This window comes from Myxocyprinus asiaticus, chromosome 8 (genome assembly GCF_019703515.2).
Source record: "Myxocyprinus asiaticus isolate MX2 ecotype Aquarium Trade chromosome 8, UBuf_Myxa_2, whole genome shotgun sequence".
NCBI classification, from domain to species: Eukaryota; Metazoa; Chordata; class Actinopteri; order Cypriniformes; family Catostomidae; genus Myxocyprinus; species Myxocyprinus asiaticus.
The window spans coordinates 1,522,057-1,643,952 of NC_059351.1; the positions used below are offsets into that span (position 1 = coordinate 1,522,057).

General features: G+C 38.8%; 7 protein-coding genes across 9 annotated transcripts; 3 read left to right on the forward strand and 4 right to left on the reverse strand.

Annotated features, from left to right (window-relative positions):
* Positions 1 to 168: 168 nt before the first annotated feature.
* map9 (microtubule-associated protein 9) lies at positions 169 to 10,345 on the forward strand. Of its 3 annotated transcripts, XM_051705034.1 has the most exons (14): positions 214 to 261; positions 353 to 432; positions 576 to 672; positions 2,982 to 3,578; positions 5,263 to 5,459; positions 5,679 to 5,775; positions 5,878 to 5,933; positions 7,416 to 7,486; positions 7,587 to 7,743; positions 7,891 to 7,980; positions 8,102 to 8,263; positions 8,580 to 8,725; positions 8,915 to 9,065; positions 9,980 to 10,345. In XM_051705034.1, the coding sequence occupies exons 2-14, from the start codon at positions 355 to 357 to the stop codon at positions 10,097 to 10,099; spliced, it is 2,019 nt and encodes a 672-aa protein (XP_051560994.1). In that variant the 5' UTR covers positions 214 to 261; positions 353 to 354; the 3' UTR covers positions 10,100 to 10,345. The 3 variants fall into 3 exon arrangements, with proteins under 3 accessions (XP_051560993.1, XP_051560995.1, XP_051560994.1); XM_051705033.1 differs by having other exon boundaries at positions 169 to 432; XM_051705035.1 differs by having other exon boundaries at positions 169 to 432; positions 8,915 to 9,047.
* A 2,807-nt stretch (positions 10,346 to 13,152) lies between these two features.
* Positions 13,153 to 14,295, reverse strand: npy2r (neuropeptide Y receptor Y2). The gene has a single exon (XM_051705057.1). The coding sequence runs from the start codon at positions 14,293 to 14,295 to the stop codon at positions 13,153 to 13,155; it is 1,143 nt and encodes a 380-aa protein (XP_051561017.1).
* Positions 14,296 to 24,951: 10,656 nt separating this feature from the next.
* On the reverse strand, positions 24,952 to 27,477 carry si:dkey-30k22.5 (lecithin retinol acyltransferase family protein). Its single transcript, XM_051705082.1, has 2 exons — positions 26,971 to 27,477; positions 24,952 to 25,107 (listed from the first exon to the last, which is right to left on the reverse strand). Exons 1-2 carry the CDS (start codon positions 27,475 to 27,477, stop codon positions 24,952 to 24,954), a joined length of 663 nt encoding a protein of 220 aa, XP_051561042.1.
* A 1,816-nt stretch (positions 27,478 to 29,293) lies between these two features.
* Positions 29,294 to 30,752, reverse strand: lrata (lecithin retinol acyltransferase a). The gene is made up of 2 exons (XM_051705080.1): positions 30,214 to 30,752; positions 29,294 to 29,978 (listed from the first exon to the last, which is right to left on the reverse strand). The coding sequence occupies exons 1-2, from the start codon at positions 30,739 to 30,741 to the stop codon at positions 29,826 to 29,828; spliced, it is 681 nt and encodes a 226-aa protein (XP_051561040.1). The 5' UTR covers positions 30,742 to 30,752; the 3' UTR covers positions 29,294 to 29,825.
* A 12,584-nt stretch (positions 30,753 to 43,336) lies between these two features.
* On the forward strand, positions 43,337 to 47,160 carry fgg (fibrinogen gamma chain). Its single transcript, XM_051705051.1, has 9 exons — positions 43,337 to 43,485; positions 43,578 to 43,634; positions 43,746 to 43,929; positions 44,251 to 44,335; positions 44,438 to 44,568; positions 44,657 to 44,790; positions 44,939 to 45,123; positions 45,296 to 45,573; positions 46,522 to 47,160. The coding sequence occupies exons 1-9, from the start codon at positions 43,426 to 43,428 to the stop codon at positions 46,701 to 46,703; spliced, it is 1,296 nt and encodes a 431-aa protein (XP_051561011.1). The 5' UTR covers positions 43,337 to 43,425; the 3' UTR covers positions 46,704 to 47,160.
* Positions 47,161 to 49,106: 1,946 nt separating this feature from the next.
* On the reverse strand, positions 49,107 to 64,145 carry plrg1 (pleiotropic regulator 1). The gene is made up of 15 exons (XM_051705043.1): positions 64,000 to 64,145; positions 61,836 to 61,942; positions 59,584 to 59,720; positions 59,221 to 59,274; positions 58,133 to 58,226; positions 57,871 to 57,961; positions 57,562 to 57,660; positions 57,278 to 57,370; positions 54,025 to 54,174; positions 51,505 to 51,606; positions 51,301 to 51,403; positions 51,081 to 51,189; positions 50,605 to 50,744; positions 50,199 to 50,392; positions 49,107 to 49,696 (listed from the first exon to the last, which is right to left on the reverse strand). The coding sequence occupies exons 1-15, from the start codon at positions 64,006 to 64,008 to the stop codon at positions 49,637 to 49,639; spliced, it is 1,542 nt and encodes a 513-aa protein (XP_051561003.1). The 5' UTR covers positions 64,009 to 64,145; the 3' UTR covers positions 49,107 to 49,636.
* A 6,493-nt stretch (positions 64,146 to 70,638) lies between these two features.
* dchs2 (dachsous cadherin-related 2) lies at positions 70,639 to 115,719 on the forward strand. Its single transcript, XM_051704959.1, has 20 exons — positions 70,639 to 72,378; positions 79,631 to 79,822; positions 79,915 to 80,146; positions 82,362 to 82,598; positions 87,296 to 88,330; positions 88,424 to 88,611; positions 88,775 to 88,871; positions 88,985 to 89,142; positions 90,568 to 91,405; positions 93,035 to 93,274; positions 101,949 to 102,083; positions 103,683 to 103,892; positions 104,070 to 104,921; positions 105,126 to 105,239; positions 105,998 to 106,209; positions 107,951 to 108,102; positions 109,247 to 109,377; positions 112,014 to 112,300; positions 112,391 to 112,532; positions 112,663 to 115,719. The coding sequence occupies exons 1-20, from the start codon at positions 70,639 to 70,641 to the stop codon at positions 115,260 to 115,262; spliced, it is 9,792 nt and encodes a 3,263-aa protein (XP_051560919.1). The 3' UTR covers positions 115,263 to 115,719.
* Positions 115,720 to 121,896: the final 6,177 nt, after the last annotated feature.

The following is a 121,896-nucleotide window of genomic DNA, read 5'->3' on the forward strand; positions in this document are numbered from 1 at the left end:
ATAGAAGTGGACCCGTCTCTGGTATTAAAAGGCTCTGGTATTAATAACGTAACGTGACGATGACGTCTTTGGTAAGAGGGGACCAATCAGCTGGTGAATACTAAGCAACGTCAGCACAACCTAATTAATTTTCATGAGCTTAGCCTTCCTCATAGTAGGTTTCGTCAATACTGATCCGGCAGTTGCTGTGGTGACACGCGTAAACAGATAACTGTTCAGCATAATTCACGCTTGCCTTTACTCGTTTGTTTTGAGGCTCTGGTAGGTTATAATTGTATGGATCTTTGGTGCCTGATTGTTATATCTAAAATCGAGCTTGTTTAACAATCATTGCGTCGAAACTGCTTGTTAGATATGATGGACGACAAGCCCTTTTCAACAACACTTGCTCACACGAAAAGCCCTAAAACATCCAGAAGAACAACTTTCCAGGTAACAGTATTAAGTCATTAGTTTGCTCCGAACTAAAAACACATAGGTTGTGTTTCAAAACCAAAACAGTTTTTGGGCAGCATACGATATCAAACGTGTTTCCCTAAAAAGCTCAATAACACATGAATGTTGTTGAATTTCAGGATGAGCTGGAGGCAGCTGTGTCTACTAGAGCCAGCCGACATAAACAAAGTTACTCTGATGACTTCGATGATGATGATGATGATGATGATGACGATGGCAAGTTATTACAATATTATGCTAATCTGCAGTATCTGTATTTAAAGGAGTAGTTCACCCAAAAATGAAAATTCTCTCATCATTTACTCACCCTCCTGGCATCCCAGATGTGTATGACTTTCTTTCTTCTGCTGAACACAAATGAAGATTTTTAGAAGAATATTTCCGCTCTGTAGGTCCATACAATGCAAGTGAATGGTGACCAGAACTTTGAAGCACATAAAGGCAGCATAAAAGTGATCCATAGGACTCCAGTGGTTTAATCCATGTCTTCAGAAGATATCTAGTGGATTTTGGATGAGAACAGACCAAAATATAACTCCTTTTCCACTGTAAATCTTGATATCAGCAGTCTCCTTGGAGATTATGATTTCATACCCATGCTGTGCAGTGCTGATTTAATGAAAATGTTGAATAAGATGTATATTAAATGTTACATAAATGGATGGATGGACATAAAATGTTAATCGCGTGTCCTTTTGAATGCACTGTAGTATACAGAATCAGCAGTGCAAGTTTCATAAGAATACGGTTATCGTAAACTTTCAACGTTTACAGAGTCGTGTGACAAAACAACATGGCGCTGATCACAGCGGAGTTTGTCTTTGGGAGAAATGCCAACAAAACTACATCTGGCAAAAAAAACTAATTAAGGTTTTAAATTGAAACCTGTTTGAGTCAAAAGATTAGAGTCTGTAGTGTCCTCCGATATGTCATTTTTTTAAACTTGAGCGATTTATCGCGGAACGCAACACTGCTAAACACTCATGTGCACTTTAGCGCTATTTTTCCTTAGAAAATCTATATTTACTGTGCATTATCCCATTGAGAATCAATGTGTTCATGCAAAAGCAGAAAAAGTTGCTTTCAGAAGCTTTATGTGGCGTTAGGAAGAAAATAAGGTGCATTTCGAACTAAATAATGAAATAAGTGTCCTGAGATGTCTCTGTGATGGCTCTAGACACTGCAAACATAAATGTGTCCGCGGACCGTGGTTTCTGATGATTTCTGCCTGTCAATCATTTTGCAGATTCTCACAGTGTTGCAGTGAAATTTTGAGGCTTAATGCCACTTTTATGCCATGTTTTTCATAACTGTTGTCAGTTGAGGGCGCCATTTCACTGCTGTTATGTTTGTCAACCGTGAGATGATGCTTTTTTGCTCAGTGTCGGTGACAACGGTGTTTTTGGTGTGAGGGGTTTTTGAAAAAAGGGGGTGTGGCTAATTCAACAGCTCAGCTCGTAAAAATTCCAGAATGGCAAAAACTGCTTACAGCAACTTTTAAGTCATTTACTAATAGGGAGCAAGGGAGCGTCCTATACCTTTCTGTGCAGTTAAGTGCATTCACTCCTAAAATCCGACCAAAAGTTCAGTTTCAGGCTGCAGATGATGTTTGGATCACATGGGACAATGATAATCAGTACATCGATTCAGAATTTATAATATATCATTCTATTTTAACATGGTTGGCAGTGATTGGACGATGCTGGCCATTACTTTGAATCAGAAAATTGTGCTTTTATTAAAATTTTTGCAACTTAGTCCCACTGTCCACATATGTGGACATAATTGTTTAGGAAATCTGTTTGCTCTAGAAAAATGTAGTTCATTAGGTGCTACTAGTTACAGATCAAAAAGGGAAATGGAAAATACACACAGCAGTCACGCTCGGGTCTCAGGAGGTTATACATTATATATAAATATATAAATCTCGACATCAGCAGTCTCCTTGGTGATCATGATTTCAAGCTTGTAATCGAGCTTGAAATCATGACTGTGCCTGGAGACTGCAATGGCTAGATGTACAGCGAAAAAGGGGTTACCTTTTGGTCTGTTCTCACCCAAAACTGATTAGATCACTTCTGAAGACATGGATTAAACCACTGGAGTCTTATGGATTACTTTCATGCTGCCTTTATGTGCTTTTTGGAGCTTCAAAGTTCTGGTCACCATTCACTTGCATTGTATGGAGCTACAGAGCTGAAATATTCTTCTAAAAATCTTCATTTGTGTTCTGAAGAAGAAAGAAAGTCATACACATCTGGGATGACATGAGGGTGACAATTAAAGTGATTTGATTTGAGTAAATGATGAGAGAATTTTCATTTTTGGCTGAACTACCACTTTAAATGGCTTAACTTCATGGTATGCTCAAAACAACATACCTTGCACCTTGGGGCAACAATGTCCAAAGATTTCCACAAGAAGGCAACCTTTCTGTGTTTGTTCTCTGATATCATATGATTTGCATGTATGTAATTTTCAGTGTTCTTTACCTAGTATTGAAAAACTTGAATTGCTCTCTGCAGATGTGTTCAACAAACTCCTTAAAATACAAAAACAGAAAAAGGCGAGATTTAAATCTGGGAGGACAAAAGGCAAGATAAATGATTTCAAGCTTTCAGATGATGAAGAAGAAAATGTAAACCCCAAAAAAGTAGTATCCTTCCTGAAAACCAAAAGAAAAAGTTCAACTGTGCAAGATGAACAGCTAAACTCCTTGGGGAGTATAGATAGCCATGGTTCTTTTCGTTCCACCCAGTCCATGAATACTCCTCAAAGTCCAAGCAACTCTCAGACTCCAGTGAAACATCAGCAGTCAGATTCTCCTTTGTCCTTTCAATCTGACAAGTGTCAACCTGAGTCCACTTTACTCCAGAATGCTGATCACTCAGAATCTGTAATGAGGATGAGAAGGACCCAGGCAGAATCTTCTGAGGTGAAGAAGAGCCCGTCAGATTCTCATTTGCCACTCAACTCTGAGAATAGCCAATGGGAATCTCCCGACCCCCTTCTAACAGAGGACCCGAGGTGGGACAGTCCATTGCCATTGCCCTCCGAAAAAGATGGTGAACTGCCTATTCCTCAGCCCAGGGAGAGGAGTGTTAAACCAACACTCTCTACAGGTCAGGGCTAAAGTCTTTGCATATCTGCTGGTGTTTACAATCTCTGGTACTTTACAAGACCTGTTATCACTACAAGTAAGACCCATTATTAATACCTGCTAGTTTGACCACTCATTATTTTACTCTGCATGCATCTTGAACTTTTGCATCTTGATTTTAATGATATCTCCATAGTGACCACATTCTAGCTGAAAAACTTAACCCTGAAGTGTTTTCAGAGCTAGGCTTGATCCATGTCTTTACAGTCAGCTCAAAGGACTTTCAAAAATTAAAGGTGCATTCAGTAATGTTTTGCCATTCAAGAAATGCGACATTCACAGTCAGCCATGACTGTTTAATTATTTAAATTACTAAATTATTCAGTGAGGGGTTACAGACTTTTTTCTCAGCCTCTGATATGCTCAAAGATCAGAAGTTGTGTGCTTTTAAAGGGACAGTTCACCCAAAAATGTAAATTCTCTCATCATTTACTCACCCTCATGCCATCCTAGATGTGTATGACTTTCTTTCTTCTGCAGAACACAAATGAAGATTTTTAGAAGAATATTTCAGCTCTGTAGATCCATACAATGCAAGTGAATGGTGACCAGAACTTTTCAATCCCAAAAATTACTTTAAGTAAACATGAAAGTAATCCATAAGACTCCAGTGGTTTAATCCATGTCTTCAGAAGTGATATGATAGGTGTGGGTGAGAAACAGATCAATATTTAAGTAATTTTTTATGCAAAATCTCGACTTTTCAGGTGTGAAAGTAAAACTAAACAGGCAGTACGTGTGACTTTCAGATGTAAAAGTGAAAGTGGAGATTTAGAGTAAAAAAAGACTTCAATATTGATCTGTTTCTCACCCACACCTATCAAATTACTTCAAAAGTCATGGATTAAACCACTGGAGTCTTATGGATTACTTTTATGCTGCCTTTAAGTGCTTTTAGGAGCTTCAAAGTTCTGGTCACCATTCACTTGCATTGTATGGACCTACAGAGCTGAAATATTCTTCTAAAAATCTTCATTTGTGTTCTGCTGAAGAAAGAAAGTCATACACATCTGGGATGGCATGAGGGTGAGTAAATGATAAGAGAATTTACATTTTGGGGTGAACTATCCCTTTAACACTATGTACTTTAAAACATGATTTAAAAAAGAAACACTATTTTTGTCCCTTGCAGCTTTCCGTAGTTCGAGCTTATTACTGATTCATCAGATGTTTAAGTTAGTTCAGAAGATAGCAGGCTGTAAATATGCTAAGATGTGCCAAAGTTTGCGAGGTTCATGGCATTGTTTCTTAACAAAAGAGTTTTGTAAATGCCCTGGCTCATGAGCTAAAGTTTGCAAGTGGTGCATATCTTTATATATTACTCTCTGTGTTCAGGGTTGCAACTCAACGAAGTTTCCAAAATCTCACCAAGGCATTTTGACCAATCACACGGCCGCACTTGCGAGTTGCGAGCCCTTTTCTTGCATGCACACATACACAACAAACAGCAGCTAACAAGACAGTGTTTGGGTACTGAATTGCGTCTGTATTTGGTCTTATACTGTAGAAAGACCAGTATAGGCTAATTATTACTTAATATTAAAATATGGTATTTTTGACATCACTACAAGATGATTAAAATCATTCGGGGCACAATCCCGGTAAAAAAGCAAACAGATAAAATGAACTTCCTTTTATGTAAGCAGGTTTTCTTTCTGAAGACAATTCCCCCAGACCCAAGCCCAGGCAGAAGACATTAAATATGTGGGACAGTTGTCAGTTAGAGGAGGAAACACAGGCAGAGACCCCTGCCTGCAGCAGAGCAGCCACCTCTTCTATGTCCATAGCCCTCTCTAACATGTCCTCTTCCGAGAAGAGTCAAACCCCTACCAAGAGTGTTCAGGTGAGAATTTGTAAATGATTGAAAGACTAGAGGGCACAGATCACAATGGAAACTCATGGTCAATGCACAGGAATGGTATTACACTTTTCATTTGGAAGAAGGATCATCTTTAATTAATGGCGGTAATTAAATGTAAATGTTTTGGTCAAAGCTCCTTTTTGGAGTTGGTTATTGTGTTCAAGTGGCAGTTCATATCTCACAACAGAAACAATTCTGTAGGGTACTGATAAAGGCCGTGTCATGTCAGAACGGATCAAGACGCAGTCGTCTTTGACAGAAGAGCAAGTGTCTGAGGCTCCAGCCACTGCAGGAAGTGGTATGTGTGGGAGGATATTTAGAATGTCCAAACGTTTATCAGTGTATTATTATGCAAGTTATTCACTTTTAAGTAATGCGTATTTCATTGTTTATTTTTTAGCAGCCTCAGAGGAAAGCAAAGAGGGACAGCACTCAACATCCTTTCAGGAAAATCATGTAAGGCAGAGTAACAGTGAAAAAATATTGAACTTTTTTTATATTGATTAAAAAACAAACAAAACAACAACAAACAGACAAAAAACATTTGAAACAATGTTACTAAAGAATACAGTACTCTACAAATCAATTCAATTAACAACTCAATTAACTAATGAACATTTATATCACAGTTTCTACTTAATTTACTTGGCTTTAAAGAAACTAATAACTGACATCAGGCTTTAAATTTGATTCCCCAAAATGCACATAAAGCTGCACTTCAGCTATGCATATTCACATATGAAATATTACATGGATTGAACAGGATCCAACGTCATCAAAGGGTGCACAAATCACCTTAATGGTGACTTTACACGAAACCGCTTACAGTAAAACAATATCAATATTACTAAAAATAGCTACAATCTCCATGAATTCTTAATAACAACTAATTAAATGGGGGGCCTGGGTAGCTCAGTGGAAAATACGCTGGCTACCACCCCTGGAGTTCGCTAGCTCACTAGTTCAAATCCCAGGGCGTGCTGAGTGACTCCAGCCAGGTTTCCTAAGCAACCAAATTGGCCCGGTTGCTAGGGAGGGTAGAGTCACATGGGGTAACCTCCTCGTGGTCGCTATAATGTGGTTTGTTCTCGGTGGTTAAGCGCAGATGCTGCGGTGGATGGTGTGAAGCCTCCACACGCGCTATGTCTCCGTGGCAACACGCTCAACAAGCCACGTGATAAGATGCACGGGTTGATGGTCTCAGATGCGCAGGCAGGTGGGATTCGTCCTCCGCCACCCGGACTGAGGCGAATCACTACGCAACCACAAGGACTTAAAAGCACATTGGGAATTGGGCATTCCAAATTGGGAGAAAAAGGGGGAAAAACCCCTAAAAAAAACAACTAATTAAATGCCACATAAGCTCCTTTTGACCAAACTAACATGCTTAAAGGTGCTGTAAGCGATTTATTTATTCATGGAAAAGTATGCAAAAAATGTTCTTACTCTCTGAAAGATATTAATGAAATAAGAGTCCTGAGATATCTCACTATATAAAATGTTGAGCTTTTCACCTGTCAATCATTTAGCTCATTCTCATAGTGTTGTGTTTGAAGTGGATCATTGAGGATATGATTCATAATGTTTGTCAGTTGAGGGCGCTATTGTGCCACTGTTGAATTTGACAGCTAGAGGAACAAACAATCCTGCTCTTTTGCTCAGATTTGGTCTTAAAATTATCTTTGGAGGGTGGGGTTTAGGAATGAGGGGGTGTGGCTAATTCAACTGCTCACTCATGGGAAAGCTTCAAAATGCTAAAATCACTTACAGCATCTTTAAATGACTCAAGTGCAAGGGCTTATGGGTTATGTTCATGTTATTTTTTTTTTTTCAGTGTAATAAATGATAGATTTTTGGGTGCACTAACCCTGTAAATGCTAAAGTCATTCCTTATTAAATGTGAAGTCTCCATTTTTTTTTTTTTTTTTTTTTTATCAGGAGTGTCCCCACGCAAACTCTTACCACACATCCACCACACAGAGCCAAATTTCTAGCAAATCCACAGACAGGTTAGTGAATTTGTTAAATTCTTCATACTGTTAACTGATGTGTGTTTCTCAAATGCCCCAACCACTGAAGACCCACGGAAGAATGTCTTTTATACATTAGACCTCCAGGCTCTTGGTCATCCAGTTCAAGAAAGTCCAAGAGCTCCTACAGAGCAGAGTCTAAATACCTCGGTACATTGAAGATTCTGGATCAGAGGATACAGGAGACCCAACAGACTCCAGCGGCAGCAGATTCACTAAGAGCTGCGGTGTACCAGGTTCGACTAATCATTTACTAAAAACATCCTAATAATTAAGTTATATTTGGAGGCTGAGCAATGGAATTTATAATAAATTGACTGTCTATTAATTTCATTACTAAGTCTGTTATAAGTAGAATATCATGCTTGGATTTTTCCCGGCAGGAATGGCTAAGAAAGAAGGAAGAAAACATAGAAATTGCGATGAGGGCAAAGAAGCAGGAAGAGAAATTGAAAGAGGAGAAAAGGCAAGAGGTAAAGGCAAGATTAACCACATTTCTATGTGAACTTCTACAATCAATTCATTGCATTTTTGTTGTTGCATATGCCACAATCCTGCCGTGATTCATCAAATATTTGTCCTTCCCTTTCTTAGGAAAAGCTTGCAAAAATTGCAGATGCTAAGGCCTCTTATAATGCCTGGAAGGAGAAAAAAGCGGAAGCCATCAGAAAGAAAAGAAAAGAAAAGCAGGAGGCAATTAACATGCAGCAAATGGAAATGGATAAAAATCAAGAGAAAAAAGATACAGCAAAACAGGTTTGTATTTTTCAGTAGTTATTAGAGCGGTTATTTTTTGAGGAAATATTGCATCAAATTTTGCTTCAGTAAATGCAGTGACTCAGTCATGTAACATGATCACTGCATCTACTGTCCAAGATGGTCAAAGGGTATGAGTCATGCATGAAGTGCACAGTAAATGGTACTCACCGACACAAGGGTGAATAAATCATGACGAAAAGAATTTTGGGGGGGGGGGGGGGTTAACTAAATCCTTTTAGAGGGAACTCAGAAGCACGCATAGACCCTACTGTTGAGTGCAACTTTAGCGCAATGCATCATTCACATATAACAGGTTTTTGAGAAATGGAAACAGGAGCACGACAGTATCCTAAAAGAAAGGATAAGGAAAATGAAACAGACTGAGAAAAGACAGATACTACAGCAGGTCAGGGAGAAAGAGGAGAGGAAGAGGGACTGCACCTCTGCTTTCAATGAATGGTAAGAACATATAACCCTGTTTTATTCATTTAATTTTATTTTGTTGACTAGCTCACAGCTGATCACGGTCAAGTCTCTCAGGCAATTATAACTTGATTAAGAAGCCTCAGGTTACAGACTAACATTATGACTGTGCTGTTGTGGGTAGAAGAACATGACTTGCCGTTAATGACTTTAAATATTGCATAGGAGTGGACGAAAGAAGGATGTGATTCAAGAGAAGGTAAAGGCAGAACACAAGGAGAAGATAAAGGAAGTGGAAGAGAAATATGAAAAGGAGGAAAGAGAAAAAATTGCCTTGGAGATGTATGACAAATGGATGGTATGTTACAATGTTACAGTAAGTTCCCTTCACTAGTTCATGAATACACAACCTGTCCTGGGCTTAGCTTTTATAAGTACTCTAATGGCAAACGTGCCATTATGCAACACAAATTTTAAATGCAAATCAAACCAATTTTGCAAAATGCTAATGTCAAATCAATTTGGGCTGTAATGCACACTTAAGGCCCCAGCACATTTACAAAGTTGTTCAGAGGTAAAAAGAAGTTTTTTTTCAAATCACATGACATGTTCTTGGAAAATGTCTCTACGTGAAGGATCGTACAGACGTTGGTAAATTTGCACCAGTTTTCTAATAACTCTGCACCTCAGTGTGTTCATGTTGACTGATCTTAACTGACCGAAGGGGAATTAGCTGTCAGTCTCAAAATGGGTGGAGCTCCAGGTAACACCCACCGATGACATGGACCAATGGCAGTAAGGTGTTTAGCAGTCGGTACAAAGTTTTCCTGAAAGTTCGCCCTGGCGAGCTATTACGAAGCACCGAAATGAACTCAAAAACACCTTTTTGGCCAGATTTGATTTTAAATGATGTCACACCCATTCGTTCTTCGATTTCATAGGAAGTATGCAGGGGCCTAATGTGTGTTCGCCAAATACATACATTCTTGTAGACTCTAGAGTAAATGATTGTGTAATGGCATTACTCTTCATTATTAATTATTAGAATGCAGATAAAATAAAATGTCAGACAAATCAAATCACATCTGAAATGTCTTTTGCAAGTCTGTGCATTGTTGTCACTATTCTGAAAAGGTTAATTCAGTCATCACATATTTCTATGAAATGAGGCTGTTCAGTCCTCATCACAGATGCTTTGAGATTAACATATAGTTTGAATGTTTTATTCCCCAGCATTTTGCCTCTGTGTTTTGATGTTGAATTGATATTGTTCTTGTAATTTTATCACAGAAAAGAAAAGAGTTTCAACAAAAAAGAGAGAGAAAAGAAAAAAAGATACAAGAAATTCTTCAAGATGTGCCCCCTCCACCATGGAGCCCACCTAATAAAACCATCCCGTTTGGAAAATGAGCTTCATTAATACGGTAAATGGTAATGTCATTGGCAGATTTGAAATGATGTCGTAAAAATGGTAAAAATTCACTTACGGTAATGTTATCCAGTAACGCTGCATGACATAATGATCAAGTTGTCCTTAAAGGTGCTTTATGTCATTTTTATGCTATTTAAATAGGTTAACATGATAATTAAAGACAAATCAATGCTGTAATTTAAGGGTTTATTGAAGCCTTATCCTTGTGTAAAATATATATATATATATTTGTATTTTTTTTTTTTATTACTTCAATAAAAGTATTGTATCTTGAAATGTGACATCAGTGTCTTTTAATAGCTCTCAAACTCCAGTTGCATCAAGCAGACTGTATGTACTCTGCAGAAGTGATTTGTCTTGTTTACTGCAGAGGCAGTTTAACTGGAGTCACTAGAGCTAAAGGCTCTGGGCCTCCATTCATGGTGCTACAGTATAATGTTTCAACAACCAAACCAGCAATTTTTGTTGCCAAGCCCTTAACCCATACACAATCTCCACACAATCTGTGACATGATTAGAAAGTATAGTAAAATAACCTACTTACCTAAATCTTAACATTAGAACAATGCGGGGCCTGGGTATCTCAGCGAGTATTGACGCTGACTATCACCCCTGGAGTCACGAGTTTGAATCCAGGGTGTGCTGAGTGACTCTGGCCAGGTCTCCTAAGCAACCAAATTGGCCCGGTTGCTAGGGAGGGTAGAGTCACATGGGGTTACCCTCTCGTGGTCGCGATTAGTGGTTCTCGCTCTCAATGGGGCGTGTGGTAAGTTGTGCGTGGATTGCGGAGAGTAGCATGAGCCTCCACATGCTGTGAGTCTCCGCGGTGTCATGCACAACGAGTTACGCGATAAGATGCACGGATTGACGGTCTCAGAAGCGGAGGCAACTGAGATTCATCCTCCGCCACCTGGATTGAGGTGAGTAACTGCGCCACCACAAGGACCTACTAAGTAGTGGGAATTGGGCATTCCAAATTGGGGAGAAAAGGGGATATTAATAATAATAATAATTATAATAATAATAATAATTAGAACAATGCAAATTAACAATCTACAGAGAAATAAGGAAGGTGAATAATGGGAGCCACATTTAACCTCGTGAGACCCCCGCATCCACATGTGTGGACTTTACTTTTTGGCTTCGTTATAGGCTATGCTTAAATAATTTTTTTTAAAACCACCTAATCTCAGTTCAGGAGACTCTAGGCTGTCTTTAAAGGGTTTCAGCACATGACTCGTGACAAAACAACATGGTGCCAATCTCAGCAGAGTGTGTGTTTCAGAGAAACAACAACAAACTAGATCTGGTAAGAAACCAGCTTAAGTTTTCACATTAAAACCAGTTTGACTTAAAAGAGTAGAGTCTCTAGTTTCATCCGATATGCCATTTTAAAACTTGCATCGATTTATTGCGAAATGGCTCACTTTTAAACACAGTGTCCACGTATGTGGACAATAGGACTAACTTTCCATAAAAATCCTACATTCACTGTGCATTATCACATTGAGGATCAATGGACGTACCCAAAAGCTGGAAAATGTTGCTTTCAGAGACTGTATACGGAGTTAGGATGAAAATAAGGTGCATTTCAAACTGTTCTGAGACCAGTGAAGACAGACAGTACATTGAGGTTAAGTAATTCACTAATTAGGGAGCAAGAGAGTAGGGGTGCATCCTATAGCTCTCTATGCAGTTAAGTGCATTCACTTCTAACATCTGGTCAAAAGTTCAGTTTCAGGCTGCAGATGATGTTTGGATCACTCAACATGTTTGACAGACATGAGACAATGATAATCAGTACATCAATTGTATAATGCAAAATTAAATTTTATCATGGTTGGCAGTGATTGGATGATGCTGACAATTACTTTTAGTCAGAATTAATTATTCAGCTTTACAGAAAATCAGCTGTAATGTCTATAAAGTCTCAAAAACAGGAATAATCAACACTCCTGGACACATAATAAACTATTTGACTAAAACAATCCGACTTTCTTTAGCTTGAAATTACTTACAATTTCACTACTTAGTTCCTCTGTCCACATATGTGGACATCAATTTGTAGGAAAACTTTTTTTTTTTTTTTTTATTTATTTATTTATTTTTTTGCTTGTTTATTAGGTGCTACTAGTTACAAATCAAAAAGAGAAATGAAAAATGCACACAGCAGTCACACGTAGGTCTCAGAAGTTTAAACCTATTTTTTGTCTGAAAAATTAGCATAGCCTAACCATGAGATGGCAGCAGAGCTGGTAATGCAGGTGCTGAAGATTTGAGACTAAAAGCCATCTGCTTAAAATAAAAAACCTTAATGTTGCAATATGTCTTTAGATAAACAGCTTTGTGCAGAGTCAGAAACTCAGTATTGGCCTTTATATAATGCTTGTGTGCTCTTTGCAACTTCCAAAGACAGACTGGACTGTAATTGACAGGATCAATAGTCTGAGACGCTCTTATCCTGTTTTTATGTTGTTCTCTTGTGCTTAATGAGTATTGATTGGTCTGGTGTTCTTGTCATCCCATTGATCTTTCATGGGCCAGTGGCTGATCAGAATTAGGAATACTGATATTAACAGTAAATTACAAGAAAGTCCTCCCGGTAATTGAATAATATCTCTAGCACATGCTTAGAATGTTTATTGTGACTTTTTTCACAGGTAATGAAAAAAACAACAACTGAAAGATACAGTATTCGATATATGACGCTTGCAAAAGATTTTCCTGCCTCAGTGGCTTTGTTCACACATCTCTCCATTCTTTATAAATATGGCTCATCATATGCTTATTCTAAATACATCCAAATACATATGACATTATAACAAAATGTAGAACACACAACAAGTAAGTACAAGTAAGTGATTAGTCACAAATTCACCACGATAGTCTTGTAAATCTGTCAAATGTCAGGCAATTTGTGGGGCAAAGGCAAAGTGTTCGGTCTTCTCATTTCCCTTTGACAATACATTAAATAGTCCTAATTATGATAATATTTTATTAAAGTGTTGCCTTCTCAAAAACCAAATGACCATCACAACAGTGTGTTTGCCTGTACAAAGGTAACACTGATTGTATTTTGCTTATTGCATGCTGTACATTTGTCCCTTACTCCCTTACTTCTACAAACCCTTCTTATTCTGTTGTTTAACCTGCCACACTTGAACACAGCCACAAAGGATCCTCTGTAGTTCCTGTTCATCCAGCCATAGAGGATGGGATTGGCAAAGGTGGAGCACATGGCCACAATATGGAATGCTGTATAGAGCAATTTGAAGTCTTTCATTTCCAGTACACTACTATCAATATCCACAGCCAGCTGGAAGGCGTGAAAGGGCAGCCAGCTAACGGTGAAGACCACCACTACAGCCACGAGCATTTTTGTCGTCTTCTGTCGTCGCTGATGTCGGTCGCTACGGCCACCACCGGGGCTAACGTGATTTCTTAACTTGTTCCAGATCCGAATGTATGCAAATGAAATGATAGATAATGGCAGGCCGTACTGTATAAAAAACATGGAAATGCTGTAGATGGTCCCATCCGTACTGCTTCCAGGCCACCTCTCAGCGCAACCCTGAATTGACTGCTCAGGTGTTAGGTCAAAGGTCACATATTCACGAAAGATAGCTAGAGGGCTAGCAAGGATAGCACTTGCTACCCATGTGATCACAATGACGACTACACACATGTCTTTGGACATCTTGGTTTCCATGTGATAGACAATGCTACGGTACCGGTCCAGTGCTATCACGTTGAGCGTGATGGTTGAAACGTGCACTGCTAAGCCTTGTGCATATGGCAGCAGGTAGCACATCACCTGTCCAAATTTCCACTCTCCGTACAGTGTGTACATCAAAGTAAAAGGTAAACACAATGTGTTGACCAATAAGTCTGCCACAGCCAAGTTGACAATGAAATAGTTAGTGACTGTGTGTAAATTTCTAAACTTGTACACTACATAGATGACCAGTGAGTTCCCAGTCACACCTAAGATGATAATGGTGCTGTAAGCCAAAATCAAAATCACCTGAACACCCACTAGTTTTGTACTGTCCTCCAGACCATCTAGTAAGGCATCCTCAACATGGCTATTGGCTGATGTACAGCAATTTGTGGGCTCAGATAAGGAGCTTGAGATCACGTCTTCAGACATGTTCATTTCAGTTCTTATATCCATATTTAGCATTCGTTCTCTAACTCTGAAAAAAGAAAAAAGAAAGAATATTAGAAAATCAGTTCACAGCTGTGCACAGTAATTAAGACCAAATAAATAAGGCTGTAATAAATAAGTTTAAAAGAGATTGTTAGATGCCCTGTTAACATGACTTTCAGTTCATAAGTATGTGCATACGAATAAAAAAAATAAACAGGTTTAGGTCTGGATTTGACCATTTTAATGCACTGTGATCAATAATTTTTACATATGAAAATGCACATTTGCACCAACTGTTAATTTAGTCCACTATTATTGATCAGCAATCAACTAATCATATAGATTGTCATAAACATAGAAATATCTTTCAAAATGTGCAAATAACTAGATTGATCTGAGCTGAAAAACATTTTCATAGCCTAAGTATCCTTTATAATTCCCTTAGCAAGTGCATTTATGAAGGAAATCCCTCTCCAAAAGACACTAAATTTTTTTTAACTTAACAATGTCTTATTTTAAAGACTCGATAGTGTCTTACCATCTTTAAATTGTGAAGTTTAATGCCACAGAAGCAGACGTATATCCTGCAGAAGGGAAAACAAATCCATGCCAGCATTATCGTGCATCCCCTAAGACGTTTCGAAGTAGTGGTCTCATCAACAGGAGCCCGTGTAAATTAGTTGTATTGAATGTTAAAGACCGCCCATCCAGCCACCAGGTATTAACCGCTCTACTGAGCGTCTGCAGAGTGTCTACAGAGCTTGATAAGTATTTACTCGGGGCCGACTCAAGGAGGGGCTCAGCCCCAATAACACTATGAGATGGGTACATTTAATGTATTCCACTCTGCTGCATAGACAATGTTTTTTTCTTTTACTGTGCTTACCTTACATCATTCAAGATAGCCAGCCAATATTCATACAGAATATTGTCATTTTCTATAATAAACACTTATAAAGTTAAACCACTTAAAGAACCATTCAAAGGATCATTGTTTTACTCTCCATTTATCAACAAAAACTGTAGAACATCAATCAGTAATTCCACAACTTCTATAGATTAAAGTAATATCAAACATCACAAAAACCTCACATTTAGCTTGGTCGTTATTTAGTGGAGTGAATTAATCAAGGGCGTAGGTTTGGTTTGAAAATTGGTAGGGACGTATTGCAAGGATAAACTTTCAAAATGTCGGTATTTAGAAAATGCGAGAAAGTCAGTCTGGTAATAGAGACAAAATAACGTTATTCTCTCATATAACAAGTCTCATTCCTTGTTTCTCTGCCCCACCATATTACATTTTAGCCTATTTTTATTTTTTAAGAAACTGACCACTAGGGCCGCATGGCGAGGAGGAAAAATGTGATGTGCGATAAACCTTAGATTAATGGATCAAAATCAAATGTTATCTTTTTCAAGTAGATTTACCTCGAGAAATATATCCAACAGACATGAAGTGGATTTCTGTCAAATGTATTATCCAGTATTAAACAAATGGAAATCTAAACAAAGGGTAGGGTAAATTAACAAATTACATGTGCAAAATGACATCATAATATAAACAAATTATGGGGAGAATCTTTTCTCATATTGCTGAACAAATTAGGCTTTAGGCTTAGCCTACAGCTAATTACTTTTTTTTTTAATCACAAATGCCCAATCGTTTAAATTTTAAGGTGTCTTCCTCAAGAGGGCACTTTATGGCTGAAAAGCAGAATCCTTCATTGGGCTGCATATAAAACTCAGGACATTTTTTGTCTTTTTGTTTAAATCTATTAATTTCAAGGATTGGATTTAAGATACCAATGGAAATCCACTTGTGCAATTAAAAAAATCTTACAAACAACAGTGATTGGTGCATCCTGGACAGCGCTGAGAAAAGGAACAGGTGCCACGTGACAACCATTTTTGCGCTGCTTCAGAAGAGGTAGCACAATAATTTATAAATATACTAAGGGCCTTTAATTGTTGTTAAAATGAAAATTAAAAGCATAGTGTAAAATTAAAGTATTTCCTGGGTGGCAAAACTGTCCAAATGTTGGTCAGGACATGTCCCTATCATCCCTACCTAAATCTACGCCTATGGAATTAACTCCATATGCACATAGGGCACATCTAATTTTGCGATTTTATTATTTTGATCTGTACTGTATGGTGCTATTACTATTACATCCTTTCTCTTTTTTGGCTTCTATTAAAGGGACTTTTTCGTGGGCAGACGCTTAATTCTAAGTGGGATAGTTTTTGGTTTGAAATAATTATAATTTAGAATTTTATTTATTTATCACACATTATACATTTGCACATATACAGTGAAATTCTTTTTTTTCACATTCATGACCAAGCTAAAGTTAGTTGTATATCACTTACAGTGCGTAAGGGACCATCTGAAAAGTCCGCCCACTGCGCCAAAACTTCCCCTTAGGCCTATATCTCACATTAGCCAGAGCTCTTGGATAGCGAGCACGGAACTTGTGTGAGTCAAACCAGCCTAAACCTATTACAGTGTATTTACCACAGTATTTGTTTACCAAAACAATGGTTTGGTATCTTTATATGTTTTACATAATTGTTTTACTGTTAACTGCTAAAGTCTGAACTGTATGGGGGGGGTTGTCTGGGTAGCTCAGTGGTAAAGACACTGGCTACCACCCCTGGAGTCACGAGTTTGAATCCAGGGCGTGCTGAGTGAATCCAGCCAGGTCTCCTAAGCAACCAAATTGGCCCGGTTGCTAGGGAGGGTAGAGTCACATGGGGTAACCTCCTCGTGGTCACTATAATGTGGTTCGCTCTCGGTGGGGCGCGTGGTGAGTTGTGCATGGATGCCGCAGAGAATAGCATGAAGCCTCCACACACGCTACGTCTCCATGGTAACATGCCCAACAAGCCACGTGATAAGATGCGTGAATTGACAGTCTCAGACGCAGAGGCAACTGAGATTCGTCCTCTGCCACCCGGACTGAGGTGAGTCACTACGCCACCACGAGGACTTAGAGCGCATTGGGAATTGGGCATTCCAAATTGGGGAGAAAAGGGGAGAAAATTGCAAAAAAGAAAAAATACATTCACTGGAGTAAAGTGTGATTGGTCCTGGTCTACCCTATGTAAATATTGGCCTCTTAAAATATATGACTCAAAGGTTGATGGCATTTCTAACCATTTGATTAAACATGAATGATCTGTTAAGCAGTCTATACAATGTAGCCTTATAATGATTATAAATCTTATAAACATTATTGGCATAGAAAAGCAATCTGTTATCAATTAAAATGTGTTATGGTAATTGCAGTAAGATCCAACAACTCATTTACTGAATACAATGAATAATTGAATGTCTTCTTGCTATCCATTCTGTTTACTAATGAGTAATTCAAACATTAAAGTAACAAAGTTTTTTTTCTCAGTTTTATTCCTCTTGTCAGAAGTGTTCTGCTGATGGTACAGCTATGAACAGAGTGTTTCAATGTCAGGAAATGTAGTCTTAATCGTTAAGACAAAAGGACAACAGTCTGTAAAACAAAAAGTACTGCTGATTCACATCATGCAGGAAGATATGACACTAATTAGGGCACATGATGTGGACAATCAAGTTAAGAATCAACCCATTATGTTGCCAGACCTTTTTGATTTATACAAAATGAACTGAATGTCTACGATGCGCCCTTAGCATTAGTGCTATGCATTTCAGTTCCTGCTATAGACCATAAGATCCAACTTTGCCTGTTGTCAAGGTTGTCAAGGTTTGACCCCGCCACGTTTTTTTTTTCTTTCACTTTTCTCCCCAATTTGGAATGCCCAATTCCCAATGCGCTCTAAGTCCTCGTGGTGGCGGAGGACGAATCTCAGTTGCCTCCACGTCTGAGATGTCAGTCAGCGCATCTTATCACATGGCTTGTTGAGCACGTTACCGTGGAGACGTAGTGCGTGTGGAGGCTTCACGCTATTCTCCATAGCATCCACGCACAACTCACCACGCGCCCCACCGAGAGCGAACCACATTATAGAGACCACGAGGAGGTTACCCCATGTGACTCTACCCTCCCTAGCAACCGGGCCAATTTGGTTGCTTAGGAGGCCTGGTTGGAGTCACTCAGCATGCCCTGGATTCGAATTCGAGACTCCAGGGGTGGTAGTCAGCGTATTTACTCGCTGAGCAACCCTGCCTTTAAATAAATAAATACGTTACTATTTCACTTTCCAAGACTTTTTGTCTTTGATGAAACTGTTTCATTTATATGCTGAAACAATATAGTATTCATTTTGGGGGTTATGATAACAGTAAAAATGTGCAAAGGACATGTGCAATGGCATTTAGGAACAGGCATGCGGCATCAATCAACCAGTTCATGAGCCTGAACATTATTATTCTTCTCAACCATGCAGGACCGCAATGACACTATAGTAAATAAACATGAATCATTCCCATCTCACTCTCTTTGCTAAATATCACAATATTAATACATCATGAGTGATTAATAGTGTTTTCATATCACCTCTTGATAATTTGTAGGCTGCCAATGTCGCCCATGCCTGAATCTGCCACTGTACTGTGGTAATGTTTTTGAAGGGAATTGTGGCTAGGGACGATCACTTCTGAATGCCATTCTTCTTCTCTGCTTTGTGTTGTGTGTGTTTGTGTCAAATGTACACACTGTCCAATTTTGTCCAATCTTTGTGGGTCCAGTATTAGTACTTTTGGAAACAAGTATTTTAGATATTAACATGTAGGTGAAAAGATTGTGTGGATGTAATGTATATATCAAATTAAACAACAAAACCTACTACTTCTGATTGTGTATGTTCTGCAAAATCCATTAGCAATACCAAAAGTCAAATGACAAAAACATCAAAATTGATTTTGAATGGAAAATGTTTACCATTTTCTGAGAATGGGTGCAGGATGGTATGTTTTGCCACACATCCCTAATGGATATAAAATCCAAAGCACAATTAAACCATTCTACTCATAACATCAATATCAACCCCAGTTGCCTTCAAATCCACTCAGGGCTGGAGCTAGGGGGTGGTCAGGGGTGGCCGTGGCCACCATGGACCAAAGCCTGGCCATCCCACTTGCAATTGCCGTTTTGGTCATTTTTTGTCTTGGGCATAATTTCGTTTTTTTTTTTTTTCAGGTGGAACCATCTCTGTACAACCGCAATACACAGGAGACTTTACATGTACGCACACCAAGGTCGCCGCACCTCTCCGTCCCGGGTGTTACTGTATCCACTCCCCTCCATTTTTGTATCCACGTGTCTCCGCTTTCTACACCAACACCAAACACCTAATATGACTTTTAATCTATGTACGACACCTTAGCTCTCCTAAATCTCAGATCAATAGGTTTCTAATAGAATTGAGCTGGCTGTTTTAGTCACTTAAAGGCTGTGTTACTAATTTAGATATAGATTTTTATTCACTTCCGTAGGAGAACTGAGGTAAATGTCCAGCCAGGCTAATTGACATAAACAGCAGCAGGGCAAAAACACATAGAACACAAAGACAGAAATAACTAGCTTCTGAGGTGGTGCATCTGATGGATAATCCTCTGATCCATAGTGCTTTCAACTGTTTTACTGAGATTATAACACCATAAAATATTAAGAATTGTATCCGTTATACTCAAAGTGGGACTGAAATCAAGCGGCTACCTACAGCTAATACACTGATTAGTTGTTCTGGTCTTTGGTGTAAGAGTCATCATTGTGACATTTTTTTATTATTTGTTCTTTACTTTTATTTATCTTTTTAAGAGTGTGCATGCTTTGTTGGATTTACATTGATTAGAGTTATATTTAAGAAGATGTATGAATATTAATTTCACATTTAACATTCACATTTTCTCCAGCTTGGGGTCTGTTAATCTTGGCGTGGCGTTGTACTGTTCTGAGCATCCTGGTCTCATAGAATCACGTTACTATAACTACATTTTGGCTAAATGAATTTTACATGCCTCGTTTGATGTATTGCAGCAGTTTTCTAGTCAAATAAACACTAGACGTGCAGCAACAACGAGTTGTTTTCACTTTCACACAAATCACGAGTAAATCGGCGGATTAACAGTTCATAAACACTCGCTCTGTTACTCACACAATGCTGTCATATTGAAACACTTTAACCATAACACATGATTTGAAAGATGATACAATTTAACACCTGCAGTACTGTACATAAACAACTATTTACAACCTAATTCCAGCATGCCTGAGTTGGACTTTCAATGCGGAAGACCGGGGTACGAGTTCAGCAAAGCCAGTGAGCTGAAAGTGTCATAGAATCACCACGAAATGACGTGTTTTTGCTTTTAAATTAGCTTTAAAGACACTTTTGGTCAGGTTAGGTGTAGGGTTTAGAATATGGATGTCAGTCTTTTTTATTTAAAACTATAAAAATAGTAATAAATAGACAGAAGGTGGAGTTGGGGTGGAGGAGTGATGCCGGAAGAATTGTCACAGCAGTGAGATACGCGGCAGTTTATATTTGCTTACTCTAGTGTTGTGATTGGTTGGATTAAATGAACATGCTCCTCCCTTTCAAGTCGCTCTCTCGATGCTGCGTTAGTAGCTGACACTATGGGAATAGTACACCATAACGGCATACTACTGACACACATGCGCTAGAGCTATAGCCACTGAAAATTGGGAAATGAAAGGCATTGAAATACCACCATGCTCCTCCCTTTCAAGTCGCTCTCTCGATGCTGCGTTAGTAGCTGACACTATGGGAATAGTACACCATAACGGCGTACTACTGACACACATGCGCTAGAGCTATAGCCACTGAAAATTGGGAAATGAAAAGCATTGAAATACCACCATGCTTCTCCCTTTCAAGTCTCTCTCTCGATGCTGCATTAGCAGCTGACGCTATGGGAATAGTACACCATAACACCATACTACTGACACACATGCGCTAGAGCTATAGCCACTGAAAATTGGGAAATGAAAAGCATTGAAATACCAACCCACCCCCCAACTTTAGCTCAACCTTGCCAAGGCAGAACTCCTCATGATCCTAGGCAACCTGTCTGTTGACAACAACCACGCTATACATCTTGGTTCATCTACACTAACACCAACCAGGACAGCCCAGGAACCTGGCAGTGGTGGTAGATGACCATCTTAACTTCACTGCATACGCTGCACAGCTCCTGATCCAAGCCCTGGTCATTTTAAGACTGGACACCTGCAATACTCTGTTGGCCGGCCTCCCAGCTAGCACGATTAAGCCACTGCAGATGGTCCAGAATGCAGGATCATGTCTGATCTTCAATCAGTTAAAGAGGGACCACATCACCTCAACCCATCCTTGATTTCACTCCACTGGCTACTTGTAGCTGCCCACATCAAATTCAAGGCTTTGACTCTGGCCTTCAGGACGGCCAGTGGAACCGCGCCCTCTTACTTCAATTCACTCCTCCAAGTCTATGTCCCAACTTGCTCTCTGTGGTCAATGAACGAGCGGCGCCTGGTGGTCCCGTCGCAGAGACGCACAATGTCTATTTTGAGACTTTGAGGAGAGTCCCCTGTTCACTGTGTAAAGCGCTTTGAGTGTAGTGTCAGAAAAGCACTATATAAATGTAACGTTCATTCATTCATATTTCACGATCGTTCACTTTGTTCCTCTGTGGTGGAATGAACTTCCCACCTCCATATGATCTGCTGATGCCAACTCAACATTCAAGAATCAGTTGAAAAAAATGTGTTCCATGAGCACTTAACCAATGCACACTAATTGCACTTAATATTTAACAATCAAAAAAATTCCTTGCCTGTCTCTTTCTTCTGCGCTAGCGTCTATAGTATTCCAGCCACTTTGAGCAGTGCGATACTGCAGATAATGTTGAAGCAAAATTACTAAATGTAAATGCATACAGTATGCAGGCATGTAAATAGTACTCAGAAATTATACTTAAGTGAAAGTATGGATAATGAGTGAAAATTGTTCTCAATTAAAAGTCCAAGTATCTAGCTAAGAAAATACTTGAGTAAAAGTAAAAAAGTGTTCACATTAAATTGTACTTAAGTATTAAAAATTTAAAAAGTAACTTTTGTCCTAGAAAGAAATCAAGAGAGGAGCTTGTGTGAGAGGACGTGGTTAAGTTCGACTGGTTTGTTAAGTCGCATTTTACTGTCTCAGACGACTGTCATATTTCTCCCCCAGTGGCATTCACAACCTGGTCAAAGAATCAAGTTACAATAAATACATGTTTGCAAAATGATTTTTATGTGCTGTTGTACATAACACGGCAATTTCCTGGTGGATTGAACACTAGAGACGCTAAAACAACAATGACTTTTATCCCCTTTCACTCAAATCACGATTATCAGTTCATAAACACGTACTTTTTGCCTTGTTCCTCACACAATGATATCTTATAACATATAAACACATTTACTATAGCGCATGACTCATTTTAACGTTTGCATTACACAAGCAACTACATTTACAAGCTTGTACAAGTGTGATCAAATTGCGTGGTAGGTCAGCTGATAGAGTGTTGCATATGTGATACAAAGCACTGGGGAACGAGTCCTAAAGAGCACGTGAGTCGACATGTGAGCAAACGTGTCATAGAAGCACCACAAAATGATACAATTATGTGTTTTTCATCTCACATTTGCTTTTTATGACACTATTGGTTAGGTTTAGGTTTAAGGTTTAGGGTAGGGAGGTCAGTTTTATTGATTTAAATCTCGATAGAACGTTAATCTTAAAAACCTCATCTGTTTAGGAGAAAATTTCACTCGCTTTTAGTGCCACACAGTGGACATTTCGGAACTGCCTTGAGACGTGTAATGAACCACTTTTTTTGTTCATTGCATGGGAGAGGGCCTCACAAATTGCGATGTCAGAGCACCCAGACCCTTGAGATATAGAGTAAAAAAAAGGTCATTTAGAATATAGTTTAGGACAAAAACCGTCAGTGTTTCTCACTTCATGCTCATAGTTTTGAATGAATACATCACATTCAGTCCGGCGGTCACATACGGTCTAAAACAACCAAATATTTCAACGTATCCAAAGCTCAGATCAGACCCAATGTTCCGCCTCTGCAGATGGTCGGAGCTCCACACATCCATTGTGAGACACTGCATTTGAAATGACTGACCTCTGGTCTGTCATCTGTCATTTTCGGATGCAGTGAAAAGGCGGCTTCAGTCCAGTAAGACGAAAGAAAATGATCTGCAAAGATGTAGTGAGTACTTTTCAAGTTTAAATAAAATTGTAAAGCGTAAAAAGTAAAAGTACAAGTATTCCATTTAAATTGCACTCGAGTAAAGTACAAATCCCCAAAAATATTTACTTAAGTATAATACTGAAGTATTTTTACTCAATTACTTTACACCCCTGACAGTATGGCATTCCTGTATAGGCTACTATGTGCTATCTGTGACAAATTTATTTAATTTTCAGTTATTTGGAGTGGACATGCTGTCAGTACAGATGGAAACTGAAATGCTTTTGAAGAGATGTCCAATATTCCCTTTCAGCCTTAAAGGGATAGTTCACCCTAAATAAGAACATTTCTCATCATTCACTCACCCTCATGCCATCCCAGATGTGTTTAGTTTTCTTTCTTCTGCAGAACACAAATGAAGATTTTTAGAAGAATATCTCAGCTCTGTAGGTCCATACAATGCAAGTCAATGGGTGCCAAAATTGTGAAGCTCCAAAAAGCACATAAACGCAGCATAAAAGTAATCCATACGACTCCAGTGTTTTATTCCATATTGTCAGAAGTGATATGATAGGTGTGTGAGAAACAGATCAGTATTTAAGTTCTTTTTGTGCTAGAAATTCGTCTCCCTGTCCAGTAGGGGACGATATGCATGAAGAATGTGAATCACCAAAAACACAAGAAGAAGAATGTGAAAGTGAAAGTGGAAATTGACTGAGCAGAGAGGAGGATTTACAGTAAAAAAAGGACTTAAATATTGATCTGTTTCTCACCCACACCTATCATATCACTTCTGAAGACATGGATTAAAACACTGGAGGCTTATGGATTACTATAAAACTGACTTATGTGATTTTTGGAGCTTCAAAACTTTGGCACCCATTCACTTGCATTGTATGGACATACAGAGCTGAGAAATTCTTCTAAAAATCCTCATTTGAGTTCAGCAGAAGAAAAAAAAGTCAAAAACATCTGGGATGGCATGAGGGCGAGTAAATGATGAGAGAATCTTAATTTTTGGGTGAACTATTCCTTTAAGTTAATTTTACACAGTTTCAGACTAATTCCCCCCTTTCAGTTTGAGCATCACATATAATAATCCAGATGTGTAGAATAAAAAAAAAGAAAAAAGAAAATCTGCTTAAATGTTTCTCTTTATTACAAAATAGTTGACAATGATTTAATGATACATTTGCAGGCAGACTCAATCAAACTGTATATAAATCAATGATTAAACAGAGGGCATGTAGAGTACTAATCAAACGAAGGGAATAGATTCTATAACTATTTCATGTGATGCTACATAGCATCATTAAACATTTAATGAAATGTGTCATGAATAATTCATCAACACCACTGACATTTATAGCTTGAATCCCACTCTATTACCCAGTCATTCTGTATCACGTTTAGTGAAGATCAGTGGTTGGTAGAGTTGATGCTTTTGTGGCTTTTTCTGGATCAACATTAAAGGACAAATTCCACCCCGAGTGTCTTCAAGATGCCATCCAGATGGTAAAGGGGATGAGGACAGTGGGGATGGTGGTGAGAGGTGTCATAGTGCCTAGATACAAAATGACAAAGCCCCCGATCATTGCTGACAGGAAGGCCATCTTTTTGCTGAAGAGGGTCATCCTTACATCTTTACAAAACTGAAAGAGAGAGAGAGAGAGAGAGAGAGAGAGAGAGAGAGAGAGAGAGAGAGAGAGAGAGAGAGAGAGAGAGGTTATATTTTGGGAACTATTGAACTAGCAAACTAATGATATTGTGTATGGTAATCATTTATGATTAGAGAACTCTCCACAAGATGGTGCTGCTGTGGTTTCATACTTCTCTTGTAAAATTAACAATGAATGTATTTTGAATATCACTTTTTTCAGATCAGAAAGTAGAGGTTTTTTTTATAGCAATCTGTACTGGTATTTGGGTTATGATTATTTTAAAAGCAATTGATGTAGCTCTAGTGAAATTCATTACATTGAATAGAATAAGACTCATAGCCTATACCCATTTTATATTACTTTATTAATTACTCAAGAGGCATTGTTTCTGAACTTGATCTAATATGGCATGTTAAACATAAAAAAAATCATGAACAAAAATCTTGGTTGCTGTTTTGTTCCAAATACAAGGCTCAGAATTGTTGTAACCCAAATTAGGCTTTTTGCTCTGAAAAAACTAATCCTGTTTATCTGTTGGATTTAGCAGCTTTTCATAGCTCATGTGGTGAGGTTACCACAAAATGCACAATATCCTTTGATTCCAGACTTTTTGCAAAGCTCTATTCATGGGGAATAAACAAGGAGAGAAGTTCAATGACATATTTGAGTTGTTGATAATTTGTGTTTGTGTAGGAGGAAGTTGTGAAATCCTGTTTGGACTTTTGGATAAAGTGGACAAGAAAATGGAGAAGGTGGTAACCCTTCAAGAGGGAATCATTTGAACACTTAGCATTTAAGAAGCTTAAAGTAGTATAGCATGCATTCTTAATGTCTTCAGTTATGTGGGGGCTTGTGTATCTCCGCGAGTATTGACGCTGACTATCACCCCTGGAGTCACAAGTTCAAATCCAGGGCGTGCTGAGTGACTCCAGCCAGGTCTCCTAAGCAACCAAATTGGCCTGGTTGCTAGGGAGGGTAGAGTCACATGGGGTAACCTCCTCGTGGTCGCGATTAGTGGTTCTCGCTCTCAATGAGGCGTGTGGTAAGTTATGCGTGGATCGCGGAGAGTAGCATGAGCCTCCACATGCTGTGAGTCTCCGCGGTGTCATGCACAACGAGTCACCTGATAAGATGCGCGGATTGACGGTCTCAGATGCACAGTCATCTGAGACTTGTCCTCCCCCACCCGGATTGAGTAACCGCACCACCACGAGGACCTACTGAGTAGTGGGATTTGGGCATTGCAAATTGGGGAGAAAAGGGGATAAAAAAAAAGAAATGTCTTCAAGTATGTAAAGATTAGCTATGTTTCATGTCAAAAACATTTGGGGTTTTTAAAGTTATTATTTTGCAGTATAAGGTATGAATGAACACAGACTATGTAAAACAAAAATAGGTCTCTTAATCATACTGCCAGTTCATTGTTGCACACTCTCACAACACAGAATTGTGGAAAAGTTGCCTGATACAAATGCATGTAAAGTTTTATTGGTAACACTTTAAAATAAGGTTCTATTTGTTAACATCAGTAATGCATTATGTTTTATGAACTAACAGTGAACAATGTATTTTTACAGCATTAGTCTTGGTTAATGTTAATTTATAAAGATACAATTGATAATTGTCAGTTCATGTTAGTTCATGATGCATGAACAAATGTCAACATATACAAACAACAACAACAAATAAATAAATATGAATTAGTATATGTTGAAATTAACATTAACCAAGATTAATAAGTGCTTTAAAAGTATTGAATTGTGCATTATTGGTTCATGTTAACAAATGTTTTTAACTTATGTTAATGAAGACAACCTTACTGAAGTGTTATTGTATTTATTTATTTATTATTACCTGATAGGTTTGGAAGCTGACTGCAACACCATAGCGACAATACATGACGAAATGTTCACAATTGTGCCACAGTAAGCTGTAGGAGACAGATCCAATCAGCTTCTCTGCCCGCTGTGCCACTTCCTCTCCAGTCAGCGGCTGTACGCTGACCATACTGTCCATGCTGTTGACTTGAATCTGAGCACCGTATGCAAAATCCACCACAGAATCCACACGGACACTGGCTACCTTGGCCAAAACCCCCAAAATCAGCCTATCATTGGTCACCGTCTGCCCAACAATAGACTTTTCTCTAGTGAACACTGGAAGAATGTCTGGGATAAGATGAGCTACACGGTCCTCGCCTAAATAGATTCCAAAATGTTTAAAAAGAGTCCTGGGCACCTCCAAAAGGTCACCACGCTTGTAAAGGGAGACGTCATATGTTTTCATTCCACTGTCTTCCTCACACTCATCATCTAGTGTTGAGGTGATAAAGAACAGATTGAGCAGGTTTAGAGGGATCATGGTTAAAGGCAGTGGGCAGTGATACCTTTCACCCCAGACCGGTTGAATTTATTTGATCTGTCCTGGGAGGAGTGATTTGGTCTTTTGAGTCTTACCCACTTTACGTTTAGATTTAAGGTAAATAAAGCAGCTTTTCTGCATCACATGTTGACTGCAGCAAGGTGATTTCACAAGCTTTACATAAGCCACACTCTGTCTGAGTAGACATTAAATGGCCAGCTGAATAAGCCAGTCATAATTGCCAGGAGGTATAGAAATGACCCAGGTCAAGAGTGAGATTAATGTGAAGTGCTGGTTATATAATGCTTGCATGTTGAAATAGGTTGAACAAAACATTCTGAGGTTAATGATTCTACTGACTAAAGGGATGCCATTGACTGTACGATAAAAGCAGAATTCAATTGTATCATTGCTGTATGGCAATGATGACAGAGAGACTTCCACAAACATGGGGTGATCCGAATTCTGAAGCTCCAAAAATCACAGACAGTCAGCATAAACGTTATTCTTATGACTCCAGCGGTTAAACTAATGTCTTCTAAAGCCATACACTCTCTTTTGTTGTGAAAAAGATACATATTTAAGTACTTTTTAAACTCTAAATCATGCTTCCGTTGAGCAGCGGTATGCATGTGTGACGTAATCGCATTGGCATTTGAAACGCGATAACTAATGCATCCAGAATGCATCCAGAAGAGCGATGCTGTTTACAAGTGAGAAGGAGGAACGTTGTACAGTAGCTTAGTTGGTTTTGGTTTAGATCTGTATTTATCTGTTTCTTTACTCACAATGGTGTGTTTGTGTGATTATCCTGGATGTCTCAACCGAGAGAAGAACGTGAGATTACGTCTGTATCATGGCAACGTGAATACGTCACACGAGAGACCGCTTGGACTCCACCCTCTTGTGAAGCTAACCTTCACTTTGGATTTTAGTTAAAAGTACTTAAATATTGATCTTTTTTCACACCAAATGTGATTGTGTCTCTTTAGAAGACATTAATTTAACCGCTGGAGTCGTTTGGATGATGTTTATATTGACTGTCTGTGATTTTTGGAGCTTTAAAAGAGAAATCTCCATTCACTTGCATGTTAAGGACCTACTGAGCTGAGATATTTTACCATTTATTTTCAAATGTGTTCTGGGGAAGAAAGAAAGTCAAACAAACCTGGGATATATCATGAGGGTGAGTAAATGAGACGAGAATTTTCATTTTTGGGTGAACTGTCCCATTAACTGTAATTTTACAGTTACAGTGAGAGTATTTAATTAGTAGACATTGAAATTCAATGACGTTCAATGTCTTTTTTCATCTTTAGTCCTTCAGACTCTATTATTTTTAATTCTCTTGAATACTCCTGTACTGTTCAGACACAAACACTGTCAATTTTTCAGTTAATTTCTACCCACATCCTTCCGTAAGTGGCCTAGTTCACTTATTCGTTCATTAAAATTAAAATTCTTCTTTTCATTTATTTTCAGATTAATTATTAGTTCTTGTGGGAGTTATTTGAAAAAATTGTTAAATCGGTCTAAGAGGCAGCTTTTACAGAACTTGAGCAAATTCCACTGATTCAGCCTCAGGTCACAGGTCACAGGTCATAGGTCACAGGTCACATATTCAGAATATCCTGAATTCAACAGTTGTAGCTTTATAAGTTAGTTTTGAAACTAAGAAGAAGAAGAAAAAACAATGTAATAAATCCAATGTAATAAAAACAGTTTACAGCAATAACCAGAAATAATTATACTATTTATTTATTACTATTAGTATTAAATACTATCTACAGTATTTAACATTAATCAGATTCTCAGTTCTGTCAAATGGTCTTTTTTTTCTGGTTTATTCCTTATTATACGTCTTAGTAGGTAAACACACGAACTTATTGTATTAAAATATATTTTATACTGTACAAATTAACAATCTTAAAAATAAAAACTACAGGTACACATATAAATCATAGTTTGTGGTACAAAATTCACATCTGTTGAATTTACACACTTGCTTAATACAAAAAAAGGCACCTTGCATGCGTTCTGTACTTTGCTTTATGTTACAGAAATGCCGGCTTTCTCAATTGTAGGTATATGATTTAAACGGTAAAAATATATGTCAATACATGACTGTAGAGGCTCAATTTCAAATTTGTAAAAGTCATGTTGTCATGAATTATTTAAAAGATAGAGCCTATCATTCAACATTCATAAATGCAAAATGCAAACCACTGTTTGACTGCATAATCACACTTTAAAGTGGAAACTGCTGCACTGATGCATTGCATTATTGTGTAATCATCCACTTTAAGGAAGGGATGTGCTGTGTTGTGATTTAGTGTAAGGACTGTCATTCAGCCCGCCATCCACAGAGTGAAGGGAATCAGGAATGTGGGCAGTGTAGTTGAAGGTGCGAGGCCAAAGTAGATGGTGTACATCACTCCCAACACAACAGTTAAAGCCACACTTCTCTGGTCTCGAATAATGGTTTTCAAACAGTTGCAGAACTGCAAAAGAAAATACATTTAAAAAATACCATTACAATATAATTCCAGCTTTGGTCTTTGATCCAAAGTAGGTCTACCCATTCTATTAAAATTATAGATTTTTTTAACATCCCTCTAAGTTTGAGGGTATTTATGCATTTTTCTCATCAGGCTATTTTAATACTATATCATTTCATATTTAGCCTATATTTTATTATAATAGTGCATATTGTATTTTAATTATAAGGGAACTCACCCTCTCTGTCTGCTGGCTCACAGGTGTGCCGTACCTGCAGTACGTCACGAAATGTTCGCAGTTATTCCATAATAAACTGTATGGAATCGCGCCGATCAGTTTCTCAGCTCTCCTTGCCACGTCCTCATTCGCCAGTGCTTGACACTTCATTTTCATATCCATATCGTTCACCAGAACCGGAGCTCCATACGCAAAATCTTCAATCGAATCTACACGTATACTCGCGTTTTTGTAAATGCATCCTAAAATGAGCCTTTTGTTGGTGACGACTGATTGAATGAGCTGTTTGTTGTTGGTTAATACAGGTATGATGTCAGGCATCAGGTGTGCGACTCTGTTCTCGCCCAGATAGATGCCATAATGAATGAAGAGAGTGCGCTGAACCTCCAGCAGATCTCCCCTCCTGAGCGCTGGACATCTCACCGCACACTCCTCCTCCTCCTCCTCCTCCTGCCATAGACTTTTAAAAAGATTCAAATTTGAGAAAATAAATAATTTCTCAAATAGAAATGTCAGTGAATCCAGCATTTTAGTGGGGTTTTTTCCCCTCCAATGACAGTGATGCTTTCCCAATCGATGGGGATTTTATTTATAGCATGAGTTAAAGTAGGACAGGGGAGGTCCCCGGAATTCTGATTGGCTGGAAGTTACATTCCCACACTAAACCACTTTACTGCTTTAGCTCTGATTACTTCATGTTATGATGTTTGACAAATCTGTAAGGGTATTGGCAACACTCTCATTAATAATATGCTATTAACAAACATTATTAAATAATACTTTAGTAATACTTAATATACTTAACACTTTAGTCCTTAGTAAATTCACATAATTAGAAATTATTTGCATATCTCTGATCTATTTTCAATCATATTTAAACTATTACAATGTAACTTCACACTGTAATTACTTGTACACAACTAAATGAATTGGAAAAGCAAACAGAATGCTAACACAATACTATACTTTTTATTTTTTTATCATTATTTATAATTTATCACTACCTTCCTTATGTTTTGCAGTTTGTGGCCACCATCTTGAGACAGCTGTGCAGCTGTATATTATGTCTACATTTTCCCCTCTGCTCTAACATGTTATGAAGTCAACTTTGAGCTGTTTCGGGGTGTGGTTTGGGAAACGAGAGCCCCTTATTAGAAGCAGGAGCTGATTATCCTGAAACAATACCACTTGCTGTTCTCACATACATTGGTTGTCTCAACCTACCTAAGCTCTCAAAAGATTTCTACAAATGTGAATGAAAGAAATGGCCTTAATATGCAATGGCTTGTAATTCGTTGTTGTAAGTAGGTCATCTGATAATCTTGAAATGTTTTGTTTCCAGATCCATCCTATTAATTTTTTAATTGTTAGACGCATTTATCAAATCTAGTGCATGAAATCAGAATCTCCTCTAAGAATTTTGAGACCATCATTCCTCCTTGATGTCTGGCTCCAAGTATCAGCCAGTAATCAAAGAAAGGAAAGTTAGAGTTAGGGTTAGGGTTAGGGTTAGGGTTAGGGTTAGGGTTAGGGTTTGGGTAAGGTTAGGGTTATGGTTAGGGTTATGTTAGGGTTAGGTTAGGTTAGGGTTAGGGTTAGTGTTAGGGTTAGGTTAGGGTTAGGGTTAGGTTAGTGTTAGATTAGGGTTAGGGTTAGGTTAGGGTTAGTTTAGGGTAACGGTTAGGGTTAGGTTAGTGTTAGATTAGGGTTAGGGTTAGGTTAGGGTTAGTTTAGGGTTAGGGTTAGGTTACTGTTAGATTAGGGTTAGGGTTAGGTTAGGGTTAGTTAAGGGTAACGGTTAGGGTTAGGTTAGTGTTAGATTAGGGTTAGGGTTAGGTTAGGGTTAGTTTAGGGTAACGGTTAGGGTTAGGTTAGTGTTAGATTAGGGTTAGGGTTAGGTTAGGGTTAGTTTATGGTAACGGTTAGGGTTAGGTTAGTGTTAGATTAGGGTTAGGGTTATGTTAGGGTTAGGTTAGGGTTAGGGTTAGGTTAGTGTTAGATTAGGGTTAGGGTTAGGTTAGGGTTAGTTTAGGGTAACGGTTAGGGTTAGGTTAGTGTTAGATTAGGGTTAGGGTTAGTTTAGGGTTAGGTTAGGGTTAGATTAGGGTTAGGTTAGGGTTAGGGTTAGGGTTAGGTTTATGTTAGGGTTAGGGTTAGGGGTTAGGGTTAGGGTTAGTTAGGTTACGGTTAGGTTAGGGTTAGTTAGGGTTAGGGTTAGGGTTAGGGTTAGGTTAGGGTTAGGGTTAGGGTTAGTGTTAGGGTTAGGGTTAGGTTAGTGTTAGGTTAGGGTTAGGGTTAGGTTAGGGTTATGTTAGGGTTATGTTAGGTAGATTAGGTTAGGGTTAGGTTAGATTAGGTTAGGTTAGGTTAGGTTAGGTTAGGTTAGGTTAGGTTAGTTTAGGTTAGGTTAGGTTAGGTTAGGGTTAGGGTTAGGTTAGGCTTAGGGTTAGGTTAGGGTTAGGGTTAGGTTAGGCTTAGGGTTAGGGTTAGAAAGATGCCATTGTAGATTGTGAATTAACATCTCCAAGAGAAACATTACAGTGTCTTTGTATGTCCTCGAAGATAAAACTTTATTCAAGGTTGAATTTGTCCTTGTTTTGTGTGTGTGCTGTTCATAATGTGAATTTAAAAATAATTTCTGTAAACAATCATATTAGCTAAATCTTTATGCAGTATTCTTTTGCCCCCTTTTTAAAAAATATACAGAAGCAAGCAATTAGTTTAAATGAGCATCTCTTGATTTTAAGATATAAAGACATCTCCCTAAAATGATGCAAACACATTTGACAAACTGGTAGATTTAACCAAGGTATATCTGTAATAAAATAATCAGTAAGCCCTTTAAAACTACAACTACAGATGGAAACATTGGTGAGGGACCCAATAAATCTGTAATAACTGATTAGAGGCCAGTTTTGTTTTCTCTGTTCGTAGTTTAGACAAGAACTGGCCATGTGTCACTGCACCTAGATCCGTTTGTAAAGGCAATCAATATTCTGTTATCATCACAGGCATTGATAACTTTATGAAGATATGTAGGTAGATTTCAAAAGAGCATAAAGTGCAATATTCAACGCATCAGAGTGATAGTAATTTCACCACATTGCACTTTCATGCAACAAAATGGAGATCCTTTATAAAAATCATAATAAATTACATGTTTCAGATCACTTTTATTGATCAATGTCTTTTCTTGTCAGGATACAAACCAGATGTATATTTGGAACATATATTTTTCATTATTGTGGCCTTAAAAATACATTTATTTTGTGTAAAATATTTGGCAACGGTGATCACCAGGCAGTCTGAGGTCTGAAGGTCAGATGTGAAACTATGGTCATAGCAGATCCACGCTCAAAGTGACGGCCGCTGAATTTACACTGCCCTTGCACCGACCTCCCCACTTGCAAATTCACTGTGATGATGTTTGCGGGATGCCAGATAAGAGTACTCTTGAGAAAATAAATGTGCTATATTTAACTCTGACTACTGATCTTGTGCATTCATTCATTGCTACTTCCTTTCAAAGTTTACAAAGTTTTGAAGATTATCTTTAAAAGAGGATTAGGAGAGTGCATATCTTAAAGTTGAGGACAGAGCAAAGGATATAAGTAAATCAAATGGACAGAATGCATAAACCTTTGCATGACTTGCAACAACCATAGTCACAATGGGAATAATTAGAAGCAGTTTGCTATTTGCCTGAATAAAATGTAAACAAATCTTGATTGCTACCACATTTTTAAAAAGATATTAAGCCACCACTAGTTCTGATGGCTTGGCAACCATCAAAATAACCATACTTGAGCTGAGATTATGATCTTGCTTCCAAACACTTTGAGGTATCTGCATGGAGATGAGGAATTATTTATTTTGTTTTTTTAAATACCCAGGAAAGCCCAGGAAATAATTTGCAAATAGTGGGGAAATATTATCAGTATTATTAATCTCTGATGGATTGCATATCCACCATCCATTTTTACAAACCCATGAATTCTTACATTTCTATAGCAGTGTTCGGCTGATTCGTTTTCTTGTTTCACTTCAGAAAAGGCCCCATGTAAAATTCTTTATTTGTGCATGAATAATTTTATTCTTGGAACTGAGGAATTGCATGTCTTGATACAGCACAACGAAAGCATTAATGTTTTTGCTCAACACTGCGAAGTTTTAGAACATTTCTCCCAATCCACAATCCTCACAATACAATATGGTTTTTGTATAGAAGCTTATAGAATCTTCAAGCATTGCCATTTACAGATTTACACAGCCCTATAAATACAAAACGTAGTAACTATGCCAACACTGAAAACTGGCATCAAAGATTTTGATTGTACAGCCGACAATCCAAAAAGATGATGTGGATTATAAAATAGCAGTAATAATGAGTCAGAGGTTGAGCAGAATGACAATCCAAATGCATTACTTTAATAAAGCAAAAATGCAAAAACACAAATAAAAAGACTAAGACTAAGACCAAGACCAAGAAGACTAGACAATACAAGAACACAACCCTAACTCATATCACAGCCAACACTGGACAAGATCTCACAACACCAAAGGCAAACAAGAGGGCTTATATTCACAGAGACTATTGAGACTAGTAGACATGTAGAAATCTGGATGCAATAAGAGAGAAACGAAGACCAAACAGAACTTCAAAATAAGAGCCATACAAGGACAAACACAAAAACAAAGTCCCAGTATCTTTATAGAGCCCTCCCTAAAGGGTGGCTCCTGATGCCCCTGCAAAACAAAAAGGCATGAGAGAGAGAGTGCGGAGACCAAAAAGATTCAGGAGAGGGCGGAGACCACGGGGGATGAGGAGAGGGCAGGGACCTCTGGGGATCAGGAGACCACGGGGCGACGACAGACAACCAGGAGACCACGGGGCAGCGGCATGCGAGTTGGAGACCAGGGCGTACCTGGCGGGCTAGCAGGAGACCAGGGCGGAGCCGGCAGCCGAGCAGGAAACCAGGTCAGAGCCGGCGGACAAGTTGGAGACCAAGGTGGCGAAATGAACTTGGGAGAGGTAAAAGCAACAACGGGCGAGGTCAAGGCCGCTGGGAACTCTGGCAAGGGCAAGGCAGCCGGGGAGTCAGGCAGGTTCAGAGCGGCTGAGGATTTAGGCAGGGTCAAGGTGGCCTGTGAATCATGCAAAACAATAAATGTCCTTTAAAGCTATTTCCCCCCAGTACAAACAATTAGCCAAAAGAGTTCAATGTACTCTTCTATTGAGTCAGTACACTGTTGCAGAAATTTCCACGGCTGGATCAATGAGGAGGCGAGGTCTTCTACAACATGAGTCAGAGGTTGAGCAGAATTATGATCCAAACGCAATATTTTAATAAAACAAAAATGCAAAAACACAAATAAAAATACCAAGACCAAGGATGCTAGATAATACAAGAACACAAACCTAACTCATATCACAGCCAACACTGGTCAAGATCTCACAACACCAAAGGCAAACAAGAGGGCTTATGTGCACAGAGACTAATGAGGCTAATGAGACAAATGGATAAGAAGCAATCTGGAAGCAATAAGGAACAGAAGCAGAACTTCAAAATAAGAGCCATACAAGGACGAGGACAAAAACAAAGACCCATATCTTTACAATAGCTTCACTTTTCTATGAATCTGAGCATTGTTTAAGAGACCTGATTTCACATATTGACAAAACTTGTAGTCACTTCCTTTTGCATTTTCAGGGTAGTATATTCCTACATTAATATGGAAGGGTTGGCAGTTTTAAAGACTTTAGCTTATTTCTTTATACTGACTGTCCAGTTGTATGCATACAATTGCTGTAGCTACACTGAAGCTTTAGTCATCATTATAATAAGTAACCTTAAATTAACCTAAGCTTTTGAGGGCATTTCAGTACAGTTTAGACGACAATGACCTCCAAGGATCACAGCAATTGTGGTGACATTTCTTATCTTTTGTTTGTGAGTCTGGAGAGTTGACAGGGTGCTTCTTGGGACTTGTGAAATAAAAGCAGCTCTCCATCTGGTTTTGAGAGAGGTTCAGGGAGAGTTCAGAGTTGTTTAAGTTCACAGACACCGAAGTTGACTCTTGGGTCAGCCAAGACTTATATCTGTTGTCTACCATGTTCAGTATGGTTTCACATTATAGAATCAGGTCAAAATGTGGTCAGATTAATTGTGTTACCATAAAAGCAAGAGCTTCTTGATACATTTAATTTGTTTGATGCAAAAAATTAAAAGAATGAAATTAATATTTGAAAATTTGTCAATGTGAAGAATATCACTCTTAGACCCAGTGCCCTATTAACCTTGCCTGCTCGGGTGAAAAAATGTGAGTCCACATTGGAGAAAAGGGAGCATTAACATTTTCCTAGCTATTACTTTTGTCAGCTCAGTGGATTTATAGTGGATCAGCTCCTCTCTCTTTCTCTGTTTTTATCTTCTTTTAGAAAAGTTCACTAAGACATTTGACTCTCTAAGCTGTCTTTGTATTTTATGTTTTTTGACTAACACTGAATCCTATAGTTTTATGTTGTAAAGTGCTTTAAATGACCTTTCAGCTTTCTTTTAAACACCCAACCACCGTTAAAGAGGGAAAACAGAGCTATCCTTGGCTTGACACTTAATCTTTTTTATCATTTGTTATTTATAAAGGTTTAATCTCTCTCAGTGGCTGCAAGACATTTTGTCAGAAAACCCCTCATGCAGCAATACTGCAGGCAAAATATGTTTAGTCAGTCAACTGTATTCATTGTACATCTCATCAAATGCATTGCCAATATAGTCCTTACAAAAAAGTGTCATGGCATGATTCTGAACATAAATCTACACAATTGGATATCTTTTTTTCCCCCAAAGCAGAGAAAGAGGGCCCTTGTTTGATAGGTTTCTATTGATAATCTTGCAGATTGTGGACTGTCTGTTTTTTTCCAAGCCATTTAATATGTTTAACAACCTGAAAAGCATGTTATGTTCCATATGTATAAATAATTGAATCTAAGCTTTAGAAAGCAAATGTGTCACTAGACCCTGTGGCTCATTGAAAATGAACCAGCCAGCTCAAAGACCAGGTTGGATAAGCCTATACTTTGCTCCCGCCTCTAACTCGTTAAATTCTGATATATTTTTGCGCTGCCACCTGCGATTTTTCACATTCAAATTTAAAAAAAGTTCACCATTCACGCACACTGTGGACTAATTGCGAAAATGTGTCACATTTTTGCAGAAAACCCCCGAAATAAAATAAAAAAGACTCCAGTTATTCATAAATAATATTGTATGTGTTTATAATCTTTTGATAAACAGAATTTGTTTTTTATCTTTGTGTGTGTGCATGTTGTCCCAAATTTGTAAGCATGTCATTCTGGTTCTGTTCACTTTATCTCACTTTGAAAAGTCTTATTTCATTCCACTAGATGGCAGCAAGCACTATAATATTATTTATCTCTATCACATTCCATCACAATATACAGATCTGAAATGTAGGTGGCGCTATAACACATTTTAGCCCTCACAGATGTACTCATCCATAGACATTCTGTCTAATTTTCAGTTTATGCACCACCCTCATTGTTTCATTGAATATCTCGGCCTCTGAGTGGAGTAAAATCTCAATCTAGTCATTAGAAAGCTGAGATCCTTTGATGCTGACTATCACCCCTAGAGTCGCGAGTTTGAATCCAGGGCGTGCTGAGTGACTCCAGCCAGGTCTCCTAAGCAACCAAATTCGCCCAGTTGCTAGGGAGGGTAGAGTCACATGGGGCAACCTCCTCATGGTCGCGATTAGTGGTTCTCGCTCTCAATGGGGCGTGTGGTAAGTTGTGCGTGGATCGCGGAGAGTAGCATGAGCCTCCACATGCTGTGAGTCTCCACGGTGTCATGCACAACGAGCCATGTGATTGTGATAAGATGCACGGATTGACGGTCTCAGAAGCGGAGGCAACTGAGATTCATCCGTCACCACCCAGATTGAGGTGAGTAACCATGCCACCACGAGGACCTACTAAGTAGTGGGAATTGGGAATTCCAAATTGGGAGAAAAGGGGATTAAAAAAAAGAAAGCTGAGATCCTTATCTTTGTAACAATATACATTTTATCATCAATAGTCGAAAACATATTTTTATGATAATTTATTTTGCATGCTTTTCCTGCTGAATGACATATTTTGTTCTGGACATCTAAGATATAACATTGGATTAATCAGCCAAGTAAGCTCACAGACAAGTAAAAAATGGCTAATTTTTTAGACAACTGCCTGAGGTAAAAGCAGATATAAAGTTTTTAGCTATTTGGGGCTGACAGCAGCAATGATCGGTGCATAAATGAGACATATGAATTTGATGACTTAAAGAAATCATATTGCATTTTGTGATTCTTTTGAAAATCTTTTGAACTGTGGTATTAGTGCAACAAAATAAACTGTACAGTCACATTCCTGAGAATGAGTGCTTTCATTTGATATATGAGTTGTCCATGTAAGTGCCATGTGAAAGACTTATGTTTTCATATTAATATTTCAACCCCATTACCTCTAGGGGGCGCTAATTTGCGACGCAAATGATTTCAGGCCTTATTTTGTTATTTCGTGTACCATAAATGCAAAAGTGATGGTATTCTCTGAAAAGTTCAGATTCTAAGCTTTCAAACAATACCTCAGATGCCTGACCTATATATATGGGGACTTTAACATTTTAAGTGTAAACTTCTTTCCTGATATAGCGCCCCAAAATAAACCAAAAAAAAAAAAAAAAACTACGCTGAGTTTCTCCACCTGTTCAGAGGGAACGAGTTATACTCCTTTCTCTGCATGCACTAGCAAAGAAGCATTTCTTTAAAAACTCTTCTGGGTTCGCAGTGTGTTTACATTGCACTCCTAAAAGAGCAGATTGAAGAAAACTAAAAGAACCACTTGCTGAAAAATATGTCTTTTTAAAGACAGCAATTTTTCACAAGTGTTTTTCACCTGCGAGTGATCCCTCTGGCTGATGGGCAGGGTGCTGTTCCCTAACAGACAAGGAAACAGTGATAATAGTTGCATCAAATGGCCCAACATCCACTAGTCCTCGATGTGGTAGAGCAGCTAGATGCTACCCCATAGGAAGTTCCTTTGAGGTCAGATCTGCTCTCACAAGCTGAGGCATGATCTGGCATCCTCGGCCAGAGCTGTGGAGACTGCACGTCTGGCCTCTGAACGGGGCTTGTCTGAAAGAACAGGGTTGTCGGGGCCTATGTAGCTCAGAGGTAAAAGACGCTGGCTACCACCCCTAGAGTTCACTAGTTCGCTAGTTCAAATCCCAGGGTGTGCTGAGTGACTCCAGCCAGGTTTCCTAAGCAACCAAATTGGGCCAGTTGCTAGGGAGGGTAGAGTCACATGGGGTAACCTCCTCATGATCACTATAATGTGTCAGAGTCAGATTGCTGTGTCAGTGGAGCTCATGTAACATGTCTTCTTTGAGATAATGGACTCCACAGTACAGAGACTAGTGACATCCAGCAATTAAGTCACTGCATGTGTGTACAGGGCTTTTTTGGAAATCTGGTCTCTCCTTTGCCAATGGTGTGAATGAGAGCATAGGTCCCAATTTTTCACTCCCTCATTGTACCAGAAGCCGTTGGTTAACTACCCTGTTGGATAGTGTCATGGTAACAAAGCCCATGGCCAGGCGTTCGCTCTACTACCCTCACTGACCTGGAATAGGTTTTGAGACTTGACCCACTTCCCAGGATGGCTAGTGCCTCTGTCTTCACATCGAGCCATTGGTTTATTATAATAATAATATATATAAACAATTATGCCATGGTCCAAATCACTGAGATCAAATATTTTTCCCCATTCTGATGGTTGATGTGAACATTAACTGAAGCTCCTGACCCTTATCTGCATGATTTTATGCACTGCACTGCTGCCACACGATTGGCTGATTAGATAATCACATGGATGATTGTTGGTACCAGATGGGCTGGTTTGAGTATTCCTGGGATTTTCACACACAACAGTCTCTAGAATTTACTCTGAATGGTGCCAAAAACAAAAAGCATCCAGTGAGCGGCAGTTCTGTGGATAGAAACGCCTTGTTGATGAGAGAGGTCAACAGTGAATGGTCAGACTGGTTTGAACTGACAAAGTCTATGGTAACTCAGATAACCACTCTGTACAATTGTGGTGAGCAGAATATAATCTCTGAATACTATTCTGAGATGCGGGTTGGAACTGTTTTGGGGGCACGAGGGGGACCTACACAATATTAGGCAGGCGGTTTTAATGTTGTGGCTGATCGGTGTATATACTGTATATAAAACACTTTGATTTTAAGCAGAGTTTTGTATTGAGCTCTGAAACTTAATTGGAGCTATTTTTTACAGTGATGAAAAGGAAAATTATTTTGAAATCCAAATAATAAAAAAAGATTTGTTATGATGGTGGTAGCATGCTACATCATTATGTTTGCAACATCAGGTTTGCTGCCATTTTTCAACTCTATTTAATAGAGTTTTAATTTTATTAATGATGGTTGCACATGGTTTCTTTTAATGAGGCGCTGTCTCTTTGTGGAATTTCTTTTGATGTACAACATCCCCTAGTGGTTTTGTTGGTTAACACATGTTTATTATGCAGGAACACACAGGGCCAAAAATACAGCACAAATGTACCTTTTTGCATTGATGTTTGTGGCAATGAAAACCTATATCATTAATATTAAAGTAATTAAGGACTTACCAATTGAATATTTATAATATGTGAAGCAATAACTTAAACAATGGTTGAACTCCCCATTAAAATGTCTTGTGTAAACATTTTTATGTATGGTAGATCAAGTACAGTCATAACACAGTGAATATATCTGATAGACAGACAGACAGACAGACAGACAGTGAGACAGACAGATAGACAGATAGACAGACAGACAGACAGATAGACAGACAGACAGATAGATAGATAGATAGATAGATAGACAGACAGACAGATAGATAGATAGATAGAAAGACAGACAGACAGACAGACAGACAGACAGACAGATAGACAGACAGACAGACAGATAGACAGACAGTCAGACAACGAGACAGACAGATAGACAGATAGACAGACAGACAGACAGATAGACAGATAGACAGATAGACAGACAGACAGACAGATAGGCAGATAGACAGACAGATAGATAGATAGATAGATAGATAGACAGACAGACAGACAGACAGACAGATAGATAGATAGATAGATAGATAGATAGATAGATAGACAGACAGACAGACAGACAGACAGATAGACAGATAGATAGAAAGATAGACAGACAGACAGACAGACAGACAGATAGACAGACAGACAGACAGACAGATAGATAGATAGATAGATAGATAGATAGATAGATAGATAGATAGATAGATAGATAGATAGATAGAAAGATAGACAGACAAACAGACAGACAGACAGACAGACAGACAGACAGGCAGATAGACAAACAGACAGACAGACAGACAGATAGATAGATAGATAGATAGATAGATAGATAGATAGATAGATAGACAGAGAGACGTTATAAATAATTAACTAATAAAGTGGATTCTGACCCATAGGCCCTGTAGAAATGTGGCTGTTCTGTGTCTGTGATAAATTATCTGTTTGCTTTTTTGGTTTGTTTATTCATGCCTTGTTCATTTGTTTATATAAGGAAAACAATTCTCAAGGAACCATTGATTTGATAACTTATTGGAAATGAAAAATTATGACTTATGCTGTGTCTGATCTCGCTCTCTACATGTCATGAATCAGTATATTATGGTGAACACGAATCCGGGCACTAGCAAGTGTGTTGATACACTAAAATTTGGGACACGATTACCTGAGACATGATTATGATGACACACATTAAAACGCAACTGGTATTAATCAAACATCGCTGTATAAAAGATACGTCCATTGTAGAAAATAAAAAGTTTGGCTACAGCGCTATTATTAAAGACAACATACAGAAATAAACAATAACAACAACAACAACAAAAAAAGAACAAAATGAATCATTTACCCCAAAATTTTGATGGTGTCATAATTTACTCACCCTCACGTAGTTCCAAACCAAACTTTATTTCTTATGCGGAACACAAAAGGGGAAAAAAATGAACAGGCTATCAACCCATCTTCTCAATACAATGATACAGTATGCTGTAGATGATAGTGATTCACTGAAGACATACGAAACAACCCCAAACTAAACTGACAAATGACGTAGATTTTGAGTTGTTTCTCAACAAAACTTGTCATATCCCTTCAGAAGACCTGCGATATGACGCACAAGCTGCATGGACTACTTTCATGATACGTTTGGGTACTTTTTTAACTTTTAAAATGAGTAGAATTATAATGAAGTGTCTGCTACTTTTACAGGAAAATAAATTACAGTATTATTCAGAGGAGGTAATGTGGGTGTTCCAGAAGAACAGACTTACCAGTTAACATAGTTTGAAGCTTTTTTCCCTATTTTTATTTATAATTTTTTTATATAAATGCTGTTTGCATTCTGCTGCTTTCAAACTGTTTATATATATATATATATATAATTTGAAAAGCTATCTGCAATTTATCTGCACTATGTATAAGCATACATTCATACATTTATATTTTATTTGTATAGCCTTATTGAATTTACTTTGAAGTAGAACATTGGGCAACATTTTCAATAAAAGCTAGGACACAAAAATTTGGCTTAGTTAATATTAATTTTCAACATATACTAATACATTTTTAAAATCAAAATATTGTGATTGTTAACATTAGTTAATGCACTATATATTTTATTTGTGAACATTAACAAAGATTAATTAATGCTGTAAAAATATATTGCTAATTGTTTGTTCATGAACCTTATTGTAAAATGTTACCAACTGAAGAAATAAACAACTAACAATTATTTATTATCAAAAACATTGTCAGTTGCGACCCAGATTTAATCCTCAAGGACTTGCAGTTATGAAATTCTCGTGTTCTTGTTGTCTCTGTTTGTATATTACCATGTTCCTTTGACATTAGGAACATTGTCTAAACTCAGAAGCATTGCCGGTCAGTACTATGAGTCAGGCAATGAGTAAGAGAGGGTTAGTGCTAGCCCTTATTTGCATAGTGGACCGTTATCTCTATCTCCGAGGAGGACCTTGATCCGATAAATACCCTTCAGAAGTCAACAGTCACTCACAATCTCAAAGATACAGCACACAGGCTGCAGGACCAATATGGCCCCGTTCATGCATGTGGCTTCTTCCATCCTGCTGATTTCTACATTAACATCAGCTGTAAGAAATACAGCATTTAACTGTCACTGTAATAGCAGGTTTGTTATAATGCTTTTTCGCTAATTGTCTTTTCTCCCTTTGTTCATCTTTAGCAGTTAGGAAGGTACAATTCACCAGCACAAGACACATGTGACCCAAACACTGGGTTTGTAAGTATACATGCAATATATGTATATGTGCTATGGACCGTTTTATCTTGCATTTACAATGGAAACAGTCACTGATTTAACTTTGCTCACTCTCCATTTCCTCTTCCTCAGGGGACATACTGCCCAACCACATGTGGAGTCGCTGATTACCTACAGAAATACAAGCCTGCGATTGACAAACAGCTGAATGAAATGGAGAAGGATTTAAAGGAAATCGCCAACCTTACCAAAGGAGCACAGGACAAAGTGGTCTATCTAAAAGACTCAGAAACACAAGCACAAAAACAAGCACCAGGTAGCACAACTGATTATTCACTGAGGATTTCCAACAAATGATTAAATGAGTGTGTACAGAGGTTACACTGGTCTTTGGTCAGATTTCAGATACATTGTAGATGTTAGCCCTGGATTGTTGCTGGTTTCTATTCTTTGAAATATTCGATTTCTCCTGCAAGATCGCACAGGACATAACAGCAGCCTCCGCTCTGACCAGTGCGCCGTGCACTAATAAATTATATTGAGTGTGTTGATAAGTTGGTATGGCCTATAATATCTTTGTGTGTGCGTGTGAAATTTTACTTGATCTCCACAAGGTTAATCTTCATCTTTTTGTCAGATACATTCATCAAGAAATCCTCAAGCATGCTGGATGATATACTGCGATTTGAGAAGAGCATTCTCGCTCAGGAAGCTCAAATATAGTGAGCACTTCTTTTATCTTAATTTTTGACCAATTCGATTTCTACATGTCATATATCAATTCTGTTGTCTTTTGTTTTTGCATTTTATTCCCCTCTCCTCAGTCAACTGCAGTCAACCCTACAGAGTAATGAGAAAAGAATAACTGATCTGAAGCAGATGTCTCTCCAGCTGGACCAGATGTGCAGCGAGCCCTGCAAAGACACTGTGGAGATTCAGACAATCACAGGCAAAGGTAAAACCTGTGGTAGATGTTCAGTCATTTGGACTGGTGATTACACGAGAGTAGACAGATGAAGTATACATGTGTACTCTTTCCCCAGATTGTCAGGACATTGCAAACAAAGGTGGTAAGGTCAGTGGACTCTACTATGTGAAACCAGCCAGGGCTCTTGAGTCATTTCTGGTCTACTGTGAGATAGACAGCTTTGGACGTGGATGGACGGTACTTCAGAGGGTATGTGAGGCACAAAACAAATGTACAGTGACGTGATTTTCATTAAGAAAAAGAGATGTGAACCTAACAGATGTATTGCTCAGACTCAGAATGGATTGCTCAGAATGTGTGTAACTTTATTGATCAATCAGAATGTATCTGTTTTCAGAGGCGGGATGGTAGTGTTGACTTCAACAAAAACTGGAATCAATATAAGGAAGGCTTTGGGTATCTCTCACCGAACGATAAAACAGAGTTCTGGCTGGGGAATGAGAAGATACATCTGTTGTCTGTTCAGTCCAGCGTGCCTTATGTGCTGAGGATAGAGCTGGTCGATTGGGAAGGCAACAAAAAGTAATGAGTCACAGACTTTGTTCCAGCCAAGGAACATTGCATGATCTGATCAATTAAATCAAACATGTTGCTAAACATTAGGGTACACAGCAATCAATAGGCATAGAACCTGTTTTCAAAAGTGTTTGTCACAAATTAAGTCAAATTTGTCTTGTAAAACGTACTTTCGCAGGTATGCCGATTATTCCACGTTCAAAATTGGACCAGAAATTGATGCATACCGTTTGACGTATGCATATTACTTTGGTGGAGATGCCGGTGATGCTTTCGATGGTGTTGACTTTGGTGTTGATCCCAGTGACAAATTCTACACATCTCACAATGGCATGCAGTTCAGTACACCTGACAAAGACAATGACAAGTTCCACGATCACTGTGCCTTACAGGAGGGCTCTGGCTGGTGGATGAACCGCTGTCATGCTGCTCATCTCAATGGAAAATACTACAATGGTAAACACATACACCCTTCACATGGGCTGTGTTTCATACATTAAAGGAATAGTTCACCCAAATATTCTCTTATGATTTACTCACCCTCATGCCATCCCAGATGTGCATGACTTTCTTTCTTCTGCAGAACACAAATGAAGATTTTTAGAAGAATATTTCAGCTCTGCAGGTGCATACAATGCAAGTGAATGGTGACCAGCACTTTGAATCTCCAAAATGCACATAAAGCCAGCATAAAAGTAATCCATATGACTCGTGTTTTATTCCATATCTTCAGAAGCGATATGTTAGGTGTAGAAAAATATCAATCATTTTTTAACTATAAATCTCCACTTTCACTTTCACATTCTTCTAATTTGATTTATTTGGCAACTGGCATTCTTTGTGGATATTGCCACATACTAGTCAGGACTGGTCAGAGGTGGAGATTTACAGTAAAAAAGGACTTACTAAATACTGATCTGTTTCTCACCCACACATGAATTACTTTTGTGCTGCCTTTATGTGCTTTGTGGAGCTTCAAAGTTCTGGTCACCATTCACTTGCATTGTATGGACCTACAGAGCTGAAATATTCTTCTATAAATCATAACTTGTGTTCTGCAGAAGAAAGAAAGTCATACACATCTGGGATGGCATGAGGGTGAGTAAATGATGAGAGAATTTTCATTTTTGGGTGAATTATCCCTTTAATCATATGGGATGGTAAGATATAGCCTACTCTTTTACTATTGATGGCAATGGCAAATCGTTGTTGATCATTGTTATTTTTTTAAATAATCTAACAAAAGACAGCTTTGTGGAGTCACTCTAGTGACTCAAAATCTTAAATTCACAATTTTTGACTTGGCCAATGTCGAGATTATGCATGCATGATTCTCTTTATATATATATATATATATATATATATATATATATATATATATATATATATATTTTTTTTCCACAGGTGGCAAGTACACAGAGAAGGACACACAATATGGATATGATAACGGAATTATCTGGGCCACATGGCACAGTCGCTGGTATTCTCTGAAGGAGACCACCATGAAGATCATTCCCATCAACAGAATCAGTGCTGGGGGGCAGCAAACTGGTGTCAAGCAGTTTGGAGGACTGGGAGAGATTTAAAGACCAAACCAATGCTGTTCCCTTGATCCTGAGCTATTACTTTGTTGTTGTGAAGCTAAAGTAGAAATACATTGGAATGGCATGGGCATGGCATTTTAAGCGAATGTAAACATCTGTCTAATGGTGTCTGATATTTTCCATTTTGTCATTTTTCGTATGACAACCTTCAGCTAATTATTTTCCATCTCTTCAAATTATGTCTGCAAAACACATTGTCTTTATACAGCAATCGTGTAAAATTTGATACACTCATTTAATTGCAAGTGGTCTAACGCATTGCATATGACAATGAATTATTAAAAATCCCTACCCTTTTTTAAATGAAAGGTATTCTGTAGTCATTCTGTGATTACTGTAGGTGAGGTTAACAGATGTACAGTGTATACTGTCTAACAAAGGTACACAAATGAATGTGCGAAAGAAAACTGTGTAAACTATTAAAGAAAAAAGCATTTAAGAGATTTGTAATTTTATTAAAAATTTCCTTAAGTAGTTCTGAATACAATCATTCATAAAATTATTTATTGCTTATCTTTATTATTATTTCAAAGTGATTACAGTAAAATAAAAGTGGGAAACATTATGACAAATTATTATTTTGTTAGCAATAAGAGACCCATCTGCCCGTGAGATGTGAGGAGTTTGTCGGTTTATGTTTGTTATTCAGGTTTTGTGGGGTTGTGTTGACCTCTGTGTAGGAGTTGCAGGCATCATGGTCAACAAGTCAATATTGCCCCACTTGACCCTGACAGGGCACTGCCATGGGGTCAACTAGGCAGCACTCTAAGTTCTGCTGTTCCCTGATATAAGAGGATTTCATAATCTGTGCTGTGGTGCATGAATCAGTAAATAATGAGTCAGCTATTTCAGTGCAGTCTTAGAGATATGGCTGTTGTACTGGAGACCTAAAAAGAACAGTTCACCCCAAAAAAGCAAATTCTCTCATTTACTCACCCTCATGTTGTTCTGAACCCACATGCCTTTTTTTCTTCTGTGGACCATACAAGGAAATCATTTAAAGGAATAGTTTACCCAAAAAGAATAATTATTTTACTCATCCTTATGCCATCTCAAACTCAGTTTGTTCTGCAGAACCCAAATGAAGATATGTTTATAGATGTATCATAGGTTTATATCCATGCAATGCGAGTCCACAGGTTCCAAAATCCCCTAGCTCCAAAAAAGGACATAAAGACACCATAGAGGTAATTAATATGACTCGAGTGGTTTAATCCATGTCTTCTGAAGAAATGTGACCCGTCTAGGATCCAAAACGTAACTCCTTTTTGTTGAATGCCCAATTCCCACTGCGCTCTAAGTCCTCGTGGTGGCGTAGCGACTCGCCTCAATCCGGGTGGCGGAGGACGAACCTCAGTTGTCTCCACGTTGGAGACCGTCAATCTGTGCATCTTATCGCATGGCTTGTTGAATGCGTTACCGCGGAGACGTAGCGAGTGTGGAGGCTTCACGCTATTCTCCGCAGCATCCATACACAACTCACCACGCGCCCCACTGAGAGCGAGAACCACATTATAGTGACCACGAGGAGGTTACCCCATGTGACTCTACCCTCCCTAGCAACCGGGCCAATTTGGTTGCTTAGGAGACCTGGCTGGAGTCACTCAGCACGCCCTGGATTCGAACTCACGACTCCAGGTGCGGTAGTCAGCGTCAATACTCGCCGAGATACTCAGGCCCCCTTTCACTACAAATCTTGACTCCTTGGTGTGATTATGATTTCACGCTCAATAACACTTTGTCATGCTTGAGTGCATGTATAGCACAGCCTCAGATTGAGTTTTTGGGGGATATATTTAGTGGTCATCCTAAGCCTGCACTATGCGAATCGCAAAATTGTATATTTCAAGAATGTTACATGTTGCGTTATATCGATAGAAACACGATAGGAAAGTAATACAAGTTTGAGATGGTGTGAGGGGTTTAAATGATGAGAGAATTATAGTTTTTGGGGGAACTGTACCTTTAATGAAGTAATTTTAACTCAAATAAAATGATGTACATAAACAGCACTGAAATCCAGTATAGTGGCTACGTTGATAACACCAAACCTCATTGCGTCTCTAGACGTCACGTCGCACGACCCAACGAGGTCGCAACATGACGCCATTAGGTCAGAAGATGCACAAGTAAAAGCTGCAATACAATTACATTCTTAATTGTCTTCTCTAGAACAAATAACATTATGAATCTGAACAACCTTCTACTACTATGAATTAGGGTAAGATTCATTAAATGATTAGCTTTTTTTCTGCATGTATGCTATTCATTTTAAAACTGGATGCACAAACTGATGATCAGTTCAACATGATGGAAACTATTTGTCTTTTACATTCCAGAGCTCTTCATTTTAAAGGTAACACAACAAAGTTTTACAAGCAATTGTTTTTATTTTTTTTTATTATTTTCCAAAACTGCAATCCATGAGGCATTTGCAAACTGATAAAAAATGTAAAATTGTGAATGCTGCAAGATGCAGAGTTTACTTGGAAACATGTACATCCAACACTAACTATGCTAAAATAGAAGAACTGAAGAAGAAAAAAAGACTCATGCGCACACAGAAAGAAAAGAACCTTTTGATGGCAAACTGTGATCAGATCCAAAACAGAAGTCCCCATTACATCTCATTTCCTGCTGTTCAGAATGAATAGTTAGATGGACAGGTCACATAACAATCTGTAAATAGCTTGAAAATGGTGTTTGGAGTAGACAGGAAAAGAAACGTTTTTTCTGTCAAAGATTACAAATTTTTTTTTTTTTTTTTTTTAAATAGGCAGATTGAACCAACATGTAACCTCTTACGGTAAGTCGTCTGACAATTTCACTTAACTGTGTTTTATGTTTATGCTGTAAGCAGACAATGTCAAAATGTTAACACAATGAAGGGATCAAAACAAATGAAATACAAACATCTAAAATCTTTTTCTCTTCAGGATCTCAGGTTTCCAATTAACCGGGTGGGATTCCTCAGTCTGAAAAAACAGAACAAAAAAACAATCTGTAAATAAAAAAAGCCCAAAACAAGTAAAACATTTTTAATTAACGGCAGGTGGGATAGGGCATCGTACGACCCAACGCACTTCTGCAAATACGTTTGGTGGCATAGTAACAGAACACTTCAGCTTTAAAAGAGAACACCCCAAAATATTGGCCGATTGCATTAACTACAGCAGTTTCGATGCCACTGATGCCTAAATATGATGATAGCCTTGCGAGGGATCCCCCTTCCTAAAATATAAAAGGTAGCTTTATATTTTCATCTATAGAGACCCAATTTTACCAAACCATCTATTCTAGAACATACATGTTGATAAATCTCATAAGGATTTTAAACTCACTATGCACATTATCCATCATAAACATCTAACACTCAATGAATGTCATTTTTGTAGTCTTTGTTACAAATCCTTTGAGATAGTCTTAATCTTTATTATTAGTTTTCCATGAGCATTAGTAATGAAATGAGTGTCTTACAGCTGTGTCGTCCTCTCTGTAGACCTTAATGGTTTTGTCAGCCTCTGCCGTTATGAGCCGACTCTCAGACTGATCAAACACACACGCAAAGATCCCCGACTCGCTGTCCAGAGAACCGGGCTGCACCGCTGCATGAATCCTCTGGAAGTTATAGCCAGTCCTCCAATCCCACATGTGAATGGTGCCGTTATCAGCTGGTATGAAAAAGAACAGGACGAATGGGCAAGGGAAGATGCAAGAGTTGAGGCACATAAGGACGGACAGCAAAGAGACGGAACACATGTATGATGAGGGGAAAATAAACAGAATATAAATGATGAAATCCGGATCTAAAAGAGGGTTAGTCCAATGTACTACAGAAGATAAAAGTCCAAATGCTTTATGAACAACAGAAAGAATATTTCACCTCCTGACACAAGTACTCCATCTGAATTGACAGCCAGTGTGTTGATGATGGCATTATGTCCTGAAAGATTCTGGATAAAGTTCCCATCAGGAAATTTCCACTGCTTAATGTTGTCTGGAGAGCCAGAAGCAAAGGTGTACCTGTTTATAAAAAATAAATAAATAAGCAGCTTTTGAAACAGTGAGTATTTTAATGTTCAAAAATTGGCCCCCATTGACTTCCATTGTAAGTGTCACAGTGGAACACAGATTTGTGCTTTTTTTAAAGAAAAGGAGGGACTAGTCGAAATTAATTTTTGTGGTGATCCTGTTGATTATGCCACAAATGCTGTCGATTGAGCTTAACTTGTACTGAACCCGGAATACTCCTTTAATTCAGGGAATGGGGTGACTTTGATTAGTGTTTATTTTGTTTTTGTTTTTTATACTGAATGACTCCTTGACTACTTATTAAATTCATTTCACATAGTAACATACTGTCTGGGATGGAGCACCAATGCTCTGACAGATTTCTTGTGGTTGGTAAGTGTGGCTCTCGTCTTTCCAGCGATCAGATCCCAGAGTCTAATAGTGGTGTCATGACTGCCTGAAAAGGGAATGTAAAGCATGTGAACAAAAACACAGAAAACACCAGACAATTCCTTGTCTTAAATATTCCCGCAGATCTAATGGTAGTCAAAATGAAATGGTTACTTACCAGTAATCACCTGAGGCTCGGCACTTTGACATTTGACTGTAGCCACGGTGTTAGTGTGTCCAGAAAGGGTGTGGACATTTGCTTTGGTCCTGATATCCCAAACCTACAACACACAGACAACATTTACTATTTTTGTACAGCAGATCAATCATAATTAATCATCACCATTAAAATGTTGAGGTATGAGGTGTCCAGGGAGCTCACTCTCGCTGTGGCGTCTCGACTGCAGGTCACGAGGACATCAATAGTAGGGTGAAGGTCAAGGTCATAAACTGCACTTAGATGACCGTGATAGTGTCTTATAACCTGAAGACAACACAAAACCTATCCATTAGAGCTGCCTTCATAACCAGAGGAGCAACGCATCACATTCATTTTATAAACGTACATAGAAAGATGGCTTCGAGGACACATTGAATAATAATCTCAGTTTATATTCTGTACAATTTAAAGGGACAGTTCACCCAAAAATGAAAATTCTCTCCTCATTTACTCACCCTCATGCCATCCCAGATGTGTTTGACTTTCTTTCTTCAGCAGAACACAAATTAAGATTTTTAGAAGAATATTTCAGCTCTGTAGGTCCATACAATGCAAGTGAATGGGTGCCAAACTTTTGAAGCCCCAAAAAGCACATAACCACAGCATAAAAGTAATCCATAAAACTCCAGTGGTTTAATCCATGTCTTCTGAAGCGATATGATAGGTGTGGGAGAGAAACAAATCAATGTTTAATTCATTCTTTTGTTTTTGTTGATTTGCATTCTTCCTGCATATTGTCCCCTACTGGGCAGAGAGGAGAATTTATGGTTAAAACGGATTTAAATATTAATATGTTTCTCACCCACACCTATCATATCACTTCTGAAGACATGGATTAAACCACTGGAGTCGTATGGATTACATTTATGATGCCTTTATGTGGATTTTGGAGCTTCAAAATGTTGGCACCCATTCACTTGCATTGTATGGACCAACAGAGCTGAAATATTCTTCTAAAAATCTTCACTTGATAGAAAGTCATACATATCTAGGATGTCACGAGGATGAGTAAATGATGAGAGAATTTTCATTTTTGGGTGAACTATCCCTTTAATAAATGCCCATTTTATTTAAGCCAGTTAAATTATTCTTGATACCAGTTTCAACTGGTATCAAGCAGCAAAATGAATGCTAATATCTCAACCAATTATTCATGCCAAGTTAATAAACAGTCAAATAATAGTGTAAAGAAATAGAATGAGAAAAGCCTTACAAGCAATAGAACAAATAAATATAACGGTACAAAGAGACAAAGTAAAGAGTGCTCAAATTTTCAGGGCCCGTATTCACAAAAAAATCTTAAGGCTAACTCGGAAATTTAGGAGCAACTCTTAAAAATCATTGGTGTGTCACTCCTAATTTTAGGACAAAATTTTGAATCTAAGAATAATTCATGGAACATTTCAATGCTAAAAGTCACTCATAAACCTACGACAACTTTAGAAGTCGTCCTGAGGACTCGTAAATCCCTGAGAGCAAATCACAGACGATCCGAAGCATGGCGGCTGTAGTCAATCCACGTCGAATAGAATAATGTAATGACATTGACCTTTTTATAATTGCAAGGGTATTCATTATTGTAAACTTAGTTAAAACCCAATAACACCGGAGATAAAGGTTGACAACTATGCGCTCCCTGGCCACAGGTAAAATGCATCTGTGTAGTGCGGATGAATTGGGAGAGTAAAAATGCCCTCTCCAGACCCCACATCGTCCGTCAACATGTTTTCCTATGGATGTGCACTGGCTGCAGAGAAATAAGGCAGCATATTATTATCACTGGGCTATCTGGTTGATGCATGTTAGTATCATTGCTCCACCACATTGCTTTCTTGTTTTAATAATCTTTAAATATATCTGGAGAAGAGCATGTTCTGGATTAAAGTGTATCAGCCCTCATTCTCAAATGAACATAAAACATCTGCAACGACACCTACTGTACATTTGCTCCAAGGTAAATTAAAGCTAATAACTGAAAGTTAATTCATTTATGCACTGATTCAAGTAAATAAACAGTCCACAGCATCAAAATGAGTGTGTTAAGAGACGTTATAAACAGCTCTGTTCACTTACGCTAATGTTATTAGATGTGTAAGTGTAATAATCGTTCGCCTTGATTCTGATTCAGTCTCCACAGTTTTCAATCAAATTACTGTGCAATTTAACAATTTCTTTGACATAAAACTTCAGATAAATATGCTTTACAATGTCTCTCTTCATACCAGCTCACGTTAAAATATTATCCATTCTGTTTATGAGAATATTTGGCCACAAACCGCGTCGTTCACGGCAATCTCCCATTCATTTCTGCAGAGCTTGTCAAAGCGAACGACCGTAACCGAGGGGGCGGAGCTTAGCGAAGGGTCTAGTGCATTTCTATCTTTATAATGTGGAAGGCTTTGCTTGGAAAATGTTAACAAAACATTATCATTACATATTGTTTTCTTTTCTTTCCTAAGAAATAAAATAAATGCATTTTGACAGGAAAAGAAGTACATACAGAGTCAAATTTCAGCACTTTCAAAACCTGCGATTAACTATGAAGGTGTGTACTTGCATTACCATGAGGTGAGAGCAGAGCACATGCACTGGTACTGTAATTATATCATTTCAGATTTAGTATCATTTTGGTACCAAAGTACTGGTACTTTTGGCATCCCTATCTTAAACAAGAGATTGTACCTTGTTATATTCCAGATCCCAGCATTTGACCTGTTTGTCCTCCCCGCACGAGAAGAGGTAAGGGCTGCGTGTGCTGACAGCCACCCCTCTCACTGTGCTGATGTGACCCGTCAGAGACAACTTCAGCTTACCGCTGGCAAGATCCCAAATCTGTCATTACAGAACAAACACTTAACACTAGCCATTCATTAATATTCAATATATACATATATATACAGTTGAAGTCAGAAGTTTACATACACTTAGGCTGAAGTCATTAAAACTCATTTTTTAACCACTCCACAGATTTCATATTAGCAAACTATAGTTTTGGCAAGTCATTTAGGACATCTACTTTGTGCATGACAAGTAATTTTTCCAACAATTGATTACAGACATACTGTTTCACTTTTAATTGACTACATCACAATTCCAGTGGGTCAGAAGTGTACATACACTAAGTTAACTGTGCCTTTAAGCAGCTTGGAAAATTCCAAAAAATTATGTCAAGCCTTTAGGTAATTAGCCAATTGGAGGTGTACCTGTGGATGTATTTTAAGGCCTACCTTCAAACTCAGTGCCTCTTTGCTTGACATCATGAGAAAATCAAAAGAAATGAGCCAACACCTCAGAAAAAAAATTAAAGACCTCCAAAAATCTGATCCATCCTTGGGAGCAATTTCCAAATGCCTGAAGGTATCACGTTCATCTGTACAAACAATAGTACGCAAGTATAAACACCATGGGACCACTCAGCTATCATACTGCTCAAGAAGGAGACGCATTCTGTCTCCTAGAGATGAATGTAGTTTGGTGCAAAAAGTGCAAATCAATCCCAGAACAACAGCAAAGGACCTTGTGAAGATGCTGGAGGAAACAGGTAGACAAGTATCTATATCCACAGTAAAACGAGTCCTATATCGACATAACCTGAAAGGCTGCTCAGCAAGGAAGAAGCCACTGCTCCAAAACCGCCATAAAAAAGCCAGACTACAGTTTGCAAGTGCACATGGGGACAAAGATCTTACTTTTGGAGAAATGTCCTCTGGTCTGATGAAACAAAAATTGAACTGTTTGGCCATAATGACCATCGTTATGTTTGGAGGAAAAAGGGTGAGGCTTGTAAGCTGAAGAACACCATCCCAACCGTGAAGCATGGGGGTGGCAGCATCATGTTGTGGGGGTGCTTTGCTGCAGGAGGAACTGGTGCACTTCACAAAATAGATGGCATCATGAGGAAGGAAAATTATGTGGATATATTGAAGTGTAAGTCTGGCACCGGAATGTCTACACCTAAACGGCTCCGTGGGAACCAACGTCATAAAACTCACACAGATGAGCATCTTCACCTAAGACAACACTCCCTACTTTTTAAGGACCATAAAATGCTAATCTATTTCACCTCAGGCCACTTTAGGATGACTTATCCTATTCTCACAAATCTCACTCACATCTGCTCTCTCTCTCAAACCTCAGGTCACTTTAAGGACACCAAAAACTAAGTTATGACTTATCCTGTTTTGTAATGTAAAAGGTTCTCTGATCATACATGTTTGGTATCATTCAAGAGGTCTCAGTGCAATCGGTAAAACGGTCTCATTCCCTTTCAGCAAAGTCAAATCACAAGTAAGATTTAAGAACTTAGTAAAATACTGTATTCTATCAGGGGCACGACCCCTCCCAGATCCCTCACGGAAACCATCAGATTAGGTGCCTGAATAACATTAAACAAACACATCTGAAATAACAATAGAATCGTTTGGTACTTAAACAAGGATGGCAGAGGAGCTCAGGGAATCTGTAAGCCAGATCTCCCATGCTTTGCCGTTGCATGTAGTTTTGTCAGGTATGTCTCTTGATTCTTATAATGCTTGTTTATTCTGATCTTGAGTGAAATTGGCTTTGATTTGAATTTCTGTAACTATGTTTTATATCCTACCTGACAAATAAATTGTCATTATTTGATTTATTCTGAATTTCTCTGGAATCATTGTGACTGGTAGATAGAAACCACCTAGGACAACCATGTAGGACAACCACCTAGAACAGCCGTGTAGGATTTGAATTTCATTAGACCAGGGCAGACCATACTGGAGCTTTAATATAGGAGAAACCACCCAGGACAACCGGGTAGGAGAAAGCCATATAAAGACTCTCAGTCACTGTTCACCGCCCGTCTTAGCAAGTTGTATGTACGTGACTAAGTGGCAATATCGTCTGGTTATGAGACGAGCCAAACCAGACGATATTAGTTAACCCTACAACCGCTGACTAAGAACAGAACTGGCTATCTTTTTTGGGAGGTTTACGTAATTTAATAACGGCCGGCGTAAGTCTCCAAATATCAAAAGGACAATGAATAGAAGAGGATTTAGAGTAATCAATAACCTAAAAATTTTAAATTAAAAGAATGATCAGAAGTTAATTAGAGCTGTAATCTAAAATAGAGTTCAACTTAAATTGGAGTCAGATTAATTTAAAATTGGAGTCAGATCAAATGAATAACGGAATCATTTTGTAAAGTGTAAAATAACAATAATTGCTTTACTTCAGCGCTCAGAAAAGACAAAACAAAGACAACATTAAGGGGCCATTCTATTGGAATCCGACATCGGAACAAATAGTTTGGTTTTTACTCCCTTTTACAGAAGCAACATCTCAAGACATCAGCTAGGAAGTTAAAGCTCGGTCGCAAATGGGTCTTCCAAATGGACAATGACCCCAAGCATACCTCCAAAGTTGTGGCAAAATGTCTTAAGGACAACAAAGTCAAGGTATTGGAATGGCCATCACAAAGCCCTGACCTCAATCCGATAGAAAATTTGTGGGCAGAACTGAAAAAGTGTGTGTGAGCAAGTAGGCCTACAAACCTGACTCAGTTACACCAGTTCTGTCTGGAGGAACGGGCCAAAATTCCAGCAACTTATTGTAAGAAGCTTGTGGAAGGATACCCAAAACATTTGACCCAAGTTAAACAATTTAAAGGCAATGCTACCAAATACTAACAAAGTGTATGTAAACTTCTGACCCAATGGGAATGTGATGAAAGAAACTATTATTCTGACATTTCACATTCTTAAAGTAGTGATCCTAACTGACCTAAGACAGGGAATGTTTTCTACGATTAAATGTCAGGAATTGTGAAAAACTGAGTTTAAATGTATTTGGCTAAGGTGTATGTAAACTTCTGACTTCAACTGTATAAATTAAGAAACAGTGGCTGTAGCATTGTACTGAATGGAAACAATCAATTATCTGAAATCACACAGCTTACTTTTATAGTTCTGTCTGCTGATCCAGTCACAAACCACTGGTTACCAGGCTCCACTGCTATAGACCTGACCCATCCCAGATGCCCACTGATGACCTGAGAGACACAAAAAGAACTGCATAATGAACTGGAACCATATTTTCCAATCAAACACCACCATTATAAACTTGGGCTGTACAACTGAGCATTTATCACATCAGTGACATTATAGTCGTTAAAAAGGATGCCAACACTCATGCTTTTCCAACATACAACATAACACAAAATACAGTGACAAGAGCTCTCACTCTATACAGTTTCCATGGTGGATGCCATTGAGGTTTGGGCATTGTAGGAGCCTTTCTAGCCACTAGTGAAGAATTCTTGGTGCCTCCTTCCAAAAGAGACTGCAAGAGATGATGAAATGAATTCAACAAATTGCACATAACTTAAACAGCAACGTACATATTGAGCTTCAAAATCAGTGGTGGAATTTGTGAAGTTAAAAGCACTGAAGTATAAAACATGCATGGGATTTAGTTAATCATATCCCATTCTGACACCCCTCTGGAACTGACATGAGTTAAAATGGAGATGAGCTGATGGAAGGTGCTCACCAGTGCGTGCTGTGGAGGTTGAGATCTCTCTGCGCCTCCTGCATGTCTGTGGATATCTCCCACACTGGCAGCAGTTCGACTGGCATCCTGCCTACACAGCAGAGAATAACACGTGTCATTTTGAATGTGAAAATCTACACCCAGCACATCCTTGACACATTCCATCTTGAATGACCGCTTTTATTTTTTTTTTTATCTAAATCAGAGTAAAGAGGAAATGAGAGACCTGAAGTGACCAACACATGTTTGTGTAGTTTCTTACCTTGCTTGAGAGGGAGGAAGAGCCAGAGCCATGGAATGAATGCCTGCTTCACTAGGCATCTTCTGCATCTGTGTGTCTGCAGTGAGGGCCACTCCTAATGACATTACAGAGAAACATTATTACACCTCTGAAAAACATACGATTCTTTGCAGTTAATTTAAATGTTCAGCATCTAGGTTTTTCAGCCGAAGAGCAGCATAGTACTTCTGTCAGTAAAGGCAGGGCAGCGTTTGTCAAAACATTGCGAGTATGACAGAGAGTGATAGTCAGAGACAGTGTAGAATAGTTTTGGAAGCATCAAAGGTTGAAAGTCAAAAACTAATCAGTAACGTTCACATTGAATGACATTACGTTCTAGCAAAGCTAGTTTATTTTTTATAAAAAATAAAATTAAAATAAATAATATTTAATGCAAAAATATAAATAATATTTCTGGTGCATTCACATACAATATCTTCCTTAAAAAAAAATATATATATATATATTATATATACACACACACACTCACCGGCCACTTTATTAGGTACACCTGCACATCAACTTTTTCATACGATTATCTAATCAGCCAATCGTGTGGCAGCAGTGCAGTGTATAAAATCATGCAGATACGGGTCAGGAGCTTCAGTTAATGTTTACATCAACCATAAGAATGGGGAAAAATGTGATCTCAGTGATTTGGAGCATGGCATGATTGTTGGTGTCAGACGGGCTGGTTTGAGTATTCCTGTAACTGCTGACCTCCTGGGATTTTCACACAGAACAGTCTCTAGACTGGTTTGAGCTGACAGAAAGTCTACGGTAACTCAGATAACCCCTCTGTACAATTGTGGTGAGCAGAATAGCATCTCAGAATGCACAACATGTCGAACCTTGAGGCGGATGAGCTACAAGAGCAGAAGACCATGTCGGGCACTTTATTAGAACTATAGTGTTCCTAGTAAATATATAAATACTGTATATTTAGTGAGGGGACCAGTGGAAATGTTGGCAGGGCAAGTACAAATCTGAACTACTGGCCTGACTGGGCAAACTGAAAAAATCCTTAACGTTGAGCTCTTAAAGGACTGTAAAAGCCATCTGAGTCTTACCTGGAGCAGACGGGTACAGATGAGTTCCTGTCACCAGGTAATCTGAACTATTGTCTGCAGGAATAAGGGCAAACAATTACAGGCATGAAAGAGCAATAAACTGATATGTTAAATATGCGACTGTCTTCACATATTTGTTTTGACATTGCTCATGTTCCAAGCTGAGCTCAATAGCATGCATCATGACATTGTTTATTACTTTCTACTAGTGATTTCACTAATAGTCTTTGAGCAGGTTAAATATTCTAAGATATAATATATATACACACACACACACACACACACACACAGAGTATATAATTTAAACATCAGGAACCAAGACTTTGGTTTGTTTCAAATCAGCTATATAAAATACAGACGCACCAGACAGTGGGTATCCCAGCTGGCCATACGGATCAGAAGTGTGGAGTTGCCCTTTGTCTCTGCCCTCCTTCAACACGGGCATGTGTAACACAGGCCCGTATTCTGTCCTCATCTTTGCTGCCATCTTCACCTTGTGGCTTAGTGACATGCAAAGTATGAAAAGTGTTTATTGACTTGTCATTTAGCAGATTCTTTTTAATCACAGTGACTTACAAAATGCTTATTACAGGTTCAGGCTCCCCTGGATATCCCTGAGGTTAAGTGTCTTTATCAATCACTTAAATACAAACATGGTTAGCACATATACAGTTGAAGTCAGAAGTTACATACACTTAGGTTGAAGTCATTATAACTCATTTTTTAACCACTTCACAGATTTCATATTAGCAAACTATAGTTTTGGCAAGTCGTTTAGGACATCTACTTTGTGCATGACGAGTAATTTTTCCAACAATTGTTTACAGACAGACTGTTTCACTTTTAATTGACTATATCACAATTCCAGTGGGTCAGAAGTTTACAAGTTAACTGTGCCTTTAAGCAGCTTGGAAAATTCCAGAAAATGATGTCTAGCATTTAGGTAGTTAGCCAATTAGCTTCTGATAGGAGGTGTACTGAACTGGAGGTGTACCTGTGGATGTATTTTAAGGCCTACCTTCAAACTCAGTGCCTCTTTGCTTGACATCATGGGAAAATCAAAAGAAATCATCCAACACCTCAGAAAAAAAATTAAGGACCTCCACAAGTCTGATTCATCCTTGGGAACAATTTCCAAACACCTGAAGATACCACGTTAATCTGTACAAACAATAGTACGCAAGTATAAACACCATGGGACCACTCAGCCATCATACCGCTCAAGAAGGAGACGCATTCTGTCTCCTAGAGATGAACGTAGTTTGGTGTGAAAAGTGCAAATCAATCCCAGAACAACAGCAAAGGACCTTGTGAAGATGCTGGAGGAAACAGGTAGATAAGTATCTATATCCACAGTAAAACGAGTCCTATATCGACATAACCTGAAAGGCTGCTCAGCAAGGAAGAATCCACTGCACCAAAACCACCATAATAAAGCCAGACTACAGTTTGCAAGTGCACATGGGGACAAAGATCTTACTTTTGGAGAAATGTCCTCTGGTCTGAAACAAAAATTTAACTGTTTGGTCATAATGACCATCGTTATGTTTGGAGGAAAAAGGGTGAGGCTTGTAAGCTGAAGAACACCATCCCAACCGTGAAGCATGGGGGTGGCAGCATCATGTTGTGGGAGTGCTGTGCTGCAGGAGGGACTGGCGCACTCCACAAAATAGATGGCATCATGAGAAAGGAAAATTATGTGGGTATATTGAAGCAACATCTCAAGACATCAGCCAGGAAGTTAAAGCTCGGCCGCAAATGGGTCTTCCAAATGGACAATGACCCCAAGCATAGAAGAAGCCTGTATTTGTCACACATTATACATTTGCACATGTACAGTGAAATTCTTTTTTTCGCATATCCCAAGCTGGGGTCAGAGCGCAGGGTCAGCCATGATACGGCACTACCTCCAAAGTTGTGGCAAAATGGCTTAAGGACAACAAAGTCAAGGTATTGGAGTGGCCATCACAAAGCCCTGACCTCAATCCGATAGAAAATTTGTTGGCAGAACTGAAAAAGCGTGTGTGAGCAAGGAGGCCTACAAACCTGACCCAGTTACACCAGTTCTGTCTGGAGGAATGGGCCAAAATTCCAGCAACTTATTGTGAGAAGCTTGTGGAAGAATACCCAAAACATTTGACCCAAGTTAAACAATTTTAAAGGCAATGCTACCAAATACTAACAAAGTGTATGTAAACTTCTGACCCACTGGGAATGTGATGAAAGAAATAAAAGCTGAAATAAATCATTCTCTCTACTATTATTCTGATATTTCACGTTCTTAAAATAAAGTAGTGATCCTAACTGATCTAAGACAGGGAATGTTTTCTACGATTAAATGTCAGGAATTGTGAAAAACTGAGTTTAAATGTATTTGGCTAAAGTGTATGTAAACTTCTGACTTCAACTGTATCAGTGTTGCTATGGTTTAACCATACAGCCTTTCAGTTCCTAGCCCAGTGCCCTGTGGAATAACCATTAGAAATACTTCACCCCCAGGGTTTAAAAAATCCAGTGAGGGTCGTTGGCTGCATCATATTGGCATAATACCAGTTTCCAGCTCATTAATGCAAGTCCTGCTTGAATAAGACATAGCCAGCTGAATGTGTGTTTACCTCTTCTCGTCCAGTGATATTGGTTTGGCATGATCCGACACAAACATATCATGAGTCCTCTTTAGAGAGCGAAACACAAGCGTGTGCACTGAGTGCTTCTGAACATCCTACAGATGGAGAGAGAGAGAGAGAGAGAGACCCATCAAATTTGATATTTAAATTACCCTAATCACACAAAAATCCTTGAAAAGTTGAATACTCTTGAGTTATGCATCAAAAACAATCAAAATCCACTAGATTATCCAATAACCCAACAAGAATTAATTGAAAAACTGAAATCCCTTAAATCCAATAAATCCTGCGGTCCTGATAACATCAGAAATGAGATGCTAAAAAACAGCTCGCCTATATTACAGAATGCATTGCTCAAACTCTTTAACATGATTCTGATGTCGGTGTTTTCCCTGAAGTGTGGAATAAAGGGCTTAACTCTCCAGTCTTTAAAAGTGGAGACAAAACAGATCCCAATAACTACAGGGGAATCTGTGTGACCAGTAACTTGGGAAAAGTATTCTGTTCCATTATCAACTCACGACTTTCATCTTTCATTAAAGAACAATGTCATCAGTAAATCTCAGATTGGTTTCCTTCCTGAACATCGATCCACTGACCATATATTTACACTAAACACATTAATTAACAAACATGCACACCAGGAGAAAGAGTTTACTGTTATTTATTTATTATTTCATTTATTTATGTACATGTTTTTGTTTCCTTAGTTGTTTCTTGTCTAGTTTTGGCTTACTGTTGATGTCCATTTTAATGTAATCACTTATTTGTTTTTCTCGTAATGCTTTGGCAATATGCACTTACTGTATGTCATGCCAATAAAGCAATTTGAATTTGAGAGAGAGACAGAGAAATCGATGTATTCAGACAACAGGTGTGGAGTTAAAATTGTCAATAAAAGAACAGAATTCTTCACTCAAGGGCGTGGAGTGAGACAGGACTGCAGTTTGAGTCCAACTCTGTTCATCTTTTACATTAATGAGTTAGCAGTGCTACTGGAACAATCTGCATCACCCGGTCTTACTCGAAATAATTCTGAAGTTCAATTTCTTCTCTATGCAGATGAGGACTACAGCAGCACCTGGACCTGCTGCAGAACTACTGTCAGATCTGGGCCCTGACAGTCACTTTGATGATGATCTTCCAGAAAAGAGCCAGTTTACAGGAAACCAGATACACATTCACTCTGAGAAACACTGCAATAGAACACACCCTACACTACGACTACCTCGGTGTAAAAATCAGTGCTTCAGGGGGTTTTGTTCTGGCAGTGAATGCACTAAAAGAGAAATCTAGAAGAGCATTCTATGCTATTAAGGGCAAATTTACCCAAGTAGACATTCCTGTAGCAATCTGGAGTAAAATCTTTGATAGTATTATTATGCCTATTGCTCTGTACGGATGTGAAGTTTGGGGTCCACTCTGTCTGGCAGATTACTCTAGATGGGACAAACACCCCATAGAATCCCTGCATGCAGAATTCTGTAGAAACATTCGAAGAGTTCAGAGAACACCACCTACTAATGCATGCCGGGCTGAACTAGTTTTTCTAATTATACATTATGAAAAATGATCCCTCAAATTTTGGACACACCTAAATTCAAATTCCCCTAACACACTGCAACATGAAGCCCTTAAAACCCAAGAGCTGAAGCCCAAAACCAGTCCTCACAAACCCACTAACAACTAACAAACACCAGTTTCAGACCAGCACTGCTCAACAAAACCAAATCATAATAATCCAAATCATAAAAGAATATTTCATATTGTATAGTGTGTATTGTTATTATAGTTTTTATTTTATACCTGGCACCTTATTTCAATTCTATTGTTATTTGTTACTGTTTTATTATTATTATTATTATTAGTCTTGTCATTATCTGTTTTGTGTATTAATGCTTTAGCAATATTGTATGTAAACACAATCATGCCAATAAAGTACTTTAAATTGAAAAATTGAATAGAGAGAGAGAGAGAGAATCAGTATAAAATGCTCCGATTAGTCAGGCAGAAATGTGTGGTAAATATATATACACACAAATCCAAATAGGCACACGTGTGCTGAAATAAAGCACGGATCACTCATTCACTAACACATAAAACAGATTATCCATCTCAAATAGGCGAAAAATAAAGAAATATCCTGCCTTACCTCGGTCATTTTTGTTTTTACTCCTTACAACACGATCACGGTAATCAAACTAAATAGTAAAAACTTCACAAAACACCACAAACAAAACAAGAACTAATGACCCGGGCGTGGAAAACAAGACATCCGGGCGCGTAGAGCCGTCTTCCGGGAGCACGTTACGTCAAAATGACGCGTAAAACCAGCTTATGAATTTCACTCAAAATAAAGATAGTTTTTTGTGTTATTATATGTGTATCTTGAGTATTCTTGTTTTATTTGTATATTAATTGTAATTGTTGTCAGTAGGAAAAATAAAGATGATAAGCCGTCTTCCGCAATGTCATCTTTGGATCACTCCCGTGTGATGACAAGCGGCATGACAGTGAACCTCCCATCTACTTGAATGGGGAAACACCAAAATCTCTAAAACGGTTGGTCAAGATTACGATCAAAGAACATATTTCAAATCAGCAATACAATATGGCAACACTGGAATCATAAATCGTGCTTCTTTAATTCATATTACGCTGAAAAAACGCAATTTTACCGGCTTGTTTAGCTAATGCGCATGCGCGTTCTCGAGTTGATTGACAGGCGATGTCTGGAAAGGTGATTGGTTCTTTTAACTGTAAGGCGGGACTTCCTTTCTACATCCGTTGACTGTTGGGAGTTAGAGCTTCTTGAAAGGGTTTTCCAATTTCTCGCATTCATTTAAAGAGAAGTGGCCCGTCTCTGCTAAATACTCTCTGTCACTACTCCCCAATAATTACATTTATGCATTTGGCAGATGCTTTTATCCAAAGCGACTTACAGTGCGCTTATTACCGGAACAATCCCCCTGAAGCAACCTGGAGTTAAGTGTCTTGCTCAAGGACACAATGGTGGTGGCTGTGGAGATTGAACCAACAACCTTTTGCTTATCAGTTCAGTGCTTTAGTCCACTACACTACCAATAGCTTGTACTTTCTGATTTTTTTTATTTTTTTTTATTTTTATTTTTTGAATGGTAATATTTTGTATATATACTGTATATAATAATTAATAATTTTATTTATTTATTTATCACACATTTGTATAATAATTATAATTATATAATTTTCTTTATTTATCACACATTATACATTTGCACATATACAGTGAAATTCTTCTTTTTCACATATCCCAGCTAGGCTGGGGTCAGAGTGCAGGGTCAGCCATGATACGGCGCCCCTGGAGCAGAAAGGGTCAAGGGCCTTGCTCAAGGGCCCAACAGTGGCATCTTGGCGGTGCTGGGGCTTGAATCCCCAACCTTCTGATCAGTAACCCAGAGCCTTAAGCCCCTCAAATGCAATGTGTTGGCCGGGAAACGAACCCGGGTCAACTGCTTAGAAGGCAGCTATGCTCACACATATATATATATATATTAAACAGGGGTGTTGCCGGAAAAAAAAAAATCAGCCCATCAACAAGTTGGATTGCCTGAACGAAAGAGCTGCTCATTGGCTTCTCAGAGTTAAAATGACAAGATGGGGAACATTGCGTCAAATCCGGTTATGAGAAAGTAGAACAGAAAGTGCATGTAAGCCTTAATCTTTAAGATTAAATTATTTATTGAATCTTTATATTGAACCAGTAAACCATAGTAAAGATAGCTGCATAGAAATATATTGTAAATGTGTAACTTATTGATCAGAATTCTCTGCAGCTTGTTAACCATATACTGTTGAGATCAGTGTTCATCAGGAATCTCCAGTCAGTGGCTCTGAAGTCCTTCACACCGCAGAGGAACCTCTTACCAGTGGCCATGATGTCATCACCAATGTAGAGGACCAACAAGTGCAGGAAGTCCTCCAAACTCCAGTCCGTACTGTGAAAATTTAGGATCCGCTACTGCCATAACCACAAAACACATATACACTCTTAAAAACAATATAAAAGAGTACCACCATTGTAATGTCTGGACATTGTCTGACAGAAAAATAGGGAGAGATTATGGTTGTGTGAGGCTCAGGGCCCCAGGATCCATAATCTGTTCCTTGCTAAATGTAGACTGACATTTATATGCACTTAATTTATAGGTAGTTGCAGGGGTGTAAAAAGTGAAAGAATGGAAACTGAGTGAAAAATTAAGAGTCCAAGTATCTAGCTGAAAAAGTAAAAAAGTATTCACATTAAACTGTACTTAAGTATTAAAAAAGTGGCGGCCTGGGTAGCTTAGTGAGTATTGATGCCGACTACCACACCTGGAGTCGTGAGTTTGAATCTAGGGTGTGCTGAGTGACTCCAGCCAGGTCTCCTAAGCAACCAAATTGGCCTGGTTGCTAGGGAGGGTAGAGTCACATGGGGTAACCTCCTTGTGGTCCCAATTAGTGGTTCTCACTCTCAGTGGGGCATGTGGTGAGTTGTGCATGGATTGCAGAGAATAGCATGAAGCCTCCACACACGCTACATCTCCATAGTAACGCACTCAACAGAATCATGTTACAATAAATACATGTTTGCAAAATGATTTTTATGTGCTGTTGTACGTAACACGGCAATTTCCTGGTGGATTGAACACTAGAGGCGGTAAAACAACAATGACTTTTATCCCCTTTCACTCAAATCACGATTCTCAGCTCATAAACACGTACTTTTTGCCTTGTTCCTCACACAATGATATCTTATGACATATAAACACTTTTACTATAGTGCATGACTCATTTTAACTTTTGCATTAGACAAGCAACTACATTTACAAGCTTGTTCAAGTGTGATCAAATTGCGTGGTAGGTCAGCTGATAGAGTGTTGCATATGTGATACAAAGCACCGGGGAATGAGTCCTAAAGAGCACGTGAGTCGACATGTGAGCAAACGTGTCATAGAAGCACCACAAAATGATGCAATTATGTGTTTTTCATCTCACATTTGCTTTTTATGACACTATTGGTTAGGTTTAGGTTTAAGGTTTAGGGTAGGGAGGTCAGTTTTATTGATTTAAATCTTGATAGAACATTAATCTTAAAAACCTCATCTGTTTAGGGGAAAATTTCACTCGCTTTTAGCGCCACACAGTGGACATTTCGGAACTGCCTTGAGACGTGTAATGAACCACATAATTTTATTTTGCAATGTTGCCACAGTCACGCAATGTTCGTTGCATGGAAGAAGACACTCACGAATTGCGATCTCAGAGCACCCAGCCGCTTGAGACAGAGAAAAATTCAAATGAAGCTCTGAAGAACGTTAGTAATGTTGTTGATTTTGTGAATGGTTTTCTGAGGTTTGTTACCCAACCTTTCTGTTGAGCATGATGTTGAGGCTGAATTCAATAAAATGCATGATTAATATTTACTCAGATATGTACAGTCACAGATGGTCTAGTCGCACAAATATTTCAACGTATCCGAAGCTCAGATCAGACCCAATGTTCCGCCTCTGCAGATGGTTGGAGCTCCACACATCCATTGTGAGACACTGCATTTGAAATGACTGACCTCTGGTCTGTCATCTGTCATTTTCGGATGCAGTGAAAAGGCGGCTTCAGTCCAGTAAGACGAAAGAAAATGATCTGCAAAGATGTAGTGAGTACTTTTGAAGTTTAAATAAAATTGTAAAGAGTAAAAAGTAAAAGTACAAGTATTCCATTTAAATTGCACTCGAGTAAAGTACAAATCCCCAAAAATATTTACTTAAGTATAATACTGAAGTATTTTTACTCAATTACTTTACACCCCTGGGTAGTTGATAAACAACATAGGCATGAACCTTTTTTTTTTTTTTTTTCAGAATCAACATTTTAGGTTCAATTTATATAAGGGAAAGCGTAGGCCTATATTTAATCTGCTGTATCAGGTCATCATTTCAAGTTTTTTTAAATCACCATTTACCTTTTTTTGCAGTTCACTTTAAGAGATATATGCCTCAAAAGCCTGTTATCATATCTGACACACATTTTAACTTGATTTTTCTATTAAAAAAAAATATATATTCAAAAGTTTAACCAAGCACAAGTTGCTTTGATTCAGCAAATACTCATTTTTAAATATTTGTAACGATATAATTGTAATTGTTACTTTTACTTTATCAGAACCAACAAAGATTTCACAGCAAAAAGACATGTGCATTACAGCACGAAGAGAGCCATTTTGGAAACGATATAACAAGATCTTTTACTTCCAAAAATAGCAAGGAAACTTTTATCAGGAGGCAGATATAATAGCCATATCACCCTGTAGCTCTCATCTGGTTACCCACTGAAGCTAAGCAGGGTTGAGCCTGGGCAGTACCTGGATGTGAGACCTCTTGGGGAAAACTAAGGTGAATGTTAGAAGAAGTGTTAGTGACACCAGCAGGGGGTGCTCACTCTGTGGTCTATGTGGGTCCTAGTGATGGGGACATTTTACTGAAATAAGGGACTGTTCTTTGGATGAGATGATATAGTGCCTTTCTACAACTCAGGGACACTTTACAAATCCACTACAGAAGACAAAAACATACAACAATGGAGCATAAATAACAAAATAAGATGTTAAACTGAGGTCCTGACTTTCTGTGGTCATTAAAAATCCCCAGGCATTTTTCGTAAAGTGTCCTAGCAAAATTTCCCTATTGGCCCTTATCAATCATGGCCTCCTAATAACCTGCATCCATGAGTTGGCTGTATTACTCTCCTCTCCACCAACAGCTGGTGTGTGGTGAGCGTACTGGCGCACTATGGCTTCTGTTTCATCCATGTGGATGCTGCACACTGGTGGTGGTTGAGGACAACCCCCTGTTCATTATTGTATGTAAAACGCTGTGAGTGTAGCGTCAGACAAGTGCAGTAAGTGTAAAATTAATTTCATTTCATATATATAAAGAGATAGATAGATAGATAGATAGATAGATAGATAGATAGAAAGAAAAGACAGAAAGAGTGATAGATAGATAGATAGATAGATAGATAGATAGATAGAAAAGACAGAAAGAGTGATAGATAGATAGATAGATAGATAGAAAGAAAGAAAAGACAGAAAGAGAGATAGATAGATAGATAGATAGAAAGAAAAGACAGAAAGAGTGATAGATAGATAGATAGATAGATAGATAGATAGATAGATAGATAAAGACAGAAAGAGTGATTGATAGATAGACAGACAGAGACAGATAGATAGACAGTCAGACAGACAGTCAGACAGACAGACAGAGAGATAGATAGATATATAGATAGATAGATAGATAGATAGATAGATAGATAGATAGATAGATAGATAGAAAAGACAGAAAGAGTGATAGATAGATAGACAGACAGAGACAGATAGATAGATAGACAGACAGATAGTCAGACAGACAGACAGAGAGATAGATAGATAGATAGATAGATAGATAGATAGATAGATAGATAGATAGAAAAGACAGAAAGAGTGATAGATAGATAGACAGACAGACAGACAGATATAGATAGACAGACAGACAGATAGATATATAGTTAGATAGATAGATAGATAGACAGATAGATAGATAGATAGATAGATAGATAGATAGATAGATAGATAGAAAAGACAGAAAGAATGATTGATAGATAGGCAGACAGAGACAGATAGACAGACAGACAGACAGACCGACAGACAGACAGACAGATAGATAGATAGATAGATAGATAGATAGATAGATAGAAAGAAAAGACAGAAAGAGTGATAGATAGACAGACAGACAGATATAGATAGACAGACAGACAGACAGACCGACAGACAGACAGATAGATAGATAGATAGATAGATAGATTGAAAGAAAAGACAGAAAGAGTGATAGATAGACAGACAGACAGACAGACATAGATAGATAGATAGATAGATAGATAGATAGATAGATAGATAGATATATCAACATTAATCAAATATTAAAGTTAAATTAAATATTATCAATATAACTACTATACTATAACATAAAATATATTTTTAAATAAATATTTGTAGTATGTTAACTTATTGGATCTCTACACCTGCTGAGCGCTATACGCGTCACGTGACTCGTGGAGAGCCTGGCCAAAGTCTTTATAGCATGTCCGTCCACTGTCGGTCATCTCTGGAACATATCTTATTTCCAGTCATGACAGTGCAGCTCCAGTCTACTTGAATGGGGGAACACCAAAATGCTCTCAAAAACAGTTGGCAACACTGGAATCATAAATTGTGAATCTTAACCTCATATTACGCTAGAAAACGTATTTTTCCCCCTCCGGCTTGTATAGCTAATGCGCATGCGCGTAATAGAGTTGATTGACAGTCGATGTATCTAAAAGGTGATTGGCTCTTTTACCTGTATCGCAGGACATCTTCTCTACATCCGTAGACATTTGGGCGTTCCAATTCCTCCCATTCATTTGAATAGAAGTGGCCCCGTCTCTGCTAAATAATCTCTGGCCTGGCAGAGTCACGGACAGCCGCTTATGCTGCACAAGCAAAGACGCTGTTCATGCCGAACTTCCTCTTATCTGCCGTATTTTCTTCATAACCTCGCAACCGACAGTATTCTGTATTTAACATATATAACGGAGAAGCGATGTCTGAAGAGGTTGTAAAGACACGGAAGGACAAGTGCTCTTGGGAAAGTTTTGGAGAGTGAACTTCAGCTCCAAGACGTTATTTCTTGGCTATAATGAATGCCGAATGCTCTTAACTTTTTTATTTATTTATTTATTTTTTATTTTATGTTTTCATATGAAAATGGAGTTTTGCGCGCGGACTTTGCTCCAATTGATCTTAGTTTCATTATTGTGTGATTGTTGTAGCGCACAGGTGTTCAATCTCAGTCTCTCTGTAGAGGAAGGGTCACCTGCAAAAACTATCGTCGGGGATATAAAAGCTGGACTGCCCGCAAAAATCCAAAATTCTGGATTCTTTATATCTGAAAGCAAAGACTCAGATGTTCTCCGAGACTTGGAGATCGATGGAGACACCGGCATCATCTCCACCGCCGTGATGTTGGACCGAGAGCGCACGGATAAATATGAGTTTGCGGCCGCCACTTTAACAGGAGAGGTTATTAAAGTTACCATTGAGGTGACGGATGTAAATGATCATTCCCCGGTATTCCCTGTAAAAATAATCCAGTTGAATGTGTCTGAATTAAGTCTCCCTGGAACCCGTTTTGAGCTGGAAGGAGCACAGGACCAGGATGAGGGTGATTATGGCACTCAGGGCTACAGAATTACTGATGGAGATATGAGAAAACTTTTTAAAGTAGAAATCCGTAATAGTGGAGCTGGTGTTTTCAACTTAGACCTTATTCTGCAAGCAAGACTAGATAGAGAAACTACAGACTTCTATAGACTGACGATTGAAGCGTTTGATGGTGGTGTGCCACCGAAAACAGGCCAGTTACAAGTGCATGTTACTGTACTTGATGAAAATGACAACCAGCCTGTGTTCGGTCAGTCTGAGTATAGTGCTGTCATCCTGGAAAGTGCCCCAATAATGACACCTGTCTGCCAGGTATTTGCGACAGACCCAGATCTTGGCATCAATGGCCAGGTCATCTATGAGATCAACCGCCGTCAAAGTGACCCGAACGAGTATTTCATTATTGATAGTTCCTCAGGTATCATTCGAGTCAATAAGTTTTTGGACTATGAAAATCAGTCATTTTTTGAGCTCATTGTGACCGCATGGGATTCTGGGACTCAGCCTGAATCCTCCAGCACTTTTGTAAGTATTAAAGTCCTGGATGTCAATGACAACCACCCAAATATTAACATCCTGTTTCTGAACGAGGCAGGAGCACCTGAGGTATCGGAGGGAGCGGGGCTTGGAGAATACGTTGCTAGGATTGCAGTTTCAGACCCTGATTTAGGGGAATTCAGGAAGATCGATGTGCTCCTCCAAGGTGGGGATGGGATGTTCACCCTCAAATCCACTGACGATTTTCTTTATGTTCTCTGTGTGGATGGACCACTGGACAGAGAGGTGAAGGACACATATGACCTCACTGTGATTGCCTCCGATTTTGGCTCTCCTCCTCTGAGGAGCGAAGCTACATTTCAAGTTAAGGTCACCGATGTGAATGACAATCCACCGATTTTTGACCAAAACAACTATGAGGAGAGAATTCCTGAGGATGTGCATGAGGGAACAGCTCTCTTCCAAGTGAAGGCCACTGACAGAGATCAAGGAGAGAACTCTGGAATCATCTACTCTGTTGAACAGTCAGAGCAGGAGCATCTGTTCAATATAGATCCTGCATCAGGTCTCATTACTACTGCTGCAGGCCTAGACCATGAGAAAGAGACAGAGCTGAAGTTCTTGGTGATGGCGACTGATGGTGGTTCTCCGTCGCTCTCCTCCACAGCCACTGTGACCATCCACGTGGAGGACGTCAATGACAATAAACCCATATTCAAACAACAGTTCTATAATGTAACCATCAAAGAGCACACAGCAGTTGGGACATGCATCTTGCAGGTAAAATTATTATTATGTTACTGTTTATGATAGTAATGTTCTTGGCTGAATTTTTTTTTAGCAACTATCATATGATGGTGATAATTTGGCACTATTATGTGCAACATGGCCAAGTGTGATGTCTTGTGATTTAACACCATTTAATTGCTTTAAAGCTACACTATGTAAGATTTTTTTGTTAGAAATGAGCAAAATCTCATTAATGAGCAAGTACACCAACAATCCATCTTTCAAACCATGTTTTTGCCATACCCCGATTCACTACGGTAAGTTTATAATAATGATTTATATTTAAGAGCTGTCGGGACGGATTTGGTGGTAAATTGCGTACTTCCGTCAGTCATCGGTGCGTGTTTACGTCATGTCTGTAAATAAAGAAAGGAAGGTTTGGAGTTACTACAGCACGTGTCTATGTCACAACACATGAGCAATATTGACCATGAATCATTCAAAAAGGCAACCAGTCTGGGGAATCAAAATAAAGAAACCTCGAACCGAGAACAGTCCGCAAGCAAAAATGGAAAGCGAAAGAGCTCGTAATAATAATAAAACACGAATCAACATCGGCTTGGCTTTTTCAGAGGTTGGCGACAACTCAGAGACCTGAAAGGATTTAAAACCGATCCAGAGATTGAGTTTTTCTCGCGTGACACGTCTGGACCGTTTTATTGGGCTGTCTTATAGCGTGGTAGTTCGTTAGATAGTGTTAGCCACTCTAATGGGGTATTTTATTATGGATTGTGGTACTGCAGTGCTTGATTTCATTTTCAAGGAAGGACAATGGGAAAAAATTAACTTTATGCTGGTAACAACACCAGTCCTAAACCAGTTACTACTTTAGTCTGTATGCCTGCTAACTAAGTTATAATAGTTTCCACGGTTTGACTTTATCTGATATGACTAATGTAATGGGAGCTAGCTGATAGATAGCTGTGCAATGTGTATAAACCTCACACTCCTGACCTCAAGAGGTGCACTAGCTACTGATGCTAGGGGCTGTAGCCTTTAGCCTCCTCGTTAGCGCACCCGCCTCCCATGCCGGAGATGCTGGTTCGAGTCCCATACGGAGTGGGTAGAACAGGAGCGTCACACTAACAATCATTGTCAAATGTCAGTGTTGCCTAACTTTTGTAACGTTATTTATTTTGAAATAGTTGTTTTCAGTAAGTCAAAACAACAGCGGAAGATATGCTACTTACCTGCTAATAAGACATATTTTTTGGATATCCATCTTTTTCTTCCTTTCGTTATTTATTTATTTCTGTTTTTGAGGGGAAGGGGTAAGTTTTGTTGTTGTTAGTGACATTCGCTCTGATAAATTGATCACCTGTTACCATGGTTACACTGGTACTCCTCAAACAGAGCCAAAGCCCAGCGCACGTACTTACCAAAACAGTGTTCCTCCACAAGTAAATTGCAGTTCTATGCTTGAACCGCTAGAGGGCCAAAGTTACACACCCTCTGTCTAAAACAGCTCCCTATGTCGTGAATCAGTATATTGTGAACACTAATTCGGGCACTGGTAAGGGTACTGATCCACTGAACATTGGGACACTTATGACTCAATCACCTGCAACACGATAACGAGCTCGTACATTCAAGCGCAGCTGTTATTATTCGGCACCATCGCTGTATAAATGACACTATCATTCATTTTCGTTGAAGATGTTCAAACGTACAGTGTTTCACTTTCATGGTAATTATGAATGAAAGACAGTACAAACAACATCTCTTTTAAAGAGAAAATAAAGCTTGGACTTTATAGTTTTACACTTGTGCTCGTCTTCTAACGACTTGAGACTTCAGAAGACATGACGACATTTCCGGTAAAGAACAATAGTGAACAACGATGCTCCCTGGTTTTAACGGTGCATCAGTACAACCCCCCTATTATTTATACCATGATCAGTGGAAACATGTAAATGCTTCACGCTGCAGCCCCCCCAATGTTCAAGCCAAATCTACACCCTTGCGGTGCATTGTGGGATTTTTTAGGGAGTTAACGTTTCAGTGCACTGGAATGATTTTGTGAATGAGGTGGCCCTTAAAATGGCAGACTCAAGTCAAGTCAAGTCATTTTTATTTGTATAGCGCCTTTCACAACACACATCGTTTCAAAGCAGCTTTACAAAAGATCAGGCATTAACAGAAAATGAAACTGTAATATCTATAATGTCTTAGATTCACAATCAGATACGATTGTGAATCGTGTTTAAAAATAAGCAATTAAATAATAATTGTATTTATAACCCCAGTGAGCAAGCTGAAGGTGACTGTGGCAAGGAACACAAACTCCATAAGATGTTGGTTAATGGAGAAAAATAACTTTGGGAGAAACCAGACTCACTGTGGGGGCCAGTTCCCCTGTGACTAACATCATGAATATAATGACAATATTAGTTATTTATGTGCAGTGAAGATCATAGTTTAAAATTATTAAACTAAGTAAGTGTTAAGGGTCAGTGTTTAAACAAAGATTTTGAATGAACTGTAAGATTAATGACTAATGTCTTTGAAGTTCATCCTGGATTAACTGCAGAAGTTCACATAGATGCATTGTCCTTTGTTAGTTGGCTGATGAAGGGTTTTATTGGCAGTTAATTGATAGTCTATGTATCCCATTTCAAGACTGTAGTCCATCAATAGACCGAGGTGATGCAGGCAGAGATTAGTTAGGTGCATCACAGTTCAACCAGCAGGTCATTTCGGTGAGGTTCTGTGGGGTCTATCCTAAGTCCAAGGTTGAGGCAGTGGCATATGAAGTATCCCATTTCTTATGGTTGGAGTTGGCATCAGTTCATCCTCTGAAGTCCATCGTAATAGACTGAAGTGATGTTTTGCTGGCACCGGCTGCTATTAGTCATCATCACTCAGAGACACGTAGCAGTGGAGTCCAACACGAAACAGTAATGGAGCTGGATCTGGCCAGTTCTGGTGACCTCAGGATATGAATCCTGAGATTGAGACAGGGAAACAAATAGAATAATATTAGCATAGATGCCATTCAATTTATTGCAGAATTATAGATCACAATCAATGTTTCTGGTTTCTGGTTTGTGCATTACAAATAAAACACTCACTGATTAGTGCCCTGTCTACTGAACTTGGGAACTGATTGAGACGTACCCACAGTGTAGATTTAACTATTGTGGAGAAGGCCAGTGCATGACAAATAAAACATTGTTGTGAACACAATGCATTAAGAGACGCTGTGTTCACAAAACACACACACACTCACTCTCCAAAACAGAGACAGTACTGGGGTTTTTCTGCAGAAACAAAGACAACAGTGTTGGAAAGTAGCCACGACGCACTGGTCCCCGCTTTGCATCCCTGTTTGTGAAACATGGTACCAAATCTGCCGCCCGGCACAAGTGTACACAATCGTATTTATAGTTCCAGTTTATTGGAAAAACACCTACTTTTAGTTCCACATCAAGCTATTTATAGAAAATGCCCATCTTTCTTCAAATCCCTAGAGTGTTGTTAGTTTTCATTCATTTGAATAATTATACATTTACATTTGACTTTATAGAGCCATAAGCACTAGAGGTAGACCGATATATCGGTTTTACCGATTTATCGGTGCCGATAGTTGCTTTTTGGAACTATCGGTTATCAGCAAAAATCTGTGCTGATAATTTCTGATAGTTTTTTACATCATTTCTTATTTTCAGTATACTTAATTATACTTTAAAGTCCAGCGTTATGCACCAAATCTTCATTTTTTCTGGTGATTATTGGGATTTTTGTTTAACAATAAACCGCATATGGGATTTTATTCCTTTTGTTCTCTTATTCTGTGCCCACCATAGTAAGAAAATAATAAGATTTGTTTTTTTTTGGAACATTCTATAAATTGATTTTAAAAACTATCGGCCATTTAATCGGTTATCGGCCTATCCCACCACCTTAGTTATCGGTATCGGCAAAATCCACTATCGGTCGACCTCTAATAAGCACAGGTTTTATTTCATAATAATTGAGTAATATTTCAGAAGTCATTCAGTGCAAACATTTAGATGAGTTATCTATAATATTAGTTTTCAGATAAGGTATTTATTTTGACTGTTTTGTTTTATTTAAACTTCATTGTTTGTGAGAATATTCATGTTTCTAAAGCTTCAGCAGTTCTATTGTGTTTGCCTTGACATGCAGTATATTGTATCTTTATGTCAGATTATTTAATTTCATGCTTAGTAGTTACTTGGAGAAAGTTCATGTACTTTTTAAAGATATTTTCAGTGGAAAACATTTACTGGTATTCCTCTTATTAAAGCTGCAAACAGCTCTGCATGCAGTGTTTTGTCAGACAGTTACTTGTAAACTTTGACCTTGAGGTCCGAGTCCTTCCACCCACTAGAGTCATAAAACTTGTGTAATATCACTTTTATGAAAGAAAGGCTGGGATCATAAGGTGCTGCTGAAGACAGCAGATAATATAGCCTAAGAAAAGGATTCGTTAGCTCAACAACCATAACGTATGACAATAAATAGCTTCTACTTAGTAACGTACAAATTTATGAATATTTTTAAGCTTTACCTAATTTTCATGAATGTGTGCAATACAAAATATCAATTATAAGGTGAACTTGGAGTGATAAATAAAGTTAAACAATAATTGTGAATTATGTGTTTGGCTTAAAAATCCATAATATGAAGATTTTAAGTACTACTAACTCAAATGATCAAGTACAGTACTGAGGTTGTGAGAAATACCCATAAGCCCTTGAATAATTTAATCATATTTGTTTGGTCAGAAAGAACTTATTGGGACATTTACTTAAGAATTCATAGAGATTTTAGCTCTTTTGAGCATTATTGATGTTGTTTTACTATAATTAGTAAAACAATGTTAGTTGAATCTACTTAAAAAGCATGATGCAAAAGTGCTACAGGATATTTTAAGTAAATCCAACACACAATTTTTTCAGTGTTGATGTAATGACTTGAATGATAGCAGAACTAAACAAGTGTGTGAAGGACAATAAACTATTATAATCTGTTATAATCTAAGATTTAAATCTGTTTTTGCTTTAGTTCTATGTTATTTGTATGGGGAAAAAGGCATATGTGTACGATATCTGGTCTTCCATATCCTGAAATATAAGAAAAGAGGATGCGTATGAATTATGGTGACATGATTACTTGTAATGGAATTACTGTTCATGTCAAACTATGTCAAAAACATTTACATTGTTAGAATCAAAGATCAAGGTCCGAGGTCTGTGTTTGTCATATTCATGGTAAAGTAAACCTCATTAGAAAGCTTAACCTACTTCTAAGCACCTGTCCTTCATAATCATGGTCTTTCTTTCCTGGACTTGAATCAGCATGATTATTTTCAGTGTCTCTTGTCACTTCATCAACAGAAACCACCTATAACATATACTGGCACAGAATTTCTCCTCACATTTTTAACACTTCAGTTAAAGGAATATTCCGGGTCCAATACAAGTTCAGCTCAATCAACAGCATTTGCTGCATAAAGTTGATTACTACAAAAATACATTTTGACTCGTGCCTCCTTTTCTTTTAAAATAAAAAGCACAATTCTGTGTTCCAGTGAGGCACTTACAATGGAAGTCAATGGGGGTCAATTTGTAAACATTAAAATACTCACTGTTTCAAAAGTATAGACACAAGACATAAACAATATGTGTGTTAACATGATTTTACTGTGATAAAATCACTTACTAACCACATCTGTGTAAAGATATAGCCAGTATTACAACTGCATTACATGATGATGTAATGTCAACAAACCCTATAATCCTAAAACGACTGTAAAAATGACAATTTAAACAACTTTACAGCTCAAATAATACATGAGTTTTAACAGAAGAATTAATGTAAGTGCTTTTATAAAATTATAAGCTTCACATTTCTGCTTAAAAAAAAAATTGGCCCTGTTGACTTCCATTGTAAGTGTCTCACTGTGACCTCGATTTTTGTTTTTTGTTTTTTTCCTTTTCTCCCCAATTTGGAATGCCCAATTCCCAATGCGCTGTAAGTCCTCATGGTGGCGTAGTGACTCACCTCAATCCAGGTGGCGGAGGACGAATCTCAGTTGCCTCCGCGTCTGAGACCGTCAACCCGCGCATCTTATCACGTGGTTTGTTGAGTGCGTTACCGCGGAGACGTAGCGCGTGTGGAGGCTTCACGCTATTCTCCGCGGCATCCACGCACAACTCACCACACGCCCCACCGAGAGAGAGAACCACATTATAGCGAACGCAAGGAGGTTACCTCATGTGACTCTACCCTCCCTAGCAACCGGGCCAATTTGGTTGCTTAGGAGACCTGGCTGGAGTCACTCAGCACGCCCTGGATTCAAACTCGCGACTCCAGGTGTGATAGTCAGCGTCAATACTCGCTGAGCTACCCAGACCCCCGATTTTTGCTTTTTTTAAAGAAAAGAAAGAATGAGTCTAAATAAATATTTGTGGTAATCAATATCATGCCACAAATTCTGTCAACTGAGCTCAACTTCTATTAAACCCAGAACATTCCTTCAAAAATGTTTTATTTATTTATTCAAAATTATGGCATCTACAGAGGACCACTTCAAATAAATATTTTAAATAAAATACACAGTGGAATTTTAAAATATGACAAAAGCAGTTGTACCATTATGTACAGGATGTCAACATAGAACATTTAGTATCACGCCAAACAGCATTTGTGTTAAAGTCCTAATGTTTAATGATAGAATTTGTATCATACTATAATGCTTTTGACTTCCTCTAAGACACTTACAGCATGTGATACAACACTAACACTAGGTATGATTTCAAGTGCAAAAAACAAAACCTAAAAACACCTTTTTCATTACTGTTGCGAATCTGCTAATGTACATCTGAGAATAATCTTTTAAGTTGATCTGTATGTTTCTATATTAACGTTCAGTAAGAGTGATTTTGGCACTTCACCTGTTGGAAAAAGTGTGTCTTCAATTAGTCTAAGAGTCTTAGCGGCATGTTAAAAACACAAAGCGCATTAAACAGAGTCTTTCAGCACCTGCAGATTACTCTGAATTCCCCAATACCTGCATGGTGCTGTTTTTCAATAGTGTTTCAAGGGAAGATCTGTCCTCTGCTCCAAGAGCAGTTCAGTCTTAATTTTTTAGAATATTGAATGCTATGTGAACACTTCTGACCTGTACTTTTTCTTAGATGGGATTCTGAGTAATTCCTAGCATTTAAAAGCCAAGAAGATGCTGCCATGTTTATGAAATTTCCATCTGTACCAGGTCACTGCCATCGATGCCGATGATGCTGAGTTTGGAGCAGTGCGGTACTCCGTCTCTGATGGCTACATCAGCAAGGATTCCCACCCTTTCTTTCACATCAACTCTGTAACTGGGGCAATCTGTGTATCCCAAGACATTGACCGTGAAGCAGGCTTTGTAATCTTTGACCTGTTGATTAAAGCTGAAGATCAAGTGAGTTCAAGTTTGTTAAACCTGCCTATGCAAACTCTAGATTAAGTGAAACAAGAAGCCGTTCTTAATTTAAATGTTTTCTTTCTGAATAGGATGGTCTCAGTTCACAGACATTTGTTCACATCGATGTGGAAGATGTTAATGATAATGCTCCAGTTTTTAGTCCTGAGAACTATATCACAAGTGTGAGCAGCCATGCCCCACCTGGCACTGAGCTCCTTAGCGTTTTTGCCTCTGACCGGGATTCTGGCAACAATGGGCAAATCACTTATAAGCTCTTACCTGGAGATTCTGCCTCTTTATTCACTGTGGACCAGTCAACAGGTAATATGCTCGGAGTTAGCATCCACTGTGAGTTTCACTGAGATTTAAAAACAGTACATAACTTATCAAACATACTGTGAAAATCTGTGTTGCTTTCTACATGCATAAAATGATGGTCCATGGGCCTGCGTAGATAACTCACTTTTCCTGTTGAGACATGTTGAGTCCGAGGGTCAGACTCTTGTAAGTCTTCTGTAGCCGATACAGTAATCACTTTTGTCACCTCCCAACAGGAGGCCTGTGGATTTACACAGCACTTTCCTAAAACCTTTCTGGGCATGAGTGCCGATTGAGGGCTATGTAAAAACCCTGCCAGAGTGGATGGAAACTTTCATACAGCACTGAGTGTTAGTGGATGGATGTGCACTGTGTGCTTAAGCTTTATTTCATGTCTTTTTATTAATTGTTTGTACCCAACATCAGTTTTGCAAATGAGTTTAATTTTTAATCTGAATCAATTAATTAAAGTGAACCTTCAGTTAAACTGAACCTTTTTCTTAAAGGGATAGTTCACCCAAAAATGTAAATTCTTTCATCATTTATTCACTCTCATGCCATCCCAGATGTGTATGACTTTCTTTCTTCTGCAGAACACAAATGAAGATTTTTAGAAGAATATTTCAGCTCTGTAGGTCCATACAATGCAAGTGAATGGTGACCAGAACTTTGAAGCTCCAAAAAGCACATCAAGGCAGCATAAAAGTAATCCATAAGACTCCATTGGTTAAAACAATTTCTTTAGAAGCAATATAATAGGTGTGGGTGAAAAACAGATAAATATTTAAGTCCTTTTTTACTTTAAATCTCCAATTTCACTTTTACATCTGAAAGTCACATGTGGTGCCTGTTTTGATTCACTTTCACATCTGAAAGTGAAAGTGGCGATTTAGAGGAAAAAAGGACTTAAATATTGATCTGTTTCTCACCCACACTTATCATATCACTTCAAAAGACATGGATTAAACCACTGGAGTCTTATGGATTACTTTTATGCTGCCTTTATGTGCTTTTTGGAGCTTCAAAGGTCTGATCACTATTCACTTGCATTGTATGGAGCTACAGAGCTGAAATATTCTTCTAAAAATCTTCATTTGTGTTCTGCAGAAGAAAGCAAGTCATACACATCTGGAATGGCATGAGGGTGAGTAAATGATGAGAGAATTTTCATTTTTGTGTGAACTATCCCTTAGTTCAAGTCATCGTTTTTTAACGAATCAGTTGAGTCAATGACTCAACGATTCAGTGACTCATTAATAACATAAAAGATGTGCATTTGTTGTTAGTTATAAGTAAATTGTCATAAGTGAAATTTTCACTGAACGAATCAGTGAAAGAAATAAAAATGAATGATGAATCAGTAGCCCCACCTCTATTTGGAAAGTCGCGAAGACATAGCATTGGAGCAGAGTGATCCAAATAGTGAAGTGTCCCAGTGCTGTTATACTAAATATCATCACTTTTAGAACAGCACCTCATGGTCCGGAACTAACTGTTGTACAATATGTATTTTTATTATTGACTAAGCATTAGTGAATGTTTTTAAATAATTTTTTTTTAAGTATAACAATGTATTGGGTTTGAGATACCAAAGATAGGAATCAGTGCTTTTATTAGTTTAATAGAAATACAAAGAAGTCTTTTTTAGCCGTTTTTAGAGCTTCTGCCACTGCCCTCGACAGTTTACAGTTAATGTACACATTTTCTCTTTTTGCATATTGCATATTAATCATAGTCTCTCCTGTGTGTTCTCACTCTCAAGTAGCGTTGGGGAGTCTGTAAGTCATTTTTACTTCTTTTTCGTTAAAACATCTGAACGAACCAATTCACTGCAATTAAACAAACTTCCCAGCGCTACATATGACAGAAAAGAGCGCTCAGCCGACACTCATGTGTATGTACCCCGTTTGCATTCTCGCCCAGTATTGGTATCGTGCATTCCTACTTAGCATTGTCGGTTCAGAGAGAACAGGCTGCTGATTTGACTATGACAGGGACAGTGTTGCTCCATCCATCCGAGGAATCACATGGTGCTAGTGACAGGACCCGAAGAGGGTTTAAATCAACAGATGATAAGGATTTTAAGGCAGATCAAGGTGACAGAATCTAGCAGGTACTTTACCATCTGTCAAAGGTGGGATCCACAATGTCATGATGAGGATGGCTCAGTCCTGTTAAATGTAATTTGTCTTTTATTTAATGTTTGTGTGTTCCTCAGGAGCTGTCTACTTGAGCTCTTCATTGTCTCAACTGCACAGCAGCAGTGTGAAGCTGTCTGTCTCTGCTTGGGACAGAGGAGGCATGTCTGCGGTTCTTCCTGCTAATATAACAGTGAACATCCTTCATAGCGACCAGCCCCCGGCCCTCTTCCAGAAATCCCACTACACCTTTTCCATCTCTGAGGATGCACCCGTGGGCTCCTCTGTTGGTTTGGTTCAAGCTGTTACACCTGCCAGTGAGTTTACCTTGCTTTTCCTGAGCATATTGCTTATTGTTATTGCTTATTGACCCAACATATTATTAAGTTATTCTGTTTAACATTTAAGGAATAGTTCACCCAAAAATGGTATTCCTCTCATCATTTACTCACCCTTGTGTTGTCACAGACTCATGACTTTCTTTCTTTCGTGGAACACAAACCAAGATATTTTAACAGAGATATGATGTCTGTTTGTCCATACAATGCAAGTGAATGGTGACCAAACATTCAAGCTCCAAAAAGTACATAAAGGCAGCATAAAGGTAATCCATATGACTCTGTTTAATCTGAAGTGATCCAATCAGTTTTGGGTTGAAAACAGAGCGAAGTGTAACTCCTTTTACACTGTACATCCTGCCATTGCAGTCTCTAGACATGATCATGATTATTTCAAGCTCAATTACACTTCCTAACGCACGCTTGACGCATACGCTGTATGGGTCTAGGAAGTGTGATAAGAGAATTACAATTTTTGGTTGGACTATTCCTTTAAGGCAAAAGTAATTGGACACTTTCTGGTTGTCCAAGTTAGTGTAACATGTCCATATTTAATGTGATGAACTACACCTGTAGTTACCAGTAGCATAGGCAGACACCTTTAGTTGTGTGGACCAAGAGAAATTATGGACTGAATGAGATCTGTGAACTTTTTATGCATTGAATTTAATTTTTTTAGGTTTGTAATGTTGTGGTGTATTTAGGACATTTAGCTACAAAAAGTTGTCTACTTTCAGAATAATGAAAGATCAATCATCTTGTGGCTGAGAACAGATATTAATTATTATATTGGGATTTTCCCTTCAAATTTTTGAAAACAGTATGGACATTTTAACCATAGAATGGACCAATTTTGGTCATTTTTTTTACTAGCACAATTCGCTGGCATGTCTTTGGGGGGATGAGAATGACGGATAAAAATGGTGGAAATGGGTGTGGTCGCCATGTCTCCACTATGGTGTCAATAAAATAACTTTATTTTTTCTCTGATCGTGTCACTGCAACTCTACTCTCATTAAAGTGGGGGGCAGACGCTGCTGCGATAGCGAGGATAGAGAGAAAAAGCATAAAAGAGTCCAAATATTACAGCATATGAAAAAAATATATTCAGAGCTATCTACGCCTGTGACCATTTCCTTAAGTTATGACAAAAAATTCATGCCAATAAAATCACACATATGATATTTGGAAATAACATTTTATTTTAGTTGAACGGGAAAAAAAGAGGCTGACGTTAGGACTTCCGAGAGCATTTTTCATCATCCAAAAGAATTTATTTCTGAGTAGCTTTTTTTAGCCCATCACGAGCTGCATTTGATGCAAAAAATAGAAATTATAACGAATAAAATTCATCATCAATTCACACATATGACATTTGTAATTAAACAAATTTTATGTGGATGGAGTTTTGAGTTTTAGGAGTTTTGAGAGCATTTTAACATCCAAAGTTTTTAGACTCAGCATCAAATGTTAACTTGATTTGGTTTTCATAAACAGGTTAGAAGTTATTCAAATATATAGCCTAATTAATACAATTCATAGCAATCAATTCACATATATAACATTCGTTACAAATATTTTCTAAGACGGGGAAAATAAAGTTCGAGTTTGAGCTGCTGCATGATATGGGAGTCCTGTGAACTGAACGCGTGTCTCATCATCACATCTGGTGTTTACAGTGTAAATCGGCACAGCTTCGTTATAAAGAGAGCGATCTAGTTTTGTTTTTTGAGCTGCTGTTGTTTTGAAAGCTTTGATGCTGAATTTATCCAGCCCAACAGCCTCTGAATTTAGCGGTTTGTGGTTTAAGGCCAGCAAGCTTTTGGCTGTTGGTGAAATACAGGCTTAAGACAATGATTGGTTGCACCAGTGTTGGTTAGTCTGCCAGGGTCGCCTGTGTGAAATTTGGACCAGTGGGTTAAAGTCATTTAAAAAATGGCCAAGTGAGTTAGTTTTGAGAAAGTAAAGTTTTTTGTGTGTGCCTTAAGTTTCCAAGTACCTTTTGGGGCTACTGTTTATGGATGGGTTGTTAATTTGATAGAGGTATTTTTTTTTTTTTTGCAAGTTATTTTTGACAATATCAGTAATCAATACAAAGCTTGAAACTCAGTTGAAAGCTATGTAACACAATTAAAGTCCTGGGTGTCAAAACACCGCCACCCTTTTTGACATGTTCCCTGTCCACTATTACTCTAGTATGTCCAGACGCCGTCACCCCAGTGACTAATCCAGTTTACGGGTCAGGGATGAGCTCATCAGAGGGTTAAATGTCAGTCCAGTTGGCAGAGTTGTTAGGGTGGATTAAAGAGGTATTTAGTGTGCTTTGTTTCTTTTGTCTCTCTCAGTCTTCAAGGTGAATCTAAATCAATATATTTGGTGAACAGAATACAATTCCCAGTGGTTACCCAAGCTACCACGGTTAAAAACATTAACATGCTCAGAGATTGAAAACCACTTAGTAGCATCATTTTCTGTTTTAATTGTAAAATGATAAGTTGTAAAATAAAAAATATGATTCCATGATGTCCCAGCTTATCTATATCTTTTATGGCACAGATGTGTCTTAGTGGATAAAAGGTCACATAAAAGAAAGGTAATGGTTGTTATTTTGCATTGGAGTTATATTTATTTTAAGGTGTTTACATAGGTATATGACTGCAAAATAAGATACATTTAAAAAAATTAGTTGATCTGTATAGGCTAAATTTAAAAATGATTAATGTATGACATTAATGCATGAAATATTGTATTACTAAAGTGGTGTAAGGAGTAAGAGATATTGAATTGCTTCATTGAATCACTCCATTCTTGATTTATTTGAGTGATTTATTTATTTTTTGGCTCACACATGTATGTAAACACACATACGCACACAGACAAAAATCATTAGACTTCCACATAATAGAAGACAGTAGACAGTCATCTGAGGTTGTCGTTTAGATTAGCTGATTAACCCACTCTTCAAGTCAAATGAAGAGACAGAATTTCTGAGTTTCTGAGTTGGAGAGGGGGGCAGATCCTTTAATCTCTTGGGGCTTTGGTTTCCCTCACCCAAGCAAACTCTCTAATGCCAAACAGTAGGATTGGGACATTGTCACTGTTATCACAAATGGTAGGGGTGGTTCTAAAAGAAACGGTATGAAAGAGGTGATGCATTGAGACTTCGATATACTTCGGTTTTTGTTCTTCGTTCAGGGGTAATAAGAAGTTCAAAACAGCCGAGCAACGGTATACTGTTTGAGATCATTCAGACACCCGCCACGCCACTGTGGGAGGGGTTTGATGTACATTTAAATATGAGGATGCCTATGGGCCTGGGTAGCTTAGCGAGTATTGATGCTGACTACCACCTCTGGAGTCATGAGTTCGAATCCAGGGTGTGCTGAGTGACTCCAGCCAGGTCTCCTAAGCAACCAAATTGGCCCGGTTGCTAGGGAGGGTAGAGTCACATGGGGTAACCTCCTCGTGGTTGCTATAATGTGGTTCTCTCTCTTGGTGGGGTGTGTGGTGAGTTGTGCGTGGATGACATGGAGAATAGCGTGAAGCCTTCACACGTGCTACGTCTCCGCGGTAACGCGCGCAACAAGCCACATGATAAGATGTGCGGATTGACGGTCTCAGATGCGGAGGCAACTGAGATTCCTCCTCCGCCACCCGAGTCACTACGCCACCACAAGGACTTACTGTGCATTGGGAATTGGGCATTCCAATTGGGGAGAAAAGGGGAGAAAATAAAAAATATATGAGGATGCTCAAGACGACATGCAAAACCTTAACTAATGTGACAGTAAAATGTGTTATCAATGACTTTATGCCTTATCCTATGAGTAGAACTCACTTGAGGTCAGTAAAAGAAACAGTTTTAACCACTCAACGATTATTTAAAGTAATATATATGCAAAAATGTTTTATTTGTCATGTTTACATTCAGAATTCATGGAGCTATTGAGCTAGCAACACGCTATACGCGGCCATAATATGCGCCGATCTGTTATTGTCATTTATGATGATACAACTGCAAAGTGGGTGTATAAAAGAGTGTTAATGGGTAGAATACAGACAAAAGAATGATGATAAGAGAGGCATGTCTTACTTCGGGCAGATGGCACATGAGTGTATTTGAATAGATTTGATTCCTTTTGTAGACTAAATAAACAAAATACAAATCGCGCAACATGTTCTTGTAAAATGTCTCAAAGCGAACGATCATACAGATGTACTCTAGGTAAATTTGCACAAGCTCGCTAATAACTCTACATGCCGGTGTGTTCCTGTTGACTGATTTTGACTTACCGAAGAACGTAAACAGAATAAGCTGTCGGCTTAGAAGTAGGTGGAGCTCTAGATCACACCTACCAATGATGTGGACCAATGACAGTAAGGTGTTTAGCAGCCGGTCAGAAGTTTTCCTGAAAGTTCGCCCTGGCGAGCTGCTACGAACCACCGAAACAAACGCATAAACACCTTCTTTCTGGCCAGATTTTGTTCTAAATAACGTCACACCCATTCGTTCTTCGAAAACATACATTTTCTTTACCAGTTCATGTTTCATTTTCTGTACCTGTAAATAAAATTCTGAAACTCTGCAAATACAAATTTAGTTTGAAATGAACTTTCCATTGTGTTGACGTTTTATTTCTATGATATTTTGGCTGTATTTGTCCTTCTAATTGCAGATTCAGTGGAGGCAGTCTCATACGTCATATCCTCTGGTGATCCACAGGGGCTTTTCTCAGTGGATGCTCAGACAGGCATCATCACCACAAACCAGCCCTTGGACCACGAGTCCCTTTCTTATGTTCTCCTGACCTTACAGTTCCACACAGGTACCCTCCCTATCTACAGCAGTGCTCAGGTCAATATCTCCATCACTGATGTCAATGACAACCCTCCTGTGTTCTCAAAGACCTTGGAACACATCACCGTATCCCATAACACCTCTCCAGGGACTCCACTCTTCATTGCACATGCTCACGATAGTGACAGCCTTCTTAATGGCAGAATTCATTACATGTTACGTCCTGAGAGCCACTTATTTACCATTCACCCACATCTCGGGACTCTTATGCTAAGCAGTGACCTCTTAAGAGATTCTACCAAGAGATATGAGCTCAGTGTTATAGCTGAGGATGAGGGTCATCCTTCATTGAGTTCTACTTTAGGTCTTGTTATAGAGCTGGACTCTTCAGGCCATGTAGAAGACACTCTAGCCTTTGAAACTTTGGTGTACCAGGTGGAAATTGGAGAAAGCGCTCAGAAAGACACCAGAGTTATTCAGGTACGGGCTCATGGAACAACAGCCCAGCGTGCAAGAACCCCTGCAACAGCGCCCCCTATCATCACTTACTCTCTCCAACGCCTCACTGGAGTCCCGCCATTCAGGATCCACCCAGAGAGTGGATGGATGTTTGTAACACAGAGTCTTGACTATGAAACTGAACCCATGTACAGATTTAGAGTCTGCGCAACGGTGCAGTTTGGCAAAACGGAGGCCACTGCCACAGCAACGGTGGTTGTCATGGTTCAGGATGAGAATGACAATGCACCAGTGTTCAGTAGGGATGTGTACATCTTCAGCGTGCAGGAGGGGCCGTCCCCTCATGGGCTAATTGGAATGGTAAAAGCTACCGACAGAGATTCTCATAATAATGGGGTGTTATCCTTCATCTTGCTGTCTGATGGAAAATACTTTAGAATCAACCCCAGAACAGGTCAGATTTTCTGTCAAATACGTAATAAACATAATAAATATTCATCTCAGTATTCTCTTTATTTTACGTGTTTCACTATTTCTCTGGCTGTAGGAGAAATCATAAACCTGGTGGCTTTGGATCGTGAAGAGCATGCGCAGCATGTGTTGAGGGTGATGGTCACAGATCAGGGTCGACCTCGTCTCAACTCGACAACTATGGTTCACATCCTAGTCACAGATGTCAACGATAACAGCCCACAGTTCACACACTTGCGTGCAACTAAAGAGCTAAACGTCCAGGTCATAATCATACATAGTCTGCAGTACACAGGCAATAAAATGCAATTGTACATTTTACTGAAGTTAAATGAACCTTTCGTTACATTATACATTCGATGTACACTGATCCTCTGTTTATATTGTATTGCCAATCAGCAAAATGTTTCAGTGTTCTGATTTACAGGTGTGGGAAGGCATCCCAGTGGGTTCAGTTGTAATCAGTATGTTTGCTAAAGACCTGGATGCTGGAGAGAATGGAACTGTCAGCTTCTCTATGAAAGGTAAATTAATAATTAATTAATTAGAGTATATTAGTAATTAAGTATAATGTAGTGAAGGGTAAATCTCTTTTTGATGTAATCTGAGATGTGCTGTGTTTCTTCCACATACCTAGATAATCAGCTGGGCCACTTTAGTATTGATAGCCGTAATGGGGATATCAAGGTGACAGCGCAGTTCTCCACAAACCCACAGACTCGCTACACCCTGAGAGTTGTTGCCAAGGACAATGGCCCTTTTCCTCTGGAGGAGATTGCAGTTGTTCACATACAGGTGCTTAGTGGGACTTTCTAAGGTGTATGACGTCTCTAATATGTATGTCAGAGTAGGGATAAAGATATTTCGTTACTGGCGGTTCTATTTAGCGTGCAGTCTAAGGAAAAACTGCCTCTGAACTGGGGTGCTGTGGCATCATGGGTACAGATCTGTCCTGGTAACAGAAAAGATTGTAGGTTCACAAACAGCAAGCTTACCCTTAGGTTACTTCAGGGGGGATTGCCCCTATAAGAGGCGTTGTATCTTGAAATCATTTTCTTGAAATCAGTATCTGCATTTTCACTAGCAGAATTTCACAATGATCTGCCATCCACTGCTATCCAAAACACAATTACAGATATCTAAAATTAATGTATTACTTGTTGAAATTCCAATTTCACATATCAGCAAAGCACTTCTTACCAGTAAAAATTGGCTTTTTTTGGTTTTATGGTTACTAGTGCAAATGTCCATTCTTCATTTAAAAATAATATTAATTAGAAATAGTAAAAATCATCATTTTTGATATCAATAAAATTTTGATTTCTGATACCTTTAATGTGATTGTAACTAGTAAAAAAAAAACTTTTTAGATATCATTAATTAATTTCCATCTTATTAATATTGAAATCCAATTTCCAGATGTCTGAAATACCAAATTAGCATTTTCACTAGTTGCAATTATTAAAAAATAAATAAATAAATAATCAGGAATGGATATTTGTGCTAGTAACAATGAAATTAATGATATAAAAAAATGATCATTTTTAATTTTTACTAGTAAGAAATACTTTGCTAATATGTGTATTTGGAATTCCAACGAGTACAGAATTTATTCTAGATATTTATTATTGTGTTTTAATTAGGATTGAATGACATATTGTGAAATTCTACTAGTGAAAATGCTATTACAGATATCAAGATGTGGCTTTTACTAGTTACTTTTACAAGAATGTGTATTTCTGCAAGTTATGAGATCAATTTGATATCAAGAATTCACATTTTAACCAGTGCAAATAAAAAATTAGCACATTCACTAATAGTTCCAATCCTGTACCATGTCCTAATCAGGCACAACTCGATAAAGTGACGTGCGAATAAAGCTCTCTTCCATGTTCATTTAGTTTTTGTCCTCACCAGCCTTGATCGCAACAAGCGACAGGTGCAGCAGAAACAGACGCCAAGCTATGACAAAGTGTCCTATTGCGCTGTAAATCTGGTCCAAAATCCTGCTTCACAGAACCGTACATCAAATATCAAATAAGTTCTGACTGGCTGTGATTGTGTAACATAACGCCACATTTTCGTGTTCAGTGTAGACAGACAATTTAATCTTATCCCATCGCACCTGGTTAGGACATTGTGTGAGTCATTTTGGATAGCAATGTCTGCAACCTTTAAATGTCTTTGGAATATTTATTCAGACTTTCTGTTTTGTTTCAGGTATATACGTTAGACAAACACAAAGAGTACTCTGATTTCCAGGGCCCCCGACACTTCACTGTGCAGGAAGATGTGAGACTTGGAACTGTCATTGGCTCACTGGGAATTTCTAAGGTGCCCGAAAGACATTTGCGATATTCTATCATCGAAGGGGATGGCAGTGTGCAGTTTGGTGTCAAAAGCAATAATGGGGACCTGTATGTGGCACAACATCTGGACTATGAAGCCACTCAGCGTTACTTCTTGGTTGTACGTGTGGAAGCCCCTCCCACTTTCAATGTCACTGTATTTGTAACGATCAGTGTTGTTGATGTTAATGACCATGCTCCCTGGTTCCCCTGTGATGACAATGTTGTAGTGTGTGGTGTGCATGAGGATGTTGCACGTGGAACAGAACTGTATGTCTTTAACGCACATGATGGGGATGGAAGCCTGCGTAACAGTGAGCTTTATTATTCTTTGACCTATGACACCGATCCTGGCAAAGACGAGCTACCTTTCCACATCGACCCTCACACTGGAGTTGTCACAACAAATGCACAGTTGGACCGAGAACGCACTGAGAGCTTTGTGTTTAAAGTGACTGCCAGCGACCACACGGAGGAGCCCAACAATAGAAAACATCCTTCGGTCATTGTTCAGGTCATTATGTTTGATATCAATGATAACAGGCCCACGTTTGTCTCCATGGAAATAGCTTCTGTCTCAGAGGACACAGAGGTGGGACTCTTGGTTCATCACGTATTAACAAAAGATGAAGACGAAGGGAGTAACGGACACGTCATTTGCAGTCTGATATCAGGCAATGATAAAGGCTACTTTCGCATGGAAAGGACAGGTAAACTGCATACTATGGCATGATTTTCGGGATCTAAGTCAAAGAGAAAATCATTATGTTAAAGACAACATGAAATTAGAATAGATGCTATGTTCTTTGTTAAAGGGATAGTTCACCCAAAAATGAAAATTCCCTCATCATTTACTCACCCTCATGCCATCCCAGATGTGTATGACCTTCTTTCTTCAGCAGAACATGAATGAAGATGTATAGAAGAATATTTCAGCTCTGTGGGTCCATACAATGCAAGTGAATGGTGACCAACATTTTTAAGCTCCAAAAAGCACATAAACACAGCATAAAAGTAATCCATACGACTCCAGTGGTTTAATCCATGTCTTCAGAAGTGATATGATAGGTGTGGGTGAGCAACAGAACAAAGTTTCACTTTTACATCTGAACGTCACATGTGGTGCCTGTTTAGTTTCACTTTCACATCTGAAAGTGAAAGTGAAAGTGGAGATTTACACTAAAAAATTATTTTCTCACCCACACCTATCATATCACTTCTGAAGACATGGATTAAACCACTGGAGTCATATGGATTACTTTTATGCTGCCTTTATGTGCTTTCTGGTTACCATTCACTTGCATTGTATGGACCTACAGAGCTGAAATATTCTTCTAAAAATCTTAATTTGTGTTTTGCAGAAAAAAGAAAGTCATACACATCTGGGATGGCATGAGGGTGAGTAAATGATGAGAGAATTTTCATTTTGGGTGAACTATTCCTTTAAATAAAAGTCCCTGGTGTTAAAACGTGCCAAGTTCTTAGAAATGTCATCTTTGTATTTATTTGTGACAATTTTTTATGCCATTTAAAAAAATAAAAAATAAAATAAAATAAAAAATAATTAATGACTAACACAGTGAAGTTGTGGTTCATCAAGTTAAACAAGGTAAAAAATATTTCGAAAAAATATCATGTATTTTTGAGCAAGTAATATCAAGAAGTTGTGTTAGGGTTACTCCATTTAATCTGAACAAAACATGCCTTTTCATAAAAATCATATCTTATTTTTCTTATATCATATCATATTTAAATAGAAATAAAAATAAAATGCTCTTGACACATTGACATGAGGGTCTAAAGGGGTCTAAAGGTCTAAATACCCTGTTGTATGGTTTTCTTGTAACATGCATGTTAGTTGAGGGTTTTTTCTCAAATATTAGGGTTATAATATTTTAAAACAATCATTTCTTCACTTCTTATTTTTTAAGAAATAATAATAACAGAGTATGCCAAACTTCTGATGCCCACATTCCTTTTCATGAAATTCAGCCTTTTAATGAGTCTTTTAATCTTTTTTTATTGAATTTTTTTCATGTAAAACATTTATAAAGTTTATAAAGTTAATAGATACGGCCTTTGAAATGACTCACTCTTGACATAATCAAGGTTGCATGGAAAATGATATTTACCAATAATGCCATGCTCTATTTTCATGATCCAGTCAAATTCAGATGGATAAAATCAAGTACTTGCATATATTATTTCCCACCGTATAGACTCTGTTTTTAATGCCTGCTGATTTTTATTTTCAATCTAGCAACTGAATAAAGGAAAGGTGTCTTTGTTGAACTTTAGAGAATTGAACTGTATTTTACTTCTCTCTCTCTCTCTCTCAGGGCATCTGTACCTGAACTCTTCCCTGGATTACGAATCCCAGCAAGTCCATATCCTCACGGTCCAGGCCACAGACAGTGGCGTCCCCTCCCTGTCCTCCACGCAGACACTCACCGTGAAGGTTCTGGATGTTAATGACCAGTATCCTATGTTTCAGCAGCATGTTTACAATACCACTGTCATGGAGAACAGAGAACCAGGAGAGATCATCGTCACAGTCACTGCAGTCGACCTGGACTCAGGTACCACCTTAACATCTCATGATGAGAACTTGAGAATATTTAAACACTATTCAGTTCAGCATTTAACTCGATCAATATTTCCTGAAAACAAGAGAGTACCATTTGGTACTCGAAGAGTATTTTAGGTAAAGAAGGCAGTTGTTGAAATCACCACAAGATGGCAATATGGTTACTCACACAGTTTTCAGTAGCCATGCAGCAGAACGATCAGAAAACAGCAGTTCTGAATGGTCTGTGATTGATATCTAGCAAACATATTTGTAAACTAATATTGATGATTTTATTTCTGTTGGCATAAATACTGTATATTGAAATTTTAAAACTACATGATTTTATCTTCCCAGAACAGGGTGGACATGTTATGTGTGACCACACATGACTAACACCACAAAATAAAGGACAACATAGAGTTATAAACTTCAAAATAACTCAAAGTGATTTAGCAGAATGGCTGATGTCACCTCCAGTGTGTGTGATGTCATTTCATAACATATATGTTCAATGAAAGGTCATAGTATCATGACATAACAGCGTGGACAATCAAGGGACACACCAAAACCTCCACTATCAGTGTTGAAATGACACATTCACCACAAATGAATACATGTTAGTGAGAGACTGTTACACTAAACTCTTAACTTTATGTGAAATCCAATGATTTAGCATTTATTTTTGTCAGAGATGTTTGACGTGCAGTTTGGGGACACGATGACCAAGAAGAAGAGAGAGAGGGAGAGAAAAGGCTTTACATGAAAATAGTGTATTTCTCCTTGGATAAGTGTTGTTGTTTTGGCAGTATATAGTGTTTATCATCAGGGAAATGTAAGAAAATCACGTGAAGCGTTTGAACTAAACCTGTACTACTGTACATTTATTTAGTATTAAAAGTGCTGCAGTTTTTCTCACCTCTCTCTCTCTCTTCCAGAATGAGCACACTGACATATGAAATAAAATGTAATGCCATGTCACGAGTAGGTGCTTTACTGGTGTTTTACAATCCCAATGGTAGGAACACTTAACATGCACTCGGTAGAGTTAGAGAATAGAAAACATCATTAGCCTGCTATGAAATCAATGGAAGTCTATAAGATGTCCTCACTTATATACTGTAGTGAAACAAACCTGTGTGTGTGTCTGAGTGTGTGTGTCTGAGTGTGAGTGTGTGTGTGTGTGTCTGAGTGTGTGTGTCTGAGTGTGAGTGTGTGTGTGATTGTGTGAGTGTGTGAGTGTGTCTGAGTGTGTGTGTGTGTTTGAGTGTGTGTGTGTGTGTGAGTGTGTATGTCTGAGTGTGAGTGTGTGTGTCTGAGTGTGAGTGTGTGTGTCTGAGTGTGAGTGTGTATGTCTGAGTGTGAGTGTGTGTGTGTGTGTGAGTGTGTATGTCTGAGTGTGAGTGTGTGTGTGTGTGTGAGTGTGTATGTCTGAGTGTGAGTGTGTGTGTCTGAGTGTGAGTGTGTGTGTCTGAGTGTGAGTGTGTGTGTCTGAGTGTGAGTGTGTATGTCTGAGTGTGAGTGTGTGTGTCTGAGTGTGAGTGTGTGTGTGTCTGAGTGTGTGTGTCTGAGTGTGAGTGTGTGTGTGATTGTGTGAGTGTGTGTGTGTCTGAGTGTGTGTGTGTGTCTGAGTGTGTGTGTGTGTGTGAGTGTGTATGTCTGAGAGTGAGTTTGTGTCTGAGTGTGAGTGTGTGTGAGTGTGTCTGAGTGTGAATGTGTGTGTGTGTGTGCGTGCGTTTGTGTGTGTGTGTGAGTGTGAGTGTGTGTGTGTGCGTGTGTGTGAGTGTGCATGTGTGTGAGTGTGTGTGCATGTGTGAGTGTGTATGCGTGTGCGTGTGTGTGTGTGTGTGTGTGTCTGAGTGTGTGTGTGTGTGTGTGTGTGTGTGTGTGTGAGTGTGCGTGTGTGTGAGTGTGTGTGCGTGTGTGAGTGTGTATGCGTGTGAGTGTGCGAGTGCGCGTGTGTGTGTGTGTGAGTGCGTGTGGGAATGCGTGTGTGTGTGTGAGTGTGCATGTGTGTGAGTGTGTGTGTGTATGCGTGTGCGTGTGTGTGTGCGCGTGCACGATTGTGTGTGTGTGCGCGTGTGTGAGTGTGTGTGAGTGCGTGTGTGTGCATGTGAGTGTGTGTGTGTGAGTGCGTGTGTGTGCATGTGAGTGTGTGTGTGTGTGTGTGTGTGAGTGCGTGTGTGAGCGTGAGTGTGTGTGTGTGTGTGAGTGCGTGCGTGAGTGTGTGTGTGTGTGCGCGTGTGAGTGCGTATGTGCGTATATGTGTGAGTGTGTGTGTGAGTGAGTGTGTGCGTGTGTGTGTGTGAGTGTGTGTGCGAGTGCGCGTGTGTGAGTGTGAGTGTGTTTGTGTGTGTTTGTGTGTGTGCATGTGTGTGAGTGTGTGTGAGTGCGTGTGTGTGCGTGTGAGTGCGTGTGTGTGTGTGTGTGAGTGCGTGTGTGAGCGTGAGTGTGTGTGTGTGTGCGTGTCTGTGAGTGTGTGTGTGAGTGCGTGCGTGTGTGAGTGTGTGTGTGTGTGTGTGTGTGTGTGCGTGAGTGCGTATGTGCGTATATGTGTGAGTGTGTGTGAGTGTGTGCGTGTGTGTGTGTGTGAGTGTGTGTGCGAGTGCACGTGTGTGAGTGTGTTTGTGTGTGTGTGTGTGTTTGTGTGTGTGTCTGAGTGTGAATGTGTGTGTGTGTGTGCGTGCGTTTGTGTGTGTGTGTGAGTGTGTGAGTGTGTGCGTGTGTGTGAGTGTGCATGTGTGTGAGTGTGTGTGAGTGTGTATGCGTGTGTGTGTGTGTGTGTGTGTGTGTGTGTGTGTGTGTCTGAGTGTGTGTGTGTGTGTGAGTGCGTGTGTGTGTGTGAGTGTGCATGTGTGTGAGTGTGTGTGCGTGTGTGAGTGTGTATGCGTGTGAGTGTGCGAGTGCGCGTGTGTGCGCGCGCGCGTGTGTGTGTGTGAGTGCGTGTGGGAATGCGTGTGTGTGTGTGAGTGTGCATGTGTGTGAGTGTGTGTGTGTATGCGTGTGCGTGTGTGTGTGCGCGTGCACGATTGTGTGTGTGTGCGCGTGTGTGAGTGTGTGTGAGTGCGTGTGTGTGCATGTGAGTGTGTGTGTGTGTGTGTGAGTGCGTGTGTGAGCGTGAGTGTGTGTGTGTGTGTGTGTGAGTGCGTGCGTGAGTGTGTGTGCGTGTGAGTGCGTATGTGCGTATATGTGTGAGTGTGTGTGTGAGTGAGTGTGTGCGTGTGTGTGAGTGTGTGTGCGAGTGCGCGTGTGTGAGTGTGAGTGTGTTTGTGTGTGTGTGTGTTTGTGTGTGTGCGTGTGTGTGAGTGTGTGTGAGTGCGTGTGTGTGCGTGTGAGTGCGTGTGTGTGTGTGTGTGTGTGAGTGCGTGTGTGAGCGTGAGTGTGTGTGTGAGTGCGTGCGTGTGTGAGTGTGTGTGTGTGTGTGTGTGTGTGCGTGTGAGTGCGTATGTGCGTATATGTGTGAGTGTGTGTGAGTGAGTGTGTGCGTGTGTGTGTGTGTGAGTGTGTGTGCGAGTGCACGTGTGTGAGTGTGTGTGTGTGTTTGTGTGTGTGAGTGTGTGTGTGCGTGTGTGTGTGTGTGCGAGTGCGCGTGTGTGAGTGTGAGTGTGTTTGTGTGTGTTTGTGAGTGTGTGAGTGTGTTTGTGTGTTTGTGTGTGTGTGTTTGTGTGTGTGCGCGTGTGTGAGTGCGTGTGAGTGCGTGTGTGTGCGTGTGAGTGCGTGTGTGTGTGTGTGTGTGTGTGTGTGTGTGTGTGTGAGTGCGTGTGTGAGCGTGAGTGTGTGTGTGTGCGTGTGTGAGTGTGTGTGTGAGTGCATACGTGTGTGAGTGTGTGTGTGTGTGTGTGTGTGTGTGTGCGTGTGTGAGTGCGTATGTGCGTATATGTGTGAGTGTGTGTGTGAGTGAGTGTGCGTGTGTGTGTGTGAGTGTGTGTGCGAGTGCGCGTGTGTGAGTGTGAGTGTGTTTGTGTGTGTTTGTGTGTGTGTGTGTTTGTGTGTGTGTGAGTGTGTTTGTGTGTGTGTGTTTGTGTGTGTGTGTGTGTGTGTGAGTGTGTTTGTGTCTGTGTGTGTGTGTGTCTGTGTGTGTGTCTGTGTGTGTGTGAGTGCGTATGTGCGTATATGTGTGAGTGTGCGTGTGTGTGTGTGAGTGTGTGTGTGAGTGTGTTTGTGTGTGTGTGTGTGTGTGTGTGTGTTTGTGTGTGTGTGTGTGTGTGTCTGTGTGTCTGTGAGTGTGTGTGTGTCTGTGTGAGTGCGTGTGTGTGCGTGTGAGTGCGTGTGAGTGCGTGTGTGAGCGTGCGTGTGTGTGTGTGTGTGCGTGTGTGTGTCTGTGTGGTTGTGTGTGTTTGTGAGTGTGTGTGTGTGTGTATGGTGTGTGTGTGTGTGGGCAGGTTTAAGTGGTTTACGAGGACTTTTTTTTTAGGTTATAAACTGGTAATTACAAGGGTATTATGCTATAAATGTGGTTTATGAGGACATTTCTAGTGTCCCCATAATTCAAATCATTTAAAAAACATACTAAACGATGTTTTATTGAAAATGTAAAAATGCAGAAAGTTTTTTGTGAGGGTTAGGTTTAGGGGTAGGGTTAGGGTTAGGGGATAGAATCTATAGTTCATACAGAATAAAAATCATTATGTCTATGGAGAGTCCTCATAATGATAGCTGCACCAACATGAGTGTGTGTGTGTGTGTGTGTGTGTGTGTGAGTGTGTGTGTGTGTGTGTGTGTGTCTGTGTGTGTGTGTCTGTGTGTGTGTCTGTGTGTGTGAGAGTGTGTGTGTGTGTGTGTGTGTGTGAGTGTGTGTGTGTCTGTGTGTGTGTGAGAGTGTGTGTGTGTGTGTGTGTGTGTGTGAGTGTGTGTGTGTGTTTGTGTGTGTCTGTGTGTGTGTGTGTGTGTCTGTGTGTGTGTGTGTGTGTGTGTGTGTGTGTGAGAGAGTGTGTGTGTGTGTGTGTGTGTGAGTGTGTGTGTGTCTGTGTGTGTGTGAGAGTGTGTGTGAGTGTGTGTGTGTGTGTGTGTGTGAATGTGAGTGTGTGTGTGTGTGTGTGTGTGTGTGTGTGTGAGTTTGTGTTTCAGGTCAATTTCTCTCGATTTGTGAAACATTCTCAGCAGTTTGGGTGTGTGAAGCTAAAATATGGGACAAACAGCATCACGTATGGATCTCATACGGAGTGCATTTGTTTTCTCAATTACGGAATGATTCCTTATTTTACGGGATGTTTGGCAACATATATTTTGCTAATTAATTGTACCTGACACTGCTTCAGCATGAGATTGTCTCTTAAGGTGAACTTAAGTGATAATGTACCAATTACAACAAAGAAACGTCAGTTTCACAAAACAGCTTCGAATATAGTTAAAGGGAAACTAACATGACGGTAGATTGTGAATTTCTGAAGCAGCAAATCAAATGAGTACTCAGAGGGTATACTTGAATATTGATCCTTAGAAGTCGTTATAAGCAAACAGCCCTGGGAAAAAAGTAAACATACGGCGTATACGTGCGTATGGCCCCGACTACACCGCTGATGTTAAATATTTAACGCCTCTCTGGAATACGCAATTCTGAATGACGCCATCCAGCGTTCTGATATTTCTGAATAACAACCGCACTTGTAGTCTTGTAATAAGCGGGATAATGATGAGCAGGCAGACGGCCATTTTTGCAAAATAAACACCAACAGGTTCATCAACCGGAGTTGAAATTAAGCTCTTTCTAGAAACGTTTAACATAATAACATAATTTTAACCCAAATAAATCTTTCATGTCCATTTATTGATTTATTTGGTAGGTTTCCATGTAATAAGCGGGATAATGTTCAGTCAATGCAAAATAAACCCCTTTAGGGTGATACAAGCTGACTGCACATTATACCTTACTTACAGACAGTTATAACAAGTTATGTGAATGCCACTGTCAGCTAGATAGTTTGATTTGAATAAGTTTCACTTATAGTTTCTATACTGTAATAGCATGTTGTAGCGGTGTTATTGATCATACTATAATACTCACTTCTATAACAGTAATCTGCAAATTCTTTCTCCATGCAAAACTTGTCAGCATGAGTAATCTGAGGCTGTGGTTTTCTTTCATATTTGTCCATTATGAGTTCAGTCTGGAGGACCAGACGGCCTTGGTCATTAGGCTTGACATTTATTTACTTAACACACTGCTGTTTAAAACATACATCCACCTGAATTGTTTCATTGAACTTGATTGCTAACATAAATCAACAGGACTTTGTGTTCTTTATCGCACGCTGTGTGTTATTCTGTGCGCCTTGTCCCCAGTCCAAATATTCACAAATCTACCGGGGCCTTTTAAAATGCCTGAGCCGCAATATCAGTGTCTGCCTGCCCGTCTCTGTGTTACTGACATTCTCCTAGAACAGCAGTCAGGCCTCCTGCAGGATATTTGAAATTGTGTGTGATGATTCACTAACTCAAGCCATCTGTGCTAATAAAGGCCAGTCATTTTTTTCTCCCAGAATTCCCTCCTCTCAGCATTGTGGTCTTTGGTTTGTTTTTTAATTTTATCTTGCATTTCGTTAAACCCACCAAAACCACTGCGCCATATGCTGCTGCTCATCAGTTGAAGATTCATACTGATAGTAACTGATGCAACTATGTCTTACTGTTACATTAATGCAGGTAGATTGTTGTACACTCATAAAGCTGATATATGATGCTTGTGGCTACTGGTGAAGTTTCCAGCTTGTGAATTGAGTGTGTGTGTGTGTGTGTGTGTGTGTGCTCATACTTCTGTTCTACCTTCACCCTGAATCCAATTTATTTCCACCAGTGTGCTAGTTGTATGTTTTTCTCTGCCGTTTTTTTTTTTTTTTAAAGTGCTGTTTTCATTTCAAAGATCAGATAAGACACTCTTTGCTGCTTTGCGGGACAGTGTGGTTAACAAAGGCTGACCTTATTTAGCTGTCAAACTTTCACCAGAGCTCCACTCTCCTTTGTTGGCAGCTGTAGCACATATGTGGAGGGAAACTCTCGTGAAAAAGGCAATTACTTGTTGTAGTTAAACTCCTCGTCATGATGTCATGCGGTCTATGGCTTTACTAAAGGTTTACTAAAGGTTTGCTTGTATGAAAACATGTGCAAACTTGATAACACGCTAAAAAAAAGTCCGAGCTGATCTACTAACGTAGTCTTTTAAGGATTGCGTCTTTCAGATGCGCAAAATAGCACATCTTGGCAATTTTTGCGTGTTTCCCCGAAATGAATATTCAGTTTAGAGGAATCAGAAACTACAGAAGCAAATTCATACGAATGAAAGGCAGGTATTAAGGAAGGTTATATTTATATTGCACTTTCCTGACACTACACTCAAAGCACTTTACACGGTGAACAGGGGACTCTCCTCAACCACCACCAGTGTGCAGCATCCACCTGATGCAATGGCAGCCATAGTGCACCAGTACACTCACCACACACCAGCTATTGCTGGAGAGGAGAGAGAGTGGAGTGATAGAGCCAATTAATGGATGGGGATTAGTAGGAGGCCATGATTGAGAAGGGCCAATGGGGGGAATTTGGCCAAGACACTGGGGTTTCACCCCTACACTTGGGATTTTTAATGACCACAGAGAGTCAGGACCTCAGTTTAACATCTCATCCAAAGGACAGTGCCTTTTTACAGTATAGTGTCCCCATCACTATACTGGGGCATCAGGACCTACACAGTCCACAGGGTGAGCATCCCTTGCTGGACTCCCTAATACCTCTTCCAGCAACAACTTCAGTTTTTCCAGGAGGTCTCCCAACCAGGTACTGACCAGGCTCTGCCCTGCTTAGCTTCAGTAGGCAACCAGTCTTGAGCTACAGGGTGATATGGCTGCTGGCGTTTAATCTGATTTGTACAGTGCATCATGCTGTCGTTGTGATAAAAAGGAGACTTTGAGAACAGATAATACATATAACACCCTTTATTGACACACATTAATGTGAAATCAAAAACAGTTTTATTCGATTATTTTAAAACCCAATATCATAACTGATATCATCATAAGCCTAATAACAATTTATGCCCAAATTATGTCGTAATTTAATGTTTTAAACAAGTAGTGGTTCTTTCCAGTACTCGAAGCACCTGTACGCCGAACAGGTTTTGTCTTGTCTGTGAAACGAGCAGGGAGCACAAGTTCTGTACCGTGCAGCTTTGCCATGGTCAAGATAATAGCGGTTTGAAATTCAGATTTCATTGAAGTATACATCAGTGTTGCGATGGTTTAACGTGTACATAATATTGTATTTTCCTTGTGAATTATGAACATTTCAAGTGAAGAGTGTCATGTGCATTCTCATCAACTACTCTTACACTTACTATATAGCAGGGATTTTATGAGTGAATAAAAATACAGTGGTATTTAATGAGAGCTGTGCTGTAATTGCATTTGGTGCAAATACCACATGCAAAAGATTCCTTTTGGAGGGTGTGTCCAACATATTTGCACGTGTAGTTATTTGTGCGATATTTCTTAGTAAATCACCCGGAAAACGGCCACGACGCGCACACGCAATTTCATAGATTGCACAAGCAAGTTAGCACCCGTTATTTGAGATCTTAGTAAATCGGGGCCTATGTGTAATCAGAAACGTTGGGGCAACTTCTTGTAGACAAACAAACCCTCCTGGCTGATGAGTGATTCGAGTACTGACTGTGTGTGCATCTGTGTTCCCCGCAGAGGAAAATACTGCCGTAAGCTACAGCTTGTTGCCCAGTCCAGGATATGAGCTCTTTACAATAAACTCCCACACCGGTCAGATCAGCACCTCTACACGGCTAGACAGAGAGGTCCATTCCAGATTTACTCTTAGAGGTGAGACCTTCTGTAAGAAATCATGGGCCAATCACTGCACTGCTTACATACTGAATTACAGATCAGTATATCTATTCTAGATGCCAGAATATGCAGTTTATAAGCGGCGCAATGTTTCAGTTTTCATAGTTAAAGGGATAGTCACCCAATCATTTACTCACCCTCATGATATCCCAGGTTTGACTTTCTTTCTTCACCAGAACACATTTGATGAAAATTAGAAAATATCTCAGCTCAGTAGGTCCTTATAATGCAAGTGAATGGAGATTTCTCTTTTGAAGCTCCAAAAACCACAGACAGTCAGCATAAATGTCATCCAAACGACACCAGTGGTTAAATTAATGTCTTCTAAAGAGACACGATCACTTTTGGTGTGAAAAAGATCAATATTTCAGTACTTTTTAACTATAATCCAACACTTCCATTAAGCTTCATGAGAGGATAGAGATCACGTGGTCTCTCGTGTGACGTCTTCGCGTGGCCATGTTATGGACGTAATCTCACGTTCCGCACCATTGTGAGTAAAGAAACAGATAAATACAGATCTAAACCAAAATCAACGAAGCTTCTGTACAGCGTTCCTCCTTCTCACTTGTAAACAGAACTGCTCTTCCTGGTGTGACGCACATACCAACGCAATTCTGTCACACGCGAATACCGCTGTAGAACAGAAGCATGATTTAGAGTAAAAAAAAGTACTTAAATATTTATCTTTTTCGCAACAAAAGCAATCGTGTTGCTTTGGAAGACATTAATTTTACCGTTGGAGTCATATCAATGACATTTCTGCTGACTGTCTGTGATTTTTGGAGCTTCAAAAGAGAAATCTCCATTCACTTGCATTTTAAGGACCTACTGAGCTGAGATATTTTTCTATTTATCTTCAAATGTGTTCTGGTGAAGAAAGAAAGTCAAACACACCTGGGATATCATGAGGGTGAGTAAATAATGAGAGAATTTTCATTTTTGGGTGAACTATCCCCTTTTTTTATATTCGTGTGTACAGAAAATTGTACTGTGTTTACATCATCTCATCTAGGACCTCCCATATTTTCAAGCTGTAACTGTAGAGCAAATGGTTTGAGCTGACATTTGCATACTTGGTTCTGAAATTGATCATGTTTTATACATGCACACACTGATTTATATTAGACTGTATTCAATGAGAAGAATTATAGATTCGCCTATTGACAGTAAGAAATGTACCGTTTTCTTCAGTAGTATTTGTATTTGTTTTCTTTTGGAATAGGAGTATTTGCATGCTAAATAGTTTCAGATGTTTCACATGTCAATGTTTGCTTGCTCATGGAGTGTGATGAGCAATTAGAGGTAATCATCAAATACAATAACATTTATCTCTGGAATGACATGAAGATTGATTCAGTGTTGGAATGATCATCGTGAAACACGCCTGCAAATTTCAAGACAGTTTATTTTTCTTTGTTTCACAGAACACTGTTAGCACAATTGTACAGTAATAAGCTGTAATTGCATGCTCTTTACATACTTGATTTGTTTCCTGATTGGTCTTATGATATCAGTATAATGATCTGATAACCTCATCATCAACCATCACATGGTTTAATGGCTGCTTCACAGTTCAAGCAGAGGACAGTGGAACTCCGTCTCTCTCCAGCACTGCTACGGTCTTGTGCTCTGTCCTGGATGATAACGACAACACTCCAGAATTTTCTCAACCTGACTTTCACATAGTAATCCCAGAGAACCTACCTCCAGGAGTCATTCACACAGTCCAGGCCTCAGATGTTGATATTGGACTAAATGGAACCATTCAGTACTCCTTAGAAGGCAAGTACATTTAATTATTGGTCTAATTTAACACATTCCAATCATTTACTGATTTTACAAATATTCTCGAACTGCCACGCTGCTATCTTTTACATTAATACATTAATAGTGTGAATCAGCACTTACATATATTACATTTTGTTTACTTTCCTTTTTGTCTACTTTGAGAAGACGCAGATCAGTGTTTCAGCATTGATGCTGTGACTGGGGAAATCAGCAGCACTAGAGTCCTTGACAGAGAGGAGCGATCCAACTACACCCTCTTCATCACTGCAGCTGACCGTGGGCATCCACCTCTGAGTTCCACTACACTCCTGCACATCACCCTCTCAGATGAAAACGACAACAGTCCCACTTTCACTCGCAAAAGCTACCATGGCACCGTTAGCGAGGGGCTTCCTGCTGGTTCAGAGGTCATACATCTGATAGCTCAGGATACTGATGAGGGGCCCAATGGAGTAGTCACCTTCTCCTTGCTGGAGGAGAATTCTGGAAATTTTTATGTTGATGGCTCTACTGGTGTAATAAGGCTGGCAAAGCCACTGGACCGTGAAACTCGTTCCCAGCATATCTTCCGTGCTGTGGCTACTGATGGATGCAGCCAGGGCCCACTTAGCTCAATTGCCACAGTTACGATACAGGTGGAAGATATCAATGACAATCCACCATCATGTATTAAGGAACCCATGCAGGTGTCAGTCTCTTCCACGAGCACACGTCTCCATCACCCCATCTTCACAGTTACAGCTCATGATTCAGACCAAGGAGACAACGGGACAGTAGTGTATAGCCTAGCAGAAGAAGATGAGCTGTTTCAGATAGATGGGTCATCTGGAGCTTTGAGGTTAAAAGCCCCCCTGAAAGGTGATGTCTCTGGGACAAAGCTGCTCCATGTACGGGCTGCAGATTTGGGTAGACCCTCCCTCACCTCCAGCTGCCTGCTGCTTGTACAGCTGAACGAAGAGGAGCCACCACTGCAGTTTACTGAGGAGCTCTATGAAGTCACCATGCTAGAGAACACCAAGACAGGTCTATTTTGAGCAACTTTATTAACTAATCGATGTAGCATTCTGACAAAATGTATAGCACCATTAAGTTTTCTCTTGACTTTGCACCATTGATTTAGTTTGTGTTAACATTTTTGAATGGGTTTCAGAGGCCTGTGTTTCTTATCAGGTCAGTATCTGTGGGAATGGGACTGACTGTGTTTGTGTGTCACTTCTCATTTGCAAGGCTCTTGGGTGGCAAATGTTGTAGCTCATGACCAGACATCAGATGAAGGAACAATCAAGTACAGTATTTTCAGTGGCAATGAGAATGAAGCCTTCAGTATTAATCCAAGTACAGGTGAGAAATATATATGCTTCATCAAGGTTCTCTCTTACCATCTCTGTTTAAAAATGTTTAAAGGGGTCATACATATATATATATATATATATATATATATATATATATATATATATATATATATATATATATATAGAGTATATGTTCCTTGAGGTTCCCTTATAATAGTCATATTTGCAAAACATTTTCCACCCTCATTGTGAGCCTCTGTCAGAAACGCTCGGTTTTGGTGCTGCTTCTCCTTTAAGACTTGACAGTAAACGCCCACTGTTCTGATTGGCTCTCTCCTTGTCATCTCACTGCTCACCACTACTGGGCCGGGCTACGGAAGTGATAAGGTAAAGTAGGCATTGATGTGTTGTTGTGAAGGCGGTCAGATGCAAATGTCTACCGCAGTGTGACATCACTGTGTGGAGGAAGTAGGGAACGAGTCGTTATGGCAGCTTGCTTTCAACAAATGTTCTTTTTTGCAGTGAGAAGGACAACACTTCCATGTCAAAAAATCAAGGAAAATGTAATTTTTCATGCCATGACCCCTTTATTGTTACTTTATAGACTTCTAGCATTCCTGTGGCTGATCACCTCATGTGTTCCTTTCTTCATTAATTTAGATCAGTTAGATTTTGCCATCAACACCACACAAAATATATCCAATCACAGACAGCATGACAGCAGTGTGGTCAAAAGAGGGGTAAAGAGTACTCTTTGTAATAACAAAGAGACATGAGAGAGATAAAATGGCTCTTTCCATCTTACAGGAGATATCACAGTTATGGAGCAAAGACTGCTAGATTTTGAGGTAGAGCGAAAAATTCACCTCGTGGTTCTGGCTGAGAACAGACACCAAACAGCCTATGCCAGGGTGACCATCAATCTACTTGACGTCAATGACAATGTACCAGTGTTCAAGCAAAGCTACTACAGAACAGCTGTATTGGAGGGACAAATTCACAACACCTTTGTCATGCAGGTAAAGATCGTAACTATGCCATGATTTTTATGGTAATCATGCTCTGATATTGTAGTAGTGTTTTGAATAAGCTTCAATGAAACTCTGATGCACAAACTAATGTAAATAGACCAAATATTTGTTTTGTAATCAACTGGCAGTTTTAAATAAAATTCACACATCACATGCATGTTTGTCAGACTAAAGGGATAGTTCACCCAAAAATGAAAATTCTCTCATTATTTACTCACCCTCATGATATCCCAGATGTGTTTGATTTTCTTTCTTCAGCAGAACACATTTGAAGAAAAATAGAAAAATATCTTTTTTGGTCCTTAAGGCCATGTCCACACTAATATGTTTTCATTTGAAAATGCATCTTTTTCTCTACGTTTTGGTCTTCCATCCATACTGAGATGGCGTTTTTGTCAGCGAAAACTGAGCTTTTTAAAAAACGCTCTTCCAGGTGGATAGATTTGAAAACGCCATCTTCACGTTGTAGTGTGGACTGAGAAAACGGATCTGAAAATGATGATGTATTTGTTGCCATGGGACGCAGTCATGTGATCCATTCAACCAAAACAATCAAGATGACGGCCTGTATTAGAGCGGTGCTTTTGTGCCTGATATTCACTTTGATTGCGTTCTTAAAGATACGTTACTTTGTACAACATTCAGAACTGGTGTCCATCAACGAAACACGATTTCAGATCGTACATGCAATAGCATTTTTTCATATGCGCAGTTAGGGGATTTAAGCATGTTCATATGTTTCATTGTGGTTGAGCAACTTTTGGAAAATGCTTGAAAACGTCATTATATCATCAGTGTATTTTCAAATGTATCCAGATTAATGTAGACATAGCCTAAAATGCAATTGGATGGTGATTTCACTTTTGAAGCTCCAAAAATCACAGACAGTCAGCATAAACGTCATCGATACGACTCCAGTGGTTTATTAATGTCTTCTAAAGCAATACGATCATTTTTGGTGTGAAAAAGATCAATATGTAAGTACTTTTTAACTCTAAATCATGCTTCCGTGAGCTTCATGAGAGGGTGGAGTCCAAGCGGTCTCTTGTGTGACAGTTGAGACATCCAGGATAAGCACACAAACACACCATTGTGAGTAAAGAAACAGATAAATACAGATCTAAACCAAAACCAACCAAGATACTGTACAGCATTCCTCCTTCTCACTTGTAAACAGCGCTGCTCTTCCGGATGTGACGCACGTGCGTCAGTTCTTGCGTGTTTCAAATGCCAATGCGATTACATCAAACATGCATATTGCTGCTCACCGGAAGCATGATTTAGAGTTTTAAAAGTACTTAAACATTGATCTTTTTCACACTAAAAGCAATCGTGTCGCTTTAAAAGACATTAATTTAACCGCTGGAGTCATATGGATGACGTTTATGCTGACTGTCTGTGATTTTTGGAGTTTCAAAAGAGAAATCTCCATTCACTTGCATTTTAAGGACCTGCTGAGCTGAGATATTTTTCTATTTTACTTCAAATGTGTTCTGGTGAAGAAAGAAAGTCAAACATACCTGGGATATCATGAGGGTGAGTAAATGATGAGAGAGTTTTCAGCTTTGGGCGAACTAACTCTTTAGCCTCAATATGCATTGCTAACTTTCCAACCTTAGAATGCATAACACTACTTTTTTGTTGTGCATTTTTATGATAATTTAGAATGCATTTTAACTCTCAGTCTGGATCATCATTTTAACAATGCTATTTAAATATAATTTTGTAGGTGTTAGCCACAGACTCTGACAGTGGTGTAAATGGGCAGATCAGTTACTTCATTGTTGATGGGAATGACAATAATGCATTTGTGATCGACTCTGTACGTGGGATTCTTGCCACCAACACTGTCCTGGACAGAGAAATTGTCTCATCCTACAAGTAAGACACACCCTCTAAGCTTCTTGTACTCTGAAAGAATGTTATAAGGAAATGGTCTATTGGAAATCCTCTAGACATCAGTTCCTATTCCTTTTATCCTCCAGCACTGTAAATATATATAATAAAGCTGGTCTTTAACCCTTGTGCGACCTTCTGGACATTTTTGTCTTTTTCATTTTTGTTTATGCCAACGGCATGTATTTGTTGGGGGAATTTTGATATTTCAACCTCAGTTCCTATAATACATCTATAATACACAAAATAGTTAAACTCAGGACTTTCAGGACAAAAATGTCCCCATTGAAACCCATTAAAACTGCAATATTTGATCCCAGTGCCATTAAAGCATAAAATCATGAATTCTATGATATTACACTTTCATTCCAGAGCTCTGGCTTCAAAATGTAGATTTTTTATATTTTCCACCAGATGGCGCCATTTTTCTCATGTTTATCCTATGGAGCAAATACATGCTTTTTTCCTATTTTCTGTTTGCTGTATCATAGAGCACTGCAGGACAACTGAATAAATGATGCAGCTAAAATTGTGTGTGTGTGTGTGTTGGTATGGATGTCAGAGTGTGTTTTGTATGTGTGTATTGAGAAATGTGTGTGTGTGTGTGTGTGTGTGTGTGTGTGTGTGTGTGTGTGTGTGTGTGTGTGTGTGTGTGTGTGTGTGTGTGAAAAAACAACAGCGGAAACAAACTGGCATTTAAAGGGTTAAAATCCTGAAAATGAATTAATATTTGGTAATTATGATCAGGACTGATTTTGGTCAATGAAAGTGTAAAATAATATTAATATATATTTTTTATGGCAGTTTTTTGATGTGGACATTTTTGTCCTCTAAGGTCCTGAGTGTTTTTTATTTTTTAAATCTGACACTGCACAAAAAATAATAATGCATCAAAATCAATGTTGTTGCTAATCATTGACATATCCCAGACTGTGATAATCCCACCCCCCCCCCCAAAAAAAAAAATCCCATTAGCATTTAAGGACCTCTGAGTAAGAGGTCCTTAAATGTTTTTATTGTTTTTATTGATGCACAAGGGTTAAATAGAGAGAGGTGGCATGTGTTCTTTCTTCATTTTCACCTTTCAATACAGAGTTGTTCATTGTTATTATTATTATTATGAGCACAGGTTAATTCTTCAGGCCAAGGACATGGGAAGTCCTCCCCTCTCAGGCACCTGCACTGTCCGTGTCCAAGTTGTAGATGTCAATGACAATAGTCCTACGATACCATTCATGGAACCAGTGACCATTGCAGAGAGTATGCAACTTCTTTACATATACTGACAAAAACTCTTTCATAGAAATACCTTTAATTTAATTCAGCTCAATATACTGTATATATATGGACCTGCAGCCTCATGCCTATGGCCGAATCACAGTCTGGGTTTACAGGTCTTACCAATTTTAACATCCAAATTAATATGATTCATCAAGTTATAACGATATGATTCAGAATATGATTCAGAAGTTATAACAAATAAAATACAAAACAATCAATTTACACATATGACAAATAAAATTCACTGTAAATTTCATTGTATGCCACACAACATACATAGAATGGGTATATCCAGTGTAGAATTTGCCTCATCTGAGCCTCATTTTTCAAAAGCATCATAAGCCTAAGTAGATCATAGAAATGATTGTACGAATCATTTTAGAATTACAGGCTGTTTCCCAAAAGTATCGTAACTTAAGTAGTACATGAAAATCGTAGAGCGCTTAAAGCTGAAGTACGTAACTTTTTCAGTGTTAAAATACTTCCTTCTATCCCAGCTTAATATACAGAGACAACTGCATGTAAGTCATTCAGAGATTAATTTCTCAAAAACTTTAAATGCTTTGTCTCTGAAAAAATTCCTGTGTTCGTTTCGAGTGACCCGCTTAGACTCGCCCCAACAACGTTACTCAATCAATGCCATGAGTTGGGGGTGGGACTATCTGACGGGTTCCAACAACAGGAGACGAGGGGTGTATTCGGAAAGTTGTTTTGAAAACATTATTTTTGCAATTCCGTTTAGTGGAGCTAGTGTCACAGAAATTACATACTTCAGCTTTAAGAGCATTGCAAAGACAAAGACTTGTGCAGACACCTGCACGACAATCGCAGAAATACACTTAATACAGTTAATTTTGAGATTCTTACACTTTATATTGAAATAGAATATATTGTAATGATATACTGTAAGTCTATTATGATATCAATCAGCTGTATTATCTAATGTATTGTAATATATACACTGGCGGCCAAAAATTTTGAATAATGTACAGATTTTGCTGTTTTTGGAAGGAAATTGGTACTTTAATTCACCAAAGTGGCATTCAACTGATCACAAAGTATAGTCAGGACATTACTGATGTAAAAAACAGCACCATCACTATTTGAAAAAAGTCATTTTTGATCAAATCTAGACAGCAGCCATCACTCCAACACCTTATCCTTGAGTAATCATGCTAAATTGATCATTTGGTTCTAGAAAATCACTTGCCATTATATCAAACACAGCTGAAAGATATTTGGTTCATTAAATGAAGCTTAACATTGTCTTTGTATTTGTTTTTAAGTTATCACATTATGCAATAGACTGGCATGTCTTAAGGTCAATATTAGGTCAAAAATGGCAAAAAAAGAAACAGCTTTCTCTAGAAACTCATCAGTCAATCATTGTTTTGAGGAATGAAGGCTATACAATGCTTGAAATTGCCAAAAAACTGAAGATTTCATTCAAAGGTGTACACTACAGTCTTCAAAGACAAAGGACAACTGGCTCTAACAAGGACAGAAAGAGATGTGGAAGTCCAGATGTACAACTAAACAAGAGGATAAGTACATCAGAGTCTCTAGTTTGAGAAATAGACGCCTCACATGTCCTCAGCTGACAGCTTCATTGAATTCTACCCGCTCAACACCAGTTTCATGTACAACAGTAAAGAGAAGACTCAGGGGTGCAGGCCTTATGGGAAGAATTGCAAAGAAAAAGCCACTTTTGAAATGGAAAAACAAAAAGAAAAGGTTAGAGTGGGCAAAGAAACACAGACATTGGACAACAGATAATTGGAAAAGAGTGTTCTGGATCTTAACCCCATTGAGCTTTTGTGGGATCAGCTAGACTGTAAGGTGCGTGAGAAGTGCCGACAAGACAGTCACATCTATGGCAAGTGCTACAGGAAGTGTGGGGTGAAATGTCACTTGAGTATCTGGACAAACTGACAGCTAGAATAACAAGGATCTGCAAAGCTGTCATCGCTGCACATGGAGGATTTTTTAATGAGAACTCTTTGAAGTAGTTTAAGAAGTTCTGAACATTTTATTCAAATTGTAATAGTAATTTTTCATGTTATTAATGTCCTGATTATACATTGTGATCAGATGAATGCCACTTTGGTGAATTAAAGTACCAATTTCTTTCCATAAGAGCAAAATCTGCACATTATTCCAAACTTTTTTGACGAATTCGCTTTGGCGTATTACAGATGTAATCTCACGTTCTTCTCTCGGTTGAGACATCCAGGATAAGCACACAAACGGACCATTGTGAGTAAAGAAACTGATAAATACAGATCTAAACCAAAACCAACCAAGATACTGTACAGCGTTCCTCCTACTCAGTTGTAAACAGCGCTGCTCTTCCATGTGTGTTGCACATGCGTCAGTTCTCGCATGAACATGCCAACGCGTTTATGTCACATGTGCATACTGCTGCTGACTGGAAGCGATGGTTTATAGTTATTTAGTTTTGTATCCTTAAAAACAAAAATGTGTCAACTATGAACAATTATATTATTAACAGCAATTGAATAGTTTTATATAAAATATTTTAATATTTTCCTACATATATATTTTAAAATGTGAAAATGTTCAAGGCACACTCAGAGTATTCTTTTCTTCCTCAGATCTTCCTGTTGGCTACATTGTAACACAAGTGATTGCAAATGATGTAGACCTTAGTCCTGCAGCTACATTCAGATTTATAGAGAAGGATGAGACGAGCAGAATTTTTGCAATTGACCGATACTCAGGAGTAATTACCACAACTAAAATCCTGGACTATGAGGATCAAGCTGTGTATACATTGAGAGTGGAAGCATCAGACTCGGTCCATCAAACAGAGGCCGATCTCTCAGTCCAGGTGTTGGATGTCAACGATAACCCCCCAGTCTTCTCTCAGGAGTCATACCAGGTATGAAATACTATTGAAATGTTTTAATTTGGAAAATATCTCAAATTAAATGTTTAATTCATGTCACTATCTTTTGCTGCACACATCCAGGTTGTGTTACCAGAGTGGACATCCGCAGACTCATATGTTGTGGCTGTATCAGCAACTGATAGAGACTCTGGGAAAAATGGAAAAATTTGTTATAGGCTTCTTTCTTCACCATTGAGAGGGTTTTACATTGATGCAGAGAATGGTAATGCACAAAAATGAAATCATGCTTCCGGATGTATGTATGGATTGTTTGACTGATTGTTCAGTTACATAAATTATGGTGTTCTTTGTTGCATTAGTTCTATTGCAAGTGAATTCTCCTCTGCCTGCAGGTTCAGTGTTCACCAACATGCCTCTGAGGTATGTTGCAAATGGAAACATACTCCGGCTCTTGGTGGAGGCACATGACAGTGGTGACCCAACCCTTTTAAGTGTCACTTCTGTGGACATTGAGGTGGTGGACTCTAATGATCATGCCCCTTGTTTCACACAAAACTCATACCAGGTGAGTGTTCCTGAGGATGTATCAGTTGGAAGTCTTCTACTCACTCTATCAGCAGAAGATAAGGACTACTCAAATGAAAACACCCATTTGGAGTATGCTATTGTAGGTGGAAATGACGAGAGGTGCTTCTGCCTGGATGTTGTTAGTATTCCAAATGAAGCCCACAGACAAACTGTTGGACAAATAGTTGTCTGTGATACACTGGATCGAGAGACCTCAGACACTTACTTATTGACGGTTACGGTAACAGACAGGGGAAAGCCTCCCCTAAACAGCTCAACTGTTGTTTCAATCAGAGTGCTTGATATTAATGACCATGCTCCTGTTTTCAGTAGTCCAGAGTACCATGCACAGGTAAGGGAGAACAGCCTCCTAGGTACTGCCCTTATCCATGTCTCTGCCCATGATCTCGATCTAGGGGCTAATGGGACAGTAAGATACAACATCATCTCAGATACTAGCAGAGGCCTGATTAAACTAGACCCTGTAACAGGTGTCCTTGAGGTTAATGGGACACTGGACTATGAAGAAGATACCAAATTTACTTTAACAATTCAAGCATCAGATTGTGGTGGTCCAAGTGACAGAAAGGTATCTTTTGCAGTTGTTTACTTATTAGTACTGGATGAGAATGACAATTCCCCTTTCTTCATGTTCCCTACTATCAACTGCTCAGTGGCTGAAAATCTGCCAGCTTTGACCCCTGTGTGCACTGTACATGCTGTTGATGAAGATGGAGGAAGCTTTGGACTACTTACTTATTCAATTTTAACCCCCTGTTTCATGGATTATGACAGTAGCAATCCAGACAAAAAAGAAGCCTTTGCCATTGATTCTCTTACTGGAGACATCCAGACAAAACAGATGTTTGACTTTGAAAGAGAGAGTAAATTCTGCTTTGTGGTAGAGGCACGTGACAAAGGAGATCAAGTGGCAACCTTGAGAGTACAGATTGAAATTGAAGGAATTGATGAGTTCAGCCCCATTTTTACCCAGAATGTGTACCATTTTTCTCTGCCAAACAATGCCAAGGTTGGCCAAAGCATAGGCCATGTGATGGCTATGGATCATGATGGGGGTCTGGATGGCTTAGTGGAGTACTCTTTAGTCAGCTCATCCACATTCCTCAGTGTCAACAAAACAACTGGCAATATCTATATTTCAAACCCAGTGTATCAGAGAAGAAGCCCCATCTCAGAAGAGACAATAGAGGACCTAATGGTTCGGGCAAGCAGCACAAAATTGGACTCCAGGTCATCAACCTGCCATGTAGTTGTGAACATATCCAATTCAGCAAAGGCTCTGACAAGTGTTGCACTCAATGTACAGACTGCCAGTCTTAGTGTGTCATTAATAGTGTTCCTCCTACTGTTGATAAGCTTCATTGCCCTGGTTTTAAGGTACAAGTCCAAAGAAATTTCCCTGAAGAAGGCGACCTCTTCAGCTGCTAACCTCAACCATGAGACTGACACTTTGGGAAGAACAGGTGGCACTCTACACAGCAGTATTAACCTCCAAGATATACAAGCACCGTTGGACATTAGGGCAAAAACGGGTATTCCAAATCCTTTGAGAAACTCAGACTCAAGTGGAAGAGGATCTGCTGTGGATGAGACTGCTGAGGACCAAGAGATCATCAACATCAACAAGTTTCCAAGTTTCAAGCAGCTGAGCTCTATCACAACACAACAGGCATCAAGTGTCTCAGACTCAGGGATCCCTATTTCCTGTCACTCCTGTTATTCGGCAGATGAAGATCCACGTTCTAGTGCCAATCTAGGCATAGTCCAAATAGTGGACATGGCCAGCACTGAAAGTCTACACAATTTCAAGGAAGAAGGTGGAGGTGAGGGAATGCTCCCTCGAGTGGTCAATATGAGGGAAGTGGAGGAGGTCATGAAAAGGTGCATGTCCATGCCTGATGAGCAGGGTTCAGTCGAGGGCTCACTCAGCAATCTCATTTCTTCTGAGGAACAGCTTAATGGTAGCTATGGTTTGGACTTCCTACTCAACTGGCAGCCACGCTTCCAATCTTTGTCCTCTGTTTTTACAGACATTGGCATGCTTCCAGATGAAGAGATTAGGGCCAGAGATATGGAGGGAGAGTCTCATAGCCTCCTGTACTCACCACCTCTTATCACAGCAGTTGCACAGCCAGGAATACGCGTTGTCCCTCCCAGGAATCCCCAAAGAAGGCCAACCCTGGATAGATGGCCCACATACCCCAAAAACGCATACTCGCCTCACACTAAAAACACAGAATTGACCCATTCTGCAATTACCCCCAGTTTCTCCCCATCTCTCTCACTGCTTACTATGAGGACACCCAATACCTCTCCAGTGGTCTCTGAAACAGGATTGGGACGCTACACAAAAGTGGCGACACTGCCAAGAGACATGTTAGAGGATGCAGAGATTCAAGTGTAATCTTGTACTTCTTGTTTCCAAAATTTAATGAAAAAATCTTTACTGATTTAAGTTACAATGTGTTTATGTGTTTCTTAAGAATTTCATCTTGATCTTTTGAATCGATAAGACTGTAAGAACAGTTATTTTATTTTTTTACTAAATAATGCTAAATGTTAAATAACCAAAATACAATTCAAGTCAACTCACAGGTATGTAAGTACATGTAGCATTTGTTTTTATGTTTTTAATTGATTTTATTGATGATTCACTGAAAAAATGATTCAATGGAAGTATTTGTTGTGACATTATTTTGATTTATTTTTGTATTATTTTGTGGGGGCTAGGAAATAGGAGAATGTGTCAATAATAAAGGAGTCTGTGCCTAACCAAATTTGCAGGCTTGCTGTTATTTGAAAGCAACCTCACTATTAAAATATCTCGTTTTTTTTAATTTTTTTTATATGTTAAAGGAATATTCTGGGTTCAATAAAAGTCATGCTCAATTGACATCATTTGCAACTTAATGTTGATTACCACAAAAAAAACATTTTAATTCGTCTCTTCTTAAAAAAAAAAGCAAAAATCAAGGTTACATTGAGCAACTTCCAACTGAAGGGAATTGGGCCAATTTTTGGAGGGTTTGAAGGCAGAATTGTGATAATTTTATAAAAGCACTTACATTTATTCTTCTGTTAAAACTTAAAACTGTATTATTTAAGATAAAGTTGTTTAAATCATGGTTTACGCTCGTTAAAGGGTGTGGCGGAATGACCCACCCCTCCTTTTCGTCATCGTTGCCCCGCCTCTGAGGGTCGTCTTTCAGCCAGGCTCACAACAGGAGTTGGGCAGGAGAAGATTGAGGCTTGACACAACGGCCACCGTGTCTGTCTCTTGCTCAACCTGCCACAAGGTTTTTAGGATTTACAGCGTAATTTACATAATCCCTTGACTGTCAGGACTCCCTGCAAAGTTAATGGCTTCAAACTGAAAAAGCACATCAGGCTTGCTTGAAAAAAATTGTTCTGTCGCTGAGGCGGGCTCTTGTGTTCTATTCAAGTGACCAAATGAGCTTCTTTTACTGAAGAACTGACGTCAAGCTGATCTGAACATTTTCATCACACTCAGCAGCATATCATCACAAATGCTGATTGTAATCCATTGTGATTCTGTCACCAAGTGTTTTTCCTGCATTTTTCTCCTACACTAAAATTACTGTTGGAATCAGAAAGTGGAACCACAACAGTCTGTTTTTATTGAACATAATTTGCATAAATGCTTTATAATTGCAAAGTGGAATGAGGAGACTTCTTGAGATGTGCGTGTGTTTCCAACATGTCTTCGAAGGAAACAAAATACCCTCATTTACCATTGATCACTGAAACAAGCTTGAATTCCATTTTAGGATGTTACACAGGGATTAATATATGATGCACAATTAGATGCATTTAGAGAATGAAGTAAAACTCTTAACTGTGTACAGATGTGCCCCCATGTGAAACATGAATCATTTTTAGGCTTGGACGGATTTGAAAACAATTCCAAGCTCAAACATACTGCATCATAAAAAAAGCATCTGGGAATGTTTGTTCTTATTAATCCATAACTAACCCCATGTCTTTACACAAAGAACATTTTGCCAAACCATACAAAAGAATTACTGGGATCAACTATTTGCTTTTTGTTTAATTACACAAGTGCTTATATTTACTTATATGTGCGCAAGTTGTTTGAAATCAGGCCTGCATTCCAACTCTCATCTATGTTCCTTTTCATATTTCTCTTTGAAAGACAACTAAATAAATAAATAAATTAAATTAAATACCTTGAGTACTGAATTTGATATTTTCAAATATTGGTTTATGTGACACATTGAAAGTTGTTTTTAAGTATCACCCCAATTATTTCTAAATGTTGATTTATGTAGTCAGATTTAAAAAAGGATTAGTCTCTGGGCTGTTCATTGGGATTGACATTTGATCATGTAGAAGAAAGAATAAAGAACTTATCTTACATACAGATACATATCTTTGGCCATGGTTTTTGTTCTGCAATTACAACATTGCCAAAGATGAACCATACTGCTTATTTGATGTAAACACCATAATAGAATAAGTCACAGACCAAAGATTTTTAAACTTTGGATGTCCGTATTGTATCAGAAAAATGATCAGATTTCAACTGTCCATCCTACCCTTCCTTGGTATTCCCTAATTTAATTTCAGCTTGTGCAGAAGCCATCAAAACTTTATTATGTATTAAATCCATGAACATTGAGCAACTTGCCAAAAGTTGTTGGTCAAATAAAAGCTTGCAATACCTACCCATTAAATCTTATCGTTTGTCGACAAAAATCCCAGGGAGTTTAAGACAAAGCAGCCAAGAAGGAACATGTAAAAATGAGAGACAACACATCTGTCTTAGATTTCAGCCAGGTCAGTGTGATCCATCAAATGTGGACAAATCACAGAGAGCAGACTTTACAGCAGGTCCAGTACTCTGTTTACTGTCTCTCAGCACTACAGTAGTACTGTATAAATAATGGTCACCTATTCATCACTCTGAAAAGTCTCAATAATACCAGACATTTAGGGAAATGGGGAAGAGTTCAAGTGTTTGGCTCAAAATCCCCCAAGTTCGTTTGAGCTCTTGATGGTTCTGTTTGAGCGATTTTTTGGCATGGTCTGTACATACCCTAATCCTACCCTTACTCCCAAACCTGCCCGTACCTCAACCTCAGTAGCAGCAAATGTTAAGTCCACCTAATATAAAGTGGGTCCAGCTATTTTGAGACACTGTTTCTAACAGTTACAGTTGAAGTCAGAAGTTTACCTACACCTTAGCCAAATACATTTAAACTCAGTTTTTCACAATTCCTGCCATTTAATCGTAGAAAAAATTCTCTGTCTTAGGTCAGTTAAGATCACTACTTTATTTTAAGAATGTGAAATGTAAGATTAGTACAGAGAATTTTTAATTTCAGCTTTTATTTCTTTCATCACATTCCCATTGGGTCAGAAGTTTACATACACTTTGTTAGTATTTGGTAGCATTGCCTTTAAATTGTTTAACTTGGATCAAATGTTTTGGGTAGCCTTCCACAAGCTTCTCACAATAAGTTGCTGGAATTTTGGCCCATTCCTCCAGACAGAACTGGTGTAACTGAGTCAGGTTTGTAGGCCTCCTTGCTCACACACGCTTTTTCAGTTCTGCCCACAAATTTTCTATCGGATTGAGGTCAGGGCTTTGTGATGGCCACTCCAGCACCTTGACTTTGTTGTCCTTAAGACATTTTGCCACAACTTTGGAGGTATGCTTAGGGTCATTGTCCATTTGGAAGACCCATTTGCGACCGAGCTTTAACTTCCTGGCTGATGTCTTGAGATGTTGCTTCAATATATCCAAATAATTTTCCTTCCTCATGATGCCATCTATTTTGTGAAGTGCACCAGTCCCTCCTGCAGCAAAGCACCCCCACAACATGATGCTGCCACCCCCATGTTTCACTGTTGGGATGGTGTTCTACGGCTTGCAAGCCTCACCCTTTTTCCTCCAAACATAATGATGATCATTATGGCCAAACAGTTCAATTTTTGTTTCATCAGACCAAAGGAATTTCTCCAAAAATAAGCTCTTTGTCCCCATGTGCACTTGCAAACTGTAGTCTGGCTTTATTATGGTGGTTTTGGAGCAGTGGATTCTTCCTTGCTGAGCAGCCTTTCAGGTTATGTCGATATAGGACTCGTTTTACTGTAGATATAGATACTTGTCTACCTGTTTCCTCCAGCATCTTCACAAGGTCCTTTGCTGTTGTTCTGGGATTGATTTGCACTTTTTGCACCAAACTACGTTCATCTCTAGGAGACAGAATGTGTCTGAGCGGTATGATGGCTGTGTGGTCCCATGGTGTTTATACTTGCGTACTATTGTTTGTACAGATGAACGTGGTACCTTCAGGCATTTGGAAATTGCTCCCAAGGATGAACCAGACTTGTGGAGGTCCACAATTCTTTTTTTCTGAGGTCTTGGCTGATTTCTTTTGATTTTCCCATGATGTTAAGCAAAGAGGCACTGAGTTTGAAGGTAGGCCTTAAAATACCTCCTATCAGAAGCTAATTGTCTAAAGGCTTGACATCATTTTCTGGAATTTTCCAAGCTGCTTAAAGGCACAGTTAACTTGTTGTATGTAAACTTCTGACCCACTGGAATTGTGATATAGTCTATTTAAAGTGAAACAATCTGTCTGTAAACAATTGTTGGAAAAAGTACTCGTGTCATGCACAAAGTAGATGTCCTAAACGACTTGCCAAAACTATAGTTTGCTAATATGAAATCTGTGGAGTGGTTAAAAAATGAGTTTTAATGACTTCAACCTAAGTGTATGTAAACTTCTGACTTCAACTGTAGACATGCTTATTTCATGCTTATATACTTATTTTATGCTAATTAATGCTGATAATATCTCTTTCTATTATGTGGAGGCATTTAATTAAGTTTAATTAGTAGGAGGTAAAATTCTCCAGCTAAAGTAGTTATTGTATCTTGCTGCCTCACTGGCAAGTGAGACAATAACTGCGCAGGCAGAATTTACACATGAAAGCACCCCGTAAGGACACTGGTTTCAGATAGGCAATGTAACATCAGTGATCTAAAACAAATTAAAATGAGCTTTAAAAAGAACCAAGCAAATATGCTTAATTTTCTGCTACAAATGGAATCGTGAGTTTAAAAAAAAAAAAGGCAATTATAAAAAGGATTATAAAAATATTTAAATGACTACTGTGTTATGTATTTTTATTAGATGGCTTCATCAGAGTGGTACTGAATAGAAAAGCACTTTTTATTTATTTATTTATTTATTTATTTATAATGATCAGTGGTGTAGTAATGTCTGAAGAGGTGGCATACTGTGAATTTATGAAGGACCTTTCCAATGATAATTAATAGTAAATATAATTACATTGTGTATATATTAATATCTCAGTTTAATAATTAAGAGAGTAGAGATACCAAGAGGAACGACTCTGAGCCTTATGAAGAAGAAACTGTCATGTTATTAAACCAATCAGGTCAGCGTATACTGGTCAAGGAAACCTCATTTGATTGGTTACTAGAAGCAGGTAGACCCGCCTTCCCCCTTGCGCTTGCAAAACTTTTTTCAGTGAGAAGTTTGTGCCAAAAGTTTGAGTGCAACAAAGGGAAAACGAAACAGTGTATATCGGATTATTTCTGGAAAATATTTATGCCACAAGCACAAGTCATTTACAGGTTTGCAGTAGTTTATTTTACACATACAAACTGATTCTACACGGTCAATCCGTTTTGCTGTTCATGACACCCTTTCTTTACTTGCATATCACTGATTGCAGGTTTGCAGTGTTTTTGGCCGTGTTTAGGCACATAAACAGTGTCAAAAGTGTAAGTGCAAAAAAAAGGAAGTCAGAAGAATACAAACCAAATTGACTTTGCGTTAATATGAAATTACAGATTCACAACACATGAATTACACTTATGCAAAGCATTAATGTATGCTACAATTTTTTTCTTAAGCTTGCAACTTGATTTACACCTTTACAAAACGTTCTGTGTAAATTTGCAATTTGATTTACATTTCACAAATCTTACTCTGCACGTGCAAATCATTTAGGCACTATTTTACCTTCATAGAAATCCACCTGTGTGCTGTCGTCTGTTGTTTTGTGTGTGTGTGTTTCACACTCTGTATTATATATAATGTATAATATGTATGATAGTATGTATAGTAAATGTATTCCTTTTTTTATATGTATGTTTGACACCGTATTGTGTTGTCTATGTAAGTGCGTATGTATTTCTTCCGTTATACCCTTTATGTATCTCCTGTTATGTACTCCTTTTGTATGTTTTGCTGCATTAAAAAAATAGACAGATGGATGATAGATGGATGGATGGATGGATGGATATATTGGAAATAATAGATTACCGGTGCATTGCCCAAATAAAAACGGATTTTGTGAATCACTCCACAGGACTTAATCCAGTACCTGATGACAAAATAGTATAAACTTTTAAATTTTTTTTTTTAGGTCAAAACGTAAAATCATGACTGTTTAGGAAACAGACACCAATTAGATAATGCCAGTATATCTAAATGGCATTTTTATGCACAGTGTTCATTTTGATATATTTCTGTTTTTCACATCACAGGACCATTTCCATGTACTTGAAGGTGATTACAATTTTAATTGATAATTTTATGTTTATGGACAAAACCATGTAGAGTTAGAGAGAGAAACAAAATGAATGGTCTTTTTCTTTGAGGACATCAGTGGTTCCCAACCCTGTTCCTGGAGGTCCCCAACACAGCACATTTTGTATATCTCCCTTATCTTTGTGTATCACCCAATTCAGGTTGTGAAGTCTCTACTAATGAGCTAATTAATTGAATCAGGTGTGTTTGATTAGGGAGATATACAAAATGTGTAGTATTGGGGGGGCCTCCAGGAACAGGGTTGGGAACCACTGCAGTATATGTTTATTACATATGCAAAGCACTTTTGATTTGTAACCCAGTGAATACCTAGAACCTCTGCGCTTATTCTTTTGAAGCATTACATTTTTGTACAATACATGAAGTCATCAAGGCCCCAACCACACTCCGTAAATGTTGAGCAGT

What these genes read in the sequence shown, in the direction of transcription:
- npy2r (XM_051705057.1), bottom strand. Translation starts at nt 14,295, where the DNA reads ATGGATATAAGAACTGAAATGAACATGTCTGAAGACGTGATCTCAAGC.
- map9 (XM_051705033.1), top strand. Translation starts at nt 355, where the DNA reads ATGATGGACGACAAGCCCTTTTCAACAACACTTGCTCACACGAAAAGC. An exon ending in CCAGAAGAACAACTTTCCAG is followed by an intron (nt 433 to 575) that starts GTAACAGTATTA and finishes GTTGAATTTCAG; the next exon opens with GATGAGCTGGAGGCAGCTGT. An exon ending in TCTAGCAAATCCACAGACAG is followed by an intron (nt 7,487 to 7,586) that starts GTTAGTGAATTT and finishes TTTATACATTAG; the next exon opens with ACCTCCAGGCTCTTGGTCAT.
- lrata (XM_051705080.1), bottom strand. Translation starts at nt 30,741, where the DNA reads ATGCTGGATTCACTGACATTTCTATTTGAGAAATTATTTATTTTCTCA. An exon ending in TGAGCCAGCAGACAGAGAGG is followed by an intron (nt 29,979 to 30,213) that starts GTGAGTTCCCTT and finishes TTTCTTTTGCAG; the next exon opens with TTCTGCAACTGTTTGAAAAC.
- si:dkey-30k22.5 (XM_051705082.1), bottom strand. Translation starts at nt 27,477, where the DNA reads ATGATCCCTCTAAACCTGCTCAATCTGTTCTTTATCACCTCAACACTA. An exon ending in TCAGCTTCCAAACCTATCAG is followed by an intron (nt 25,108 to 26,970) that starts GTAATAATAAAT and finishes TCTCTCTTTCAG; the next exon opens with TTTTGTAAAGATGTAAGGAT.
- fgg (XM_051705051.1), top strand. Translation starts at nt 43,426, where the DNA reads ATGGCCCCGTTCATGCATGTGGCTTCTTCCATCCTGCTGATTTCTACA. An exon ending in GCTCAGGAAGCTCAAATATA is followed by an intron (nt 44,336 to 44,437) that starts GTGAGCACTTCT and finishes CCCTCTCCTCAG; the next exon opens with TCAACTGCAGTCAACCCTAC. An exon ending in TCAGACAATCACAGGCAAAG is followed by an intron (nt 44,569 to 44,656) that starts GTAAAACCTGTG and finishes CTCTTTCCCCAG; the next exon opens with ATTGTCAGGACATTGCAAAC.
- plrg1 (XM_051705043.1), bottom strand. An exon ending in ATATCACTGGACGAGAAGAG is followed by an intron (nt 59,721 to 61,835) that starts GTAAACACACAT and finishes CATGTCACTAAG; the next exon opens with CCACAAGGTGAAGATGGCAG. An exon ending in GGGATCTGGAATATAACAAG is followed by an intron (nt 51,607 to 54,024) that starts GTACAATCTCTT and finishes TGTTGTCTTCAG; the next exon opens with GTTATAAGACACTATCACGG.
- dchs2 (XM_051704959.1), top strand. Translation starts at nt 70,639, where the DNA reads ATGAAAATGGAGTTTTGCGCGCGGACTTTGCTCCAATTGATCTTAGTT. An exon ending in TAGAATCAACCCCAGAACAG is followed by an intron (nt 88,331 to 88,423) that starts GTCAGATTTTCT and finishes CTCTGGCTGTAG; the next exon opens with GAGAAATCATAAACCTGGTG. An exon ending in TTACATTGATGCAGAGAATG is followed by an intron (nt 112,533 to 112,662) that starts GTAATGCACAAA and finishes CTCTGCCTGCAG; the next exon opens with GTTCAGTGTTCACCAACATG.